The sequence below is a fragment of the Mus caroli genome, unplaced genomic scaffold (genome assembly GCF_978045245.1).
Source record: "Mus caroli unplaced genomic scaffold, Mus_caroli_1 scaffold_16, whole genome shotgun sequence".
Taxonomy (NCBI): Eukaryota; Metazoa; Chordata; class Mammalia; order Rodentia; family Muridae; genus Mus; species Mus caroli.
Window position 1 is genome coordinate 5,332,890 of NW_028227271.1, and position 138,098 is coordinate 5,470,987.

General features: G+C 49.0%; 6 protein-coding genes across 7 annotated transcripts in view; 5 read left to right on the top strand and 1 right to left on the bottom strand.

Moving 5' to 3' along the window:
* The first annotated feature begins 746 nt into the window (after positions 1 to 746).
* On the top strand, positions 747 to 6,856 carry Wnt10b (Wnt family member 10B). The gene is made up of 5 exons (XM_021184083.2): positions 747 to 1,052; positions 1,910 to 2,023; positions 2,132 to 2,394; positions 4,457 to 4,830; positions 6,047 to 6,856. The coding sequence occupies exons 2-5, from the start codon at positions 1,950 to 1,952 to the stop codon at positions 6,503 to 6,505; spliced, it is 1,170 nt and encodes a 389-aa protein (XP_021039742.1). The 5' UTR covers positions 747 to 1,052; positions 1,910 to 1,949; the 3' UTR covers positions 6,506 to 6,856.
* A 9,004-nt stretch (positions 6,857 to 15,860) lies between these two features.
* Positions 15,861 to 42,254, top strand: Arf3 (ARF GTPase 3). Its single transcript, XM_021183439.3, has 5 exons — positions 15,861 to 16,081; positions 37,167 to 37,403; positions 38,591 to 38,701; positions 38,911 to 39,035; positions 39,543 to 42,254. The coding sequence occupies exons 2-5, from the start codon at positions 37,256 to 37,258 to the stop codon at positions 39,702 to 39,704; spliced, it is 546 nt and encodes a 181-aa protein (XP_021039098.1). The 5' UTR covers positions 15,861 to 16,081; positions 37,167 to 37,255; the 3' UTR covers positions 39,705 to 42,254.
* Positions 42,255 to 53,015: 10,761 nt separating this feature from the next.
* Positions 53,016 to 57,169, top strand: Fkbp11 (FKBP prolyl isomerase 11). The gene is made up of 6 exons (XM_021183980.2): positions 53,016 to 53,253; positions 53,462 to 53,527; positions 53,907 to 53,994; positions 54,287 to 54,320; positions 54,654 to 54,724; positions 56,932 to 57,169. Exons 1-6 carry the CDS (start codon positions 53,125 to 53,127, stop codon positions 57,147 to 57,149), a joined length of 606 nt encoding a protein of 201 aa, XP_021039639.1. The 5' UTR covers positions 53,016 to 53,124; the 3' UTR covers positions 57,150 to 57,169.
* Positions 57,170 to 58,190: 1,021 nt separating this feature from the next.
* Drc2 (dynein regulatory complex subunit 2) lies at positions 58,191 to 73,099 on the bottom strand. Its single transcript, XM_021183621.2, has 8 exons — positions 72,763 to 73,099; positions 72,091 to 72,258; positions 64,190 to 64,359; positions 63,167 to 63,305; positions 60,946 to 61,143; positions 60,545 to 60,763; positions 58,912 to 59,064; positions 58,191 to 58,672 (listed from the first exon to the last, which is right to left on the bottom strand). The coding sequence occupies exons 1-8, from the start codon at positions 72,901 to 72,903 to the stop codon at positions 58,379 to 58,381; spliced, it is 1,482 nt and encodes a 493-aa protein (XP_021039280.1). The 5' UTR covers positions 72,904 to 73,099; the 3' UTR covers positions 58,191 to 58,378.
* Positions 73,100 to 105,860: 32,761 nt separating this feature from the next.
* Positions 105,861 to 113,443, top strand: Rnd1 (Rho family GTPase 1). The gene is made up of 5 exons (XM_021183872.2): positions 105,861 to 106,078; positions 106,687 to 106,774; positions 109,341 to 109,450; positions 110,581 to 110,715; positions 112,515 to 113,443. The coding sequence occupies exons 1-5, from the start codon at positions 105,959 to 105,961 to the stop codon at positions 112,758 to 112,760; spliced, it is 699 nt and encodes a 232-aa protein (XP_021039531.1). The 5' UTR covers positions 105,861 to 105,958; the 3' UTR covers positions 112,761 to 113,443.
* Positions 113,444 to 120,021: 6,578 nt separating this feature from the next.
* Ddx23 (DEAD-box helicase 23) overlaps positions 120,022 to 138,098 on the top strand; it is an 18,270-nt gene continuing 193 nt past the window's right edge. The window contains exons 1-17 of one of the 2 annotated variants that reach the window (XM_021183841.3): positions 120,022 to 120,159; positions 124,344 to 124,549; positions 126,075 to 126,185; positions 129,975 to 130,068; positions 130,426 to 130,491; positions 130,895 to 131,033; positions 131,350 to 131,483; positions 131,581 to 131,693; positions 131,880 to 132,023; positions 132,118 to 132,343; positions 132,651 to 132,796; positions 133,048 to 133,225; positions 134,657 to 134,899; positions 135,803 to 135,954; positions 136,159 to 136,267; positions 136,897 to 137,071; positions 137,413 to 138,098. The exon at positions 137,413 to 138,098 is cut by the window's right edge and continues 193 nt beyond it. In XM_021183841.3, coding sequence (XP_021039500.1) covers positions 124,344 to 124,549; positions 126,075 to 126,185; positions 129,975 to 130,068; positions 130,426 to 130,491; positions 130,895 to 131,033; positions 131,350 to 131,483; positions 131,581 to 131,693; positions 131,880 to 132,023; positions 132,118 to 132,343; positions 132,651 to 132,796; positions 133,048 to 133,225; positions 134,657 to 134,899; positions 135,803 to 135,954; positions 136,159 to 136,267; positions 136,897 to 137,071; positions 137,413 to 137,636 — 2,460 coding nt within the window. In that variant the 5' untranslated portion in view covers positions 120,022 to 120,159 and the 3' untranslated portion in view covers positions 137,637 to 138,098. Of the gene's footprint in view, positions 120,205 to 124,343; positions 124,550 to 126,074; positions 126,186 to 129,974; positions 130,069 to 130,425; positions 130,492 to 130,894; positions 131,034 to 131,349; positions 131,484 to 131,580; positions 131,694 to 131,879; positions 132,024 to 132,117; positions 132,344 to 132,650; positions 132,797 to 133,047; positions 133,226 to 134,656; positions 134,900 to 135,802; positions 135,955 to 136,158; positions 136,268 to 136,896; positions 137,072 to 137,412 lie in introns of both variants that reach the window. The other variant, XM_021183842.3, reaches the window with a different exon arrangement.

Genomic DNA, 138,098 nt, shown 5'->3' on the forward strand with positions numbered 1-138,098 from the left:
CCCCCGCCCCCCCTCCCCCGCTGTCCTGAAGTTGGGCTCACTTTGGAATCCTCTCAGGCCTCCCTCAGCTCTTGTGCAGCAAACGCGCGAGCGTGGAGCATGCATTTGGGTTATCTCAAGCATTCATCCAGGAATTCCAGAGAGGAGACCCCTGAGATCTCCGATGCCTACCAGAGAAGGGAAGCATAGGGACTGACAGGAGGTCTTAGGAGCTACCCGAGCTTTTGACCAAGGCCAAATTCTGAGGCCAAACCTGAGCCCTCCCAAGGGGCAGGCGTAAGGCTCTGAGGTGGGCGGGAGCCAAGCCACACAGTGGCTCCTCACTTGCAGGCTCAGAGTGCCCTGGTGCGCACAGGCTCGTGGGCTCTTCAAGAGACCGTCAGAAACCCGAAGGTCGTCCAGATCCGTCCTCAGCGTGTCAAAGGAGCGCTTCAGTCACCCACTCTCGGTGACAAACGGAGGCAAAGGAAAACGATGAAAGACACTGTCATTGGGACCAGATCTTGGTCCCTTGGGGTCACCTCACTCTCCCTACTACAGCCTCGGGAGACCCCGGAGCAGGTGAGTGGAACTCCGACCACTTGCCCCTGGAGCGGGGCTAATCGTGATCCCGGCGTCCTGTGTGTGTGTGTGTGTGTGTGTGTGTGTGTACACACACTCTTGGGGTGGGGGGAGCGGCTGCGTTCTCCTGGTCAAGTCAGGGGGTGGGGTGCGGGTGGGGTGGGGATGCCCCGGGCTCTGGGAGGGGCCGCAGTTCCGTCAGCTCCAGCAGAACCACCCGTGAGTTAGGTCGAGCAGAGCCAAAGCCCCCGGTGCTTCGTCGCGGGTTCGCTCGCTAGCTATCTGGATCACTCCCTCCCTTCTACCCTCCCTTCCTCCCGGCGGCCGCGGCGACGCCGGGGAAGCGGCAGAGAGGAGTGGCTGGGCGCTGGGAGAATGCTGCTCCGCCGAGGGGGCTGAACCTGACAGTTTCCCCATGGTTTAAGCCCCACGAGCCGGGCCCGAGTGACTCAACCGCGAGCCTTGTGGATCCTGCACCTGAACCGCTGGAGGTAATGGGGCGGGAGAGAACAGGGAGGGCAGAGACTAGACAGGCACGCGGGCGGTCAGACAAGACAGACAGACAGACAGACAGACAGACAGACAGGCAAGCGTCCCCCCTCAAGAGCACAGACACGCCGAGAATGCCAGATATAGAGATACCTACAGAATAAAGAAGTGCCTTCGGATTCAGAGGGCAATGAGGGGGTGGGGTGAGAATTGGGGTCGGACCCTTGGGGACTAGACGGTGTCGCACTGCAGAGGGAGCGTGTAGTTAGGAAAGGGGCGGGGGTAGATGGGGAATCTGTGGCCTTGGCGCAGGGCACCTGGTTTCCCTCGGGGGGCCTTTGCAGCCCACTTTCCCCCTGGTGGGAGCCGGGGCCGGGGAGTGGTTCCAAGAGCCTGACCTCGGACCCTTCTAACCTAGCTTGCCTGGTATTGCCAGCACGAGGAGGCGACACCCCTCCAGGTGGTGGGGAACCCCCTTCTAATCCCTCCCTCTAACCCTGTAAGGGCGGGCAGATCAGTCGTGGGGCCCACAGAGAGGGAGCGGTTGGTGAGGAGGGATCGAGGGTCTGAGAGAACCGGTCTCAAATGGGCATGTGAGTGTCCCAGGACCCTGCAGTCGTGTCTGGCTGGCTCGGACTCCAGGGGTGCTCCGGAGGGCCTCGAGCTGCTCGGACCCTTCCTCTTTGACGGGTTCCAGAACGCAGACACTGGAAGTCAAGGGGTGACTAGTATTGCACAGTTTGGGGAGGGGTGAGAAAAAGCTAGTGGGGCTTCATTGGTGGCGTAAGGAGCTGAAACAGAGCATCCTTCGGTCCCAGGGAGCCAATCTAGTCCTCATCAAATGTCCCTGTCCCCGCAGGCGCTGACTGACTCGCCCACCGGAGCCTCCGGGCTTCGACATGCTGGAGGAGCCCCGGTCTCGGCCTCCGCCCTTAGGCCTCGCGGGTCTCCTGTTCTTGGCTTTGTTCAGTCGGTGAGCGTTTTTTATTCAGTTCCAGGGGGAGGGAAAGCACCGATCTGGGTTGGGAGGGTGGGGATGGGGCGTGCGACTAGACCCCAGACCCTTGTCGCTTGTCCCCAGGGCTCTAAGCAATGAGATTCTGGGCCTTAAACTTCCCGGTGAGCCGCCGCTGACGGCCAACACCGTGTGCTTGACCCTGTCCGGACTGAGTAAGCGACAGCTGGGGCTGTGCCTGCGCAGCCCCGACGTGACGGCGTCCGCGCTCCAGGGGCTGCACATCGCCGTTCACGAGTGTCAGCACCAGCTGCGCGACCAGCGCTGGAACTGCTCGGCACTGGAGGGCGGCGGCCGGCTGCCGCACCACAGCGCCATCCTCAAGCGCGGTGAGCCTGACGGGGCGGCTGTGTGTGCTGCTGCCCAGGCGCGGGGGGCAGGCCGAGGCGCGCGGAGGCGGGAAGGGACCGGCTCACGGCTTCGGGAGGGGCCTCTCCGGGAATTTCCCCAGGAGCCGCGCTCAGCTAGATCTGGTCACCCGGCTGGGCCTCTGCCTGCCTGCCTGCCTTCCACCTGCGTCGCTGGCGAGGCAGCTGGGTCCCTGCTTCCCTACCCCAGGGCCTCCCTTTTCTGCCTCCACCTAATTCGGATCTGGGATGCACCTGTGAACAAGAGATGCCCCCAACCCAAGAAGCTTCAAACACCCCCCCAACCCCCTATTTTTCTCTCCCCTCCCTCTCCACCCAGACAAGTCCAGGCTGGTGTCCCCAGAGTCTCAGCGGGGGTGGGGTGACGCCCCCAACCGTTTAAGGGTTAAACCTGCTCCCCTAATTGCTGGGGTTCCCAGGAGCCAAAGCTGGGAACAAAGACCCTGATGGCTTTGAAGCTGGGGAGTAGCCCCCTCCTCTGTGCTGTGGGAGCCCCAGGTGTCCCTCACCTGAACAGGTGAGGAATGGCTGGAGGGCCACAAAACAGGTCACTGCTGGCCTAGTCTAGAAGGAATGGTCCGGGAGGCTCCATTGCCTCTCCCTATACTCAACTGAAGTTTACTCCCAGAGGACTAATGATCCACGGGAGGGGGCGGGGGGGGGTTCAGTCCAGGGATAGGATAGTGCTTTGGGGACTATGGGGTTAATAGGCAGCTGCCATCTGGAGGGGAATTCCCAAGACGTGTGCAAACAGCTTCACCCTTGGATGGTTGGGGGATCTTGGGGCTGGCCCTGGAGCCCTAGATTCCCGGGTAAGAGGGGCCTGGCCTCCAAACCAACCAACTGTCTTTCATCTTCTCAGAACTCTTGCTTGCAAGTGCCCTTGCTTAAAATGAAACGAGGGACCCCCCCCCCCTCCTTCTCTGCAGGGCCTGATATAGTGGAAGGTTTTGACACCCAGATGGTGAGGATGTCTCTCTAAGCCTGGGAAAGATTTGTCATCCCAAGCCTCCTCCTCCTCAATGACCCCCCCCCCCCCAACATAACAGAGAAGCCAACCTTTTAAAAGGGCCTTGGGGAAAATCACTCCTGACTTTCTCCTCCTCCCAGTATTTTATAAGGTAATAGCAGGTTAGAATAAACATAAAGGGCAAATATAAAACTAGAACTTGGGAAGGGGGTGGGCAGCTCCAGCATGCTAGGGGTTGTTACTGCAGTGGTAGATGGTAGTGTGGTTAAAAGACTCATTTAATAAGGTGAGGGAAGAACCCCCAAAGCCAAAGGTGTGCCCCCCAAGCTCCCTGCAGAGAGATGCAGAACTCCTGGAACACACCTTCAGAAGTCCTCAGGACTCTTTCTGAATTATCTCAAATCCAGAGGTCTCTCTAGGCCAGTGGTTCTCAACCTCTCTGGAGGGCTGAGAGGATATTCAGTCCCTGAGGGTTGACCTTGAGGGGTCAAAAGTCAGATATCCTGCCTATCAAATATTTATATTGTGGTTCACAACAAAATTGCAGATATGAAGCAGCAATGAAATAATTTTATGCAAATTATGGTCATCATAACCTGAGGGAACTTGTATTATAGGGTTATAGCTTTAAGAAAGTTGAGAACCACTGTCACACCCCAAAGTGACAGACTTACAGAGGCTTTAGTGGTATCCTGACCCATGGGTCTGAGGCCTGGTGTTATTTCTTGTCTCAGGATGCTGTCCCAAATCACTCAACTGATAAATGACAGAGTCAGGACTCAGAAAATTCTGACATTGGCTGCTGCTACTGGTGGTAGTTCACACCTATGCGCTAGAGAAGCTGAGGCAGGAGAATTGTCAAGAGTTCAAGGCCAGCTTGGGCTACATAGAAGATCTAATTGGAATTTTTTTTTTTTTTTTTTTTTTTTTTTTTTTTTTTTTTTTTTTTTTTTTTTTGCTATTAGAGGGTGGCTGGTGTCTCTTTCTCAGCCTGCCATCTGCCTTCCCCCCTCAGCTCCCTGTCAACCTTACCCCAATCCATTTTCTCCCCAGGTTTCCGCGAGAGTGCGTTCTCCTTCTCCATGCTGGCTGCTGGGGTCATGCATGCTGTTGCCACAGCCTGCAGCCTGGGCAAGCTGGTGAGCTGTGGCTGCGGCTGGAAGGGTAGTGGTGAGCAAGACCGGCTTCGAGCCAAGCTGCTGCAGCTTCAGGCACTGTCTCGGGGCAAGACTTTCCCCATCTCCCAGCCCAGCCCTGTTCCTGGCTCAGTCCCCAGCCCGGGCCCCCAGGACACGTGGGAATGGGGTGGCTGTAACCACGACATGGACTTCGGAGAGAAGTTCTCTCGGGATTTCTTGGATTCCAGGGAAGCTCCCCGGGACATCCAGGCGAGAATGCGGATCCACAACAACAGGGTGGGACGCCAGGTGTGTGTGCTTACCTCGGCCTGGGTCTCCTTCCGGTTCGGAGACAGCCTTGCTGTGAGACAGCCTTGCTGTGTAGTACAGGCTAGCTTCAGATTTGGAATCCTCCCAGTCTGAGGGCTGGGGCTGTAGGTGTGGCCACCGAGCCAGGCTTTTCTCAGACTCTCTCCGTCCCTCCCTCCCTCCCTCCCTCCTAAAGAGAGGCCCCGCAGAGTAATGGGATGAGGTTTGGTGAGTGATTTTGTTACTAGCAAGCTTGTCGCTAGCAGTCACCCGAAATATGTTTAAAATCTATAGGAAGCTGCCTGGTGGCCTTTACCATATGTTAAGGCTGAGCTAGCATATAGTATCTTATTATTAGTTTTTTTTTTTTTTTAAACTTAAGGTGTATCAGTGCTTTGCCCGCATGTATAGGTCTGGGCACCATTTGTGTGTTTGGTGCCCTCAGAGGCCAGGAGAGGGCTTTGGACTCCCTAGAACTGGGGTTATTGTCTTTTTAAAAAAAATATTTATTTATTTATTTAATGTATGTGAGTACACTGTTTTTGTCTTCAGACAACACCAGATGAAGGCATTCATTCCATCCCATTACAGGTGGTTGTGAGCCACCATGTGGTTGCTGGGAATTGAACTCAGGACCTCTGGAAGAGCAGTCAGTGCTCCTAACCACTAAGCCATCTCTCCAACAGGGTTATTGTTGTGAGTCACCATGTGGGTACTGGGAATTGAACCCAGGTCCTCTGGGAGAGCAGCAGCCAGTGCTCTTAACTATCTGGTCACATCTCCAGCCCCTCATATACTGTATTCTATACAGTGCCTTGTACTTGGCTCACTGCATAGACATTGTTTTTTTGTTTTGTTTTTCGAGACAGGGTTTCTCTGTGTAGCCCTGGCTGTCCTGGAACTCACTCTGTAGACCAGGGTGGCCTCGAACTCAGAAATCTGCCTGCCTCTGCCTCCAAAGGGCTGGGATTAAAGGTGTGCGTGTGCCACCACGCACCCCGGCTACTGCATAGACACTGTTACAACAGCTGCCTTGCCTGACAGACTTTAGGACATTCTGGCCTTCAGACTCCATTTTATCCATGTTTATTCTGGAAAGAGCTGTTGTCTCCTTGTGAGCTAGTGATCAACGTAAATGCTTCCTTTCCGTTCCCTTCCTTGCTCTGTTCATTTGCACCCCCTCATCGCTCCCCTCTCTGTCACCCTGACGTTGTAGGTGGTAACGGAAAACCTGAAGCGGAAGTGCAAATGCCATGGGACTTCAGGCAGCTGCCAATTCAAGACCTGTTGGAGGGCAGCGCCAGAGTTCCGGGCCATCGGGGCAGCACTGAGGGAGCGGCTGAGCAGAGCCATCTTTATCGATACCCACAACCGCAACTCTGGAGCGTTCCAGCCCCGCCTCCGTCCGAGGCGCCTCTCCGGAGAGCTGGTTTACTTTGAGAAGTCTCCTGACTTCTGTGAGCGAGACCCTACTTTGGGCTCCCCAGGCACGAGAGGCCGGGCTTGCAACAAGACCAGCCGCCTCTTGGATGGCTGTGGCAGCCTGTGCTGTGGCCGTGGGCACAACGTGCTCCGGCAGACGCGAGTGGAGCGCTGCCACTGTCGATTCCACTGGTGCTGTTATGTGCTGTGTGATGAGTGTAAAGTCACGGAGTGGGTCAATGTGTGTAAGTGAAGGTGAGCCTCACCTAGGGACGATGACGAGGAGGAGGAGGAGCACTGTGTGAGGGCTGCTCTCTTTCAGCCCTTTGCTCGGATTTCTGTCTAGGGTTTATTATGGCTCCCGGAAGCTCAGATCATATACCTGAGAACAGCTCTGGGGGTGTAGGGTCAGGTGGAATCTGTAATGAGCAGCCTTTTGTGGGGGAAGTGGCCCCACATTCTGTTCTTAAACACTCGAATAGACTAAGATGAAATGCACTGTACTGTTAGCGTCTTCTCTACCTACAGGTCCCTCGGGCTCAGATTCCTACTTCCTTTGGATAGGGAGTCTATCTTTCTCAGGCCACTCCTCTTCCTCGAAGGATAACAGCAGGCATTGTGTGGAGTCAATAAGACCCATATATATATATATAGCAAGAGACCACCTCTTCCTATTTGTGGTTCTCAAACTCCTCCACTGCAGCCCAGAACCTCCTCTTATGGGACCTCGGGTGACAATAATGAGAGGTTTTCGGTTGGAAAAGGACAGAGTACTGCAGGGAAGCCTCAGACAGCTGTCTTGTCAGGCTCTTGGGAGGCTTCTCCTTCCCTTTAGTTGTTGAAAGGGTCTCTCCAAGGGAAAGGTTTTAGCCATAACTCTTGGAGGCCCCTTTTCCTTCTTCAGCAGGAAGGGTGGGAATGGATAATTTATTGTACTGAGATGTGTTCTTGGTTCCTGTTTGAAACTAAAATAAATTAAGTTACTGAACTACTGGACTGGCAGTGGCAGATGGTGATATGTCTAGCCACACTCGGGGTAGTAGCCCGTGTTTTTTTCTCTCTCTAGGTGAAGTCTACACTCCTGTACTCAGTGACTTTTTAATGTATATCCTGCTGACTTCCACAGAGGATTTGAAATGATGCTCAAAGACTGAGTTTAGGTTTTTAGTCTGTAAAAACCAAGGTGGACTTCTGGGTGTGAAGGACTTTTAGATTCAAATGTACATAGACGCTGTTCACCCCGAGCCCTCGGCTCCAGGGTCACCTTCATCATTACTCAGAACCAAAGCTGGTGCTTTCCCCCCTGTGAAGGGCTAGATGGTAGCTACACTAGGCTATTTATACTGTGGTCTCTATGTCGACAACTCACCTCCACCATACTTACGCAGTTCTGCTGTTATAGACCCCATATAGTTATGGGCAGGGGGTGAATGAAAGGAGACACAGACCTCGCATAAGTGGATGGGGATAGCTGTGTTCAACACAGCTCACAGAGTTGGTGTGCAGGGCCAGACCTTGCCCTCCAACTGTCACTTATTGAGCCCTTTGTTATACTACAAGGTCATGTCTGCAATGGGAGTTTCAGATCTTAAACTTAACAATTAAGTGGACAATTAAAGGACAGGTACTGTTGTCTCTAAATCCAAACCAGAGAATTGGGCGGGGTTTGGGGGGTGGGGGGAAGGATGTACATCAAGGGTGATGGAAAAAAAATTGAGAGGATTCCTATGCTCAAAATGCAAAATGTGTCGTTTGTCGGGGAAGGATCTCACGGTGTACCCCGGGCTAGCCAGGCAGTCAGTATGTACCCTAGGCTGGCTTCAGACTTTCCACTGTGTCTCATTCTCAAGTTCTGGGATTGCATGCAGGCCTTACCACACCCGGCTAAAAATTAGATAATTTTAGCAAAACTAGCATTCTCTGCCACTGAATTATTGGCATATACATTTTGTCTTTCTTTATTCAATGTTCCTTTTTTTTGTATTTAATCTGAGTAAAATAATTTCTTTATCTTTTCAATTTTTCTACATTTATTTATTTGTGTGTGTGTGTGTGTGTGCACATGCGAGTGGATGCAGGCATACCGTGGAACTCATATGGAAGTCATGGGACAACGTGCAGAAGGCAGTTCACCGTTTACCACTTGGGTTCCAGGGACTGAGTTTAGATCTTCAGGCGCGGTGGAACCATTCTGACCTGACCTGCTGCCCATCCCTTGTCTTTTCAGATATAAGTAGAGAGGCGAGATTTTTTTTTCTACATCTCCAATTCCTAGCCTAATGTCTTTGAAAAGAAGCACCTTTAAGATGCATTGTGGACAGAGGCAGGAGGACTTCTTGAAAAACAAAACAAACAAAGATGCAATGTGGAGGGGCTGGGGAGATGGCTCAGTGGTTAAGAGCATTGGCTGTTCTTCCAGAGGTCCTGAGTTCAGTTCTCAGTAACCACATGTCAGTTGACAAATGTCTGCAACTCCAGTTCCAGGGGATTTGACACCTTCACAGGGACATACAGGCAATGGCACCAGTGCACATAAAGTAAATAAATTGGGGCTGGAGGGATGGCTCAGTCGTTAAGAGCACTGACTGCTATTCCAAAGGTCCTGAGTTCAAATCCCAGCAACCACATGGTGGCTCACAACCATCTGTAATGAGATCTGATGGCCTCTTCTGGTGTGTCTGAAGACAGCTACAGTGTACTTAGATATAATAATAAATCTTGAAAAAAGAAAAAGTAAATAAATTGCCTGGTGCGGAAGCTGACTTAGGCAGAGCCCGATGAGTTCAAGGCCAGCCTTGTCTATAAAGTGAGTTCTAGGACCTCCAGGGCTATTACACAGAGAAACCATGTCTCTAAAAGATAGATAATAGATCTTTTTTATTAAAAGATGCAATATGGACAAAAGACCTTTCAGAGCACCTGCACATTTGGGGGCTATAAGATGCTCCCAGGGAAGCTGGAGGTAGCACCTGCTGCTTTTGCAGAGGGCATGGATTCAGTTCCCAGCACCCACATGGTGGCTCATAACCATCTGTAACTGCAGTCCAGGGGTTCTGGTGCCCTTGTCTGGCCTCTGCAGGCTTCTGCACAGCCATGGCTCAGAGACATATGAGGGCAAAACACTAATACAGAAAATCAAAAAATATATTTTATTTAAAAAGGCCAAAATCATGCTTCGAGGTAATGCAGAAATAGCTCCCTATATTTCTCTAGGTGATAGGTTATCTGGTGAGACAGGACCAAGGGGACCATGAGGACTGTTGGATCATGGCAGTACTCCATGGTGACATCACACCTTTTTAGTGTGGGAGGCCAGGTATCGTGGAACTCAGGAAGCAGAGACAGGCAGATCTCTGTGAGTTCAACAAGGCTAGCTTGGTCTGCAGAGTCAGTTCCAGAACAACCAGGGCTCTATAGAGATACCCTACCTCAAAAAACAGAAACAAACAAACAAACAAACAAAACAACCAAAAAAGTATGGGGAGGGAGGGGGTTGGGGAGATGGCTTCTTGGTGTAGAGTGCTTGTTGCTCTTGCAGGAGACCTGGGTTTGATTTCTAGCTCCCACAGTTGGGCAGTTCACAACAGTCTTTAACTCCAGTTCCAAGGGATTCAATACCCCATTCTGACCTCCAGAGGCACTAGGTATGCACGTGATACGCAGACATAAATGTGGGCAGAACATTTATATAAGCAAATAAATCTTTAAAAATTAATATATATATATGCATATGTGCATGTATATGAGTATCTAGAAGAGCGTCATGAATCCCCTGGTGTTGTGCGCTGCCTGGAATGGATGCTGAGAACTGAACTCATGTCCTCCTGAATTCACCCATCCTTTCGGCTCCATGGCAACAGCTTAGCGGGAGATGTCAGACACCTGCTAACCTAATGTGTGAATGAGGAGAGGGAGAAAGGAGAGGGGACTGAAGTAAGATGGACTTGGATACAACCGAGAATAACAGGGAACATCCAGAGTGCAGATGCCTTCCCTCTAGGAAGAGGCCTTCTCCAGATGGGGCTGTGGCGAGAGAGAGAGTCTTTTAACTTTCCTTTTCCCTCCCCATCGGTCCGGTCCCTTTGCCTCCCTCTCTTTCCTAGCTTTTCTTTCCATAGCATGCACGCTCTGTGGCCGACTTAAGCCCCAAACCACAACCTTGACAAATTCCAATTGGATTTGGTCAGCAGGGCCAACACCCCCTCCTGGCACAGGCGCTGGGCTCAGGCCCAGGACTGGGGTCAGTGGTGGGGTGGGAGTTTGCAACCCACAGAACTGGTGGGTGGCTACAGTTTCAGCTTTTACTGGGCTCGGGTGGCAGCTGGAGGGAGGGAAAAGACCACACTCTGGAGGAGCCCTACCTTGACCAAATGGCTAGGAAGCTTAGAGTGGTGTGGAGCAGCTGGTTACAGGGGAGTAGCACTTCTATCCACCCCTGCTTGTGTCAGGCCAACCTCTCCTGACCCTTGGCTCCCCACACACCAGAGGGTGAAGGACAGAAGACCTGAGGGGGTCTCTCCAGCCACACCCACCCTTTCCACCATAGGAAGCTGTCAGTCATTTTTGTCTTCCTTTCACTCTGCCATACATTTGTGGGAGGGCTCAAGGTCTTCATCATTAGGTTTCCTCTCCTTGTTGAGGTTCCACGAGGCATGCTGTGGAAGCACTAGGGTGGGGTGAGCAGTCCATAGGCATATGGAGGCAAGGGAGTGGGGACCTAACCTGGTGGAGTGTTATCACAAAGTTTTAGGTGAGAAGTGGAGATGTTAACAATCACACTAAAGGCATGTCAGAGCACCCACCGACCGCAGCAGGAATGCATAATGGTCTTAAGGTTTCTATTGCTGAGATAAACACTGTGACCAAAAACAAGCTGAGGAGGAAAGGGTTAACTTCACCTCACAGATTCTATAGTATTGAAGGATGTCAGGACAGGAAGTCAGGGTAGGAACCTGGAGGCTGGAACTGAAGCGATAGAGGAGTGCTACCCAGAGGCCTGTTCCCCATGGCTTTTTTTTTCTTTTTTCTTTTTGATAAATGGTCTTTTCTGTGGAAGCCTGGCTACTGTCCTAGAACTTGCTATGTTGACCAGCCTGGCCTCAAATTCAAAGAAATCCACCTGGCTCTGCCTCCTGAGTGCTGGGACTAACAGTGTACCACCGTAGCTGGCTCAGCTTGCTTTCCTGATGTTTTCCCCAGATATTGAACTTATTTTTATGTGCATGAGTATTTTGCCTACATGTATGCTTGTGTACCACATACATACTACACACAGTGTCCATAGAGGCCTGAATGGGGCCTGGGACTAGAGTCACAGACAGTTGCCTGCCACCATATGGATGCTGTGAATCAAACCAGGTCCTTGGGAAAAAGCTGCCTGGCCCCTTAGCCTCTGAGCGGCTAGTCAGCCCTCACCTGATTCATAAAATTCAAAGGTTGTGCTGCCCACAGTGACCTGGGCCCTTCCATGCCAATCATCAATCGAGAGAAATGCCTTGCAGGTTGGCTCACAATCTGGTGAGGTCATTTCTTTTCTTTTTTTTTTTTTTTTTAAAGATTTTATTTATTATATGTAAGTACACTGTAGCTGTCTTCAGACACTCCAGAAGAGGGCGCCAGATCTCGTTGCGGATGGTTGTGAGCCACCATGTGGTTGCTGGGATTTGAACTCTGGACCTTCAGAAGAGCAGTCGGGTGCTCTTACCCACTGAGCCATCTCACCAGCCCGAGGTCATTTCTTGATTGGGGCTTCCTCTTCCCAAATGATTGTAACTTCTATCAAGTTGTCATCAACTAGTCAGTACAGTTGACCTCTTGTCAATATGACACACAAACACATCACTGTTCAACTAGACCCTTTCCTTTCTCAGTTACCCTCAACATGGCATGTTATAATGACATAAAACATTCCAATGCTGAAGTTTCCCATATTTGTTACCAATTCAAAGGTATAAAGAAACCCGGTCTCTTTAGAAACATCCGAAGTCTCTTTTAAAGTTCAATGTTTTTCTAAAACATTCAAAATCCCTGTAAAATTCTGAAGTTTCTTAAGCGTGGAGTCCTGTGAGATAAAAAAAAATAAGTTACATACATTATTACTTCAAAAAGGCAATCACAAACAAAGCAAAGCAAAACCAGAGTCCAGCCCGGTAAAAAGGCCAGTGCTGGGGCCTCCTCATGGTTCTTTGGGCCCCAAAGTGCTCCATAGCCTCAACTCTGCCAGCTTGTCTCCTGGGCCCAGGGCAGCGTTATTCCACAGTTTCCTCTGTCCTTGGCAGTTGTCCCACGGTGCTGGCATCTCCAAAATGCTGGGTCTCTGCTGCAGCTGGATTGTGTTTTCCCCCCCACCCCCCTGCCTGACCTTGCCACGTGGTGACAGTAGACCAGACTGGCCTCGAAGTCAGAGGTCCACCTGACTCTGCTTCCCAAGTGCTGGGATTAAAGGCCTGTGCCACTACCCTGGATTGCTCTTTCCTTAATCACAGCCGAGTCTTCAGCCTCCCCGCTGTCCAGTATCAATTAAGTAAAAGTAAGTTTCACTTTAGTTGTTCTTGGATTTTTTGTTTGTTTGTTTGTTTTATTATTATTGGCTGGGGTCCCTCTATATAGCCCTGGCTGGCCTGAAACTTACTATGTTGATCACTCTGGCTGTGAACTCACAGCAATCCATTTGCCCCCTCCCCTCCCCCCCCCCCCCCGTGCCCTGGGATTAAAGGTGTGAGCCACCACATGTGCACTTTAGTGACTCTTAATTCAAAATATGAGACTTAGACTCTTTAAGGGACTTAAGGGACTCTCCAATTTCTCCCTGTAACTTCCCAAGCCAGGCCTCTGTCGTCTGCACTGCTCTTGGCATTATCTTCTAAGTCCCCATAGCAGCCCACGGAACTCTGAGCACACAACAGCTTTTCCAGCCCAGAGTTCAGATGCCACCACAATCCTCCCCAAAACACAAGGTCAGGTCTGTGACAGCAACATCTCACTCCTACTGTCCAAATGCAACCCCGGGGATGAAAGGGTTTATTATAGTTCATCACTGAGTCGGAACTCAGGGTAGGAACCTGGAGGCAGAAACAGAAGCAGAGGCCACGGAAGATTGCTGCTTATACATAGGCTGGCTCAGCCTGATTTTTTTTTTTTTTTCGGTTTTTTCGAGACAGAGTTTCTCTGTGTAGCCCTGGCTGTCCTGGAACTCACTCTGTAGACCAGGCTGGCCTCGAACTCAGAAATCCGCCTGACTCTGCCTCCCGAGTGCTGGGATTAAAGGCGTGCGCCACCATGCCCGGCTCAGCCTGATTTCTTATACAACATACAACCCAGGGGTGATACCTCCTACAGTGAACTTGGCTTTCTCAAACTATCACTCAAAGAAAATGTCCCCCAGGCCTGCTTACAGCCCAAGCTGATAAAGCAAGACATTTTCTTTTTTTTTTTTTTTTTTTTTTTTAAAGATTTATTTATTTATTATATGTAAGTACACTGTAGCTGTCTTCAGACACTCCAGAAGAGGGCGCCAGATCTCATTGCGGATGGTTGTGAGCCACCATGTGGTTGCTGGGATTTGAACTCCGGACCTTCGGAAGAGCAGTCGGGTGCTCTTACCCACTGAGCCATCTCACCAGCCCGCAAGACATTTTCTTAATTGAGGTTCTCTCTTCCTGCATGACTCTGTAACCGCAGTCCAGCTGACATAAAACTACCTAGCACAGTAACTATATTTTGGGGAGTCTCTTGCCTTTAAGAACCCAGGATATGGGCTAGGGAGATAGTTCAGCCATTAAAAGTACTAGCAAGACAAGCTTGACCCGAGTTTGTTCCCCAGAACCTGTTGTAAAAGGTGGAGGGCGATCAGGCTCTTACTGACCTCTCTGGCCTGGAGGACCTGGTTCCCAGCACCCACGTGGAACAACTGCTTGTAACTTTGTCTCCAGAGAATGTTACATTTTTCTCCCTGCAGCAGATACCCACACTTACAGGCACTTTCTCACACACAGAGACATATGTGCATAGGTACAGTTAAAAATAAATCCATTTGGCTGGATGTGTGACAAATACCTTTAATCTAAGCACTCAGGAGGCAGAGGCAAGCAGATTGCATTTGAGTTCAATGCCAACTTGGTCTATAAAGTGAATTCCAGGCCAGGTGGGGCTACATAGTGAGCCCTGTCTCAAACACAACAAGAACACACACACATATATATGCTGGATGCCTGTGGTGTAATGAAAGCATTCCTAAAGCAAGATGGGGGATGATGTCAGGAGAATCACACAGAGCTAGCCTAGAGTGTGCACTACAGCAGCAGAAACCAGAGATCCTGGCCCAACGAGGGAAAAAAGTCAAGAACAACGACTCCTGAAAGGTGTCTTCTCTAACCTCCACATCTTGCTGGAGCACAAGTGTACCCACAATCTCTCATACAAGCACACACACACACAGTTAATAAATGGGGGGGGGGAAACAAACAATGAGCAAAAGCCAGAGCTTAACAAAGGCTCTCAACAGCAGTGAGTCCTGAGTGGGGACAAATATAATTCTCTTCGTTATCAACAAGCTCCTTGCTGTCCATCTCTTTGTTCACCATCTCTTGCTGTTCTGGAGCCTGCTCTGTAAATCAGACTGGCCTTTAACTCGCAGACATCCACCTGCCTCTGCACCCCAGTCTCCAGTGCTGGGATTAAAAGCCTGTGCCACCACCGCCCCCAGCCAGTCCTGTAATTTTTGAGGTAAACAAGAGAAGACAAACTGGTATAAAGGTATAAACCAGAGACAGATGTGACAAGAGATAGACTCTGTTCCCAGCCTATGTTTGGGAAGGAGAGAAGAGTTATAACATTGCACCAAGCTCTTATACTTGATGCATTTAAAGAACGCAGTGTTCAGTGTTTCTGGCAAGGACCCTTCTAGCTCAGATTCTAACATAGCTTGTGTCTTGAGTCTCAGGCAGTGTCTCCATCACGTCAAAAGATGAGTGTCAGGGAAGGATGGCGGGGGTCCTGGGTGCGCTTTCCTGGGGATACTAAAATCCAGACTCATCTAAAGAGACTTCATGAGAGCCGCCTCTGAGTTTCTGCCCTCTGCCTTTCAGCCTCAACCTCCTAGACGACCCCGATCCAGATGTTCCCTCTAATATCTCGAATGCATCGTTCTTTCTCCTCTTCCTTTATGGGAAAGGATCTCAGAGAAAAGAAAGCATCCTTAGGAACTAGGGAGCTGAGCGGATTAGCAGGTGGGGTGCGAGTGATGCGCTGTTTATTTGGAATAAAACTGGACTAGAGCAGGATACAGCAACCGTTTTCACCCTCCATGCTCCACATGGGCTCTGCTTAAGAAACCCCAGAGACTCCCTGGTCCGAGCCCTGTGGCTAGCGCAGCCAGGATGTGGCAAGGTCCCGGAGCTCGCTCGGCTCGGCTCGGGAGCCTCACCTCAGTGCCCACAGCCCCCTCTCCACGCCGTGCCTTCCGATCCTCCAGCCCCCACACAGGCCCCCGCCTAGGCTCAGCTTCAGCACCGGCTGCTTTTGCTGCAGCCGCTGCCATGGTGATGGGTCTCGCGAGAACTGCCGCTCGCTACCGCGCACTTCTCGCGCGATCGTGGAGGTGGGAAGTAGCCCGGGCTGGGGGTGGGTGTTCGCCGCACAGCTCGTGTCGCCGTCGCGGCTTCCGGTGCTAGGTGGAGGGCGGGCAGGAGGGAGCCGGGGAACGGGCCAGAGGACCAGCTTCGCCGCGGTCGGGTCGGCTTGCGGAGCGGGAGGCAGCGGCCGGAGAGCCGGGCGGAACCTGCGGGGGCGGAGGCGGCGGTGGCAGCCGCGGCGCAGGGAGCAGGAACAGGTTCGGAGCTGGGGAGGGAAGGCGGGTCCGGGCAGGGAAGAGGCTGGGTCAGGGTGGGAGCCCGAGGCCCCCCGCCGCGGTCCGGCTCGCCCCGTCTGGGCGAGGTGCTGGGGTGGGGGGTGATCCTCGCCGAGCTTGAGGACCCCAGCCCCACTCCTGTCCCCGCAGCCGAAGGACGCCGAGCTGGGGTGGGGGCGGGGGGCGCACACGGATTTGTCCTCCGCCTCCCCCGAGGGGGCGACCTGGGCTGCAGAGGGGAGCTTGGGAGGGCTGGGGACGAGGGGGAGGCAGGCTGACCAGTGGGAGGGGACGCGGGGGCGGTGTGGCTGTTTGGCTCTCTTTTCCTTGGGTTTAAAGGGCTGCGAGGAACGCTGCCTTTTCTCTCTCCCTCCCCCGCCCGAGCTGTGGGGGGAACCAAAGAAAAGCGGTGCCGTGCCTTGCCGTGGTTATTCTCCTCCCTCACCCAGCGCGAGGCGTGGGGGGCCGGGGCTTAGCATCAGGGCCTACTGGTGGGGCTCGGCTGGCTGCGCACGGTCCTCACGGAGGTGGCGCTCTGCTCTGGGGTGTTGGGAAGAGGGCAGCAGGTGGGGAGAGGGTGGAGAGGAGTCTGGAGACGGGGGAGGGGGACCTGAGCTAGCTCGGAGGAGAGAGGTGGGGCCTTCCTCCCCCAGGCGGAGCGGGGGCGGTGTCACCGAAGGAGGGAGCAGCTTGTCACTGGCCCTGAGTTTGTGCCTTCCAATCCGCTTTCTTTCTCTAGGAAGTACCAGGATTCCCGGAACAGAAAATGAAGCCTTTGCTTATGCCAGTCCTTTGAAGGAAAGAGGGGGAGGTGGGGAGGTGAAGTTCCCTGTTAAAACCTCAGGGTCCTTTAGTTAAGTCGTAACTCTCTTTTTGGAGAGACTTGTTCTTTTTTTTTTTTTTTTTTTTTTGGGTGGGGGGGGGGTTCCTCTGGGCCAGGAAGAATGTGGTGGGTTATGTATGTGGTCAGGACTAAGAAGAAAATAGTGAGGTCATTAGGGTGACGGGGGTAATGTAAAACCCGTCTCTGCCGCTGTTGCATTGGGTCACCCTTGGGTCCATGGCATGAAAGTTTTATTGGGAGGAGATCTGCTGCAGGAGTCTGATTGCTTGAGGATAGAATCTAGTCTCTGCATACCTCCATCTCTGACCCCAGGCAGGGACATAGGGAACTGTCTTTGCTGCCATTTTGTCTTAGACCTGTTTGGGGATAGTATCCCCACTGTGTGCTGCAGTGGCCATTGGGTTGGCCTTTGGCATGTCGGACCTGCGCTTGAGTACATTGTTAAAGGCCGTTTTAAGAAAGGCCCATCCACTTACATTCAGCTTTTCACACAATGAGTCACTGACCTTGGAGGCAGCTGGAGACAGCTCCCAGGTGTCACACAGTCACTCCTGCACAGTTTTCCTTCTTTCTCTCCTTCCTTTCCTCCTCCCTTACTCCTTTGTTTGTTTGAGATGCAGTCCCCTTGCTCTCCTCAACCTACCAGCTGCCTGCCTCTGTCTCTGGAGTGCTGAGGTTGACCTGGGAACCGAGGCAGACCCTTACTTCCTTTTTTGAGACAGGCTGGATTTGAATCTTGCTTTTGTAAGAACACAGGATAGCAATGTATAGAACTGCGCAAGGTTTCTAGCTACTGCTTAAGGAAGAGGTGAGGAGGGCCAGATGTGGTGACAGGTCTGTAATCTCAACGCTAGGAAGATGTAGTCGGCAGGTAGAGTTAGGCCAGCCTGGGTTACATAGCAAGACTGTCTCAAAACAAAATAAAACCCAAGAAAACCCTGACACATTTGGAGGTAGTTGAACAATTGAGAAGTCTTGTTAGAAGTATTCTCAAGCCTTAAGTGTGTGTTCATCTGAACCCCTTTCAGCACGTACAGCGAGGGGAAGGAGTTCTCTATTGACGAGAAGGAGAAACTTCTTTAAAACCAGGGTTGTTAAAGTTGAGGCTGTAGCTGACAGAAACTGGAATCTGCTTCCTCACATAGCTTTGGAAGTAGATACCAAGAGGCCTGTGAGTCAGAGCACACCAGTGCTTTGGCTAACAGTGTGCTTAGAGGCGGGATGCCTCAGTGATTGAAGCTGGGTTGTAAAGACAGACAAGATGGGGTCAGGCTCACCTCCTGCCTGTGCTGTCCCGAGCTGTCCCATGCTGTCCTGTTGTATACATGTGATAACTTACTTGTTTGCACTTAAGTTTCATTTTTCCTTGTGCATAAGGAGGGTCATGGTAGCAGCTACCTAGCAGGCTGTCGTGAGAGTTAAATGAGATGATAAGTGTAAAGTCCTGAGTACTGCATAGGGCACACAGCAAGTGCTAACTGCCCACCGTCATATAGTGTGGCACCAAAACTCAGGCAGGGCTGCTGTAAAAGAGAGCTAGTTAGTAGAAGAGCAGGGTGGGCCTATGTGAAGGGACAGTTGTTACAGTGACTATACTCAGTGCCTCGTGAGTGGTAATGTTTTATTCTTGTCTGTATCAGCTCATAGCCGTAGCACGTAATGCTTCGGGGAGAGGTGAAGCTGGAGCAGGGCAGGGGCCGAGAACATCCTCTTGGATGCAAGGGCGTGCGGTGATGCAGAGTAGTGTTGCTTAGAAAGGCCACTGGAGGGCTGGCTGGCTGGCTGGCTCAGTGGAGGAAAGCTCCTGCCAGCAAGCTTGAAGACCTGAGTCTGATTCCGTACTCCTGCCCCAGGTCCACAAGGTAGAAGGAGAGAACGGATTCTTTCATCGCCAGTCTCTGGCTTCCAGACAAAAATGATGTGAAAAGAAAAGAAAAATAGATTCTTTTAAGAAAAGTCATTCCATAACTGCGTGTGACAAGTAAGACAGCATGTGATCCTAGTACTTGAAAGGTGGAGGCCAGCAGATGCCAGGAGAGACCTTGTTTGAATAACGAACCGTCTCCCCTCCCAATTGGCACAGTGCTAGACTCGGTTGGCTCTAGTTCAGAGGACTGGAGTTGAGTTCCCAGCTCCTGCTTCCCGAGCCACAACACCTGCAGCTCAGCTCCAGGAGACCCAACCAAACCTGCATGCACACACGTATAATTTAATTTAAAAAAAAAAAAAAAGGATGAGGCTGAAGAGATGGCTCATCAGTTAAGAGCATTTGTTCTTACAGAAGGCTCCAAGTTTGCTTCGGCAGCATCCACCTGCGGGCTCCAAACCATCCTTAGTCAGTTCCGGGGACCCGGTGTCATCCTGGCTTCGTGGGCACCAGGCAGGCGCAGGGTACACTGACATGAAGACAAAGCATGGATGTGCTGAAATAAAGTAAATAAATCTTATAAGGCTGGGGCAGGCTGGGGCTTAGTTGGCAGAGTGCTTCCTTGGTAAGGACAACCCTGGTGTTCCATACCCAGTGGGTATGGTGCCGCTACTCATGGGAGATCAGAGGTTGGGGGGATCAGAAGTTAAAGATTGGAGCCGGGCGAGGTAGCGCATGCCTTTAATACCAGCACTTGGGAGGCAGAGGCAGGCGGATTTCTGAGTTCAAGGCCAGCCTGGTCTACAGAGTGAATTCCAGGACAGCCAGGGCTACACAGAGAAACCCTGTCTCAAAAAACAAACAAACAAAAAGTTAAAGATTGGGGCTGGAGAGATGGCTCAGTAGTTAACAGTGTAGACTGTTCTTCTAGAGGACCTGGACTTGATGCCCAACATTCACACGGTCACCCGGCACAAAGCGGGAGCACGGGCATCTCTGTAAGCAAAGCACCAGAAGCCATAAATGCATAATTCTTAAAAAAAAAAAAAAAAGTCATTTTCAGCTACACACTGAGTTTGAGGCCAGCCTGGGATAAATGAGACCCTGTGTAACAAAACAAAAATCTCAAGAGTGGAGGTGACTTGCAGGTGGTGACTGAACATCCTGGTAGAATTTAGAGGTTCTGTTTTCTGGGAATTCGGGGTCACTGCTGACTAACTTTTCAGTTCTGTTCTTTGAAAATGTTAAGCTCTGTCTGTCTCACACATACTGTGTCAAGGTCCAGAGATTGTGCTATCCTTAATTTCCTGTCAAGCCTTCTCCATGGTGAGATCTGTGGTGATTAGGTGGAGAGCTAACGAAACTCTTCTATAATAAAAGGAATCTGAGAATGTTAGGGAAGCGTTCCCAGAAAAGTGAGGGCTTCGTGGACATGGTGACACCATTAGTCCCAGCACTCAGGAGGTAGAGGCAGATCTGAGGCAGCACTCTGAGCTTAAGGCCAGGCTGACTTGCACAGCGAGTTCCTATCTTTATTTTACTTATGTGATCTTAAATCATTTTTTTTCTATGCGCATTGGTGTTTTGCCTGCATGTATGTGAGTGAAGGCGCCAGATCCCCTGGAACTGGAGTTACAGACAGTTGTGAGCTGCCATGTGGGTGCTGGGAATTGAATTGAGGTCCTCTGAAAGAGCAGCCAGTGCTCTGAACAGCTGAGCAGTTTCTTGGCACTGAGACCCTATCCTTAAAAACCAACCAAACAAACAAACAAACAAAATGAGGGCTTCAGGGGCAGTGAGGCTTTGGGCTTAACACAGTGGTTCTCAACCTGTGGGTCACCTAAATCATAGGAAATATCAGATATTTACAACTTATAACAGTTGCAAAATTACAGTTATGCAGTAGCAACGAGATAATTTTATGTCTGGGGGTCAGCACAACATGCAGAACTGTGTTTAAGGGTCACAGTGTTAGGAAAATTGCGAACCACTGGCTTGGCGTAGGTAAGGGCACTTGAAGCCTAGCCTGAAGACCTGAGTTTGAGTCCTGGAACCCAGGAAAGAACCAGTGCTCAAGTTGTTCTTTAACCTCCATATGGGACATGGTGCACACCTGCCTCCATTTACCACATGTGCACGGGATTGAAGTGTAAATAAACTAGAGAGATGGTCCTCCAGCTGGTCCTATAGTGCCCATATTGGACATTTTCTCTCTCTTGACTTGAGCTCTAGGTGACCCAAGGCACAGTCTCTTGTGGCTTCTATCTCCACTCATGTGTACACTCCCCACTCTCCAGGAGTGTACCCACCTTTAATTCCAGTGCTAGGGAGTCAGAGGCAGGCAGAGATCTCTGAGTTCAAGACCAGCCTGGTCTACAGAATTTGTTCCCGGCCAGCCAGAGCTATATGATGAGACCCCATCTATGGATGGATAGATGGATGGATGGATGGATGGATGGATGGATGGCCAGTCTTTTAGTATTTCTAACTTTCCTGTGTCTCGGTGTTTGGCTACACATGTGCCTGTGTACCACACATGTAGGGGCTAGAGGAGCTCAGAAGAGCTGTCAGATCCCCTGGAACAGAAGTTACAGATAATTTAAAGCTGCGTGTCAGAGCTGAGAACTGATCCTGCTTCCTCTGGAAGAGCAGCCTGTGCTCAGTCACAGAGCCTGCTCCAGCCCTCCCCTCCCACCTCTGCCTCCTGAGTGCTGGAATTAAAGGCCTGTGCCACCACTGCCAGCTGCAAACATTTGTGTGCTTTTCTTTTTCTTTTCTTTTTTTTTTGAAAGTGAAGGGTTCATATTCTAGTTTGGGAAAATATTGTCCAAGGTGTGACCTTTTCTTACAGATTTCTTTTTTTTTTTTTTTTTTTTGGTTTTTCGAGACAGGGTTTCTCTGTGTAGCCCCTGGCTGTCCTGGAACTCATTATGTTGACCAGACTGGCCTCGAACTCAGAAATCCGCCTGCCTCTGCCTCCCGAGTGCTGGGATTAAAGGCCTGTGCCACCACTGCCCGGCTCTTAACAGATTTCTAGAAAGGATCTGTTAGAATGAAATGGCTTAAGACTTGAGGGTTGTCTATCTCCAAAAAGAGTCATAACAGTGTGACGGGTCTCGGTGCCTTTTTGCTCTCCCATTGCTGATAGAGCCCGTCATACATACCCTTATGTGTGGGCAGCAATTATGAATGTTTACATCTAAAATGAAGTTAGATGCAAGAGGATATTTGCTTTCTGTTGAAAAAAAAAAGATGTGTGTGAGATAGGGTCTTGTGTAGCCCAGGCTAGCCTCAAGCTAGCCATGCAGTTGATGAAGTCTTTGACCTAATGCTCCTTCTGCCTCTACCTCTGTGGTGCTGGGATTGCAGGTAGATGTAACAACCCCGCTTTATCAGTGCTGGGGACCGAGCCCTTGGCCTGTGCATGCCAGCCAAGCACTCCACTGACCAAGCTACATTCCCAGGCCTGTTTCTGTTTTTGAATAAAACGTTTAGACTTCACCTTAGGTAGAACTGTAAACTATAGTACACAAAATGTTTTATTGAGGAAGTGGGCTGTTACGGTACTGGGGCGAGTGGGGAACATAATGAAAACCTTTGTATTTGTGGTCTCTTCTTCCCAGACTGCTTGCTGCTGCTGCTGCTTTCCTCTTTCTTCTTCAAGTATAATTGGACCTTTTCTTGGTTATTTAAAAAAGACTTGCCAGGTGGTGGTGGCCTGTTTTAATCCCAGCACTCAGGAGGCAGAGGCAGGTGGATTTCTGAGTTCAAGGCCAGCCTGGTCTACAGAGTGAGTTCCAAGGCAGCCAGGGCTACACAGAGAAACCCTGTCTTGGAAACAAAGTTTATTTTTGTGTGCATACTTTGCTTACATGTCTCTATATGTGCACCACGTGTGTGGTGCCTTGTGGAGGTTGGACTGGAGTTAGAGTTGGCTGTGAGCTACCACATGAGTGCTGAGAACCTGACCTGGTCCTCCAAAGAGCAGCGCATGCTCTTCACTAACCAGCTGTCTCTGGTTCCACTTCTAAAAAAAAATGTATGTTTTATTTACTTTCACTTAAAAAAAAAAAGTTACAGCCAGGCATGGTGGAGCACGCTTTTAATCCCAGCCCTTGGGAGGCAGAGGCAGATGGATCTCTTGAGTTTGAGGCCAGCCTGGTCTACAAAGTGAGTTCCAGGACAGCCAGGGCTATACAGAGAAACCCTGTCTCAAAAAACAAACAAACAAACAAAAAACAAAAACAAAAAAAGTTACTCCGTGTGTGCATGTGTGAGAGAGTACATGCCTCTGTGTGTGTGTGTGTGTGTGTGTGTGTGTGTGAGAGAGAGAGAGAGAGAGAGAGAGAGAGAATTGTTATTTTTCTCCTTCCACCATGTGAATCCTGGGTGTTGGCCTCAGATTTCCAGGCTTGGTAGTAAGCGCTTTACCTGATAAGCCATCTCGACCCTTTTTGAGAGAAGTGTGTATGCATTCTAAACTGTCCTAAATTTGTAATGCAGACCACAGTGGCCTGGTTCTGCCTCCCATGTGCTGTGATTACAGGCACACACCATCCCTGTGTCTTGGCAGGCTCTCAGTCCTCAGGAACACTAGAGTCTGAGAACATGAAAACCACTTTCCTAGTTGTCAAATTCAGGAGAGGGACTGGGGGCCACAGGTGGCTTCCTTTCTGCCTGACAGACATGACAAATGCCCTGTCATCCTCAGTGGAGCCATTTGCAGAGTGTCAGTCCTTGTGCCTGTGCAGGAACGGGAAGCACGTGGCAGCCTTTGCAGATGAAGGGCAGAGTCAGTGCTGGGATCCCAGCCCTGCCCTCTATTACAGCATGCACAGGAAGTGATCATAGGACAGCGACTAGACATCTGAGCTGATGGGTGGCTCTGCAGGCCCAGTCACCGAAGTCCTGCCTAGGCACCCATGGCCTTTGTGATCCGTGACTCCAGCTGATGTGGAATGAATGCATCAGAGGCACTTTGGGAAGCTTTACCTCTGGAGAGTGAGGCAGACAAGTTGAATGGACTACACTTTACTGTTTCTTTAGGCTCTTTAAACAGGAGAAAAATACAGTATACGGGTGTTTGGCTGTGTGCATATCTGTACCATATGCCTGCAGTGCAGGTCAGAGAGTGTCTGATCTCCTGGGATTGGGTAACACAGTTGTAAGCTGCCATATTGGTGTCAAGAATTCAACTTGGGTCCTCTTGAGCTGCCAGTGCTCTCAACCAGTGACCCTTCGCTCCAGCCCCGCTTAGTTTCTGCTGTAGTGGTTGACCTTGTCCAGATTCTGGCTTTCTGTTCGACCTGTTCACTGTGAGCTCCTTGATCTGTACCCAGAGGTCAGATTGGGTTTAAGGCTTTCCTCGCTCTACCCAAGGTCACTGATATATTTTTAGTGTTTTTTTTCCTTTCCTTTTCTTTTTTTTTTTTTATTCTTTCTCTTATTATATCCCAGCCACAATTTCCCTCCCTTCATTCCTTCCAGTCCTTCTCCCCCTCCCCTCCCCTGATCCATTCCTCCATTTCCCTTTAGAAAAGAGCAGGCCTCCCAGGGATATCAGCTGAACACGGCATGACAAGTTACACTAAGACTAGGCACAAACCCTCATATCAGGGCTGGACAATGCCGTAGGAGGAAAAGGGTCCCCAGAGCAGGTGAACGACACCCCCGACTTCCACTGTTAGGAGTCCCACAAAAATACTAAGCTAACAACCATAACACAGAGAACCTGGCTCAGACCCATGCAGGCGCCCTGATTGTCGCGTCAGTCCCTGTAAGCCCCTATGAGCCCTGCTTAGTTTATTCTGTGGGCCTTGTTCTCATGGTGTCCGGACCTCTCTGGCACCTACAGTCCTCCTTCCCTTCTTCACAGTTCCTGGCGCTCTGCCTAATGTTTGGCTGAAGGTTTCAGCATCTGCTCCTATCAGTGGCGGGCACTGATCTATGAGGATGACAGAATGTCACTAGGAACCAGTTCATTAACTTCTTTCCAGTTGTGTTTGGTTCTGATCCATCCTCTGGTTCTTAGCCAGCCAGGCAGTGTCAGGCTTGGGCTCACCCTGTGGTGTAGGCCTCAAGCTGGACCAGTTGTTTAGTGAGGGAAGCACAGCGTAGGCTCTCCTAGGCAGCTGGAGATAACAGCACCACAGAACAGCTGGGTTTAGAGCATGTGGAAGCGGTTCAGATTTTAAGAAATAGAAAACAGAGCAGGGGTTGGTGAGATGGCTTAGCTCCAGTTCCAGGGTCCACCTTCCTCTTCTGTCCTTTGCAGGTACCAGACACCCTTATGGTGCACAGTCATACATACACACATAGCTTCATACACATAAAATAAGGCAGGTGCCACTATAGCCAGCTTAAAACAGCGCAGTGATCTTACCCACAGAGCCATCTCTCTGGCTCAAAGGTTTTATGGATTTTTGTTTGTTTGTTTTGAGACAGGAGTCTCACTTTGTAGTCCTGGCTGGCTTGGAACTTATTATGTGGACTAGGCTGGACTTCAAATTCACAAAGATCCTCTTGCCTTGCCTTGCCTCCTGAATTCTGGGGTTGAAGACATATCCCACCACACTACACCCAGCTAGGATTTATTTTTTTCCAGAGAGAGGTTTTAGCCCAGGGAGCCTTGAACTTGGTATGCAGCTGAGAATGTCCTTGAATTTATTAAAGTAGCAAGAGATGTGATTGAAGTAAGCCAGGTATCAGAAGGCAGATGCGGCTCTCACATGAGGTAGAATATTAAAGTAGTAAGTACAGGAAGAGGAAAGCTGTCACAGTTTTATGTCACCAGAACAAAGACCCCAATGGAAAGCAATCTGGAGAGAAAAGGTTTATTTCCCCTTACCGCTTGTAGTTTATCATGAAGGGACTTCAAAGCAGAAACCTGGAGGCAGGAGCTAATACAGAGACCATGGAGGACCATGTTGCTGGCCTGCTCCCATGGCTTGCTCAGCCTGCCTTCTGTATAACCCAGGACCACCTTCCTGCAGGTGACGCTGTCTGCAATGGACCTCTTACATCATTCACCAGTCATGACAGTGTCTTACAGACCTGCCTACAGGCCAGTCTGATGGAAGCATTTTATCAGTGGAGTTACCCTCTTCAGAGATGATTACAGGGTGTGTCAAGCTGACAGACCAATCTGTATAGAAGGGGACAATGAGATTGCTTAGTGGATAAAGTGCTTATCATCCCGCCTGACAACCCGAGTCAGGTCCTTGGAACCTGTGTGGTAGAAGAAAAGAACCAATTATTCAGACTTGGCCTGTGACCTCCACACATGTTCCACAGTTCTGTGCACACACGCCAGAGAGGAGTGGCAGCTGCCAGTGCTCCATGGAGGGAGGAGGCTCCTTCCTGCTGCGCTGCAGTTGGAGGCAAGTGCTGCATCTCCAGCACGTGTGCGGGCAGCTTGTGTCCTAGCTGCAGGCTGGCTCACTTTGGAGAGTTGGGAACGTGTGCACGTGAGTAATGGTGGTGTTTGCACTGCGGTGTAAGTGTGTTAGCGTCACTGAACCAGTTAAGGTGAAAACAGTCAAGATGACAAGGTTTTTTTGTTGTTGATTTTGAGTTTTTCGAGACAGGGTTTCTCTGTATAGCCCTGGCTGTCCTGGAACTCACTTTGTAGACCAGGCTGGCCTTGAACTCAGAAATCGCCTGCCTCTGCCTCCCAAGTGCCGGGATTAAAGGTGTGTGCCACCATGCCCGGCTAAAATGGCAAGTTTTTTTTTTTTTTTTTTTTTTTTTATATATTTATTTATTTATTATATGTAAGTACACTGTAGCTGTCTTCAGACACACCAGAAGAGGGAGTCAGATCTTGTTACGGATGGTTGTGAGCCACCATGTGGTTGCTGGGATTTGAACTCCGGACCTTTGGAAGAGCAGTCGGGTGCTCTTACCTGCTGAGCCATCTCACCAGCCCCCAAATGGCAAGTTTTATATGTCATTTTAAGACACAAGTATACGGCTAGAACACTTTTGATCCACTGGCTTGTCCTTAGAGGGCCTGTTTTCTCCTGTTCCTCTGCTCTATCTAGTTTGTTTTTATTATTTGTTAGGTGGGAGGCTGTTGTGAGCCTCGCTATGTAGCCTAGGCTGGCCTACAGTCTGATTCTCCTGCCTCAGCCTCACAGCAACTAGAGCTTTGATGCTGCTTTGATGTTTTCTTGGATGAGGGGGATGCTTGCCCATCATCCTGTTTTGTTTTCAGGCTTTTTATTTTCCTGTGTTTAAGTGTTTTGCGTGTATGTGTGTGTGCAGCATGTGTGCCTGGTGCCCATGAAGGTGAGAAGGGAGGCATCTCAGGCATGTGTGAGCTACCATGGAGATACTGACTGAACTCGCGTCCTCTGCAGGAGCCACGCGTCTTCTTCACGGCTGAGTCCTCTTTCGGACCCCTAGGAGTTGGGGTTTTGTTCTGATTTCAGATAGGGTCTCGCTGTGTGTCCAGCTCTTAGCCAGTGTCAGTGCCAGTGTCCCAGCTAGTGGTTTTCAAATTTTAAAAATTACATTTGGCCTGGAGAGATGGCTCAGTGGTTAAGAGCACTGACTGCTTTTCCGAAGGTCCTGAGTTCAAATCCCAGCAACCACATGGTGGCTCACAACCATCTGTACAGCTACAGTGTATTCATATACATAAAATAAACAAATCTTTTAAAAAGTACACTTATTTGTGTCTGTGGGAGAAGGCAACTGTCAGAGCACACACATGAAGACTAGAGGGCAACCTTTGGGTCAGACTCAGGTTGTTGTATTTACTGGCAAGCCTGTCGGCCTGCTGAACCATCTTTCTGCCTCCCGCCCATTCCGTTGTGCATGTGGGTATGGCGTGTGTGTGTGTGTGTGTGTGTGCGCGCGCGCGCGCGCGCGTGCACGCGCTGAAGGACAACCGTGGATGTCCTTTGGGCTGGAGAGATGGCTCAGCGGTTAAGATAAGCACTGACTCTTTTTCCTGAGGTCCTGAGTTCAATTCCCAACAACCACATGGTGGCTCACAACCATCTGTAATGGGATCTGATGCCCTCTTCTGGTGTGTCTGAAGGCAGCTTTAGTCTACTCATATATAAATAAAAATCTTAAAAAAAAAAGAGCTGGGCGTGGTGATGTATGCCTTTAATCCCAGCAGAGGCAGGCCGATTTCTGTTGAGGCCAGCCAGGGCTACAGAGAAACCCTGTCTAGAAAAACCAAAAAAAAAAAAAGAATGACATCCGTCTCTTGTGAGACAGGTTCTCTTGCCCTGTAGCTCACCCGTTAGTCTGTATAGACTGGCTGGACAGTGAGCCTCAGAGAATCTTGTCTCTGCTTTCTTTTTTTTTTTTTTTTTTTTTTTTAAGATTTATTTATTTATTTATTATATGTAAGTACACTGTAGCTGTCTTCAGACACTCCAGAAGAGGGCGTCAGATCTCATTACGGATGGTTGTGAGCCACCATGTGGTTGCTGGGATTTGAACTCAGGATCTTTGGAAGAGCAGTCCCACTTACCCACTGAGCCATCTCTCCAGCCCTTGTCTCTGCTTTCTTACCATGGGGTTACAGGTGTGTACTAACCACCATAACTGGCTGTTTTTACATGGGCTCTGGGGCTCTTACTTGGGTCCTGTGCTTTGAGGGCAAGCGCTCAGCAACTGACCCATTCCCTGTGCTGATGTTGTTTCTTTGAGATAGGGTCTCTGTGGTCTGGGCTGTTCTTACACTCTTGGCATTCCTCCAGCCCCGGCCTCTGGAGAGCTGAGACTGCAGGTGTGAGCTGCCACCCCAGGTTTAGCATCTCATCTTTGTATAATCAAATGAAGCTGGACACGAGAACACTAATGTCCTCCTTTAAAGATGGAAGAAACCATTCTAAGAAGGTCCTAGGGAGCTTCCCAGGGTTCATTGGGCACGGTTTGTTTCTGCGTGCCCGTCAGTGAGCCGGTGAGCCGGGTCATTTCATTCACTAGGCTGAGAAAGAATCTTCCCTGAAATGTACTCCATATTCTGTGTCTCCCCAATTTTAAACAAAATGGGGCTTGCTTAGAAGAAAGTGAAGAAGTGGATGCTCACAGTCAGCTATTGGATGGATCACAGGGCTCCCAATGGAGAAGCTAGAGAAAGTACCCAAGGAGTTAAAGGGATATGGAACCCTATAGGGGGAACAACATGATGAACTAACCAGTACCCCGGAGCTCTTGTCTCTAGCTGCATCTGCATATGTATCGAAAGATGGTCTAGTCAGCCATCACTGGAAAGAGAGGCCCATTGGACTTGCAAACTTTATATGCCCCAATACAGGGGAATGCCAGGGCCAAAAGAATGGTAATGGGTGGGTAGGGAAGGAGGGGGGGTATGGGGGACTTTTGGGATAGCATTGAAAATGTAATTGAGGAAAATACGTAATAAAAAAAAAATATTTAAAAAAACCAAAAAAACAAACAAACAAAAAAAAAAACAACAGACACCAAGGGAAAAAAAAAGAAGAAAGTGAAGAAAGGCTGTGGAGGAAGCAGCCAGTAATTTCTGTTGTCTGAGGCTATCTTGCTTTTTTTAAGGTTCAGTTACTGTTTGGGTAGGAGATTTCCAGGTTCTCGGATCTCCCCTGTCCCACATTGGACTTTATATTTTTGCACAAAAATAGAAATACAAACTGCTCTTGCAGAGGACCCAAACTGAGAGCCGTAAAGTCATACAACTACAACAGCTTGTAGCTCCAGCTCTGGGGATCTGATGACCTCTTCCAGCCATTGCCCTGCCACTCACATGCACACGCCTACGCCATAAAAAGAGATTTAACAAAAAGAAATCTGCATTAAGTTCTAAAGCGAACTTCCTCATCCTTACCAGATGCATTCCTGGCTTTTGTTTGTTTGTTTTTTAAGGTTTGTTTATTTAATATACATGAGTATACTGCAGCTGTCTTGAGACACCAGGAGAGGGCATCGGATCCCATTACAGATGATTGTGAGCCACCATGTGGTTGCTGGGAATTGAACTCAGGACCTTCGGAAGAGCAGTCAGTGCTCTTAACCATTGAGCCATCTCTCCAGTCCTCACCTTTTTCTGTCTGAAGAATTGTCATCCAGTTCCAAGTCGTCGTTGACCTTTCTATTCTTGCTCTTACGTTTAGTCCATCATTAGACCCTGTGAGTTCTACTTTTTTCTGAGACAGGGTCTCTGTATTTGATCTTGGCTCTCTTGCTGTCTAGACCAGGCTGGCTTTGAACTCAAATCCTCCGGCCTCTGCCTCCAAGTCTGTGCCCAGTGAGTCCTACCATATTAATGTTTCAGATCTCTCTTGTCTTCTGCTGCTACCTCTTGCTACTAGGAACTTAAAAAAAAAAAAGATTTTATTTTCCATGAAGATGCGAATTTGCCTGCTTCTTTGTAAGTCTAGCCTGTGTGTGCAGTGCCTGTGGGAGCCATTTGTGAGTCTTTCTGCCTCCATCTTTACAGTGCTGAGACTATAGCTGTGTGCTACTGCACCCTGTGTATGCAGTCCTGGGATTGAGCCAGCACTTTCTCTATGCTAGGCGAGCTCTAGAGCAGAGGCCTTGCTTGGTCCCCTCTTCCTTATTCAGTGTACCTTTTGACAAGTCAGGGACAGACAAAAGAAGTGCTTCCTTGGCTTTGAAAATTGTACAATTTACTAAGATACCAACCAGTTCTTGTGTTCTGACGTAAGTGTTCTTGAAACAAGAAGTAAAATGCACGGATGTCTTCAGACATGGTTGGTACTTCGTACTTTTAGCTCCAGCACTTGGCAGAGGCAGGCAGATCTCTGTCTGGCCAGCCAGGGTTATATAGTAAAATCCTGACTCTAACAGGAAAAAAAGATGAAGGTGGAGGACACAGCAGCAACAGCTGGGTGTGGTCACATGCTCCAGTGTTCCCAGAGCTTACGAGACAGACCAGATGATCTCTGTGAGTTGAAGGCCAGCCTGGTCCACATAGTGAGCTCTAGGATATCTAGGACTATTTAGACCCTGTCTCAAAAACAAACAAATACAGCTAAAAATATATTAAAGCTATGACTAGCCAACAATTAGTTCAGGAGACTAATGCAGACTCACTGAGTCCTAAACTATTGGTCTTGTGGTTATCAGTGTTTCAGATTCCATTTCTGTTAGTGATAGAGTCCTCAATTTGAAAAGGACCTGGGAACACCATTGCTCTTACTTACAGCCAGGCAGTGGGGGTCGAAAGGTTCTTCTGCCTTCCTCTGGACCCTGAAGAGGATGGTGGAACTAGATCCAACATCTCCTGAAGCATTTCAGGACACATGCTTGGTCCAGCTTTGCAGTCAGATGGGAGGAGTGTGTCTAGTTGACCCGGGCTAAACACGTAAGCCAAGATGGCCGAACAGCTCCCCGTTACTGTTTATGAAGTCAGAGTTTCATGCTTACTCCGAAGACAGTTTCCCAAGTACACTACCTGGCCAGCTTAGCTGCAGGGTGGTTTTAGGAATGCATTCTGGTGCAGGGATGTGCATAGGGTGAGAGCAATAGCTCAGCCCTGAAAGGCCAAGGCTCACAACAGAGATGATGACGTCTGTATAGGCAGGGATTGGTGTTCTAAGCATTGCTAAAAGCTGCCACTGCCCTAGTGACAAGGACAGAGTACTGTGTCTTAATAGGCAGAGAGGAATAGAGAAAGCCAGAAAGTAGCATCTCCTTTGGAATGCTAAGTCAAGCTCTTAATTATGCTAAAGGGAGGCATAAACTCTGGCTACTCCCAGAAGCTACCAGGTATCTGTGAGATCTTTGATTTGACAAAGGGGAAATTCCACTGTTTTGTCCTTTTAGGAGGTTCCTGAGCTAGTTTTGGGTTCAGCTGTGTCTGGAAAATGGCCAGGATTTGTCAGCTCCTACCCAAGCTAAATTGTATCTGGATTTATTTATTTATTTATTTATTTTAAAGATTTATTTATTATATGTAAGCACACTGTAGCTGTCTTCAGACACTCCAGAAGAGGGCATCAGATCTTGTTATGGATGGTTGTGAGCCACCATGTGGTTGCTGGAATTTGAACTCTGGACCTTCAGAAGAGCAGTCGGTGCTCTTAACCACTGAGCCACCTCTCCAGCCCTGTATCTGGATTTATTAAAGGTATTTAGTAAATAGTCATACTATTTCAGGAGGGACAGTCATGAACTGTGCAGAATTTTTAAACTTCCTGTGAAGTACCAAAATCCAAAGGGCACTATAAATTCAAGAAACGGTAGGGTTTAGATATCAGTTGGTGTGGTAGTACAAGTGTATAGAATCTCGGCTCTGGGGAGGAATGGAGACGGGGGTCACAGGTCTTCCCTAGCTGATCTTCCTAAAACCAATCCAAGGGCATGTTTGTTACCTTGAGCAGAGAACGTTTACAGTAAGGATTGCCCTTTCTTGTTAAGTATGTGGTTAAACTTTAGTAAACCAGTGTGATTGCTCAGGAGGTGAGATGCAAAGGGCAGAGCTGTCAGTCTTAAGGCTGGATCTTTGGAAGAGGAGTCCCCACCCTACACACACACCCTGTTGCTCTTGTAAGAAACCACCATGTTAGTTGATGCCACTGCCCTGCCCGGATCTGACGTACATAAAGGCAAAAGCCATTTTTACTGGGTCACAGTCTACCAGGTCTCTGGCTTTAAAGAATTAAGTCTGTGGAGATGGTGTACAGTGAAGAGGACATAGAAATGAATTTTTAGGGGACATTGAGCAGGTCAGGGTGCTTGCCACCAAGTGTGAAGGCCTGAGCTTGGTTCCTGGGATCCTTGTGGTGAGGAGGGAGGCGGCTCCCTTGTCTTCTGGCTTGCAGATGTTCATGGCATGCCAGATGTGCATAGACACATATCTTAATGAGGAATACACATATTTTTGAGTGTTCCCACAGGACAAAGCCAAGGTGATTATTGCATGTGCCACCATCAGGGAATCTTTTCCTTGGGAGCCAAGAGGAGTGCATCAAAACTGGCAAACAAAGGAATTTTCTTCTATGTCAGTCCAACTTGGGAGACATTCTGTTAATGACTTTATTTTCCCCAAAACAATGAAGCACCCCCCCCCCTTTAACATTACGTTTACTGTGTGTGTTTGTGTAAGTCGCTCCTGCTGCCATGCGTGAGGTGGTCAGATTCCTTTGCTGTGGGTCGTGGAACTCTCACTAGGATGTTAAGGCAACAAGTGCCATTCCTGGGTGGGTGAATCATCTTGCTGGCTCACAAAGAAATGTTCTGTGTGCTAATAATATAACTTAAAAGTAAAACTGATTTCCATATTGTATAAAATGATAAGCGGTGGCATTTCAGACTGCATAGCCACTAGAGCTACAGTTGTGAAGAATGTGCGCACAGGTCTAGAGAGGCGGTAGTTAGAGCATGCGTTCTTCTTGCAGAGGACCAGCATTTGATTGTCATTGCCCACATGGTGACTTAGAACCATCAGTAACTCCAGTTTCATGGGATCCGATGTCCTCCCCCAGCATCCTCAGGCTGTACGAAGTCTACTTACATAATACAGCCACGCCCACACATACAAAAGAACTTGTACATTTCTGTTGTCATGTGTAGCACTTGAGCTCTCTATGTGTGGTCTGTTTGATCCCTCAGTTTTCTCCAGGCCTATGTCCATTCTCGCCATCCTCCTCTTCCTTCTGGGTGTCTTAGCTTCCTATCTTTTAGGGCTTTTGGAAAGAAGTTTGGGCTAGCTTTGGAGAAACAGGGTTAGCAGACAGCTTTGTGCTTTTGTCTGTGGCTTGCCCATCATCTTGGATTTATTTCTATTAATGCCCCCCCACACATTTATTATGGGTATGTGGTGACAATGACAGTAGGCAATGAACATGGACATGTAGTGCATGTGGCTTTGGTGCGATGTTCATTCTTGATGAATCCCCCACCTCCATCCCACATTAACCCAGACTGTCATCAAACTTGATAGATAGTTGTGGGTAGCCTTGAACTTCTGATCCCCTTGCCTCCAGGTCTTAAGTGTTGGAATCACAGATGTATGTCACCATGCCCAGCTACAGCACATTGATCAACTGTAGTCCATAGATAGCAATCCTACTGGGCAGAAGAAATGACACAGGGATATCTATGGTTGAAGCTCATGTCAGTATGCATGATGGATCATCCATAGTGATGTAGTCATGAGTGTGAAGACAGCATTTGGGAGGCAGAGGCAGGAGGATTTCTGAGTTCGAGGCCAGCCTGGTCTACAGAGTGAATTCCAGGACAGCCAGGGCTACACAGAGAAACCCTGTCTCAAAAAACCAAAAAAAAAAAAAAAAAAAAAAGGATACAGACCTTGCAGAAGGGATTACATTTTATTTAGGGAGATGACTATGTACCCATTAATAAAAAAGCAAGTCACAGGGTAATGTGTGCTGCATGAGAAGTTCACATCTTTCAGGGACTTTGCAGGACAGATGTGCAGCCAGCTTCTCTTTCTCTCCAGGCCTTCCTCCTTCTACCTCACAGTGCTCCACTAGAGCCCGTGTCTCTGTTGTCAGGTTACGGTCAACTTTGAATTGTAACTTCAGCATGACAGTTGAGCAGAGAAGTGAAGGGTTATCTAGAGGTTCAGAGCCAGGGCTATTGGCTGCTGGTCTTGTTTTTCAGCAGCTGGTCTCACTGTGATCATCTAATCAGTGCTAGCGTGGTCATGGAGGACAGACAGGGAGAAGTGTGTGATATAAGTAAGATCCCTGCCAGAGCCTAAAAACAGCTCTTCAGCGCTCTCTGCACCATCCCAGGAAACATGGAGAACGTTTTCCTTGTGGAGGTCATGGTACCAGAAACTCAACTACTATAGGTTGCTGAGGTTGGGATGATCTGATCTTAGTAGCTGGGCGAGTGTCCCTGTCACTCCTCCTCCCCCTTCCTGCCCTCACCTTAGGAATGTGTAAGGGCCTTAGATTTGACTGGGTGAGTTGAGCTGGAAGGACGGCAGGGCTGGCAAGTGGGCAGCATGGCTAAGACTGAGTCCTGAAGTCCAACAAGCCCTGTTGCTGGGGTGTGAGCTGGGAGGCCTGGGAGAACCACACCTGGCTCCTTAGTGGGAGTCAGGGGATGTCTGAAGATGAAACGCTTCTGCACTCAGTTCTTTTTTATTTTTAGACAGCCTAGTATTTCAGTCCCTAGGGGCTCTTGATCTGACTTCTGTGCACTAGTCTGGAATTTGCTACAGAGGAATAGGGGAAACAAAACAAGAAAAACAAAACAAGCCTGAAGGAGTTCTCAAAAAAGTGACTAAACTCCCAGCAGACTTCCCTGATTGACCTTGTAACTAGGAATTTTCGCTGCCCACCTCTCACATTCCTGGGTTTAGATGCGCTCTGTCCTGACCTGTTCCTTCGCCTTCTGGGTTTGGGGTGTGTGTCGCTGGTTTCCAGACTCTGTAGAGTGCCAGCAGCTGGCATATGATGATCACTGAACAAGCTGCCCGCTGACACATGCCTCCTGAGGCACAGAGAGCTGCCTGGCGTGGGTGCTCTGAACCCCCGTTGCATGACTGTTTCAGAGGTGCGTTTCTAGACCAAGTATGCAGTGCACACCTATAATCCTAGCACTTAGGTCGAGGTAAGAAGAGCACAAGTTCAAGTTTATCCTTGGTTACAGAGAGAATTTGGGACCAGCCTGGGCAATAGGGACCATAGCTCAAAACATTTTTGTTGGATGGAGAGATGACTCCGGGCAAGAGTGCTTGTTCTTGTAGAGACCTGAGTCAGTTCTCAGCACTCACATAGCAGCTTATAGTCAGCCATTTTTAAAAAGTGGTTTATTTATTTACATATCTTACGTATATGAGTGCTCTGTATGTATGCATATCTGCACGCCAGAAGAGAACATTGGTTCCCATTGTAGATGGTTGTGAGCCACTATGTGGTTCCTGAAGATTGACCTCTGGAAGAACAGCCAGTGCTCTTAGCCACTGAGCCATCTGTCTAACCCCCTCATAACCATTCATTCCTCCAGTGGAATCTCCTGCCTTCTCTGGGCACAAGAACACACATGGTACAGAAATAAATGCAAGCCAAATCCTCATGCCCAAAGTAAGATTCTTGGATAGAAAAGCAACGCATTTGTCTGGGTGGGCTGTGGGAGAGGTGGTCTTGCTATGGGACTGGCCTGGAGCTTCAGACTCTTCTGGTCCCACTTCCCGATTGAGGAGCTAGGAGGCAGAGCTGGCACGGCTGCTGTGCTGTGTATGCAAGGCTGTCTGTCCGTGAGGAAGTGCATGCCTAGTGGATGCTTTGTCTGCGGAGAGCAGTGGTGGCCCACAGCTGTCCCGCATCCTCACAGTGGCTCACAGCTGTCCCACATCCTCACAGTGGCTCACAGCTGTCCCACATCCTCACAGTGGCTCACAGCTGTCCTACATCCTCACAGTGGCTCACAGCTGTCCTCACCCATTTAGCAGGGGTGTCGGGTGTTGCTGTGAACCACTGGTGAACGAACAGTCAGTCTGCTTGAGCTGTAGGTGAGGTCGATAGAGTTCTTCAGAGTTAATTGGACTGTTGAACTGCACCAAGCATTCTTAGGTTTCAGGAACACAGTGCTGCAGGGCCTCTTGGTTTTACTAAAGGGAGCTTGAAGCAACCAAAGGTTTTGAACTGAAGAACCAAAGGGCCTGGTTTGGCCTTTAAAGTCACTTTGCCTGTTTTGTGGAGAACAGGCTAAAAGGCTAGGAAAGACAGAGGGACAAATTGATTACCTGCTTGCAGGTGACCTTATGGGACAGCTCTCCCTGGGTGAGCCAGAGAGAGCTCCCCACCCTCCCAGCTCTGGATGTAGTTGTATCGACAGGGGAAGTAAGAACAGCTCAGGGTGTAAATGGCCAGTGTCTTCTAGAAGTCTTGCTTGCAGTTTTTCTTCCTCAGTTACCCTGGTGTGGAAGGCGCATTCTCTGACTAGAGCAGACTGTAAACCCCAGGAACCTGACAAGCCTGAGCCTTGTCAGCAGTTACAGGGCCACTCCTCATTCCTCACTCCTCCACCGTCTCAGAAGGCTCAGGTTGAGGTTGGCGGAGGGAGAGGCAAGTGGGTTTGCAGCGCTCTGGGGTGTAACAGAGAACATTGGAGTTGAAATGACTTTAGAAATCTCCGACTAGAACCTTCTTGATTTTTAGGTGCAGCTCTGCAAAGATGAAGTAAGCAGCCTTCCTAGTCACTGCAGTAGATTGCTGCCATAGCAAGGGCCCTACATGCCTCCTGCTTGCCTCTGATCTCAGACATTCAGTCTGGGTGTGAGTGGGCCTTGGTATTCATAGTCCCTTCTGGTGTTTAGCCAGGAGTGAGTGAACTACAGGCTTGACTTTGGCAAATTCCATGAATATGAAGTCTTTACAAACAGTTGATGGTAAGGAGTTTGTGTTTCCTTTGTCTAGGGTCAAGCCCTCCATATCCAGGACCAGGCTAAAACCAGATTACACTGCCCCTCTCTGGGCCCTATTGACTTAAAGCAGCCACTGTAATCATGGGCAATATCTTTGGGAACCTTCTGAAGAGCCTAATCGGCAAGAAGGAGATGCGCATCCTGATGGTGGGCCTGGATGCTGCCGGGAAGACCACCATCCTGTACAAGCTGAAACTCGGGGAGATTGTCACCACCATCCCGACCATTGGTAAGGGCAAGCTGAGGGGAGGCAGGCAAGGCCTTCCCTTCCCAGGCAGGTCCACACACCTCACGGGCTTCAGAGAGAGTGTCTGTTTAACTTTGGCAGGTGCTGGAGCTGCCGTTTGCCCACCTGCCCTGGCCCTCTGATGCGGGAACTTCCTTCCGCCCGCAGCCTGGCACTCAGCAGTGCCCTCAGGCATTAGGCTTGGTTTGTTCTCCGTGTTGTTTGGAAAGCAGGTGAAGGGCTTTGATGTTCCTGCCAGAGGCCTGGAATTGCTTTGGTTTAGATCTTCAGTGGCACTCTCAGTTAAGACCTGCCTGTTGGAGGGAGAACATTTGCTACAAACATGGGGCTGTGGGTCCTCCTCCTCAGCTGGGGCTCCTCTCTCAGGCTTCCCATTGCCTCTCACTCCACATTTTTTTTTTTTTTTTTTTTTTTTTTGAGACAAGGTTTCTCTGTGTAGCCCTGGCTGTCCTAGAACTCACTCTGTAGACCAAGCTGGCCTCTGCCTCCTGAGTGCTGGGATTAAAGGAGTGTGCCGCAACCACTATCCCTCCCGCCACCCCCCACCCCCACCCCCCCCTCCCCCGGCTCTCACGCCACATCTTAGCATAGATCTATTGTATTGATCAAGGGCCAGAACAGAGTCCTTTCTTTGTAGGATGGAGGACCAGAGTCTGAGCGACAGGAGAACGCGGCTCTCATACCATCCAGGCAGCTGTGCGCCCTCTGATCAGAGTTTGCCCTTGTTGACTTCTTCAATTTTCCTTCCTAAAAAATACATACCTCATAATATATAATAGAACATACACTTTTAAGTGTGTTTATGTTTTGCATGTATGTATGTATGTACCACATGCATGCATGTGTAGTGAACATGGAGGTCTAGACAGGCCCTCAGACCCCGTGGAACTGGAGTTACGGATGGTTGTGAGCCACTTTGTGGGTACTGGGACTTGAACCTTGGCCTTTGGGAGAACAAGTGCTCTTAGCCACTGAGCCATATCTCCAGCCCTTTTAAGTTTCCTTTTAGACTCCCCGGGTCAAGAACTACAAGGTCCCAGTATCCCTTAAGCTTTCTGCTATTGGTGTCACATGTAAAGCTGAGGAGAGATGGAGCGAGCTCATTGGGTTACTATTGGTAGGGCCTATTATTTGAGGCCAGTGGCCATTGACTTCTTTACCTCCCAAAGGGTTTAATGTGGAGACAGTGGAATATAAGAATATCAGCTTCACAGTCTGGGACGTAGGTGGCCAGGACAAGATTCGGCCCCTCTGGAGACACTACTTCCAGAACACCCAAGGTAGGACAGACAGAGCTCCTGGGGTTGGCATTGCCGGGCTTGTGCAGAGCATGGCTGTTCTCTTAGTTATGGGTGGCCATGGCCAGCCCTTGCCCTGATGCAGCTCTTGGAAGTGGAGAAAGGGGAACGTGTGTCTGGAGGGTGTGGTGCGGGATAGGACAGGGGACATCCGTCGTCTCTGTGTGTCCCACGCTCTCTCTGCTCTCCAGGCTTGATATTTGTGGTTGACAGCAATGACCGGGAGCGAGTGAACGAGGCCCGGGAAGAGCTGATGAGGATGCTGGCGGAGGATGAGCTCCGGGATGCTGTACTCCTTGTGTTTGCAAACAAACAGGTGAGCTTTCCCCCTTTCCCTGCATCTGGGAGAGCATCCTGGCTGTAGGAGTCAAGGGGCCTTGGGCTCGTGGGTGAAAGGCCTGGAACTACTGCTGACAGGTTGGAAGTGTGAGAAGGAGACGCACTTGGCTTCTTCATGCTCTTCTCCTTGTTCCCCAGCCCAGCTGTATCAGCAGCATTTAAGTCCTCAGGATCAATGTGGTAGCATGTCTGTTCAGGATCTTTATCCTCCCTGTACTTCCGTGTTCTCTAGCTAGCCTTGCTCCTGCTGCCAGACTTGTCATCTGAATCACACACACTTATAACCCTACCTCTTCTCTATCTAATCCCCTGGCCCTGCAGTTCTGGAACCACTGGGCCTGGAGCAGCTCCTTCAGATCTTGATCCGAGTGTCCTGAGTTAATGAGCAGGTGGCCATATATGTGCCTCTGACAGATGGGTGCTCTTTCTAGAGCCTTTGACAGGTGCTGAGGTATCTCTCTGTGTGTGTTCCTTTGTGCTGCAGGATTTGCCGAATGCTATGAATGCTGCTGAGATCACAGACAAGCTGGGGCTGCACTCTCTGCGTCACCGCAATTGGTACATTCAGGCCACCTGTGCTACCAGCGGGGACGGGCTGTATGAAGGCTTGGACTGGCTGGCCAATCAGCTCAAAAACAAGAAGTGAGAGCCAGGCAGCCCTCTCTGACTACCCCACCCACTCCTGACACATACCTGTTGTCTCCTTACCCCAATTTCCCCTTCTTCCTCTTGAAAGTGGCCAAGGTCCTGGGTATCATGTCCACATGCCCAGCAAGCGCCTTGCCTCCCTCCTCCACCCCCCTCCTCCCTCCCTGTACACTGACACAGTCAGCCCCCAACTGCTGTCCTGATGATGAATCATTCCAATTTACTGGATTTAAAACAGAATGAAGCTGTTACGGTTTCGTGGGGTGGTCCCCATTGGTTTCAGGAGGAAGAGTGGGGTGTTCTCTGTTTGCTGTTTGGCACTGGTTGCTGTGCTCTTGGCATCTGAGTCCCTTCCCTGTGTCCCTGGCCACTCTCCTCCCTGTCATCCTTTCCTTCTGAACCCTCTCCTATTCTCCATGGACATTGCACGGGCCTCTCTGTGTGTGCGTGCATGTGTGCGCCTGTATATACGTGTATAGAGAGATATATATGTAGGGTCAGGGGAGGGAGCAGAGCGCAGCTCAGGGCTTACAGCCGGAACACTGCGCACTGGAACCTGTCCCCTGCCCTTCTGTGTTGGTGAGATAAGGGGATGTGGGTGGGTCCCATTGCTTTCCTCTCCGCAGGTGGCATTCCTGGATGTTGGGATACATGATGGGCGCCTTCGGCCATCTGTCTTACCTTTCCTTCTCCACTATGATGAGCACATGAAGTGGCATTGGTCTCTGGGTGACTGTTCCTAAGGAGCTGCCGTGCTACTCTGCCTCATTAGTAGCCCGCTTATGCTATCAGTCTAGAGTGTTGTATTGATCCTCCCCCACCGTCCTCAGATCTGCTCCTCAGGAACTCAGAGGGAGGTGGGTTAGTGGGACCTGCATGTAGAGGGTGGACAGTGGTCGGGGGAAGGCCTAGTTTTCCATCTTACTGTCATAAGGAGGAGAAGGCAAGGCATGGAGCAGTCCTGTTCCTGCCTTCTGGTCTGTCAGAGATCTCTCCCCTTAGTAGCTCTGCTGGCCTGATGAGGACTGCCCAGGTGGAGCAACGAGAAGCCATGGACTGGGGGAACATAGCCGACCTCAGTATCAACTCCCTGTTCTCCAGTTCTCTGTCAGTTCAGGACCAGGAAAGATGAGTTTCTGTTGTCCTCGATGTCCTGTCCCCCACTTCCTGGCAGCTTTCCCCAGTCCTCACCCTGTCCTGAATAGGTCTGTGGGGTTGGAGTAGATGCCGTAGGACCCTGCATGGCTGAGCCTGGAACTGTGATCTTCAGGGCCTTCCCTCCCTCCATCCTCTGCTTGTTCAGCTGCTGCTGCAGGTCTGTAGAGGGCGCTATTCCAGAAGCTCTGACCTGGGTCCTGACTTGTCACTGCACTGAAGCTGTGGCTGTTCTGTGGGCTCCTGTGTGTGCTGGCTGCGCCCTGAGCTCCAAAACAGCTGCCCGTAACCTCTCTGCTAAGGTCAGGACCCTGGGCTCTCTGCAGCTTGGCCAAGGGACTCTTCCCAGAGGCCTGTTCTGAGTTCCTCCACTCAGTGGCCAGGTTTCCTGCCACCTTTGTCTATAGCAGGCAGATAAGTTCCCCAGCCTACTGTCAGCTGAGCTGTGCGAGGTTCCAGGATGTCTCTCAGTGCAGGTAGTGCTGTGATACCCCAGACACTATGTGAGCATGTGCTCTAGACCTGGTGTGTGTGTGTGTGTGTGTGTGTGTGTGTGTGTTCTCTACATGGGGGTGCCAGGGATTCTGTTTCATTTTAAATGGGTTCCTTCCATTCCCTGCATTCCTCTCTTTACTGTTCCTGCATCCCCCTCTGTCGCCCTCACTCTCTCTGCCGTTTCTAAGCCCCTATCCCCTCCTTTCTGTTGCTGCTGTGAGCACCTGTTTGCCTTCTCCGTTCACTCACCACTTTGCCTGTTTGGTTTTGGTTTTGTCTTCTGTTTGATTTTCTGTTCTATCTTTGCTTTGAGATTGGTGAGGACTTTGCCTCTTTCTCTGCCACGCTCTCTGACCTTCCTGCTTAGATGCTAGTTCCAGATAGGTTTTGTACATTGCAGACATGAGTCCACTCCTGCACCCCTTACCACAGCTTATTTTTCTCCACCTCCTGGGACCAACCTGAGGCTGAGCAGGCTGAAGCAGCCTTGAATGTTGCCTTGGTGCATGCTGCTCCAGACACATCCAGCAGGGGGCAGTAGCATCTTGGTAACATCCCTGGCTTTGTGGGGAGGTGGGGGTGCTTTCTACATTCCCTAATCCATCTTTAGGGTTGGATGTTCCATCCCATTTCTGTGAACTCCCTCTCTTGCTTTTCTCAAGTTGGTTTCATTTTTTATCTTGTTCTACCTTTCTTTCTGGGGACTTCCCCTTCCCTCCACCTCCAAAGTTTGTGGTGTTACAGTGGTATCTGCAGTTCTGAAGTGGGTTTTTTTCTTTTTGCTTTCTCTGGAATGTAGACTGTACATGTTTAATAACTTGCCTTCTCTATCCTTGCTCAAAAATGTGGGATAATGCAATGACTGTGCCCTGGTTGGAAATTAAACTTGTTTTACGCAGCTCTGGCGCAGCCCTTTGTCCTTGAGCAACACTGCGGCAGTAGGAAGCTGTGTGGTCCTTTCCACACCATTCCTTTTCTCTGCAGAGGTGGGAAGACATACCTCAGCGCGTGGAGTCATGGAGGAACGCAGGTTTATTGGGACTGCCGGTTATGGTTCCTTCTTCCAGTCATACCCTGAAGGAAGTCTAATCGAATCAAATGCTAGCATGTGGGGACTCTATGACTGACCAACTCCTAAAGGGCTCTGTCCTCAATTTACCTGTATTTACCACCTGTTGATAGACTTCAGGGCAGCAGTTCTCAACCTGTGAGTTGTGACACCTTTGAGGGTCACATATCAGACATCCTGCATATCAAATATTTACATTATGGTTCATAACAGTAGCACAGTTACAGTAAGCACAGGGTAGACATCTGGGCAGCATAGTAAATGGTAAACATCTGGGCAGTATAGTTTTGTTTTTTGTTTTTTTGTTTTTTTCCTAGATAGGGTTTCTCTGTGTAGCCTCGAACTCAGAAATCCGCCTGCCTCAGCCTCCCAAGTGCTGGAATTAAAGGCGTGCGCCACCACGCCCAGCTCATCTGGGCAGTATAGTAAACACGGAGTAAACATCTGGGCAGGACAGTAAACACAGGGTAAACATCTGGGCAGGACAGTAAACACAGGGTAAACATCTGGGCAGGACAGTAAACACGGGGTAAACATCTGGGCAGGACAGTAAACACGGGGCAGACATCTGGGCAGGACAGTGAACACGGGGTAAACATCTGGGCAGGACAATGAACACGGGGCAGACATCTGGGCAGGACAGTGAACACAGGGCAGACATCTGGGCAGGACAGTGAACACGGGGCAGACATCTGGGCAGGACAGTGAACACGGGGTAAACATCTGGGCAGGACAGTGAACACGGGGTAAACATCTGGGCAGGACAATGAACACGGGGCAGACATCTGGGCAGGACAATGAACACGGGGCAGACATCTGGGCAGGACAGTAAACACGGGGCAGACATCTGGGCAGGACAGTGAACACGGGGCAGACATCTGGGCAGGACAATGAACACGGGGCAGACATCTGGGCAGGACAGTGAACACGGGGCAGACATCTGGGCAGGACAGTAAACACGGGGTAAACATCTGGGCAGGACAGTGAACACGGGGTAAACATCTGGGCAGGACAGTGAACACGGGGCAAACATCTGGGCAGGACAGTGAACACGGGGTAAACATCTGGGCAGGACAGTGAACACGGGGTAAACATCTGGGCAGGACAGTGAACACGGGGTAAACATCTGGGCAGGACAGTGAACACGGGGCAGACATCTGGGCAGGACAGTGAACACGGGGCAGACATCTGGGCAGGACAGTGAACACGGGGCAGACATCTGGGCAGGACAGTGAACACGGGGTAAACATCTGGGCAGGACAGTAAACACAGGGCAGACATCTGGGCAGGACAATGAACACGGGGTAAACATCTGGGCAGGACAGTAAACACAGGGCAGACATCTGGGCAGGACAGTGAACACAGGGCAGACATCTGGGCAGGACAGTGAACACGGGGCAGACATCTGGGCAGGACAATGAACACGGGGTAAACATCTGGGCAGGACAGTAAACACAGGGCAGACATCTGGGCAGGACAGTGAACACGGGGCAGACATCTGGGCAGGACAGTAAACAGGATGCCTTCCTCAGCATAAAGCAGCCAGCTGCACTCGGGCTGTGTGGATCCTGTTGCCAGGCAGCTAACTCGAAGGGGGGATGTCTTGAAGGTGCATCTTTAGTAAAGCTTACATTCCTGTTCATTTTCCATTGCTCTGGTGTCTCCTGCTGTAACTGAAGACACCATTCCACACAGAGGAAAGGCATGGTGCTGCCCTCAGTAAGCAGAGAAACCTCTCCTTCCCTTACTCCAGAGCTTGAGTCCCACATCCTGCCATGAAGTGTTTAATCTGCACTCACTGCCCCTCCCTTTCTCTCATGACCGTCACCCTCTCAGGAACCATTGCTTTTTGTCCATTTCTCTGACTTCTAAACCTCGACCCATCATCAACCCCCATGTCTTCAACATTACTTTCCCTGAAAGTCTGGCTCTTTGCCTCCTCCTGGCTCCTCCAGGCTTCTCCTGCTAATAAGTTAGGAATATCTTTCTCTGGTGCTTTGTTTGTTAATAAACAGATCACTTTTTGAGCTGTATTTTGTTGCTTTGTTGTTGTTTTGAGATAAGATCTCAGTATAGCCCAAGCAGACTTCGGACTTGTTTGTTTTTGTGTTTTAAGAGAGGGTTTCTTTGTGTAGCCCTGGCTGTCCTGGAACTTGATTTGTAGACCATGGCATCCTTGTACTCAGATCCACCAGCTTCTGCTTCCCAAATACTGGGATAAAGAAGGCCTGTGCCACAGCAGCCGCCACCACCTGCTTGCTGACCTCAGACTTGCTTCTCTCCTCTGCCTCTGTCTCCTCAGAGCTGGGTTACAGGTGTGTGCCAGCAAGCGTAGCCTCAGCTGTAATACAGTAATAATAAAAGCCAGGCGTGGCAGTGCACACCTGTAATCCCAGCACTCAGGAGGCAGAAGCAGGAAGCTCTCTGAAGGTGTGAGGCCGGCCTGGTCTGTATCTGTCTGATGCCTCCCTCATCTTCCTCCCTCTTTCAAAGAAAAGTAAATAGGGGCTGGAGAGATGGCTCAGGGGTTAAGAGCACTGACTGCTCTTCCAGAGGTCCTGAGTTTAATTCCCAGTGACCACGAGGTGGCCCACAACCATCTGTAATGGGATCTGATGCCCATGGTGTACATGAAGGCAGGGCACTCATATACATAAAATAAACCAATTTTTAAAAATTAAAAAGAAAAAGAAAAAAATTAATTCAGTCTAGCTGAATAACAGGCTAGTGGATGAGTCTTGATACTAGAACAACTTGGGGAAGCAGGTGACAGGTTCTTGCCTGTCTCTTAAGTTCTGCAGATTCAGGGGAGGTATAGGGGCCCTCTGTGGCTTTGAGGGGTTGTGTAGCATGGAGTGAACCTGAAGATGAGTTTGTGTACCTGATCATTGGAGCGAATTCCTTCCCGTGGCTTGTGATTTGACAAAGGACCCAGATCCAGGTGTACACGTGAGAATCATGTGGGTGAGGCAGCTTCCAGAATGTACCTGTAGGAAAGGAGCCCCTCGGCTCCATCCAGGTTGGGGAAAGGCAGAACTCTCTCCTTCATAAGATTGGCTTTCTCATCCTTGAGGGGCAGCAGTTGAAACTGCTGGGGACTTCACCTGCCAGTTCAAACACACACGTTCAAACACACACGTTCAGTCAGAACAGAGAGGGGGCAGACACTTACCTTCTCTGTGTTCAGGGGGAGCTAGGCATCCGTCTCGGGGTGCTGTGGAATCTTTTGAGATCTTGGTAATGACTGAGGAGGATGCCCTGCCCTTCCTTCCCTTCTGGTCAGTGTAGGGAATGAGGTCCCTGGGTGGGTTATCAACACTAAACACCATCTTTGGTCACTCTCTAACCCAGTAGCTGGAGAGGTAGCATAACATGGTGGTCGCTGGGGAATGGTGGAATCCAAACGCCTTCCTTCCTCTGCAGGTTTTCCAACTGCGTTTCCCGACCCTGATTGTTGGAATTGGTAAGAATGACCCTGAGTTCCGGAGAAGGGAGCAGACAGTTAGGGCCAAGGACGTGGAAACGTTGAGAACGGTAAAGAGAGGACAAAATCAGTAAAGTAGTGAGGGTCCAGAATCCGACCGTTGACTGTCAACGCTGGAAAGTTAGGTGTCACTGTGTGGGTATCACTTTGGCTGTCGGCTGTAGGAGAGCGTGGGGGCTTCAGTCAGAGCCAGGGCGTATTCTAAGCTGCGTGTGGATACGAACAGGGCACTGGAGGTACAGCCTCTGGACACACCCCGGGCAGTTCTCTACACAGGCCTCCCATTATAACTCAACTCACACTCCACCTTCCTGAGAGCTCGCGGGCAGACAGACAGACAGACCGACAAGGCAGAAGGTGTTAGACTACGCCTCTCACCTGCGCGCCTCCCTCCTGGAGTGTAGCTTACTGGTAGATGGATCACTTGGTAGGAAGTTCTGGGTTTGATTCCTTGGTAATGCATATACACAGCAACTACCTTGGTGAGGGCCATCCTAGGACGGAGTTGAATACTGAGACTTTGAAGGGATAGGTTTGGGGCTTGTGGCTCTGAACCACAGGAATTCACTCTGGTTTCCAAATACAGCAAAAAGAGCATACTGCTACAGCTTATAGATGAGATGGGAAGTTCTGTCCTGTCTGCCACGTCATGCGGTGGTGCAGTGCTAGTGTCCTTGGCGAGAGCAGCCGCAGGGTTTGGGAGCAGACTGCTTCATTTTCGGATGATCGAGTGTATAAGTCACAGCTAAGAGGCCAGTCTGTGGGGCATGGGCTTCAAAGTTCAAAGTTCTGCGTTCCATTCATAGTATTAGAAAAAACAACAAACGCACAGTAAGGCCCTGATTCGGTCCCCAGTGGCAGAGAGGGTTGTGGGAAGCAGTTCTCTGCTTACACCTGGCTGTGGTGCGGCTGACCGAGAACTCTGCTGAGTCCTGACACTTGCAAAAGGCGCAGGGCTTTTGTGGACGTGGTTGTCCACTTGTGCCCTCCTGGGCTGAGCCAGGCCAGCTTTCTTGTCTCTCAGAATCACAATTCAAGTTCCTCTTTGGTTCAACCAAAAGGATTCCTCCTCAACCCTTACTGGAGCATTCAGTAAATTGACCTGGGTAGGTTGGGTCTTCTGGGTTTTATTTTTGAGGTGAGGTCTGCTGGCCTAGAACTTGCTCCGCGGTACAGGCGCCTCTGCTGCTCTTCTGAAGTTAAAGGCACACCACCATGCCCAGCCTCTCGGTGGACTACTGTTGGAAATAGCCTCACCCTTTCCCTGCCACCCACTTCGTGTGCCTTACAGAGCATCAGAGCCTAGACAACCACCTCCCCATTTGCCACCACTCCGGTTAGCCACTGCTTCTGTGCTGTGTGTGAGCTCCTGTGCTCAGACACGGTGTTCCTGTGGAGTTCTCTGCAAACGGCTCTTATCTTCCCCTCCGTTGGCCTCTCTCTGCTTTTGTATTAACCATGCTGGCCCATAATCTCCAGACAGCTGGCCCTTTGCTTTTAACCCTTCCTTTCTCAGATGGTTAAAAATCCCACATTAAAGAGGCCAGGCATGGTGGCATGTGCCTTTGATCCTAGCATATGGTAGGTAACAGCAGGTGGATCTCTGTGAGTTCAAGGCTAGCCTGGTCTACAGAGTGAGAAATGCAGGATTAGAGAGCCCCCATTAACAACAAACAAACCAACCAAACAAACAAAAAAAGAAATTCCACATCAAGGGGCTGGGGCTCTAGCTCAGTTGGTAGAGTGCTTGCTGAGGGTGGGTCCATTACCCAGCCCTGCGTTAGAAACAGACGCTAGAATGTCAGTACTTGGGAGTGAAGGCAGGAGGATCCGGAGTTCAAGGCCAGCCTTGGCTAACCTGGGAAACATGCGACCATCTAAAACAACACAACAAAGTGCCACACGAGATGTAGCTCAGGCCTCAGCTCTTCCACACAGTTCCTGGGTTTCACAGGCCGACTTACTCACCAAGGCACCTTTGGCTCTGAGGTCTCACTCACTAAGTACCTCACATGGAGGCTTTTACGTCAGCGGTTCCCAGCCTGCGCGTCAAGGTCCCTCTGGGATTGTTTATCGGATACCCTGCACATCAGGTACTTACTTGTAACAGGAGGAAGGTTACAGTTACGAAGTAGCAATGAAGGGATTTTATGGTTGGGGTCAGCACAGCCTGAGGAACTATGTTACAGGGTCCCAGCTTTAGGAATGTTACGAACCTGTCAGTCACATCGATTCAGATCACATGTTTTGTTTGTGTAGCCAAGCAGCCGTTGTTGTCAGTGATCCATACAATGCACAGATATGCACGGCCGCATGTGCTATCTGACTCTTCCCATCTCCACCCCAAGCCCAACCATCCTCAGCCACGTGGGGTACATCCGTTGGGTTCCTTTATTTTTTAAGAGGTGGGTCTCAACCAGGTGGAGTGGCATATGACTTTTTAATTTCAGGTCTCATGAGACAGAGGCAGGCAGATTTCTGTGAGTTCAAGATCATCGGCCTAGCCTACATAGCTTGAGTTCCAGGCCAGCTAGAGCTACACAGAGAGAGAGAGAGAGAGAGAGAGAGACCTGTCCCTCCCCGTCCCCCCAAAAAAAGACTTCAGAGCTGAAATTGCTGCTTGGCAGGGTGCAGGTAAGCAGTGATACCCTCAGATTAGCTACACACCAGGTCCATGCTCCCTGTCTCAAAATGGGGTGGGCAGAGGGAGAGAGGCAGGGTCTTGTGTGTCCCCAGGCTGACCTATGAACTCATTGATTGTGTAGCTGAGGATGCCTTGGACTTGTAATCCTCTCACTTCCACCTCCCAAGTGCTGGGAATACAGCTGTGTTCACGAGCAGTTAGTGCTGTGTTGTGGCTGCACCCAGTGCTCTAGGCATGTGAGGCAAGCCCTCTTCTGAGCTGCATCCCCAGCCCTCAGTGCAGCCCTTGCTTTCTGAATATATGCACCAAACATATTTGGGGAGGGGTTAGAATACAGTAAGTTCACATCACAGACATTATTTTACTTAAACTGAAGTTTGTATATCTGTCTTCGATTTTTATGTGGGCTGGTGAGATGGCTCAGCAGTTAAGAGCACTGACTACTCTTCTGAAGGTCCTGAGTTCAAATCCCAGCAACCACATGGTGGCTCACAACCACATGTAATGAGATCTGACACCCTCTTCTGGAGTGTCTGAGGACAGCTACAGTGTACTTAAATATAATAAATAAATAAATCTTCTAAAAAGAGATTTGCATGCAGTATAGTTAGATATTTAAATGGTTTCTCATTTGATACTTCAACGATTTGTTCAAAATAAAACATTTGGCTGGAAGTGGTTTGAATGCTTATAGTTCCAGAGTGTGGGAGGTAGAAGGGGGAGGAGCCAGTTCAAGGCTGAGCTAGGGAGCTGTTCCACAGGAGGTGCCGGCCACCAGGCCAGACTGCCTGAGTTCTATCATTGAACTCACTATAGACCAAGCTGACCTAGAACTCAGAGAACCACCCCACCTCTGCCTCCTGAGTGCTGGGATGAAAGACATGAGCCACCGTTACCTGCCACCAAGTTTTGTTTTTTGTTTGGTTTTGTTTTTAAAGAGTTTAAGGCAGCTCAGCTCTGAGGTTAGCCCACTTGTCCAGTATCATGCAGCTAGTGCCTAGGGAACTCTAGGCATGTCACATGTTGTCCTTGTCCAGTGAGCCAGCTGGCTCTTTGTGGGACACACAGTAACTAAACAAGGGGAAAGAGTAGTGCGTGCTTCTATTCAGAGGGGGGGGAACGTCGCTGTTAGCTAAGACAGTCAGGACTGAGAGGGAGGGGAAAGTCGCTGTTAGCTAAGAGTCAGGACTGAGAGGGAGGGGAAAGTCGCTGTTAGCTAAGAGTCAGGACTGAGAGGGAGGGGAAAGTCGCTGTTAGCTAAGACAGTCAGGACTGAGAGGGAGGGGAAAGTCGCTGTTAGCTAAGAGTCAGGACTGAGAGGGAGGGGAAAGTCGCTGTTAGCTAAGAGTCAGGACTGAGAGGGAGGGGAAAGTCGCTGTTAGCTAAGACAGTCAGGACTGAAGGGGGGGTGGCGGTTAACTATCCTGGAAGGAGCTGAGAGGTAAAGGGAGGGGCGTGAGGTAGGACAAGCTGAGAACACAGGGCAGGTTGGTCTGACGCCGGAGCACAGTGCAGGAGCCCGGAAAGCTGACTCAGTTCAGTTAGCAAGTATTTTCACACGAGGCGTGAACACTGAAGACAAAAAAAAAAGAGACACAGCTGTATCTCTAAGAAGGTTTTCAGAGCCAAGAGCGATGGGGCACACCTGTTATCCCAGCACTTAGGAGGCTGAGGCAGGAGGATCCCAAGTTCAAAACCAGCCTGGACTTGTTTTAAGAAAAAAAAAAAAAAAAGAGGCTTCCAGTTTAATAAATGACCAATTCAGGAATGGAGATTAGGGCTGGATGACAAGTTTTTAATTGTCAAGGACTCAATTCTGTTTATCAGTTGGTACGGAATTATGTAAGCTTTTAGCGATACGACGGCACGGAGCAGTCAGTATAGAGAGTAATCTGAGAGACGCCTGGGGGTCAGGATGGAGATAGGACTTCCTCTCTATTAGAAGGTGTTTGGTGGTAGGTAACCCTGGGCTAGCATGGTGGGTCGCCTCTTACTTAGGCTTCCATCTTTGTGGTTCAAATCCAAGAAGGACCTGCATTCCCTCCCTCCTGGTGATCAGCTGATTGCTAGAGCATAACTCATCGTAACTTCTCACGTACTCTCCGGGTACAGGAAGGGAGGGGCCCACTGCAGACTGACCGGCTTCCTGACTATGCTGGTACCCTTTCAGGAGCCTAAAACAGTGCTTTCAATACTTGTGTCTATGTCTATTAGCCACAACTTTCTAGTTTCCCAGAGAGATTTTTCAAGTGTAGTTTTGTATTTGCATATATATATATATATATATATATATATACATACATATGGTGAGGTACACATTTTTTATATTATATTTTTATTGATTTATTTTCGGTGCTTGGGAATTACACTCTAGGAATAAAGCGCCTGGTGGAAAGTGGCACACATCTTTAATCCCAGCACTCAGGAAGCAGAGGCAGACAAATCTCTGCGTTCCAGGCCAGCCTGGTCTATAGAGCAAGGTCCAAGCCAGCCGGGTTTACACAAAGAAACCCAGTGTGGAAAAGACAAAACCAACCAACCAAAACAAAACAAGCGTTCTCTCACTGTGCTACCTCCCTAGCCACTTGCACAGAAGTTAGGCACACATTTGACAGGTTTAAAAGTGCATCTAAGCCGGGCATGGTGGCGCGCATGCCTTTAATCCCAGCACTCGGGAGGCAGAGGCAGGCGGATTTCTGAGTTCGAGGCCAGCCTGGTCTACAGAGTGAGTTCCAGGACAGCCATGGCTACACAGAGAAACCCTGTCTCGAAAAACCAAAAAAAAAAAAAAAAAAAGTGCATCTATAAAACCCCATATCCTCAAGGCACAGACTGCTTACCAACAGCAGGAATTCCTGCCGCCTGTGGCTTCAGTCAGTGTTAGAGGGAGGGTTTTATGTAGCCATGCTGGGGTTCTTGGTGTGCACCACCCTATCCCACTGTACCAATTCGGGTTCCAGTGTTTTGTTTTTGTTGCTTCTTTAAAGAGAATTTGACTGTGCAGTCCTACATGGCCTGAAACTCAGGAATTTGTCTGCCTCTGCGCCCTGAGTGTTGGAATTAAAGGTGTGTACCACAACATCTGGAAGGCAGGGTTTTTTTTTTTTTTCTTCTTTGAAGATTTATTTTTATTGTGTATATGGACGCTAGACAAGGGTGTTGGAGCCCTTGGAGCTAGAGTTACAGACTTTTTGAGCCATCTGATGTGTGTGCAGGGACTTGGTCTTTGGACGAGCAGCAAACTCTCTTAAGCACTGAGCCATCTATCCAGCCTCTAACAATGAGCATTTAAAACATAATTCCTAGGTTAGGGATGTTAACTAAGGCGCTTGCCAGGTATGAGCAGAGCCTTGCCTGGACTGGATCCCCAATACCACAAAGCCACCCCCAGAGAACATGAGAGCTTAATTAGAATGATAGCATTATATATGGAGGCGCTCACTAATGGGGCTGGAAGAGGAAATCCCAAAGGAAACTGGTTGGGTATTAGAACTGGAAGAAATCTCAGAATGTCGGTACAGGAGAACCACCAGAACGGCCAGGTCAGGGAGGCCAGGTTCTTCCAAATAAGAGGAAGTGTTGTGTGTGTGTGTGTGTGTGTGTGTAGTCTGAGCTGCTGGCCAGACACACAGGTGGAATTGTGTTTACAACCGGTATCAATGCTAACGAAGACAACGAACCAAGAAACAGCCTGAGAATAAATATGGTATGGAAGGACACCATGACAGACAGCCTTTGAGTGAGTGACCAGGAGCTGGGTACCACAGCTTAGGTTGTCAGTGAGTGTTCAGACCATGAAACGCGAAACTGGTAAGGCTGCCTAAAATTACTTGAGCCCCCTTTAAAAACTGAAGTCCTTGCATAAACACTGGTGCCCGTGCTGCTGTTGTGAAAAGGATTTGCGGAAAACAGGAAGGAAATGCCATTGTTGGTAGGGGAAGATCCGTGATGGATCACTTTTTACAGGAAGATGCCCCATAATGCTTTCCAAGACAGGAGGCTGGAGAAGCGGCCAGCTCTTTCTGGACATACCTGAGAGCAGAATGAACGGGAGGGTGAAGGGTCGGCCGTCTTGGACGCCTGCCTCTGGGCTTAGTGGGAAGGGACAGATCTTAGAAGACCGAGCAGAGCACAAATGCTAGCCCTGTACTTGAGTACCAGTTGTCACCAGTTGCCATGATAACCTTGGGCAAGTTCCCTAGCTATGAAGTGGGGGCAAGTGTGCCTCCTTTTCCTGGCCATTCGCAGGTTAGAGACAAACGAACGCCCCTCTTTACAGTTGGTAATGGCAAATACGTGCTATTACATGACCAAGCCGTCGTCATGGGTCAGAAAGACTGTTCGATGGCTCACCATTCGCGACCTCCATCACAGGTTAGGGAATTCTGCAGTCTCTTCCCCTCTAGGAGGTGGGGACAAAGTGGAGGGAGGGCTGCAAGAGGAGGAGGAGGAGCTAGTGCCTTGAAAACCCGCCCATACCAGTCTGGCCTGGAGTGAGGGAACCCGTCCTGGTCGCGTGCACCCGAACAGCCTGCCGCCCTGGTATCCTGGTGCTCTGACCCGGTCCAATCATGACCCTGCGCTCTTTGCTCCTGCCACTCCGGCTGTTACTGTTGCTGCTGATCAGTGGGGCGGTGTGCCGGGCTGAGGCTGGGCCAGAAACCGAAAGTCCTGTCCGGACCCTCCAAGTGGAGACCCTGGTGAGGAGACTGTGGTGCCACTCCCCTCCCCCCACCCCCCGTCCCGCCGTTCCCCTTTACGGCCAGGGATCGCGGGGAAGCCTGGGACTCTAAATGGTCCAGTGAGAGTGAAGAGGAAAGAAGCGAAGGAACTGAGTTGGGGGAAAAGGTGCTGGGTCTCCAGAGGAGCTTAGGAGGAGCAGCCTTGACCCTTGTAGTCTGATCGTAGGTGCAGCCCCCTGAATCGTGCACGGAATCTGCTGCCATTGGAGACACGCTCCACATACACTACACGGTGAGGGGCTTGGGGGTCCGGGGCGTGGCCTGGGAGGGGCGGCGCCCTGCTAAAACACGTCAGCTTTGGCTTGGACACGTGGCAAGCTATGCTAGAGAACTTGAGTCCTGGGATCAGCTCGCACGTGGGGGCGTCCTCTCGCCTGCTTCTCTTTCTTCCTTGTTTTCTGCCGATTCCTCTCCAGCGCTGAGAAAAGAAGGATAGAGAGAGCTCCAAGAAGCGCCAGCCCCGTGGGGCTTCCTGTTCCTTCTTGCCCATGGTGGTGGAGGGTGGAAGGAGATGGGGACAGGACACAAGTTTGTTAAAGGGGTTACTTCCTTCCGGGTGGTCCCAAATTGTGGGAAGAATGGTGGGTTTAGACCTTGCTTTTTGTCTTCAGGGCAGCTTGGTAGATGGACGCATTATTGACACTTCTCTGACCAGAGATCCTCTGGTCATAGAACTTGGCCAAAAGCAGGTGATCCCAGGTATGTATGTGCCCCGCGCCTCTGTCCTCTCCCTAACCTAAGCCCTTGTTTGCTTGGCCGGCTGTATTGCTCTGGAACAGCCGCTAGAATGATAAGAATCCCAAGGCTCTCCGAATACCTTAGATGTGTTCAGACTCCACTTCTAACGCTCTTCTTGCCCCACACATCACTGCGGCAGAGAGTCTGAGAAGTGGAGCTAAGCTCATTTGATGACGGGGAGCCTTTGATTTTCCTCTTGGGTACTGTGGGGAATATATGTAGCTTCTAGTTCAGTTTTGTCTTCTTCCTCAAGGTCTGGAGCAGAGCCTTTTGGACATGTGTGTGGGGTGAGTATCTGAAGGCTGGGGCCTGACTGCTCCTTTTTCCGGTAGAAGGTTTCTCTGTCATCCCTCCTCCAGTAGCAGGACCTCGTAGAGTAAAGGGCCCCTGACTTTATACTGGAGAGGTGCAGGTTAATGGAACCCCCCCCCCCCCAGGGCATCTCTCCGTCTGTTGGGGGAGGCTGAGTGTTGTGGGGAGATTGGTAACTTTGCTGATCCACCTGTCAGGTGGAGCATTTCCTATTTTGGTGTCGCTATCTGAGGAGGGGGGTAAGGCACTTCGGGCTGAGGCTGCCAACTCACCCCCCTCCTGCCTGCAATCCCTGTTCCTTCCCTCAGAGAGAAGCGAAGGGCAGTCATTCCTTCTCACTTGGCTTATGGAAAGCGAGGGCACCCGCCATCCATCCCAGGTAACCTAACCAGGCCTTTCTCCTGCCTGTCACGCAGAGTCCCAAGAACCTCTGCTCTGTCTCGAGCTTGAAAAAGTCCAGATCAAATCTGAGGAAAGAATTGAGCTGGGGCTTCTCCTTCAAGGCCACTCTTTCTCCAGGAGAGACGCACCTGCGAAGGCCACCTGGCCTGGCTGTAGACAGCTGGTGACTTTTTGGCACCGGCTTGAGCCACGTGGGTCCTGCTTCCTACAGAGCACCAAAGTATAGCTGGCTACTTGACCTTGACTCCTAGAATTCACCTTCACACGAGATTCTTACAGCAGTGTTGCCTATAGGGGGCCCTGGAAGAGAGTAGGGAGGACTAAGCAAAGTCTTTCTCTTTTTTTAAAAAATTTATTTATTATTATACATATACATATACATATTATGAATATAAGTACACTGTAGCTGTCTTCAGAAGCACCAGAAGAGGGCATCAGATCACATTATGGATGGTTGTGAGCCACCATGTGGTTGCTGACATTTGAACTCAGGACCTTTGGAAGAGCAGTCAGTGCTCTTACCTGCTGAGCCATCTCGCCAGCCCCACAAAGTCTCTCTTAACAAGTTGGGAGTGGGCTGGTGAGATGGCTCAGTGGGTAAGAGCACCCGACTGCTCTTCCGAAGGTCCAGAGTTCAAATCCCAGCAACCACATGGTGGCTCACAACCATCCGTAACGAGATCTGGTGCCCTCTTCTGGAGTGTCTGAAGACAGCTACAGTGTACTTACATATAATAAATAAATAAATCTTAAAAAAAAAAAAAAACAAAAAACAAGTTGGGAGTGAGGCTGGGCAGTGGTGGTGCATGCCTTTAATCCCAGCACTTGGGAGGCAGAGGCGGGAGGATTTCTGAGTTCAAGGCCAGCCTGGTCTACATAGTGAGTGTCAGGACAGCCAGGGCCACTGACCCGTGAGACCCTGTGTCAAGAGTAAAACAGAACAGAACTCTTAGCAAAATCCTGCCCTTCCCATCAGAGCCTCCCTGCTCTGGCCTCCCACCCCTCTGCTCCCTCACGAGTATTTTTCCTCCTCTCCAAAGCCCTTATTCGGAAATCTGCCAAGAACCAAGTTGCATGTGCTCATGGTTGGTGGGATTTTTAAGGATGTCTGCTTTTTTTTTTTTTAAGATTTATTTATTTATTATATGTAAGTACACTGTAGCTGATATTCCAGAGAGGGCATCAGATTTTGTTACGGATGGTTGTGAGCCACCATGTGGTTGCTGGGATTTTTGAACTCGGGACCTTCGGAAGAGCAGTCGGTGCTCTTAACCACTGCACCATCTCACCAGCCCAGATGTCTGCTTTTTTGTTGTTGGTTTTTTTTTTTGTTTTTTTTTTTTTTTTGGTTTTTGGTTTTTCGAGACAGGATTTCTCTGTATAGCCCTGGCTGTCCTGGAACTCACTTTGTAGGCCAGGCTGGACTCGAACTCAGAAATCTGCCTGCCTCTGCCTCCGGATGTCTGCTTTTTGTTCTAGTTCATTTTAGCCCTACACAAATTCTATCCACGTGGCTGTTTGGAGCCGGGGTCCATTTGGTGTAGATGATTCACACACATACAGATGCGCACTTGTGGGGCGAGACAGATGGCTGAGCAGTTAAGATAGTGGCTGCTCTTGAAGACCCAGGTTCAATTCCCAGCAGCCACAGGGCAGCTTACCATCACTTGTAACTCCAGCTCCAGGAGGATCTAGCACCCTCTCCTTACCAAGGATAACAGGCTTGAGTGTTGGCACAGACATACAATAGGCAAAACGGCCATATTCATGAAGTAAAAATGAACAAATCTTTAGAGAGATTTTTTTAAAAAGAATGCTTACTTATAAATATTTGTAAATGTGGGAAAGCCTGCATGTTTCCCTGTCCACACATTCCTTGTGCTGTCAAAGATCTGTCTTTGGTTCCAAGCCATATGCTTAGCCAGAGTTAAGGTCAACATGAGAATCCTTAGCCTGCTCCTTCCTGCCCTCTGCTGCCTTTTTGGGAGGGAACCCAACCCCACATTTCACACTGCCAGCATCATGGTTGTCTTCTGTGGCCCACACTCCTTGTTTCAATCCCAAGGCAGGGCTCTGGATAAATCACAGCCATTCTAACACGCACCCCGCCCCGCCCCGCCCCGCCCCCTCTCCAGCCGATGCAGGGGTGCATATCCTAACCCTCCCGCCCCGCCCCCTCTCCAGCTGATGCAGTGGTGCAGTATGATGTGGAGCTCATCGCTTTGATTCGTGCCAACTATTGGCAGAAGCTGCTGAAGAGCATTTTGCCTCTGGTAGGCATCGCCATGGTGCCGGCGCTCCTGGGGCTGATCGGGTATCACCTGTACAGAAAGGCCAGCAGACCCAAAGTCTCCAAAAAGAAGGCGAAAGAAGAGAAACGAAACAAGAGTAAGAAGAAATAAATAGTGGTTTTTAACAAGACGTTGTATTCTTCACTCGGTACTGCCACCCCCACCCCTTTCTTTGTTTCTGAAGTATTGCTATGGTGTGTGCTGCCTTGAACGTGGAGATCAGACAGCAATGTGAAGCTGGCTCTCACCTCCCAGCTGCGGGTGGGTCCCAGGCATTGAACTGAGGTCGTCAGTCTGGTGTTTTACCTGGTGAGCTCGGCTCGCCCCTTTCCTTCTAGATCAGGGTCTTGGCATTTGTCCTGTGGTCCGCACTGGCCTCAGACTCACGAGCCTCCTGGCTCTGCGTCCCAAGCACTACCACCTCAGCTATGTAATGCCGTACCCTGCTAACCCTACCCTCTGAGGCGGCTTTCATGGGTAGAAAAATAACATTCCGGAGCTGGAGCTTGTGTGTGGCGGAGGGGCGGGAGGCTTTGGAGCACCTTCCTCTTGCCTGCTCTTGCTGTCCTAATTTACCCCGAGGAATCAGCCTGTAAGAGTGATAGGTGCCCCATGCTGTGGAGGAAGTTATGTTCTGCCTCCCAGTAGTGCCCAGGCATTCTCTCCGTGGGACCATGTTCCTCATATCCTTAAAGTAAACACAGCTAAAACAATAAAAATCTTACAAGGCTGAGCAGAGGGCCCCCGTTGGTAGGAAGATTATTAGGTTGCAGAACCCCCTGAGATCAATGGAACCGATGTGCTGCACACCTGCGATTCCAGGGGAGGCAGAAGGACCTGAAGCTCAGAGTCAGTCACATAGGGAGTCCGAGGCCTGCGCCAGACCCTGTGTTTGCTTGGTTGGTTTTGTTGTTTTTCAACCTGGCTTGGTAGGGTTAGGGTTGGTAGCCCTGGCTGTCCTGGAACTCACAGAGATCCGCCTACCTCTGCCTTTCTCCATTGCTGGGATCAATGGTTTGTTCTGCTGCCAGCACCTCCTGGTGACCGTGTTTGTTTGTTTGTTTGTTTGTTTAAAGGAACTTCCAGACTACAGGGAAGTTTTTCTTTTACTTTTATTTATTTTTCTCTTCAAAAAAAAAAAAAAAGTCATCGGTTACACTGCAAGGGTAGTGGTAGTAAATAGTAAGCAGCTGGAGTGTCTGTCTGCCTGTCTGTCTGTCTGTCTGTCTGAGTGTGCCTGTTCATCTGAGCATGAGAGCAAAGCACTCTGGTTTCACAAAAGAAAAAGGAAAAGGAGAGAACCTCCTTTCAGGAGTCAGGAAAGAAGTCTCTTCCTCCGGTCACAGGATATGGGAGGCGATGTGGGCGGCTTCGATGACATTGTAGACCGGCTGGGCCGAGGGTGGGGGCAGCTGGGGCAGGTTGCTTCTGTGGTTTACTATGAAGAGCGGGTTGAGGTGGCTCAGCACTTCGTCGCTCACGGAGATGCCATCCAAGTACTGTTTGAGCATCTCCCGCAGCTTGCTGCTGATATCCAGCAGCTGCAGCCGCCTGTGCTGGAGACTCAGGACCTCCAGTTTCACCTTGTTGTATCTCTTCCAGAAGTTCTCCATGCCCGCGTAGTCCATCATAATCTGAGAGTGGAGTTAGAGGGAACAGATGTGTTATGGTACCCATTAGCCCCGTGCTGCCCCGCCGCTCACCCGTTAGCCGGTGCTGCCCACCACCGCTCATCTGTTAGCCGGTGCTGCCCATGGCCGCTCACCCGTTAGCCGGTGCTGCCCCGCCGTTCACCTGTTAGCCTATGCTGCCCACCGCTGCTCACCCGTTAGCTAGCCGGTGCTGCCCCCACTCACATCCTACCCCCCTCTACCTTGGCAAGGTCCTCTGTGATGTCCTCCGGGTTCTGGAGCTTGGCCTCCTCCTGCTCCTCGGGAGTCAATACTGAAGAGTAGAAAGGCAGTACCTTTTCTTCCTCGGTTTCGAATTTCCTACATATTTCAGCAAGCTTAAGGATCTTTTCACCCTGTTGGGAGTTACGAAGAAGCGGTTTAGGGGAACCGAGAGAGTCTCCCCGCTCCAGCCCCAGGGAAGCCGTTCAGTGTGGTGCTTGCCTTGTGCCAAGAGCTATCCTGGCATTTCGTATTCTTTCCACAAACAACTCATTATTACTTATTTTTTTAAATTAACGCCATTAAAAAAGGCGTTAATTGGCCGGGCGTGGTGGCGCACGCCTTTAATCCCAGCACTCGGGAGGCAGAGGCAGGCGGATTTCTGAGTTCGAGGCCAGCCTGGTCTACAAAGTGAGTTCCAGGACAGCCAGGACTATACAGAGAAACCCTGTCTCGAAAAACCAAAAAAAAAAAGAAAAAAAAAAAAAGAAAGGCGTTAATTGGGCATAACTGCAATAGACACACAGAGGAAGAGACTCCCTGCAAAGCAGAGGGGACCCTGGAAGCCGAACATCCAGTCTTTTCTTGAGAGTACGGGAGGGATGGGGTTAAAGCTCTGAAGCCCTCTCCTCCCCTACTTTAGGATTGACCAATTTGAAGTCAGATAGAATGGCCCATTTGGTCCTTAATTGTTCTGTGACATGTCCTGATTAGGTTTTGAATTTGTTGAGCCAGTCCATCAGCAGAGGCCTGCTGGCGGGAGGAGACAAAAGCTGCCAGAGTCTGGAGGCTGGGGAAGAAGCGGCCATCTTGGAAATGTGCCACCTTGTTACCCAGCATGGATCCTCTCTCCCTGTCTGTCTGACTTACCAGGGGGCCCGTCCCGTCCAACTCCTGGTCTGCCATCCCCACCTCCCTGTCCCCAGCCCAGAGGTCACCCTAACTGCTCTTAGAGGACTTAGGGTGTGATGACTGCTGCACTTAGCTGCTTCAAGCTGGCAAAGGGGCGACAGCAGCCAAAGTGCCTTGAAAGAGGTCTATCTAAGGGGCCACAAGAAACCCTGACCAATGGTAGCGAGCCAGAGCTTAGGACAGCCATTTGGTGGTAGCGCCTGTCTCCGGAGCCTGCCATACAGGTGACAGGGAGCAGCTTGATGAGTCGGTAGTTCTCAAGAGAGACCCCAGGATAAGATCCCAGAACCACACTGTCTTCAGAAGAAATCCAGAGACAACCCCCAAAGTGATGCAGTCTAGAGATAATACAGCCTAGGGGTCTTGGTTGAGTTCGTTTCCTCTGCCAGTTAAAGAATGGAAAGCCGGGGAAGATCCGAAGTCGCAAGGGCATTGAGGGGGTGAAGAAACCACACGCGTGCACGCGCGCGCGCGCGCGCACACACACACAGTAGAAGTGGAGAAAAAGGCCTTCTGCAAGGCAGGGGGGACTCGGGAAGCTAAAAAACCCCATTACTTAATTTAAAAGAGAGGATGGTGCAAAAAAGATAATACTAGCGTGCACTTTACGGGGGGGGGCGCCCCCACGTCTCCCCCAATCAGGTTTGCCTCCAGCCAAGTTTCTCCGTTATGTCCTGATTACCCTCTCTCTCTCTCCTTTACCTTTTCCACGACCTTCTTCAGGGTCTTGAGGGTGGAATTACTTTCCAGGGTGAGTTTGACTAAGTTCTCCTGAGATAGGGTCCGAGCCTGGGTCCTCTGGACCTTAAGTTTTCGCAGCTGCACGTGGACCAGCTCCTTGTCATTCCGGATGCACTGATTCTGCCATTCGCCTTCGCGGCTGTGGGCTACGATCTTCCCTTTCAGGATACCTATGGTCTCCTAGGAGAAGCCATGGACAGAGGGAGACAGGTCAAAGGGGAGACCGACTGGGAACTAGGAGCACAGTCTGTCATCTTGACCCCAGCCAGTGAGAGCCCGAAAACAATCTGGGAAAGATGGACAAAGGCACCGGGGGAAACGGCAGCAGCGGCTGGCTCTCGCGCTTGCGCTTGCGCACTGACCTGCAGCTTCTGGATCTTTTTCATCTGCGCCTCAATCTCTTTGGAGCTCTTCTCATCCTTCACCTTCAGGTACTCAAAGGCGATCTTCCGGTCCTCCGTGGCGTCGGTGTAATTCTTGAGCGCATCCTGGAACCTCCTCCACAGATCTTCCACTATGTTCTCCAGTTGTAGGCGAAGAAAGTGCTTCTCTTCTAAATTCTAGGAAGCATATCCCAAGGCCAAATGCTTAGTTACCCTGCTAGTGCCCGTCCACGCCTGCAAGTAACCGCACCCTCGGAACTGTCTGGAGCATTGTTTAAAGATTTATTATGTTGGAAGTGAGGTTGGTCCATAGCGACCCGGACAAGAGAGCACGGGGGGGGGGGGGCAACTTTGTGAATAGAGTGAGGTCTAGTGTTTGAGATCTCTTAACTTTTTTTTTTTTCCTTTTTAAAAAATCTTTTTGATTTTCCAAGACAGAGTTTCTCTGTAGCCCTGGCTGTCCTAGAACTCACTCTGTAGACCAGGGAGCCTCGGACTCAAAGATCCGCCTGCCTCTGCCTCCTGAGTGCCGAGTGCTGTACAACCTGCCACCGCCGCGGCCCCCCTCAGATCTCTTAACTCTTTATTTATTTTATGTATGTAAGTACACTGTAGTTGTACAGTGGTTGTGAGCCTTCATGTGGTTGCTGGGATTTGAACTCAGAACCTTCTGAAGAGCAGTCAGTGCTCTCAACTGCTGAGCCATCTCGCCAGCTCCTCTTAACTCTTTTTTTTTTTTAAAGATTTTATTTATGTATTTATTTATAATATATAAGTACACTGTTGCTGTCTTCAGACACACCAGAAGAGGGCATCAGATCTCATTACAGATGGTTGTGAGCCACTATGTGGTTGCTGGGACTTGAACTCAGGACCTCGGGAAGAGCCGTCAGTGCTCTTAACCTCTGAGCCATCTCTCCAGCCCTTCCTCTTAACTCTTTAAAGGGAAACCAAAATTTAATTCAGTTCCCAGCAACCTCATGAAGGTTCACAACCATCTGTACAGCTACAGTGTACTCATATACATAAAATAAATAAATAAATCTTTAAAAAATAATAATAAAGGGAAATGGACGGTTTGGATTTTGACATGAAGGGCCTCAGTTTTTACATGTAGGAAATTATTCAAATTGTAGGGTAAAACACGGGCTAAAAGTAAAAGCCGTGGCTGGAGCCCTTAGCTGGCAGAGCGCCTGCTTAGCCCTGAATACGGTTGGGAGTGATGGGTGAGCTGTTTGCACGCTGGGGAGTGAAGGCAGGAGGACCGGAAGTCTATGGGGAGTGAAGGCAGGAGGACCGGAAGTCTATGGGGAGTGAAGGCAGGAGGACCGGAAGTCTATGGTTAAAAACAAAAAAAGTAGTTCCAGGTCCTTCTCTACTATGTAGCGAATTCAAGACCAACCTGGGCAAAGCAAGCTGCTGTCTCAAAGAGAATAAGTTAAGCGACTGATTAAAGTAAAACAAGAACTTTATACCCCGACTTCTGCATGCAGGTTTGCCGAGCCTGTGATGGAAAGCATCCCTGACCAAGATTCTACAGACCTACTCTGTACTGGACAGATCCCAGACCAGCACTGGGACTCAGCTGGTCATCGGCTGCTCGGGGCTTTTGTCTCTTCATCTACTACCCATAAGGGTGAAGCCAGATGGTCTCTTCTCTGTTTTGTTTTGTTTTGTTTTAGACTCGAAGTGCATTGTTAACTCGGTGGGTCTTGTAGGAGTCCTAACGGCGGGAGTCGGTGGTGTCTCTGACTCGCTCACCTGCTCTGGGGACCCTTTTTCTCCTACTGGGTTGCCTCACCCAACCCTTGTGCCTAGGCTTATTATAATCTTGATATGCCGTGTGCAGTTGATATCCCCGGGGCGCCTGCTCTTTTCTGAAGGGAACTGGAGGAGGAGGAGATCTTGGGGGGACAGGGGGAGAGGTGGTGAGGAGCTGGTAGGAGGGGAGGGAGGGGAAACTGTGCTCAGGATGTATCGTGAGAGAGAATAAGTTCTCATAACATTTTAGAACAGTTTTGCCTCCCAAGCAGCCTTCAGGAGATCACAAGCCCCGGGGTGCCTTGGTGGCAAGCCCTGGGGTGCCTCGGTGGCAACAAACGTTTATTGGCTGTTGGCTCTAGGGCTCTCAGCCAGTTCTGGTTGCCTTGAGCAGTTTTCCTGCGTCTCTCTGGATCCTGTCCCCCATCTCCTTCTGTACCTTGTTTTTAAGGTCATCCCACATGCTCTGGAACTCCAGCTTGCTCTCATACTCGGAATCTATGTAGTTCTGCTCCATGGCCATGAAGACGTCCTGTAGGTAGTGCATCTCCTTCTCATGATGGTCAATGATCGATTTCCTGTAGGAGACATGGCGGATGCAGCCCTCAGGACAAAGATGACAAAGAAATGCACGGGGTAACTACAAATGAGCCAGGTGCGGTGGAGCACTCCTTTCTTCCCAGCATTTGGGAGACAGAGGCAGGTGGATTTCTGTAAGTTTGAGGCCAGCCTGGTCTACAAATTGAGTCCAGAACAACCAGGACTATGACATAGAGGGACCCTGTCTCAAACAAACAGACAAACAAATAAACAAACAAACAAACCAAACTACCAGCAACAACAAAATGAAACTAAACGGCACAAACTTTTAAACTCTGGCTGGGAGGGAGGAAAAGGTTTGTGTGTGTGTGTGTGTGTGTGTGTGTGTGTGTGTGTGTGTGTAGTTTTGTTCCCCATTAAGAATGAATAAGAGAGCCAGGTGTGGTGGAGCACTCCTTTCTTCCCAGCACTTGGGAGGCAGAGGCAGGTGAATTTCTGAGTTCGAGGCTAGCCTGGTCTACAGAGTGAGTTCCAGGACAGCCAGGACTGCACAGAGAAACCCTGTCTCCAAAAACCAAAAAAAAAGAAAAAAAAAAAAGAATGAATAAGAAGATTTTAATTTTTGAATAGGCAATGCCTTCATATGATACAAAACCAAAAAGCTAAGTAAGTTTGCAGTGAAATCTCTCTCTCCTGTCCCTGTCGCCTGCTGGATGGATAGAATCTTGAGTTGGAAGCAGGAGGCAGGCAAAGGTAAGGTAAGGCTGTAAGTCACCCCAAGCTCATTGACAAGGATCTCAGGACCCTGTATGCATAGAAACTGTGGTTCGGGTAAGAGGCTCCACAGTACTGGGCATCTGGTTACAGGTGTAGTCTCTGGGAACTCCCCCGAATCTAGTCTCTCTACTCTCTGGCCCCGTACCTTTCCGTCTCAAACTCTTTGGTCAGGACCTCGAGCTCCATGTTGTAATTTTCCTCCAGGAGGCCGAGCCGGCGTCGTTGCAGGGCCAAGAGCTGGTCAATGTTGTGCAAGTGACTACGCAGAGCGTGGGCATACTGCTCCTCAGCTTCAGTCAAGTCCTTAGCCAGAGACTGGGCAGGGGGAAGAGAATAACTGTGCCGGCCACGTAGCATCCATGAGAGGCTGGGGAGATGGGGCAGCCGGGTCCTCAGCACCCACAGGAGTGGGTGGTGGCACCCCTGTATTCTCAGTGGAGATGGGAGGGGTGCTAGGTCTAGCTGACTAAGCAGTCAGTTGATCCAGTTTGGTGAGTGAACTCCTGTCTCAAAATCTAAGGTGGACAGCAAGTGAGGAAGACACACACACAGCACACACACACACACACACACACACACAGATTTAGGTATCTGGCATTTTCCTTATTTCCTAATGGTTTTAGGAATGCCGGCTCTCCCGTTCAGTCTTTAGACATGAAGATTTGATTTGTGTACGTATGCATGTCTTTCTAAATTCATGTTAAGTGTCCTTCAGGTGCTTCAGAAGGCCAGAGGCCCTCAGATTTCTTGATATAAGAGCTACAAGCAGGGGCTGGCAAGATGGCTCAGCAGGTAAGAGCACTGACTGCTCTTCCGAAGGTCCTGAGTTCAAATCCCAGCAACCACATGGTGTGGCTCACAACCACCTGTAATGAGATCTGACGCCCTCTTCTGGTGCATCTGAAGACAGCTACAGTGTACTTATTTATAATAATAAATAAATCTTTGTGCTGGAGCAAGCAGGGACTGAGCGAGCAGGGTTGATTGGAGCGAGCAGAGGTCCTAAATTCAATTTCCAACAACCACATGAAGGCTCACAACCATCTGTACAGCTACAGTGTACTCATATACATAAAATAAATAGACACATCTTTTAAAAACAAAACAAAAACAAGCAAACAACCCCTCAAAAACATTCTTGGGTATCTAATAAAAGATGTATGTATGTATGTATGTATATATTTATTTATTTATATTAAAAAAGGTTACAAGCCGTTATGAGTTCCTTATGTGGGTGTTAGAACTCAAACCCGGGTCCTCTGAAAGGACTGCAGGAGCTTGTAGCCACTGAGCCATCTCTCCAGCCTTTGCAAGCCAAGACTTATCTAGAAGTGTAGGGACTAGTTCCCGTGGCCCATGCTTTTATTCCCACCACTCAGAAGGCAGAGGCAGGTGGATACCTGTGAATTCAGGCTTAGCTTGGTCAAATTGGGAGTTCTAGGCCAGCCAGAGCTATATCATAAGTCCTGTCTTTATTTTTAAAAACAGGAGGAGGAAGAAGATGGCTGGGCATTGAAGAGCACTGGCTGCTCTTCCAGAGGTTTTTTTTGTTTGTTTTTTGTTTTGTTTTGTTTAACAGGGTTTCTCTGTGTAGCCCTGGCTGTCCTGGAACTCACTTTGTAGACCAGGCTGGCCTTGAACTCAGAAATCCTCCTGCCTCTGCCTCCCGAGTGCTAGGATTAAAGGTGTGCGCCACCACGCCCGACTTCTTCCAGAGGTTTTGATTGCTGGCACTCACATGGCAGCTCTCAACCATTTGTCACTTCGGTTCCAGGGGCTCCAAGGCCTTTTTCATGGGCATTGCATGCATATGGTGCATTTAACATATGTGCAGACAGACAGACACTCAGATAAAGTGAAAGTAATTTTTTTTTCTAAAGGAATGTGAAATGAGCAACATCTCGTGGATCACAAACATTACACTGATGGAGCCGCCGTTAAAGAGAGCCAGGAATCCTGTTTCAGGAAAACTGCATGTTTCAGGGCAGAAAAGGATGTGAACCTAGTTTATCTTCTTCTATAGATTAGGAAGGTGGCCATGGTGCTGCACACCCATGATACCAGGGCACTGAGGTAGGAGCATTGCACATTCCCTGGGCTATATAATGAGTTTGAAGCCTGCTTTAGTAACTTAACAAGACTTGTGTGTGTGTGTGTGTGTGTGTGTGTGTGTGTGTGTGTGTGTGTGTGAGAGAGAGAGAGAGAGAGAGAGAGACAGACAGACAGACAGATGTATATATAATGTATATCTATATTGAGCCACTGTCTCACTCTGTAAACCAAGCTGGCCTTCAGCTCACAGAAAACCACCTACTTCTGCCTTCCTAGTGGTGCTAGGATTGAAGGTGTGTGTCACCACACCCGGCAAAAATTATTTTAGGGGGTTAGGGATGTAGCTCCATGTTAGAATGTTTGCCTAGCATACATGAGGGGTTGAGTTTGAGCCCCAGTACTCCAAGCACAAAACAAAAAGCAAAGAAGCTGTCAAAGACCAATCAGGCCATGTCAGAGTGATTCAGAGGCCAAGGGGAAGTGGCTTTCTATGGCATGCTGTACTGAAAAGATGAGTGGACACTCCCATTCTGCAGTTCTCTGCAGTGTGACTTTGTCATTCCTCCACAAAGGTGGACTTGCATTTGGATATAATGACAGAAACCTACTGTCCCAGCATTTGGGAGGCAAGTGGATCGTGAGTTTGGAAGCTGAAAGATGGCTTAGAGGTAAGAGCACTTGTTCCTTTTCACAAAGACCTGAGTTCGGTTCCCAGCACTGAAGTCTGGTGTCTCACACCCACCTGCAAGTCTAGCTCCAAGGGATCCGACGCTGTCTTCTGGCTTTTGTAGTCATTTGAACTCACATGCACACCCCATCACACACACACACACACACACTTTAAAAAGAATATTTTTTAAAAGATCATTAGTTTGAAGCCAGTGAGACTCTCATCTCAAGAGAAAGAAGGGAAAAAGGAGAAGGGAAGGCAGGAAGGAGTTGGGACTGAAGATGGGGTTCTCTTGAATTTGAGCCACCTCATGACTGTGGGACGCAACAGAAGAGGTGAAGACTGTACTTGGCACTGTGACGCTTCCAACACAGCCCCGAGTCTGGCCTGCCACTTCCTGCCTCTTGGAATGCCCGTTCTTGGAAATGCTTCCTCCAGGAATGGAGCCAGCAAGCTGGGAGAAAGCCACAGCTTATGGAGAGGTCATATAAATTCTAGTCAACAGCTCTCCTGACTGACAGCTGAGCCTACGCCAAGCCAGTCAGACTGAGGTGACTGTAGTGGCAAGGGCATCCTGACAGCATTCTTGCTTGTGAAAGACAATCGCCTTTGTCTTTCACGGGTCCAAGGATATTATGTTGTGTAGCTTTCCTGGAGAAAGAGGAACAACAAATATCTACTTACACCATAGGAGAGAGACTGTGCCAGAGGCCACCTCCATGAATCATTTTGTCACTTACAGGAGCGGGGGGGGGGGGTGAAGAGGGAGGGCTGACAAGAGCCACATCCCAGAGCTCCACAGCTCAGCTGGTCTGAGGGTCCCTTCTCCCTAGTAGTTTCTGTTGACATAAACTTGGGAGAGGGGCCTTGTGAATCTTCTGTTTCAGGAACTTCCTGAGTCTTAATGAGGCTGCCTTGGTATGAATGGCTGCACAGCAGGAAGGAGCCCAGTGGCTGGGCAGTTGCCGGTTTGTCTAGTGTGCTCTGAGTCCTTGGCTAGGTCCCTAGCACGCAGAGCTACACAGCTCAGGCTATCCACAGAACCGCAAAACGTAATGATGAAACTGTTGTAAGCTACTAGCTCGGGGTGGTTTATTATTATCAAGAGGTAACTGGAACACTTTCACTAGGGAAGAAAGGACGCTCAGAGAATTTAAAAACAAAACAAAACAAAACAAAAACCAGAAAGTTTGAGCACCAGCAAGGATCAACACTGCCTAGATTGGAAAATAAGCACAGCAGCGGATGCCTTTAGTCCCAGTAGTCAGGGGTCAGAGGCAGGCGGATCTCTGCAAGTTTGGCTCAGCCTGGTTCACATAGTGAGCTCCAGGGCTATCAGGGCTACATAGAGAGATCCTACTTATAGTTAAAGGGTCTGATTTTTTTTTTTAAGATTTATTTATTATTATACTAAGTACAACACTGTAGCTGTCTTCAGATGCACCAGAAGAGGGCGTCAGATCTCATTAAGGATGGTTGTGAGCCACCATGTGGTTGCTGGGATTTGAACTCAGGACCTTTGGAAAGAGCAGTCAGTGCTCTTGACCACTGAGCCATCTCTCTAGCCCAAAGGATCTGATTCTTATTTGCCGACTTTCAGAAAGTCTGGAGAAGCACCGGGTGAGGCAAGATGGTTCAGTGGGTGGAAAAGCTTGCTGTATGATTTCAGAGACTTGGGTTCAATCCCACGTTACAGGTAGGAGAGAACAGACTCAACAGGTTGTTCTCTGGCCTCTGTACATGTTCTGTAGCACATGCACACCCACTCACAGACGTCATGTGCGCACACACACACACACACACACACACGTCACTCATGCGCACACACAAAGTTCAATTTTTGTGGGTTTTGTTGTTGTTGTTATAAGGTAGCTGAGTGTGGCGGTTTCCCAGCACAATCATTGTTTGTTTGTTTGAGACAGGGTTTCTCTGGGTAGTCTTGGCTGTCCCTGAACTCATTCTAGCCCAGCCTGGCCTCAAATTCAGAGACCCACCTGCCACTGTTCCCCAGTACTGGAGCTAAGGTGCTTGTACACCAGATGGATGCTGGGAATCTAGTCTGACTCCTCTACAAGAACGACAATTGTTCGTAACTGCTGAGGCTTCTCTACGGCCCAAGTGCACCATGTTTTAAAAACAAACAAAAAGATGGAAAACTATGTGGTAGCAATCCCTGGCCTACATAGACACATGTGCCCGTACAATGCACACGCACACACACACACACACACACACACACCCCAAGTCTAAAGCCTCCAGGGCTGAGTGTGTGACTTAGTGATAGAGAACTCATCTAGCTTGTCCGAGGCTCTGGGTTTGCTCCCCAGCACCGGAGGGTTGGGGAGGCTGGGGCTGGAAAGATGGCTCAGAGGTTAAGAACACTGACTGCTCTTCCAGAGGACCTGGGTTTGATTCCCAGTAACTGCATGGCAGCTCACAACTTGTCTGTAACTCTAGTTCCAGGGAACCTGACACCCGCACACAGACACACAAGCAGGCAAAACACCAATGCACATAAAATAAAAATAAATAACTTTTTAAAAAGAAAAAACAAAAACCAGCAGTGTGAAGCAGCCCTGGGCCTACTGACTCCTCACCCCTGCAAGGCTTAGGCAGAAGGAAAGATGTACAGTGAATATCTGCTATCACTGTGAAGTTTTGTTCGAGAAGAAAATATTAGGGGGCTAGAGAGATGGCTCAGTGGTTAAGAGCACTGACTGCTCTTCTGAAGGTCCTGAGTTTGAATCCCAACAACCACATGGTGGCTCACAACCATGTGTAATGAGATCTGATGCTCTTTTCTGGTTTGTCTGAAGACAGTTACAGTTAGGTATAATAATAAATAAATCTTTAGGCCGGAGCGAACCAGAGTGAGCAATCTTCATTCCCAGCAAACACATGATGGCTCACATCCATCAGTACAGCTGTAGTGTACTCATATACATAAAATAAGTAAAAGAAATCTTTAGAAAAAGAAAGAGAGAGATTAAGAGGAGTTGGTGAACAGGTAGTCTGTAAAAGGTAGGGTTGAAACAGGGACAAACTGGGACTGATGGCACATGTCTTTAATTCTGGCACTTAGGAGACAGTAGACCTCTCAAGTAGATCTCTCTGAGTTTGAGACTAGCCTGGTCTACACAGCCAGTTCCAAGCCAGCAAGGGTCCTATCTCAAACAAACAAAACACCAAAAAAACAAAGAAAGAAAAAGAAAAACAAATAAAAGCAGCTGTAACCCCGCCTCCCCCCCCCCCAACTCCTTGGTGCCACCTTCAAGTTGGCCGCCTGCATGGATTGTGGCTCCACTCAGATCTTTAGTGAAGCCTGAGATAATGAAAAGGGGGGCCAATAATTTCCTCCGGCATAAGTCCGACCAATATGTCAGGACTAAACAGAAATTCAGAGCCATCAGTAGGTTGCGGAGAAGATGCTGAAGCTCAGCACTGGTCATGAGACCAACAAGCAAAGCAAGCGTGTGCTGCCCAGGGGCTCTGTAAACCTCTGGTCCCCAGCATCAAGGGACTGGAAGTGCCACCCTCACCTGACAAACCTCATCAATGTCCCCCCACAGCCCCCCAGAATCCCAAAGCTTCTCTGGAAAGGGCAGCAAGGTGGCCATCAAGGTCACCAATCCCAAAGCCAGGCTGTACAGGGAATACAGAGAATAAAAGGCCCATAGACAGGCTTCATTTCTGCTTAAACCACAGGAACTTTAAAAGTGGGAGGTGGAGACATGCCGAGCCAAGGAGGCAGTTAAACCTAGGGAGGTAGAAGGAAAGAACTGACGCCACAAGGTTCTTTCTGACCTCCACCGGCATGTACCGCCCACACACATACCATACACACAGGTTTTTAAAGATTTATCATTTATACAGCAATCTGCCTGCATGTGTGTCTGCAGGCCAGAAGGGGCGCCAGATCTCATTCTAGATGGTTGTGAGCCACCGTGTGGTTACCGGTAACCTCTGAGCCATCTCTCCAGCCCCCATACCCATAGGTTTTAAGAAATGGATCCATCAAAATCCCTTGAAAGATGAGAGTGATTCAGGAATTTCTTAAGAGCATATGCAGATCCGGACTGATGGCACCTCCAATAATCCCAGTTTCTGGGAGACTGAAATAGGAAGGAAGATTGCTAATTACAGCCATCTGGGCTACACAAGTCTGTTTCAGTCTCCTGTCTCTCTCCAAACGAGCGTTAAGATGGCTGGTTGAATGGTTTGGAAATCCAGAATTGCTCTCACCTCTGTGAGGGAGGGCTTCCCGACCTTGTCCAGGGCCTCTGATGTTAAATCAAGGAGGCCAAACTGGTTGAATGAGGCAGTGGACTGGGCCAAAGCACCTACGCCTTGCCAGTTTCTGTGGCACTCGCCTTTAATCCCAGCACTTGAGAGGCAGAGGCAGGCGGATCTCTGTGCGTTTGAGGCCAGCCTTGGCTACATAGCAAGTTTCAGGACAGCCAGAGTTACAGAGTGAGACCCTTCAGAAAGAACAAAATATCCATACGAGAGAGTCCTCTGGGCTTCTGCCTGGAACTGGGCAACCCTGGATAGGTCAGTTTCCTTCTCTGGAACTGAGCCTTCGGATACTGAAATAAAGGCGTGGGCCTGAGTTCAAGTTGCTGGTGATGCTGGCTGCCCCGTAGGATTCAGCTCCTCTAAGGTAGGGGAGAGGAGTTACAGCTCAGAACTTCCTTTCTCATCTCAGTGACAATGATTAGAACCAATAGGCCACGTTTGTCACAGCCTGTGTCTGGTGAAGGCTTGAAGGCTGATTAGGTACATCCAGCTGTGTAGCCCATGCCTGCCACACCAGCAGTTAGGAAGTTGGGGTAGGAGGGTGGGGGGTTCACGGTTATCAATCCTGTTACGTGTGAGTCAGAGGCCATTATAGGAATGCATGGCTTTGTCTCAAAATAAAAGTAATAATAATAGTAATAATAATAATAGGATACATGACTTTGTCTCAAAATAATAATTAATAATAATAGTAACAGCAGCAGCAATGACAACAATAAATAATAAATAATTCACTAGGCCCATTCTACCTAGCAAGGTCCGGAAGCCATCCCCGCCTGCTCTCTGGAGAGAGTGCATACTTTTTTTTTCTTTTTTCTTTTTCTTTTTTCTTTCTTTCTTTCTTTTTTTTTTTCTTTTTCTTTTTTTATTTTTTGGGGGTCTTTTTGAGACAGGGTTTCTCTGTGTAGCCCTGGCTGTCCTGGAACTCACTCTGTAGACCAGGCTGGCCTCGAACTCAGAAATCCACCTGCCTCTGCCTCCCGAGTGCTGGGATTAAAGGTGTGCGCCACGCCCGAGAGGGTGCATACCTTGATGACGCTGTCCTTACAGTCCACCACGCGTTCAAAGGTCTGGCTGAGGATCTCGATGTCTTTGTGAAGCTCTCTGGTCTTCACCTCCCTGAGGATGGTTCTCCACTGCGTGTTAATCTTATTAAGGTTCAGAGCGCTGTTGTGTTCTTCTTTGGCCAACTTGTCCTGGGTGAGGAGTAATCACATGAGTTTCAGCCAAGGTCTACCTCGGTGCGATCGATACCACGTTGAAAACTACCAGTCCCCGTGTATTCTCACGTACAAAGCCCTTGGCAGCCAACACTCGGGGGCTCCTGTTTGTGGTTTCCAATGAATGGGTTCCCTTCAGGGTGAAGCATCAGAGGAGAAGAGTTTCTAAAGACCCCACTCCAGACCGAACCTCAGAATTCAAGACAGAATTTTGGACACCTGACAGCATCCACTGTCCTAATTCTGGGGGCTCAGTTGATACTGCCAAACTCAATTCTCCCTTCCCCCATGTTTCACAGAGAATGCCCTAGGCAAAAACCAATATTGTCTGAAGCCCATGTATTTTGGGACCAAGGACTTCAGAGGGATAGGAAAGGATGAAAATGAGCCTGCCACAGGGACGCGACCCCAGGCAACGGCACCAGTGCATGGGCGGTGAGTTTGGGGGTTTGGGCAGGACACACTGCAGACGAGCATCACCTTCAAGAACTGGGTGAGGAGTCTCTCTTTCTTCTTGGCTGCCTCTTCGTCAGCCAGCATCTTTTGCTGAAATATAAGCAGCTGATCTTCGTCGGACAGGGGTGCCTTGGGCAACTTGGGCTTTTTTCCTTTTTTAGACATGGCTGGGCTGCGGACTGGGTCCGGGCAAGGAGCCTCTGCCTGCTGCTACGAGCCGCTTGTGAGGAATTAGAAAGAAAAAGTTTCCATAGACAGGGAGGGACCTTCTGGAGCTAAGGTAATGGGGCCTTAGACCTCAGTCCTCCGCGCCAAGAGTGCTCAGGCGACACCCGACTCTCGGCTGGAGAACAGAAAGACGCATCTTGTCTCCTAGCAACAACGACCTTCGCTAAGACCGCGGGGTGAGAAATAGGGAGGCAGCATTACTTCACAGCGCCCCCTGCACGCCGGAGGACCGCAGTCAGTTCTTTTAAGTAGGCTTTTTTTTTTTTTTTTAAATCAAGAACCCTAGTCTCTCTTAAAAAAATAATAAATGTCTTCAAATAGTTTTTCCATTTTACTTTTTAATTTGGTGTATGCCTGTTTTGTCAGCGTGTGTGTCTGAGCACCGTGCGCATGCCTGGTGCCTGCAGAGGTCAGAAGACAGCGTTGGATTTCGTAGAACAGGTCAAAACCATTTACACATACATACACGTAATGAGATGGTTCACTAGGTAAGGGAGGTGTTGCCAAGCCCGATGGTCTGAGATCACAAGCACCTGGAACCCCTGGAGTTTCAGGAGATCAAAACACGCCTTTCTGGCCTCGGTGGATACCGCATTAACGTGCACAAATACACATACACATGAAATATTTAGAAATATTTTTAAATTGTCTCCTTGGCGATAGAGAGATGACTCAGAGGTAAAGAGCACTTGCCGCTCTTGCAGAAGACCTGGGTTTGGTTCCTAGCACCCACATGGGCAGCTCACGACTGTTCATAACTCCAGTCCCAGGGGATCTGACTCCCTCATCTGACCTCTGTGGACATGGGTAGACACAAGGTTCACACATATACATGCAAGAGAAACGCAAATACACATAAATAAATCTTACCAAAACATTAAGACAGTGTTTCGGTGTAGCCCTGGATGGCCAGAAACTCACTGTATAGATAGAAATCCATCCACGATCCATCCCATAATCAGCTTCCAAACGCTGACACCATTGCATACACTAGCAAGATTTTGCTGAAAGGACCCAGATATAGCTGTCTCTTGTGAGACTGTGCCGGGGCCTAGCAAACACAGAAGTGGATGCTCACAGTCAGCTATTGGATGGATCACAGGGCTCCCAATGGAGGAGCTAGAGAAAGTACCCAAGGAGCTAAAGGGATCTGCAACCCTATAGGGGGAACAACATTATGAACTAACCAGTACCCCGGAGCTCTTGTCTCTAGCTGCATATGTATCGAAAGATGGCCTAGTCGGCCATCACTGGAAAGAGAGGCCCATTGGACTTGCAAACTTTATATGCCCCAATACAGGGGAATGCCAGGGCCAAAAGAATGGGAATGGGTGGGTAGGGAAGTGGGGGGGGGGTATGGAGGACTTTTGGGATAGCATTGGAAATGTAATTGAGGAAAATACGTAATAAAAAATATTAAAAATTAAAAAAATGAAAATAACCCTCTAAAAAAAATTCATCCACTTCTGCCTCACCCCGCACCCCGCACCCCCAGTGCTTGGATCAAATGTAAGAGTCATCACTTCCAGATTAAATTTCTTTCTCTCTCTCTCTCTCTCTCTCTCTCTTTAAATGTGTGAGTGCTCCTTCTGCATGTATACCTCCTTGCCTGAAGAAGGCATCAGATCCCATGACAGATGGTTGTGAGTTGATGGGAATTGAACTCAAGATCTGTGGAAGAGCAGCCAGTGCTCTTAACCGCTGAGCCATCTCTTCACCTCCTTAAAAAAAAAATTTTTTTTTAAACCCTACTTTTCAAGGGCAAAATTCTGTGGCTAACAAAAAGAGGTACGTACACCAGTGCACACACCCTCCTAGGAGTATCTGCACCTGAAGCAGCATCGAAGCCCCCGAATCACACGCCGTGACCTCCAGGCAGCCAGCTGTGCCCTTCTCCTCATGCCTGCTCTTCAGTCTTCTGTCTCTCTCTTGTGTGTCTATCTGTTTCTGACTCTCTGTCTCTCTTGTGTCTCTGTCTGTCTGTCTGTCTGTCTGTCTTTCTGTCTCGTCAGTAAGCCAGCTTTTCCTCACTCTGACTCATCCTGGAATTCTTTTCTGTGGTAGACATAGCCAAGAGGACCTGAGTTAGAAGAAGTCCCCATGGCTTCCCAGGAGCCTCCTCAGGCTGCTCTGATGACATCACTGAACTGCAGTCCCTGCTGGCGGTGACAGGTGACAGTGGTGACAGTATTATTGTGAACATTCTATGAGACATTTAGGAAAGCTACAAAGGCAAAAAAGTAGGGGACTGTCGAAACCCCAACGCCTACTAACAGGTACCTGGGTGGTTGTGACGCATCCCTTTAATCCCAGGGCTCAAGAGGCAGAGGCAGGCGGATTTCTGAGTTCGAGGACAGTCTGGTCTACAGAGTGAGTTTCAGGACAGCCAGGGCTACAGAAAGACTCTGTCTTGAAAAGAGTAGAGATAGAACCCCTGGGAAGTGATGAAGTTTGCACTGCCATGAAAGTGTACTCCCTGGACTGGATGAGCGTCCTTAGAAGAGAAAGAGGCTGGACTGGGAGAGAGCTCAGTACTTATGAGCAAGCACTGGCTGCTCTTCTGGAGTACCCGGGATCAATTCTTGGCGCCCACAGGATGGCTAACAATCATCTGACTTCTTCTTCAGGCTTCCTCAGGTCCCAGGCATGTTTGTGGTACATAGACATATATGTAGACAAAACAACAACTAAATTCAAGAAGAAGACAGAGACAAGTGCTGTCTCTTGGGGTCTTTGAATAGACCAGACGACAGCCTTCCAGGGGTGTCCTTTACAGATTCCAGATCTCTCAGCTCTGTACTAGTAGACTTCTTGGTCTCTAGACTGTAAGCAGTAAGTGCTTGGGCTGGAGAGATGGCTCAATGGTTAAGAGCACTGACTGCTCTTCCAGAAGTCCCGAGTTCAATTCCCAGCAACCACATGGTGGCTTACAACCATCTATAATGGGATCTGATGCCCTCTTCTGGTGTGTCTGAAGACAGCTATGGTGTACTTATATATACTAAATAAATCTTGAGAGAGAGAGACAGACAGAGAGAGAGAGACAGAGAGAGAGAGACAGAGAGAGACAGAGAGAGAGAGAGAAGTCATTGAAGATGTGTGTGGTGGTGACTACACCACTTTAGCCTCAGCACTCAAGAGGCAGAGGCAGGTGGATCTCTGTGAGTTCATGGCCAGGTTGGTCTATATTAGAAGTTCCAGGGCTACCTAGAGATACTCAGTCTCAGCAAACAAACAAAAGAACAAAAAGTCACTGGGGCCTTGAAGCCATGGCTAGTGGCCATGTGTGGCTCTTGCAGGGGATGCTGGCTGGGTTCTTAACTATCACATGGCAGCTTACAACCATCAGTAGCTCCAGTTCCAAGGGTCTGATGTCCTTTTCTGTCCCCTTCCAGCAATACCTGCAAGTGCTATAACATATGCATGCAGGCAGAATGCGCCTCTATGTACCCATTATGCTTTATTAACACCATCACCACTATCATTTTTGTTTGTTTATTTGAAGGGTCTCTATGTAGCCCAAGCTATCCGGGAGCTCACTATGCAGACCAGGCTAACCATGAACTCACAGAGATCCACCTGCCTCTCCCTCCCCAGTGTTGGGATCAAAGGTGTTCATCACCACGCCTGGCTGACGTCTTATGAGCAAACAGTTACACCAAAGCACAACAGCAATACTTACAATTCTCTGTTCTCTACCAGGTCTTATGGCCACATTTGTTATAACTACCTCCTCTTCTCCACACGTGGGAACTTCTAGTTTCTTTAGGAAGCTGGTTATGTCAAATGATGTTTTGCCAGGGCACACAGGTGAAAGGATGTTTGTCTATAGCAGACACGTGAAAGGACGCTTGATGAAGGAGTATAAATCTGACCCCACCGGCAGTGGGGGGATGAGCACTGAGCATTAATTTGGTTTGCTCTTCCCTGCCATTCTTTGCTTTGCTAATGACAGGTATGCATTGGTTCACCCGACATAGTGTTGTTGAGCTCACTTGTAACGCAGCCATTGAGAGAAACCCGCCCAAGAACTGCTTGTGACATTTCTGCAGCAGCTTGTCCCTTCCATGGCCTCGCCTCAGGCCAGTTGGTGAGCCTTGTGGTTTTCAGGATTGAACTACAGTTGTTGGTTCGTGCCCGGTGTCTGCCTGCCTAGAGGACTGGTCTGCAGCTACTCAGTCGTATTTGGTGTTTGCTATGGGGCTGAACTCCTGCCAAAGAAGATGGAGCTCGCCCCTAAAGAACTATTGCTAAACGGACCCACTTCCCCCATATCCTAATAATTATTCTCTTCCACTACCTCTACTGGGTGGTGGGTTAGAGGAGAGGGAGGTTCAACCCTATTTAAAAATAGGTTGCAAAAACAAAATGTATGCCTCTACTGTGCATTCTGCATTGCTCTTGCATACACTAAGCATCTATACAGGCCATGCTTGCTTATCTGCCGGGATTTCTGAAGGATCTGGGCTCCTCGCTGTTCTGACTACACTGTTGTCATTTTTCCACTTGCCTTTGCCACTGACAAGGCACGATTAGGCGAGGCCCTAAGAGACGTTGTTCTGCATTTCAGACTTCTTCTTCTTACCTCCCTTCATCACGCAGTAGCGTTCCGGTTTCTCCTGCGTGGTGGAGATCAGTTATTTCCAGTAACACCGTAGCTCTGCTCTTGGTCTGTTGATTCAAAGTCATAAAGAGCTCAGAGGAGCGGAGGCTCAATCTCACCTTCTGGTTCTATAAAATCCCTGTGTATCTCCCAAGGGAAGCTTTCCTCCCTGGAGCGAGACAAGCAGAACGGGGGAACAGGAAAATGTTTGCTAGGGAATCAGTGAGCCGTGCCGCTCCTCGCAGTCCTAGCTCCTCCATCTCTCTTCACTTTTCTGCCTTCTTTCCCTCTCTTTCTTCACGCCTCATTTCTTTTCTTTTTTGAAATGTGCTGTCTTGTAATCCAGACTGGCTTCATTCTGTAGCTAAGGATGTCTTTGAACTCCCGATCTTTTTGTCTCCACCTCCCAAGTGTTAGCTCATTTCTATCCTTTTCTTTTCTCTCTTTTCTTCTCGTCTCTTCTCTTCTCTTCTCTTCTCTTCTCTTCTCTTCTCTTCTCTTCTCTTCTCTTCTCTTCTCTTCTTCTCTCCCCTCCCCTCCCCTCCTCTCCTCTTCTTTTCTTTTCTTTTCTTTTCTTTCCAAGACTGGGTTTCTCCAGGATATCTTTTCAGGATAGCCTTTGCTGTCCTGGAACTCTGTAGACCAGGCTGGCCTTCAACTCACAGGTATCTGACTGCCTCTGCATCCCAAATGCTGGGATTAAAAAAATGTGCCACCTCTTCCAGGTGTATCTAGCTCTTGATTTCTTGACCCATCAATCTTGGCTTTCAGAGAACCAGCACATATGTATATGCCAATGTACACGCACACACACACACACACACACACACACACACACACACACACACGTGTACAGCACACACATGTGTACAGCACACACACTGCACAGCAGTAGAAGTCAAAGGATAGCTTTCCAGAGTCAATTCTGGTTCTTGAAGCTCGGTGGCAAATACCTGTTACCCACTAAGCCATCTCACCAGGCCTCTTGATTACTGTCCTCTCCCCACTTCACACAATTTCTCCCCCCACACCCAGCGTTAACTGACATTTTTTTTAAGATTTATTTATTTATTATATGTAAGTACACTGTAGCTGTCTTCAGACACTCCAGAAGAGGGCGCCAGATCACGTTACGGATGGTTGTGAGCCACCATGTGGTTGCTGGGATTTGAACTCTGGACCTTCGGAAGAGCAGTTGGGTGCTCTTACCCACTGAGCCATCTCACCAGCCCATTAACTGACATTTTAAATTCGAACATCATAGTAGCCTTCCTCTGTTCACTTCTCCTTGTTCTCCTGTCCTGCGGATGGAGCCCAGGGTTGTCTGGCATTTGCCAGGTGAGTGCTACAACATAAGCCACACCCCCTTCTGCATAGCATCTGAAGACGTTGGTTTCTACCCTATTTTCTATTGTTCTGCCTTATGTTTGTACCTCACCTTTGATGTCAGATCCTGGGGTCTGCTCTGTGCCTTGGAGACATTTCCCAGTGGTCTGCTCCATTCTGAACACGAATCAAGAATCCACTCGTGACTTGGGTTGTGTTTAAGTTCTTTATTCTGCTCTGTGAAGCTATTTATTATTGTACCAACAGCACACTGTCTCCATTATTGGACATTTATTATAGTCACTGATGCATGCTAGACCAAAGAACTCAGCCTTGCTCCTTCCAAGCGTGAGAGCATCACGCTTATCCTTTGGGCTTTGATTTCTACACAAACTCACGCATCAGCTTGTCTTTTCGGTCAGCCGGGGTTGGAAGGGGATCCCAGCGAATTTCTAAGTGAGTTTGAGGAGCTCTATGAGAATGCGTCTTCTAACTTAAGATCATTGGACATTCTTCTACTTAGATCTCCCCTAATTCTTCCTAATGTTGTCACATAAGTCAGGGATAGTGGGACACATGTTTAGGCCCCAGCAGTTGGGAGGATTTCGAGTTCAAGGTCAGCATAAAATGTACAGAAAACTCAAAGCTATCCTGAGCTACATAATACCCTGCCTCAAAAAAAAAGTGTAAATAAATGTGTGTGTGTGTATGTGTGTGTGTGTGTATGTGTGTGTGTGTATGTGTGTGTATGTATATGTATGTGTGTATGTGTGTGTATGTATATGTATGTGTGTATGTGTGTGTGTATGTGTGTAGGTGTGTGTATGTGTATGTGTGTGTATGTATATGTATGTGTGTATGTGTGTGTGTATGTGTGTAGGTGTGTGTATGTGTATGTGTGTGTATGTATATGTATGTGTGTATGTGTGTGTGTATGTGTGTGTGTTTGTATGTATGTGTGTGTATGTGTGTATATGTGTGTGTGTGTTTGTGTGTGTATGTGTGTGTATGTGTGTATGTGTGTGTGTGTATGTGTGTGTGTGTGTTCTGTTTAAAGTCCATTTTGGTTTTGTTTTGAGACAAGGTGTCACTATGTAAATCGGTTGACTTGGACCACCCTATTAGATCAGGTAGATCTCAAACTCAGAGATCCAACTGGCTCTGCTTCCTCAGTGTATGGCTTAAAGGGGACACCACCACACTCAGCTCCTCCTCCTCCTCCTCCTCCTCCTCTCTCTTTCTTTCTTTCTTTCTTTCTTTCTTTCTTTCTTTTCTTTTCTTTTCTTTTCCTTCCTTCCTTCTCCTCCCTCCCTTCCTCTCTCTCTCTTTCTTTCTTTCTCTCTCTCTTTCTCTTTCTTTCTTTCCTTCTTCCTCTCTCTCTCTCTCTCTCTTTCTTTCTTTCTTTTCTTTTCCTTCCTTCCTTCTCCTCCCTCCCTCCCTCTCTCTCTTTCTTTCTTTCTCTCTCTCTTTCTCTTTCTTTCTTTCCTTCTTCCTCTCTCTCTCTCTCTCTTTCTTTCTTTCTTTCTTTCTTTCCTTCTTCCTCTCTCTCTCTCTTTCTTTTCTTTCTTTCTTTCTTTCTTTCTTTCTTTCTTTCTTTCTTTCGGTAGGTCCTTACAGATTTGCCCAGGTTGGCCTTGAATTTATTTACTCCGCATCTCAGGCAGGCCTTCAACTTTCGGTCTTCCTGTGTTAGCCTCTTCAGTAGCCAAAATGCCATTCCCGGGCACCCAGCCCTGGCTTGTTATCAGATTCAGTTAAGAGTTCTTGCTTCCATTTTGATGAAGTCCAGGGGCCCGCACTTAAGGGTTGACTTCGTGTAGAAACTCTTGCACCAAGGGGTTAATGCCACCAAAATGAGGTTCTGACTGTGACATTGTGCTGGGTACAGGGACAAAAAGGAGATAATGAAACAGGTGCTGTGTGCTGGCTTTGCAGAAGCAAACCTTCTTGCCTCCCTCCCTCTCTCCCTCCCTCTCTTCTTTCCTTCCTAGACTTGAGGACCATTTCATTAGATTTTGAGAGAAAAACCACAGAGCAGGCAAGCTATTAAAATCCCACGGCTCCTGGAAGGAGGAAGGTAATGGAGACAAAGAGGGGAGGGAGACCTGGGTTAGAGTCTGCAACAAACCATAGGACACTCTATATGGAGAGCGCAGTGTTCAGAGAAATGGGGTGGCAGCCTACAGTGCCAGGGCAAGCATGGCTAGAATTTGGGAATCCAAGGAATAGCCATGATGCAAAGCAGACAGAAGGGCCGCCAGGAAGACGGCTCAGTGGTGAAATCCCCTGCCCTGCAGGCATGAGGACTAGAATTTGAATCTAGCACACACAAGTAAAAAGTCTGTCATGGTTGTGTTGTATCTGTAACCCCAGTTTTGTGGGTGAAGCCAGGTAGATCCCTAAATCTTGTGGGCCAGCTAGTCTAGCCAACATGGTGAACTTCCAGTTCAGAAGCGATCCTGTCCTAAGGCAAGAAGAACAGAACAGTAGAGGAAGACACCTAGTATTTCTGGTCTCTATTTCTGGGAATGATTATACAAGCTGATCTACATACTCATGCTTGTACAACACACACAGAGAGGCAGAGACAGAGACACAGAGACAGAGAGGGGCAGACAGGCAGAGACACAGAGGCAGACAGAGACAGACAGACAGAGACACAGAGGTAGAGACAGAGACAAACAGAGAGGGGCAGACAGAGAGAGACACAGAGGCAGACAGAGGCAGACAGACAGAGAGGGAAACAGATGGACAGACAGAGACAGAAAGAGACAGAGAGACAGTGACAGACAGAAACAGAGAGAAACACACAGACAGACAGACAGATAGACAGAGACAGAGAGACACACAAGAGAGAGACAAAGACACATGAGAGAAACAAGACAGAGAGAAGAGACCAAACGGGAAATTTTATGATTTTTCTATTTTTCTTTCTTTTTCTTCCTTCTCCTCCTCCTCCTCCTCCTAAGATGGAGGTTTCATTTCCAGGTTGGCTTTGAACATGTTATGTAGCTAAGGCTAACCTGGAACATCCTGATCCTCCTGCCTCCACCTCCGAAGTGCTGGGATTACAGTTGTGTACCACCAAGCCTGGCCCAAAAGGCATTATTATCAAGGGACTAGCGATTTAGCAGCAGGAAGAATAAATACCTAAATAATAAGTATGCAGAAACATATCCAATAACCATATCTTTGAGCATTCCTTATGTGCTAGGGACTGACTTAAGTGTTATGTGTGCGTTACCTAACAAGATTCGTACCATAGCCCTGTGAAGTAAGTGCTGCTATTATTTTTATTTAACAGATGAGGAAAGCGATGCTTAGAGGTTATGTCAGGAGAAGGTGGTCAGTTTGGATGGTCTGAGAGGACGCATTAACGTCTTCTCAACACCTTCACAAGGCACAAATCTTAATGACCCTCCCTCTGCATTTTTCATCTCTCTTTCCCAAATCCAGATTCTTCCCATAGCTTCGCGAATCTGCTCTAGGATGGATGCAGAGGCTCCTGTTTCCATGGTGATGGGGAGGCTGGTACACCGCTCGCCAAGTGTAGGCGCTGGAGAGAATTGTCTCAGAATGGAAAGGTGTCGCAGCAGGGCCCTTGAGAAAACCAAGTCTGAGAGACCGGACCTCCCTGGAGCTCCTTCAGCGCCTCCATAGCCGCCTCGCCCCTGCCACGCTAAACTGGGGGACTCGAACCCAGGGAAACCAGCACAGCCTCCCCAGACTCAAACCAGGTCGCTGGCGGGAAGCCTGTCCAGTGCGGGGTTCGCCCGGTCCACACCCCCTCTGCCTGGCATCCCACGGGTGCGCGCTTGAACTGCCTGGCTCTCCCCGGGATGAGCGAGCCGAGCGGCCGGCAGGGGGCAGTGTCTCCCTCGCAGAAGCCGTGCCAGGCGCCCTGGGCTCGCTCCCCTGGCTTCAGGTTCTTTTCAGCTGATAGGCTGCAAAGGCGCAGTCGGTGGATTTCAGGACAGGAGATGGGTGCTGGCAAAGGTTGGGAGCCCCTGAAGTGTGAGTCTTAAGCGGTGGGCCCCGCTGAGCTTAAAGTCACAGGATAGGCGGCTGAAGTAGTCAACGCTTAATTTCCCACAGTCTTCTCTCGAGATTTTTTTTTTTTTTTTTTTTTTGGAGTGTTGCTGTTTTTTCCCCCCATTGAAAAAAACCCTAATGAGGGGGAGGCTTAGACATTCATTCGGTGTGTGTTTATTGAGTATACAACTATCACAGATACAATCAGAACAAATATTTATAGATTGCATGATGATTCCTAACCGTTTTTGAGGGGGAAGTGTCCTATCTTTTTTTTAATTTTTATTTTTTAAAGACTTATTTATGCGAGTACACTGTAGCTGTCTTCAGACACACCAGAAGAAGGCATCAGATCTCATTACAGGTGGTTTTGAGCCACCATGTGGTTGCTAGGAGTTGAACTCAGGATCTCTGGAAGAGCAGTCAGTGCTCTCAACCTCTGAGCCATCTCTCCGGGTCCCAGAGAGGCACTTTTAATCCAGACCTTTTGAGATTTGAAGATCCACCTTTCACCTGCGCCACACCTTCTAGTGGTAGCCTATATAAGGGGCTGGGAAGAAGGGGGCTTTCATCTTTTCCTGTTTGCCCTTGCCTTCACTGATAAGTCCATTCGCTGCCATTAGGCTGGCGTTAGAGCCTACGTCTTTGGCATTCTGGCCTCTACTAAAGACCAGCTAAGACACCCAGCCTAATTGGCTGAACAGTGACTAGATTCTTGGACTTTCATTGGAAGACAGACATTATTGGACTAGCTGGACCATAATCTGTAAGCCATCTAAAAGAATCCCATTTTATATATATTCTCTATATAAAACTATATTCTACACATGATTTATATGTGATATGTTCTATAATGATACAATAACATATTAATATACATTATATGTAATTATATTCATATGTACTATATATTAATGTATATTATATATTAATATATACTAACACATATTTAACACATATTTGTATCATATATTTATTTATGACTATATAAATAAACATACTAAACATATAGTTCTATGTTAATATGTAATTAATTAATATATAATGTATAAATTAATGTATACTAATATGTGTTGTGTGTGATATATTATATAACATATGTTAATATGTAATTATATATGTGTTCATTCTATACATTCTCTTCCCCTAGAGAATCCTCACTAATACAGAAGATGTGTATGTTTGTATTCTTTGTCAGGTACGCTTGTGCACTCATATGAATGTTGGGGGGGGCTCGCGCGCCCACACACACTAAAAGACAACCTCAGCTGTCACTCCCTAGTCACTTTCTACCTTGTTTTTTAGGCAGTCTCGCACTGGCCTGGAGCTCAGCAGGAAGGCTAGGCTGCCCAGCCAGAGGCCAGGGACCTGCATCTGGGTAACACATGGTCCCTGGAGGATCAAACTCAGGTTCTCATGCCTGCAAGCAAGCACGTTACCAGTACAGCTAACACCCAGCCCATGAATACATGTTAGATTGCCACCCAAAGCGCACTTGACACCAGCTAAAACACAGATGTATACATATAGACATGTGTATCTTTCCTCTAAAGTGCCTTGGAATGCTAAGGGCAGTGCACAAAAGTCAGAGTCGAGAGATAGCTCAGCAGCTATGAGCACTCATTGCTTTTGCAGAGGACCCAGTTTAAATTCCCAGCACCCACTTGGCAGCTCATAGCCATCTGTAACTCCAGTTTCTGGGGATCCAGGGTACCCTCTGGTCTCTATGGACACGAGATACACACAAAGTACACATAAAATTAAAATTTAAAAAGTTGTCAGGATAAGTAAAAAAAATACATTCAAATAATATTAATTAAATTTAAATTTAAAAATTTAATGTCAGGATACACTAAATAAACTTCCCAGGCAAGTACACTCACATGCAACACACACCTGGCTGTTCCTTCTGCCAGGAAGGTCCTTTTCCTGACTGTGCCTGTTAACCCCTTATATCCTGCAGCTCTCAGGTAAGCATTATCTACCCAGACTAAAGGGCCCTCAGGTTCTCTTCCACGTACTCAACATGGCCTCTGTTACCATTTTTTTTCTGGTTTACATTTTTTTTTTGTTATTGCTTTGCTGTTTTTTAAAAAGACTTATTTATTCATTTAATGTACATGAATACACTGTTGCTGTCTTCAGACACACCAGAAATAAAAAACAAAAAGAAAAACAAAAAGAAAAAAAGAGAAGAAAAAGGAAAAAACAAACAGAAAAAAAATAGTAAAAATTAATTAATTAATTAAATAAAACAGACACACCAGAAGAGGGCATCGTATCCCATTACAGATGGCTGTGAGCCACCATGTGGTTGCTGGGAATTGAACTCAGGACCTCTGGAAGAGCAGTCAGTGCTCTTAACCGCTGAGACATCTCTCCAGCCCTGTTTTGCTGTTTTGTTTTTTGTTTTTAATTTATTTTATCTTTATTATATGTAAGTACACTGTAGCTGTCTTCAGACACTCCAGAAGACGGAGTCAGATCTCATTAAGGATGGTTGTGAGCCACCATGTGGTTGCTGGGATTTGAACTCAGGACCTTCAGAAGAGCAGTTGGGTGCTCTTACCCACTGAGCCATCTCACCAGCCCTATTTTTCTGTTTTTAAAGTGCTTTATTACCATGTATGTATATATGTATGTTCGTATGTATGAATGTGTGCATGCATGTATGTATGTGTGGGGACACACACACATGCCTCAGTGCTTATCTGATGGTCTGAGGACAACTTCCCAGAGTCAGTTCTGTCCTTCCATTAAGTCGGTTCTAGGTATCAGTATCAGGCCCTTGTGCTTGGCTGCAGACACCATTACCAGCTGAGCCACCTCTCCCGCCCTTTGGATTGTGTTTCTGCCCTGTATGATATGGTGAACTCTGCAGGGACAGGGACCCATCAGTATCATGTCTAGAATGGTATTTGGAGCTCTGGGATTTGGTAGCATGAAGAGTGAGTCTCACTAGAGTCTGTCCTCCTTGGGCCTCAGCATTCCATCTACCATGTGCAAGCCTGGATAGTGCCCAGTCCAGTGTCAGGGCACCACAGCATGCACTCCAGACTCATAGGGTCCGCACGGTGGGAGGGGCAAAGAGGGCAGGCTAGTTACCCACAATCCTCTGCAGCAGATCCTGGGGAGGGGCAGAGAACAAACATTGGGCTGTCTGAGTCCCACCCAACCCAAGACAACGACACTGGTGGACTTTCTGGGTCTGCGTGCTCTGCCTGTATTGTCCACTACTCCTCCGTCCTCTGGGGGATTAGAATGGGCGGTACAGAGCACAACAACAGACCTCACTCGTGAGGTAGCCAGATTGTATTCAAAGCCTGTCTATGGCACTTGCAAAGAAACAGGTAGAGAACCCACCCAGGCCAGCCCTGTCTGCCTGGGATAGTGTCCCTCTCAGCCACTAAGCAGGTGGTGCTAGGTGGTGACCTTAGATAAATTGCTCATCCTCTCCTGGAGTTGTTTTGTTTGGCTCGGGTGAGGACGTCATTAACGGAATTACCTCGTTTTTTTCCCTGTATGACTCCAGGAAACCTTCCTGGGAATCAGGAACCTGGAGCCAGCTGGGACTCTCCAATTGGCTGTCTTTCCTCATGACCTTGCGGGCTCTGAGCTAAGTTCAGTTTAGGGATGGAAGGCTGTGCTTTGAGTGGGCCGAGGGCCAAGCCTTGCTAAACTGTAACCTTAGGAAAGCCAGTTAGGGCTCCTCGGCCTCCTCAGCAAAGCTCTCTGAATCTTGTTTGTTTGTTTGCTTTTTGTTTTGTATTTTGAGACAGGGTTTCTCTGGGTAGCCCTGGCTGTCCTGGAACTCACTCTGTTGACTGGGCTGCCCTCAACCTGGCAGAGATCCACCTGCCTCTGCCTTGGGCTGGGATTAAAGGCATGTGCTGCCACCACGATAGACTCTGGATTTTTGCAGCCAGGGTTGCATTCAGAACAGGGACATTGTTCTGGTAGCCATCCTCAGCATCTTCAACCCAATCCTGTCTCCTGAAGAAGAGGACATAAAATTGCTTTGTTTGCTTTGTTTTATGTGCTGGGCCTCCAATCCAGGGTCTGTGTCCAGCTCTGTGATCTGTGTGTGTGTGTGCATATGTGAGTGGACATGCATGTTCAAGTATGTTTTAAATCATGTGTTGTCTAGTTTTATGTCAGCTTGACACAAGCTAGAGTCATTGGAGAGGAGGGAGCCTCAATTGAGAAAATGTCTCGGGGCTGGTGAGATGGCTCAGTGGGTAAGAGCACCCGACTGCTCTTCCGAAGGTCCAGAGTTCAAATCCCAGCAACCACATGGTGGCTCACAACCATCCGTAACGAGATCTGGCGCCCTCTTCTGGAGTGTCTGAAGACAGCTACAGTGTACTTACATATAATAAATAAATAAAAATCTTAAAAAAAAAAAAAGAAAATGTCTCAATAAGATCTGGCTATAGGCAGGCCTGTAGGGCATCTTCATAATTAGTGATTGATGGGGGAGGGCCCAGCCCATTCTGGGTGGTTCCAACTCTGGGCTAGTAGTCTTGGGTTCTATAAGAAAGCAGGCTGAGCAAGCCATGATGGGCAAACCAGTAAGCAGCACCCCTCCATGGCCTCTGCATCAGCTCCTGCCTCCAGGTTCCTCCCTGCTTGAGTTCCTGTACTGACTTCCGTTGATAATGAACAGTGATGTGGAAGTGTAAGCCGAATAAACATTTTCTTCCCTGAGCTTTCTTTGGTCATGGTGTCTCCTTGTAGCAAAGTGACCCTGACTAGGCCACGTGGTTTCTGGTAATCAAACTCAACTCCTGTGGTGGTAGGCCCTTTATCCACTGAGCCCTTTCCTTCCCAGTGCTGTCATTTTATTTTATATGCACGAGTATTTTGCTTATGTGAATGTCTACGAGCCTTGTGCGTGCTGGAACCCATGGACGACAGAAGAGGGCATTGGATCCCCTGGAAGCAGAGTTATGGGTGGTTACTAGCTACCACGTGGGTTCTGGGCATTGGACTCCATTTCTTTCTAAACTATTGAGCCATCTCTCCAGCCTAACAGCTCTATTAGTCTTAGGAGATTTTGTTTGCTTTCTTTTCCTTTTCATTCCACATGGCCCAGGCTGGCCACAAATGCACTAAGTAGCCCAAGGTGAGTTCAAGCTTCTGACCCTTCCTCCTCCATCCCAGTTACAGAGTGCAGGAATCCGTTAGGAGCCTAGCTCCTCGCAGGCTCGCACTCTGAGCTATGTCCTCTTCCGTTCCTTCCTCCAATCAGCTTCCTCTATGTTGAACAACAAAGATCTCCTTTTGTGCTTTCACAAGGAACTCAGCCCACCTGCCTACCCCTTTCCCCACCACTTTGCTGGGCTCAGCTCCACGACCCTGGCTAAATTGAACTGAGCAACAAAGTTGAGAAATATCCCTGTGTCCTGGGGACCCTAAGATAACATTTCATTTTCAAGTTCTTTGCCCCTGCAAGCCTGGGCTAGACCTTCTCCTGGTATGACTTCACTGAGACCTCTTTTTTTGTTGTTTTGTTTTGTTTTGCTTTCTGAGACATGGTTTCTCTGTGTAGCCCTGGCTGTCCTGGAACTCACTCTGTAGACCAGGCTGGCCTTGAACCCAGATCTGCCTGCTTTGCCTCCTAAGTGCTGGGATAAAGGACGAGTGCTGTCATGCCCAGCCAGGCCTGCCTTTGACACTGTTTTATTGATAAGCGACACCTGAATTCAACTGATAGGGGTGGGAGCCTCTCTTCATCCCATTCACAGCACTGCCTTTGAAGGAGGAGCGAGAGCTGCAGTAGGCAAGCCACAAACCATGGGAACAGAGTTGCCTTTTCTGACAGGAGGACCAAAGCCTCAACCTGGAGTTTCTAAGAATCAAAGAAGACAGCAGTATAGGGTATGAGGTGTAAGACCCAGAAGCAAGCTGTCACAATCACCATCTCAAAGTCCCAGTGCTCACAGATGGGACGTGAGAGAGGTGTGGGAACTGGGAGGTGGGCAGAAACCCTCCTCCTCCTCTTCCTCCTTCTCCTTCTTCCTCTCCTTCCTCTTCCTCCTCTTCCTCTTTCTCCTCTCCCTCCTCTTCCTCCTCCTCCTCCTTTCTCTCCTCCTCTTCCTCCTCTTCCTCTCCCTCCTCTCCTTCCTCCTCCTTCCTCCTCCTTTCCCTCCCCCTTTCCCTCTTCCTCTCCCTCCTCCTCCTCCTGTTACTTTTTAGGTTTTTCAAGACAGGGTTTCTCTGTGTAACAGTCCTGGCCAGCCTGGAACTTGCTTTGCAGAGCAGACTGGCCTCTAGACTGCCTCTGCCTCCTGAGTGTCACCACACCCAGCCAGGCTTTTTAAAAGATTTATTTATTTTATACATTTGAATATTTTGCCTACTTGTGTTATATGCACCCGCTGTCTGCCTATTGCCTGTGGAGGTCAGAAGAGGGTGTTGGGTAGGGACCCAACAGACTGTTGTAAACAACCACATGGGTGCTGGGAACTGAACCCATGTCCTCTGAAAGAGCAACAGTGTTCCTAACCACTAGGCCATCTCTCCAGCCCCAGAAATTTAATCTAATTTTTCTTTCTTTTCTTTTTTGTTTTTGTTGTTTGGGGCAGGTTCTCACGAGTCCCATGCTAGCCCAAAGGCAACCTTAAACTTTTGCCCTGCCTGCCTCCACCTCCCATGTGCTGGGACTACAGGCACCCATATAAAGAGGAATGTTCAACAGAATGTGATAACGTGTCACGGGGCAGCAGAGGTGAGGACCAGTCAGGGGAAGAAATGCCCAACACCCACGCCCGAGAAGTGGGAATCAGGAAGGCGCTGCTGTGTGAGCTCGGTTTATTCTTTCCAAAGTCTAAAAATACAAGAAAAGGAAACACACTCACTGGAGCCAACCTGACCAGAAGTACAGAGAAGCTGCCACAGCAGTGACTGAGAAATGAGCCGGGAATTCAGGAATTTCAGGAACTCAGTGACCCGAGCCTGGAAATTCCACTCCCTGATGAGTGAGGTTTCCCATCCTGAGCACTTTCCAGCAGCCTGGGCAGGGCAGAGGAAGAACAAGAACATGGGAGAGGTGGCCACTGGCCAACCCTGTCACCTCGGGGCAGTGGGAATGGATCCCCTGTGCGGCCCTTCATGTAGCCGAGTGTTACAGCAATAACGGACATTACCACCACAACCCCTGACCACAGGGTCGTCAGGTCAACAGTCTGATGAAGAAACATTGTCTCCACTTTACTGTTGACACAGAGGCTCAGAGAGGGGTTTTTTTTGTTTTGTTTGTTTGTTTTTGTAAGCGCCTAAGGTCTGAAATAGCAGTATTGAGTGCACCTAAGCCCATTACTTAAGGGTCCTGTAGAGAATGGCATGTTGAATTATCACCCACCTGTATCTCACCCCAGAGAGGAAACAAGCAACAGCATTCCCTTCTATCAGGGGTCTTCCAGCCAGCCCGTGACCCATCGTGACCTCTACCATCCTGGGACAAGGCTTTGAAAGTAGGTCTGAGAGGTTTCTCAGCTGGGGTGAACAGGGATCCCAGTGGCAGGTGGGAGGGAGTGGGCCGGGAAAACCACAGCGGGCCCTGGGGAGACGCCTGAAGGGTGCTATTCTGGAGGACAGCAAGCTAGCGCTCTTCCCTCGCCCCCTCAGGGTATCCTTTTCCGGCTGAGATTTGGAATTGCCCAGTCTAGATGAAGGCCTCCTCCCTTAATTAAATGCCCAGGGGTTGCTATGGAAACCACAGCTTCCAAATCCTGGTCAGACAATGGGGAGAGGAGCTGTCTCTGGCCTAGACAAGGGAAGCTTGGGGTGTGTGGGGGTTGGGGTGGGGGTATTGGCAACAGAGGTGGGGACCAAATTGTTAGAAAAACAGGGGGTGCCAACTTAATTTTTTTTTCAGTATGGAAAGAGGAGGCCTTTGAGAAGCAAGAAGGTGCCTAGTTTAAGATTTAACCCACTCGGGAAGGGGAAGGAGGTTGGGGGTTGGGAGCTGCTGTCCACTGCTACTCAGAACTGGACACCTTTCTTTCTTTTTTTGTTTCTAGAGGAGAAAGCCAGCCTAGTCCTTAAACAAAGAGAAGAGACCAGAGGGCAGCTGGCTCAGCTACGATGATGAAGATGACAAGGCCAGGGACTGCAGGGAACCGAGTGATCCAGTCCTAAGGATGGAGGGCTCTCCTAAGTCCCAGGGACAGGCTTCTGCATACTCTGTCAACTGAGGCACACAAGACACCCATCGGTGACAGATACACTCCTCTACAGAAGCCGTACTCTGTAGGGACACTCAGGCCCCCACTTTCTCCCGACTCCTACTTATCGGGATCCCTCTTTGCTCTGTATCTTCTTGGGTTTCTATTTAAAGGCAGAGAGGTCACTAAGTTCGAGCCCTAGCACTGGGAACGTCAGACAGACCTCCAAGGACTTTAGTGGGCCACGGGCATTTTTACCTCACTTTGGAAACATTACAACATTAGGGTGCCTTTGTGCCAAGACAGTGCCCACTGAGCCCAGCCTCTTACCTGATGCCCTGTGAGGTTACAGTGCGTGGCTTTACCTGATGCCCAGCAGCTCTGTGAGGTTACAGTGCGTGGCTTTTTATCTTTGTTCTTATTCTATAATGAACTAATATACACACTTTATATTTAGCTTGGAGGGAAGTTCTTAAGAGCTCCTGTACTGGCTGGCTTGTGTGTCAACTTGACACAAGCTAGAGTCAGCAGAGAGGAAGGAGCCTCAGCTGAGGAAATGCCTCCATGAGATCCAGCTGTAAGGCATTGTCTCAAATTAGTGATCAATAAGGGGAGGACAGGTGGTGCCATCCCTGGGCTGGTGGTCCTGGGTTCTATAAGAAAGTAGGCTGAGAGCCGGGCGTGGTGGCACACGCCTTTAATCCCAGCACTCGGGAGGCAGAGGCAGGTGGATTTCTGAGTTCGAGGCCAGCTCTGGTCTACAAAGTGAGTTTTCTTCCAGGACAGCCAGGGCTATACAGAGAAATCCTGTCTCGAAAAAAACAAAAAAAAAAAAAAAAAAAAAAAAAAAGAAAGAAAGAAAAGAAAAGAAAAGAAAGAAAGAAAGTAGGCTGAGCAAGTCAGTAGACCTCAGCCTTGCCAGACCTATGCATCAGGTCCTGCCTCCAGGTGCCTGCGCTGCTTGAGTTCCTGTCCTGACTTCCTTTGGTGATGAACAGCAACATGGAAGCTGAATAAACCCTTCCCTCCCCAACTTGCTATTTGGTCATGGTGTTTCATTGCAGCAATAGAAACCCTAAAATATTCCCTCAGAACCTTGATAGAAAGTCTATGTTGAATTATCTCTTGCCCTTACCTCACCAAGGGTCTCATGTGCCCCAGGCTGGCCTCAAATTCTGTAAGCAGTTGAGTATGACCTTGAATCTCTGATCCTCCTGCCTCTAACTCCTGGGTGTTGAAGTTGTGAGTGTGAGCCACCATATCTACTGGGATTAGAGCCCAGGGCTGCATGATTGCTAGGCAACCACTCCATCAACGGAACTGCATCCTTGGCCCCCAAATTTCATTCCTGCTTCTGTTGTTCTATTTATTATGAGAAAGAGGAACCTGAGAGAATGTTAGGTGTGCCAAGCCAGCACCAAAGCCAGGAGGTGGCAAAGCCAGAGTTTAAAGGCAGGTTTCTCTGTCTCTGGTCATTTCTCTTTCTTTGCTTCAAATGCTTCTTGGAAACTCCTGAGCGGGCCCACTCTGTTCTGATCCCTGTGTGCTCCCACTCAGTGTTACCTAAATACTTCTAGAGAGGCAGTTCCCAACTCTAAGCTGGCTATTTAAAGAGTTTATGTATAACTTGACTGTTTGGAAGGAAAACACATCTTTTCTCAGAGGGAGAAAATTGTTAAATGGACCCAGAAAGGCCACTTGACCCAGAATAGGGGACAGTGGTCCATCTAGTCCAGGAGTCCTGGAGCCTGAGATAAAAGTACGGAGGGAAAGGCATCTGTCTGCGAGGTGAGAAGGAAACCCTTTCTCCTCCCTCATCTGGTGGACCTGTTTCCCCGCTCTGTAGAGCGCTTTGTGAGGGTGTGGAGACAACCTTAACATGAGGCTGACCCCGTGAATGTTTCTTAAGAAGAGACAAAAGGGTTAAGGTCCTAGAGTTGAAAGAATTGATAGGCAGGCTTGAAAAACCCTGCACGGTGGTGGGGCAAGCACACATACATGAAAGCTGTCTGCTCTAGTGAGGGAGGAAGACATGAAAGGCCAAACAACTCGGAAGTGGGGGTGGACCGGACCGCAGTGGTGGTTTGGACAGGAACGCCCCCCTCCACCTCCCCAGGCTCATAGATTTGAACACTTGGTCATTAGGAAATGGCATCTTTTGGGAGGGATTAGGAGGCATGGCCTTGTTGGCATAAGGGTGGGGGGTGCTTATTAGAGAAAGAATGGCACCGGGAGTGGGGCTTTGAGGTTTCAAATGCCCAAGGCCCAATGCTGTGCATCTCTCCCCCTCCCCTCCCCCTCCCTCCCTCTTGCTCCCTTGCTCTCTTCCCCTTCCCTTTCTCTCCATGCTGCTTACAGATCCGGATTTAGAACTCTCGGCTACCTCTCCAGTACCATGCCTGCCTGCGTGTGCCACCCTGTTTCCCCGCCGTGACAACAGACTAAACCTCTAATACTGTAAGGCAGCCCCAATGGAATGCTTTCTATTGTAAGCATTACTATGGCCATGGTGTCTCTTCACAATGATAAAAGAGTGACTAAGACACACAAGGGCCAATACCTCAGACCCGTGGGAACTGAGAACACCTTCCTCCATAGAGTCAGGGGATGAATGTTGACAGAAAGCGCCTCTTGCAGCTTTCTCCTTCCAGGACCGCAGCCTGAGACAGCTCCCTGCAGAGGTCTCCTGAGGAAACTCTAGTCCCTCCTTCTCACACTGTACCTCAGTGAACACACTGAGGATCTAAGGTGTGGTATAGCTGGCACTTCTCCAGCAGAGAGGCCATGGTCTACCTCACCGCCCAGCTTTTCTGTCCTGTGTCCACATCTTTGCTCATCCCTTCATCACCCGAGTGAGTCTGGATTCCAGGACCAAGCCATGCTGGACAGGACAGAGAGGGCATCAGACTTCTCTGTCATAAGTGATGGTTAGGTGAGAGTGCTGCCTACAGCCACCACAGCCTTGGAAGGGCACAGAGTGAACGCCTTCTCTCATGAGCTGCCCTGGGGAGAGTGTTTTATCACAGCGACAGAACAGACAGAATAGCAACCGATACAGAGAGGAGAAACTGCATGTGAGGGGTTTTGGTGTGTGTGGGGGGGGGCACAATTTTTTGAAACAGGGTATACTCCAGGCTAGCCCTGAATTCATTAGGTAGTCTAGGATGAGTGAAAGAAGAGCATCAGGAGATTACACTGGCAAAGGAGATGGGGCTAGACCTCACAGGCCACTGGAAAAGACCCCGTGGTGCCCAGTGTCCTGACCTTAGTTCTGAGCTCTTTGTTCTTTCTAGCTTTGGTCTCCAGCGGTTCACACCGGCTCCACAGGCTCAGCGGTTCACACCGGCTGCACAGGCTCAGTGGTTCACATTGGCTACACAGGCCCAGCGGTTCACATGGGCTGCACTGACCCAGCAGTTCTTGAGGTTCTTTGGCTCCCCCTAGGAGCAGAATGTTTTTACCTCAGCAAGGGGTGGGTGATATAGAATTCTCACAGGTCTTGGGTCAAAGGCTTAGTTCCAATTTTTCCCTTTTTTTTTTTGAGGTGTATGTGTGTGTATGTGCGTGTGTGTGTGTGTGTGTGTGTGTGTGTGTGAGAGAGAGAGAGAGAGAGAGAGAGAGAGGGAGGGAGGGAGAGAGAGGTAGAGAGAGAGAGAGAGAGAGAGAGGGAGAGAGAGAGAGAGAGAACTTCATAGTCTAGGCTGACCATATATCCTCCTGTCTCAGCTTTTCCAAAGACTGGGATCACAGGCATGCTTCGGTCTGCCTGGCATCCAATTGCTGCGTGGCCTTGCCAAGTCTTTAATTGCTCTGAAGTCTGGTTCCATGACTATAAAAAGCAGTTGATCCATCTTCACCCATTTACTGTCCAGCACTGCTTCTGGCCTCAACTAGGTTTTTTATTTTTATTTTTATTTATTTTTGGCAGTGCTAAGATTAGGATCCAGGGTCTTATATATGTATGCTGAACAAGTGTTTCACTCGGATCCATACCTCCACCAACCATGGCACTTTAAGAAGTAGGCAGAGGCGTTAGAGGGCTGGCTCAGTGGTTAAATGCACTTCCTGCTTTTGCAGAGGACCTGGGTTCGATTTCCAGCCCCCACATGGTGGCTCACAACCAACTGTAGCTCCAGTTACAGGGTGTCTAGAGCCCCCCACCTGTTTTTGTTGTTGTTGTTTTGTTTTGTATTTTACTTCTGAGGACACCAGACATGTATATGGTGCAGAAATATATACACAGGCAAAATATTCATACACATAAAATGGATCTGTTTTAAATTGTAGGAAGAGGGCCAGCAAAATGGCTCAGCACATGAAGGAGCTTGCCAGCAAGCCTTACAACCTGAGCATGATTTGCGAACCCATATGGGGAAGGGAGAGAGCCCAGTTTCCACAAGTTGTCCTGTGGCCTCCGCATGCACGCTCATGCCTGCACACATACACATATGTGCACATACTAAATAAAGAACGTGTACTTTCGGGCTGGCGAGATGGCTCAGCGGCTAAGAGCACTGACTGGTCTTCCGAAGGTCCTGAGTTCAAATCCCAGCAACCCCATGGTGGCTCATAACTACCCATAATGAGATCTGGTGCCCTCTTCTGGCTCGTCTGAAGACAGCTACACTGTACTTACATATAATAAATAAATCTTTGAAAAAAGAATGTATACTTTCAATAAATAAGTAGGCAGTGCTTCATCCCCAGGTTAAGAGCTGTGCAGGATGGGAGACTGCAGCTGTATCCAGGCACACGTGTGATGGTCTGAGAGCGCTTCCTCTCCAACTCCGGAGGCTGAGTGTTCTGCATCTATTCAATAACACTCAGCGCGTCTCATGTGGAGCCCATTTCCTGGGTCCTGGCCTGACTGCCAAGATAAAATCTGGTACATTCCCAGCCCTCAAGACTCACCCTTCATTATTATTATTGTTGTTGCTGTTGCTGTTGTTCTTGTTTTTATGAATATGGGTGCTTTGCTTGCATGCAGGTCTGTTCACCATGTGCATGCAGTGCCAGAAGAGGCCAGAAGAGGGCGTTGGAGTCTCTGAAACTGAAGTTACAGATGTTAAACTTGCACACTGGCATCTGGCCACTTTCCTCTGTCGTTGAGATGACCTGTTGCTCCCTGGTCTCTGCTTATCCTTGGCCTGCCTAAGGCACTCACCCCTGTGACCTTATTTTCCACCCACACTTTCCCGGTACCTCTAATGAGAATTTTGTCTTTTTTTTTTTTTTTTTTAAATAAAACAGTTATATCAATTTGTTTTTGTTTTAATCTCAGGTGTGGGACCCGGGGCTGCTTCAGACTGTCCACAGCAGCTGACTGTGACTTTTTTCTCATGCTCTGGCAGGGGCGTGATTCTGCCAGCTGTAGATAGCGTCTGTGATTGTGTGCCCTTTGGAGTCCTGCGGGGTGGGAGTGGCACTCTTCAGAGCCCTGAGAGGCTGAGGTGGCTCCTGATTGCTGGATTGCTGGATTGCTGGATTGCTGGATTGCTGGATTGCTGGTTGCTGGTTGGAGATATCCTGATGACAAAGATTGGACTTTCCCCTAGGAACCTGATGCCATTAATCAGCAGGTCTAAAGAGGTCCATGCCCCCTTCACCCTCTAACCTTTCTTACCTACCTAGTGTTGGGGGTTTGGAAGGGATCCCGGTGAAGAAGGGTGGTAGATATAAGAACCCAATAAAGGAGTCAAAAAGTAGGGTTACAGGCACCCCTAAGCAGCTATGTGGGCCTGATGTGGGCTTTCCGGTTTCTGTTCTCTTTCCTCAGGCCTTCATCCATGATTTCCTCCTGGTCTAGCATGGGCTTCGGAAGGTCCTTGTCTGCCTTGCAGGCTCGACACCCTCCTCTGCAAAGGCTCCTGTGAGACCTTCCCCTGGGCCTCTCACATTTCACCACTGTGTTGCTGCTGCTTCTGCTTCTTCTCCTCCTCCTCCTCCTCCCCCTTCTTCTTCTTCTTCTTCTCCTTCTCCTCCTTCTTTTTTTTTTTTTTTTTTTTTTTTTTCTTGTTTGCTTGCTTGCTTGCTTGCTCCAGGTCTCACCTAGCTCAGGCTGGCCCTGGCCCTCAAATTTGGAATGTAGATAAGGCTGGCCTTGAACTCTTGATCCACCTACTTCAGTCTGCCTTAGACTTGAATTACACAAGGGCCACTTTGCTCAGTTATCAACTGTTTTTGCTTGTTTGTTTGTTTGTTTTTAAAGATTTATTTATTTTATATGTGTGAGTACACTGTCGGTGTCTTCAGACACACCAGAAGAGGACACTGGATCCCATTACAGATGGTTGTGAGCCTCCCTGTGGTTGCTGGGAATTGAACTCAGGACCTCTGGAAGAGCAGTCACTGCTCTTAACCATTGAGCCATCTCTCCAGCCCTGTTTGTTTGTTTGTTTGTTTGTTTGTTTGTTTGTTTTAAGAACCACTCTAGGGCTGGTGAGATGGCTCAGTGGGTAAGAGCACCCGACTGCTCTTCCAAAGGTCCAGAGTTCAAATCCCAGCAACCACATGGTGGCTCGCAACCATCCGTATCGAGATCTGGCGCCCTCTTCTGGAGTGTCTGAAGACAGCTACAGTGTACTTACATATAATAAATAAATAAATCTTTAAAAAAAAAAAAAAAAAAAAAAAAAAAGAACCACTCTAGTTATCTGCCTCTCCCGATACTCTGTTAAATTCAGGCAAGGAACGGTTACAGTTATCTACATATGACCCAGTATACAAAAGACCAGGGAGGAAGCTAGCTACCTGGTTTAGTGGTAGAATACTTGCCTAATAAATTTACCTTGAATTTGATTCCCAGCACTAGAAGGAGGAGGAGGGAGAGGAGGAGGAAGAAGAGGAGGACAAAGAGGAGGAGAAGGAGGAGAAAGAGGAGGAGGAAGGGAGAAAGAGGAGGAGAAGGAGGAGAAAGAGGAGGAGGAGAAAGAGGAGGAGGAAGAGGGAAAGAGGAGGAGGAGGAGGGGGAAAAATGAAGGCTGGTTTAGTGCTATTCATCTGAAATCCTAAAATTGGGAGGCTGAGGCAGGAGGATTGCCACAGGTTTATGTTCAGCCTGGCCTACACATCAAATCTTGTCTCAAGCAGAAAAGGGTAGTGGGTATGGTAGCACACACCTTTAATCCCAGCACTCCTGAGGCAGAGGCAGGCAGATCCTGTGAGTTCAAGGCCAGCCTAGTCTACATAGTAAGTTACAAGACAGCCAGGGCTAGAAAGTAGAACTTGTCTTAAAACTGAAACAAAACAACTTCACAAGAAACATTTGAACCCTGAGTAAAAGCCTGGTCTGATGGCTCCAGGCTGTGTGCCTGTATGGAAATGTCTCGCCATGCCCCTGACTTAGCCCTGCCAGTCTCCTCAGCAAGTACTGCTGGCAGATGAATGGCCACTACTGTGTGTCCTTTGGTTGCCATCTAGGCCCCTTTGCCCACACACCACCCATTACTTTAGCTCCAGCGGGACAGACTAGGTTCTTCATGGTCACTCCCTTCGGTTCCTCCCTGATTCTACTCCAGCCCATCCTCAAACATTTTGTACTTCCCCACTAACTCTTGCTTAGCCTCAAGTGGCTTCCTCTTTCCTTTCCTCTCCTCCCCTCCTTTCTCCCCCCACCCCACCTCTGGTATTGGGGATTGAAAGCAGTGCCTTGCACAGCGAGCGAAGCCAGTACTCTACTTCTGGGGTACACCCTCAGCACTAAAAAAGTGTTTTTTGTATTTTTGAGACAGAGTCTAGCTTTCTTGCTTAGACTGGTCTTGAACTCCCTCTGTTGCTCAAGCTGGTTTTAGGGTTTATTTTCTCTCACCAGGAGTAGGCAGGATTATAAGCACAAGCCACCACATGCTGTTTTCTTTTTTCTTTTCTTCCTCCTACACCTACCTACCTACACACATATACACACACACACATACACACACACACACACACACACACACATACACATACACACACACATACACATACACACACACACACATACACACACACACACATACACATACACACACACACACATACACACACACATACACACACACATACACACACATACACATACACACACATACACACACACATACACACACATACACATACACACACACATACACACACATACACACACATACACACACATACACACACATACACACACATACACACACATACACACACATACACATACACACACACATACACACACACACATACACATACACACACACATACACACACACATACACATACACACACACATACACACACACACACACACATACACAGACACACACGCACACACACACACACACACACACACACACATGCATACCATACTATTCCTTGGGCCTACATCTTTTACTCCCATGCCAGGCTGTTCTTGTAGAGAGAGTCTAGACCCTCCCCTGTTCTCTGTCCAGCTTCCAGCATGCCGGCACAGATTGCATCATAACTCAGCAGCGCTATTTCTTGGCTATTTTCTAGGGAGAGTCCCCTCAGGTCTGGTTTCCCTTCTGCTGACTCAGCTGATGTCGGGAACAGGCCTGCCTACCAGGAAGAGAAGCAGGGGAGTAGCCAAGGGGGAACTTGCAGCTCCCCCACGCACCCCCCCACACTCTCCCAGCCAGGTACTGGGTGGGCAATCCGAGCAATGTTCCGCTTTCCTCCCACTGAACACAAGCCGTTTCACACAAGACTTATCAGACAAGGCCATTCTATGACCATGATAGCTGAAGATGGAGAGGGAGCCTCTCTGTTATCAGATCTGAATGGAAAGAAAAATAACCTGTTCAAGCCACAAGAATAAGAACACACTCACCTGCCCTGGTCAGTATGGCTGCCACTCCTCTGCAAGTCAGAGCTTTAAGCCTTGCTTCATCCCTCCTGACAACGTTTCTATGTCTGACAGCATCTGGTCAGAGTGAATGAAGCCCCAGCGCCTGGACATCACTCCCAGATAATCAAAATTAAGTTGATCCCCAAGTCTAACCTTACGCTAACCTTGATTAGGCCACATTCTGCCAGGGTGTGTATCCTTCTTTTTTTTTTTTTTTTTTTTTTTTTTTTTTTTTTTTTGGTTTTTCGAGACAGGGTTTCTCTGTATAGCTCTGGCTGTCCTGGAACTCACTTTGTAGACCAGGCTGGCCTCGAACTCAGAAATCCGCCTGCCTCTGCCTCCCGAGTGCTGGGATTAAAGGCGTGCGCCACCACGCCCGGCTGTGTGTATCCTTCTTGAGATGAACCAATAAACTTGTCGTGGCTCATTTTGCAGATGTCTGCTGGTTGCCTTTGGCTGGAGGACATTCACAATATAGAATAGTGAGTGGTACCCAGGCAAGGTAGCATATGCCTTGAATGCCAGCACTCCGGCACACCTCTGTAAATTCAAGGTTAGCCTGGTCTACATAGTGAGGCTGGAAAGATTCTCAGTGGTTAGAGTACTGTCTGTTTTCCTAGAGACCCAGGTTCAAGTCCTATCAATAAACAGCATGCATGGGGCAGCTCACAAGGGATCTCATGGCCTCTGTGATCAATAGGCATGCACGGGGCACACAGACACACATGCAGGCAAAATGCCTGTGCACACATGTTTTCACACATTTTTCGTCGTTTTCGAGATGAAGAAAGAAAACAAAGACTGCATATACTTCTATGTATTTCTCTGGGGAGCAAACCCCCATATCATTGCCTTTGAGATGAATTTCATGGTATTTAAGCAGCAGATTTCTCCTTCCAACTTATGCCCCAGGCAAACTTTTCCACTCTTTACCCTGCTTTGTCCTGATGGGAGTCTTCAGTCCTTGTCCATGGTCAAGCACCTTGGAACATCCAAAATCCCCACTGGCCCAGGTAACACCATGGTCTTGGATGATCCCCTAACGAGATCCCTAATAACCCTCTTATTAACAATTACCTGCCAGGGTCTTACATGCTTGTTCAGAGACTGCTGGGATCAGAAGTTACAAGTCCCCACTGTGGAGTGCAGCTAGAGTCACTAAAGAGCGAATTATATCAGGGACAGGGAGAGTGGAGGTGACTCTTCAGACATGTGGACGACACAGGTGGCAAGGTACCTGGAGGCAGAGAAGGTGCTGGGCTTGTGACCTCTTTGGTAAAGTCAGGGTGAATTTTAATTTGCTACTGTCCGGGACATCTTTGTGTATTATGCGTCTGTCCCAGAATGGGGACTTATCAGTGTAATCAGAACCAGAAAAAAAAAAAAAAGATAAGGGCAGTTGTGAGGCGGTGTCTCTCTCTGTCTCCCTATCTCTGTCTCTGAATAGAAAATATTATTCAGGTTTAGTGGCTTTAAACTGAGGCCCCAGAGTTTGTCCTTTTAAGAGAAGGAGGGGCAGAATGAACCCAATCCTAACTTGGCTAAGAGAGGTTCAACTCCATCTTTCTGTTTTAAGGCTCTTCATAAGACTCGTTTTAAAGAATTAGCTGAGAGAGAGAGGGAGAGGGAGAGGGAGAGGGAGAGGGAGAGGGAGAGGGAGAGGGAGAGGGAGAGGGAGAGGGAGAGGGAGAGGGAGAGGGAGAGGGAGAGGGAGAGGGAGAGGGAGAGGGAGAGGGAGAGGGAGAGGGAGAGGGAGAGGGAGAGGGAGAGGGAGAGGGAGAGGGAGAGAGTTCGCTTGTGGGCTCAAGCAGTGAAGAAACAAGGGCTGGGGTAAAAATTTCCCTAACTTGTAAATGACAGTTGGAGATACAATCGACTGGCAAAAATTCCGAACACTGGGGAACAGTCAACATGATTTCTTCAAACAAATTACAGTCTGTGAGACCACTCAGCAGATAGAGGTGCTTGCTGCCAAGCCTGGGGACCTGGGTTCGAAACCCAGGAACCACATGATGGAAAGAGAGAGAGGACCAACTCCTAAGTTATCCTCTGACCTCCACAGGTGGCTGTACACACACAAAGTGCTATCTAATCACACAATTTGCAGGAAAATGCATGGGGTTAGGGTATGTAATATTAATCACTTAGTCTCATGTTCCCCCTCACATGCACAATGAGGCAACATGTGTCATCTATAAGTAAACAAATGTGCGTGAGGGTACAGTCTAACATGGAGAGAAGAGAACAGGGAAGGCTAAATATACAACTCAGGAGATAGCATATAGATAACAGGCGTGAGTTAGGAGAGAGGCTATAAAGCTGTGAGTCAGTTAGGAGAGAGGCTATAAAGCTGTGAGTTAGTTAGGAGAGAGGCTATAAAGCTAAGTTGGTTTTCTAGTTCTAACTCTGTCATGGGTTTTTTTTTTTTTTTTCATTTTCAGTGGAGAGTGTCTAAAAATACATTCCGTAGTGAAAGTGTAAAATCCAACATGGAGCCCGGCCGCTTCCTACCAGATGCTACTCTGTTTCGAAGTTCACCAAGATGTATAGACTTTGGATCTGGCTCATCTTAATTTATTTTATTTTTTTGTGTAAGAGCTCTTGTGCCCAAGTGTATGTATATGCACTGCACATCTTTTTACTGCTCAGTTAAGTCAGAAGAGGGCACTGGATCGTCTGGAACCAGAGTTGCAGACAGACCAACCACCAGGTAAGTGCTGCCAATCAAACCTGGGTCCTCCACCAGAGCAACGACTGCGCACCCATCTCTCTAGTCCTGTTCGGGTTCATTTTAGTGTGAAATTACTTTTTTTTTTTTTGCAATTTCTTTATCATAAAGTTTATTTTAAAAATCCTTAAAAAAGAAATGAGAAGTCAGAATATTAAAAAAAAAAAAGTTTCCAGCCTGGCCATAGTAGTGCATACCTTTAATTCCTGAGTTTGGGAGGCAGAGGCTGGTGGATCTCTGACTTTGAGACCAGCCTGGTCTACAGAGTGAGTTCCGGGACAGCCAGGGTTTTTACACAGAAAAACCCTGACTCAAAAAAAAAAAAAAAAAACAAAAAACAAAAAACAAACAAAAAAAAAACCAACCCACATACAAAAACAAACAACAAAACAAAACAAACAACAACAAACCCCCAACAAGCAAACCAAGAGTTTTAAGGAGAAAATGAATGATAGAAGCTATAAAAGAAAAGCAAGGGGCTAAAGTAGGAACGTGTGCCTGTAATCCCAGCATTCGGGAGGAAGAAGCCGGAGAACTAGGAGTGAAAGTCATCTATGTATCCCAAAAGCTTTACTGTGTGTGCGCGCACATGAGTGTAGGTCAGAGAACAAGTTGTAACAGTCAGGTCTCCCACCACCTGAGACCTAAGGGATTGAACTCAGAGCATCAGGATCGGTGGAAATTACCTTTATTTAACTACTGAGTCATCTCTCCAACTCCTGGTTTGTTTGGTTTTTGAGACAGGCTGTCATGTAGCCCAGGATGGTCTCAAACTCATTAAGTAGTCGAAGATGGCCTTCCTGATCCTCCAGTCTCACCTCCTGCACTCTGGGGTTACAGATATACGCCATTATACCTAGTTTACAGTAGCCCTAGGGATCGTGAACCCAGTGCTCCATGCCTGGATTCTTAGAGGCAAGTGTTGTGTTCTATCTACTAAACTCTATCCGTGTGTGTGTGTATGTGTGTGTGTGCGCACACACTCACATGTGTGTGTGTGTGTGTACTTCTCAAGTTCTGTGAGTAAAAGCATGCCTGTCTGGGTATGACTTTGCTCTGTGAAGATATAATGAACATGCTATAACAGTTTCCCAGTTTCGGGTGTGTGATTTGGTGGATTTGTAATTACCCCGTCTCCCTTCAACCCTATCACCCTCAGCAGCTTCTAATCTGCCTTCTTATATTTTCATTTTTAGTACAGCATATTTACTCTCTCTCTCTCTCTCTCTCTCTCTCTCTCTCTCTCTCTCTCTGTGTGTGTGTGTGTGTGTGTGTGTGTGTGTGTAAGGCTGGGAGAGAAGAACATGGAGGGAACGCTGAACCCTTTCATGTTGTTCTTGGAGGAAACCTGGTTCAAGGTTAAGAGAACACAAGGAACCCTATAGACACTTGCAGACCTGTGTTAGGTGAGCCGAAGGGGCGGGTCGGGCAGATCCTGAGGTAGGTCAAGCTGAGGGAAAGGACTCCAGGTTGAGGCAGTCAAGTCTTCCAGCTGTTCTAGAACTCCTCCAAATCACACTTAGCTCAGAGAAGCCACCAGGACGGTGGGAAAGGACAAAGGGGAGGAATTCCAGAGATTGAAATTTATGTGAAGGCTGAGGACGGTGAGGTGTCGGGGAAGATGAGGTGAAGAAACTCCTGGAGAGCCTCAAGGAGGGAATAATCACTCAAGGAAACCCTGGATAATCCACTGGTTCCCTCTGTGACTCCATTCCTGGAAGTAATGGGTGGATGGAGGGAGGGAATCCCCGCCCAGCCTGTGAGCCTACTGAGAAGCTGGGAACCATAAGAGTAGACTAGAGGGATACTGGCTGGGCTACACTTCCCGGATAACGTCCATTCTCCGTTATAGTGGGCCTGGCTGTCTTACTATATCTGTCCATAGGGCCTGCGAAGTCTTTGAAAGGTGCTTATTTATTTCAGGGAAAATGGTCTTGGGTGGGCGGCAATGACTGGCTTATGAGCAAAGCTTGGGGTTGTGCGAGAAGGGACCTCAAGACAACTGTGAGCCAGGGCTGGTGTGCTCTGTCTGTAATTTCAGGTCTGAGGCCTGAGGCAGGAAGATGGGCTATATGCAGCAAGTTCCAGTGTGATGTTCTCTTAAAAAAAAAAAAGAAACCAACAGTACAGGGTGAGGGGAACCCTAGGTTGTTCTCAAGTTTGCCCTAAACTGCCCCTCCCTCAATTCTCTGGAGGCCTCACGGGACTTCCTTGGTGGCCAGTGGGTTATATGAGCTGTGTACTTCCATAGCTCTGTCTAGTAGAGGGGTCTGCAGAAGCCGTGGAGGCTTGCAGGCTAGGGTCAGTCGTCGGCAGTTTGTAGTTTATCTCAGTCTACAATGATTGGTTTTCAATTTCTAATCCCTGAGGCCCAGCCCTGGCATCCAGGCTGGACTCTCACTAGGTGACACTAATCAGTGCGTCAGAATCTGTGGCTATCAGCCTGGAACTAGACCTGCCCCGGATTCATCTCGGACACTGAAGCCAGGCCACAGAACAAAACACCTTGACTCTTGCTTGCCAGGCCTGGCATGAGCTGGCTCCTGGTTGGCAGAAAGCAGCTTGTTTGGTCTTTCTCTCTCCTGTTCCTACTCCAAAGACGCCCTCCTTTGTTTTCTTTGCCTATCTCTGGGTTAGGAGCCGTATTTTTTGTTTGTTTTGTTTTGTTTTCTTGATTTGTTTTGGGGAAGGCGATTCCTGAAGAAGGGAGTCAGGCTGTAAAAGAGGGACAGCAGAGACGTCTATTGGAGATCCCAGAAGTGGAACCAGTGTGAATAGGAACTATATAAAATTAAGGAGTCACCCTCTCCCCCCCAGAGATGCCACCCACCTGTCCATAGTTTAGGCAGGTCCTGCGGTCTTCCTGGGACAGACCCTATAGCCTGATTCCATAGCTCTTTGTGGGTCTTGACACTAATTCATAGACACTCAGAGAGCACTTAGCTTTACTCCCAGTCCCCTCCTGACCTCCTAACAGCAACACAAAAAGCGTGGGAATCCCCTTCCAGGAGGAAGCCACCGTGCAGCTTTAACAGAAAAGGAAGGGAGGAAGAGGGCGCTGACTCGGAGTCTCCTACTATTGGCTGCAGCAGGGGATCCCACCTTAGGGATTGGCCTGGACAGAGTCCGCCTCCTCTTGTGATTGGATCAGTCTGAGACTTATAGCGGAGCCTTGCGCTCCTCCGCCTCAGTCGGAGGCAGGCAGGCGGGGAACCGGCGCTAGTGTGCTAGTGCGGACACTTGAGGCGCGACCTCCTCCTCCCTGAACCCGAGTGAGTCCACGTCCCTCCGAGGCTGCAGCCATGAAGGAGAGACGGACACCGCAGCCAGTGGTGGTCAGGTGTAAGCTCGTGCTGGTGGGAGACGTGCAGTGTGGGAAGACGGCGATGTTACAGGTGCTAGCGAAAGACTGCTATCCCGAGGTGAGCTTCCCTGCCGTCCCGGGGTCGATCCCCACCTGTCCCGGACAGCGCTCTCCACCACCCGCAGGCAGCCCCACCCTGCCTTGCCTTCTGGCTGGAGGACTGCCCTGTCTTGCTTCCCCAGAGACCTGACCCACTTCTGCCGCCCGGTCCTCCTCACCTCTTTACCCATCATATCCCCTCCCACTTGCCTTCATCCCTGAGACCTGGAGGCTCCCGAGAGCCTGGGCTTCATTCTTGACGCAGTACCTGCCTGCCCCTCCTATAAGGCTCTATGAGGGTGCCCCCCCCCACCCCCTGCGCAGGCTTCTGCTGTTTCGCCTGTTCACCTGTGCCAAGGGACTAGAGGGCAGAAGACAGGTTAAAACTGGCTTGTGGCTCTGAAAAATGGGACACACATTTAGAGATGAGAGGCAGACCAGCTAGGATGTAGGGGGTTTGTCCCAGGCTGGGGAGGCCAATACCTCTACAGTCCCCAATGGCTCCCCCTCCTCTGGCTTCTCACCATCTGACACTTTGGTGTTTCGGCGCATGTGTAGCCAACGCTTGGTGTGGGGTTCTGAGGGCATGCTGCTGCCGGGGTGTGAGCGTTTCCTGTCTCCTCGTAGACCTATGTGCCTACCGTGTTTGAGAATTACACAGCCTGTTTGGAGACAGAGGAACAGAGAGTGGAGCTTAGTCTCTGGGACACCTCAGGTAAGACTGTACCCCCAAATGCCCCATCCTACCACCATTGGCTAGCTGCAGCTGCTGCTTTTTTAAGAGGGGAGGGGGGGCGGAATCCACCTTTGAAGATAGGTGCTTGCCAGGAAAGCGAAGGAAGGAATGTAAAAAATTCTTTGGTTGGGGCTTTGATGATTTTAGAGGAACCTGGAAGGCAGTGAACAAGCCTGGGTGCCATTTGGGTCTCTGGTCTAGTTCACCTCTGGATGGTGAGGCGAAGGGAGCCCTGAGAACTCCCCAGGAGTACCAGACAGTCTCCTCTGTCTCTGTCTCTCTCCTCTCCCTTCCTCTCCCTCCTCTCTCCCTCCCTCTCTAGTTCTCCAGAGCAAAGTTAAATGAGGTAGGAGGGTGCTGCTGGAGGCAGCTGTGGCGGGGCAGAGAGCCGCTCGCCCGCCCGCCCGCCCGCTTTGGAGGGAATATCGCTCTCCTGCATCTCAGGCCGAAGCTGTCTGCTTGCCGCAACTCAGCCCTCCCGTCAGAGGCTGCGGCTTAGAGACGATGATGCATCGCTTCATCATCGATGCTTTGGGGGGGGGGCAGTAAATGTAGGGCATGTCCACGCTGGGGTCAGTGTCCAGTTGAGCACATGGGGGTCTAGTTCTTATCATTTCTCCCTGGGCTGGGGTGAGTTGGAGATGCCCTGTCTATCTTTTGGAAATGTAGAAAGCAATGTTTTCCCTACTCTCCGCTCCCAAGCCCTTTAGAGCTCAGCTTTGCTTCTGAGCCCTTCCCACTTTCTCTACCCCAGCCCCTCTTTCTAACAGTCTGTCTCAGACATCCTTAAAGAGTAAAGTGCCAGCCATGTGAGAAAGAAAAGAAAAATCCATGCTTTGCCAAAAAGGATATTTTCTACGTGCTCAACCCGAGTTTACGGGGAAGCTGGAGAGCACTAAGGTTCTCCTGCATGAGTGATAAATGTGCCACCCAGCTTCTGTGAAGCAATCTTGTGCTGCTTCTCCAATTGTAAGGTCTGGGAAGACCGGGGATAAGGAATGGGTAAACAGAAAACGATAGATATTTCTTTCGCTCTCCCCACAACCAAAATTCCTCAGGCGGGTCCACGGTCCTCCGTTGCAGTTCCAGGAAAGGGGAGGCAGGGTTCTGGTTATCCTGGACTGTGCTGTGCTGGCTGGATCGGACCAGAATGCAGCGTGGCTGCGTGATGTATGGGTTTTCTCCTGCTGTATCCTCCCACCTTCCAATCCTCCCTGAACCTTGCTGCGGCTCATCTCTCTCTCCTCATTACCACCCTCGATGCCCCCACCCCACCCCCACAGTCCTTCAATCCCAACCCAGATAAAGGAAAACCAGCCAGGATGGTCTTTTTACCCTAGGTCACACCCCACCCCCTCATTTCAAAAGGCTGGAAGGCAATCAGTTATCCTTGTTTTAAACCAGGTCCCTGTAAGGACAGAGGAAATGACTGTGTAGGATGGAGAGCTTCACTACCTTTGGTCTGGGGCTGAACCTGTTTCTGTTATTCACTTGCTGGCCTCAGGGGAGGGGGATTGCTTGGAGCCAAAATGGAGACCCGCTCCCCTCCCCTTTCCCCTCCCCCTCCCCCAGTACCGCAGCACTCCCCTGCCTCAGTGCTGCTGTAGACCAGCCCCCACCTCACCTCAGTAAGAGATGGGGGTGGCTTGCTGAAGGAGCAGGCAGCTACCCAACTCCCCCTTACTTCTTCTTTTTTATGACCGACACCCCCACCTCAGCTTGGATTCCCCCCAGTTTCCATGGTGATTGCAGTACAGGGAGAGGGGCTGCTTGCTATTCTAAGCACGGATTGTCTGGATTCCAAATCTGCTACTGTTCCTTACCCAGGGTGGAGGGGGCCAGGCTCAGCTCCTAGCATTCACCCCGTTAGACCCTGGGTCTGAATTGCCTTCTTCCCCTCTGCCAAGGACCCTTGCTCTGGCCTCGAACTCCACAGCTATTGGTATTTCTGCTCTTTGGGATCACCACCCTGAGGTCTGAGGGGTGGGGGCCACCATATTCCCTTTGCTCTTTTCCGTGTAAGCTGACTTGGGTGGGTAAGGAGTAGAACACTAAATTCTGGGTGCCCCCCCACCTCCTAAAGTTCTGACCCCTGAGGTAAAGAATCAGGGCAGCCAGTTATGTAACAGGCAGGGCTATTTCTTCACTGGAAGACCCTAGAGCAGGAGAATGAAGCAGAGGTTGGGCAGCAGGCAGGCTCTGGTGAAGGGAACCTGAGTCAAATCCTTGTCTCTCTATAGGTACTGGCAGCATCTTCTGGGATGCTCTGGTAGGAGTACATCTTAAACCCACTGTAGGAAACCCAGACACAGAGTGACTCCACCCTCTGCTCACCCCACTTTTAGGACCAGGGGAAATGGTTCCTGGCAGATGGTCATGTCCCAAGCTTCTATGAAATAGCTCAGTGCCCTGATACAGAGCTGGCCTTGAAGGGATCAAAGATTACATTCCCCAGGGATCCCTGCCTGGGCTTAGGCCTCCAGAGCAGAGGAGACGCAGTAGCTAACTCTCAGCCTCACTCTCAGCTCTTCTCCCCTTACACCAGGCTCTCCTTACTATGACAATGTCCGTCCACTCTGCTACAGCGACTCAGATGCGGTGTTGCTGTGCTTTGACATCAGCCGTCCAGAGACCATGGACAGTGCACTCAAGAAGGTGAGGCTGAGCTGGAGGTGGTGGTGTCTGCTAATGAGCTTAGCTTAGCTCCTGGGGGTGGGGAGGGGTGTCGAAGCAAGTTCAAGTTCACCCTGGGCTGTGGAGCCAGTTCGAGATCAGAGAATTTAGTGAGACCCTGTCTCCAAATAAAAAATCAGCTGGGCAGTGGTGGCGCACGCCTTTAATCCCAGCACTCAGGAGGCAGAGGCAGGCAGATTTCTGAGTTTGAGGCCAGCCTGGTCTACAGAGTGAGTTCCAGGACAGCCAGGGCTACACAGAGAAACCCTGTCTCGAAAAGAAAAAAAAAAAAAAAAATCAAACGGAGCCCCGGATGATTCGCAGTTAGGGATTGCTTCCTTAGCATAAGCAAAGCCTTGGGTTCAGCACCCAGGATTGCGGGTGCAGGGGAGGATAAATGTATACTTTCTACCTAGAAGAACAAGAAGGGGCCTTGTCCCACAATCCTCCTGTCCATCAGCCAGGAAAGACTCGTTTTGCTTGAAGCCTTACCATTAGCTGTGTGGCTCTGGGTTGAACCCGGGTTTCCTTCCCCTTAGCCTTCTGCCTTTCTCCTATCCTACTATGCTAAAGGCCAGTCTGTGGGAGATACTGAAGACTCAGAGAACCTTCTAGTGTGTGTGTGTTTGTGGAAGCATCCTCTGGGACTGTGATCTCAGGCCCACTGAGTCAGGCAGGTCAGAGCTCAGTTAGCTGGTTCCCAGTGGCAGAATCTGCCCACACTGAGACGTTGCGGGAAATGCTGTGGGACTTGCCTAGCTTCTTAAGGAAGAGATTGTCTCATTCCCAGCTGCAGGTATTCAGGGTTTGTTTGCCTTCTGACTGGGAAAGAAGACAGATCCATGTCCTTTCTGTGTGGCAGGGTGTGGGGGACTTGCCCTGTGTTCCTATCGGCCACTGTGCTGTTGAACGGATAGGATCCTGGGTTAGCACACTGGTGCCACCAAAGGCCTCATGGGCAGGAAGATGATGTAATTAGTGCAGCAGAGATGCTGTGACTCAGAGGGAAGGCAGGGAGGGACCTGATAATCTGAGCAATGCGCTGGCCGGTGCCAGCTGGACTCCTGGTCTCTGTCAGGCACTGACTTTCTTTCCTCTCCCCCTTCGCTCAGTGGAGAACAGAAATCCTAGACTACTGTCCCAGCACACGTGTTTTGCTGATTGGCTGCAAGACAGATCTTCGAACAGACCTGAGCACTCTAATGGAACTGTCCCACCAGAAGCAGGCACCCATCTCCTACGAGCAGGTGTGTGTGTGTGTGGCACACGCATGTGTGCACAGGTGGGATAGAAAAGGCTATGGCAAGATAAAATTAGTATTAGGGGGCTATCTATAAATAGCAAAGTGTCACCTGGGTTGGGGTGGCAGGAACTTGTTTACTTAGAGTCCTACCATAGGTTAGTTAGCCTGTGAGCCTCTCCCATGTGTGTGCCAGCATTTTTAAGGTTTTTTTTTTCTTTTAAGCCATATGTATCAGACTCATTAAAGACGCTTGTTAGATCTGGGTATAGTCTGTAATAGTTTGTAATCCCAGAACTCAGGAGGCGGTGGCAGAAGGATTCCAAGTTTGTGGCCAGCCTGGCTTCATAATAAGGCTTGGTCTCAAAAAAACCAAAAAACAAAAAACAAAAAAAACCATAAACAAAAAACAAAACTAAATTAAAATGAACAAACAGAAAGAAGTAACTGTTTAGAATTTTGAATTCTGAGTTCCCTGCCTGTAAAATAACTCTGGGAGAAAGACATGGAAATCTGTATTTCTATGACAAGACCGGAGGATACTTTTTAATTACTTGTTTAATTGTGTGAGTGGTACATGCCACGTGCATGTGTGGACTCTCGAGAGTTGGTTCTCTCCTTCTGCCACATGGGTTTCTGGGATTGAACTCAGATTGCCAAGCTTGGTGGGAACTCTTTGCTTCCCTCCACTGAGATGTCTCACCAGCCCCCAGAATAATTTTAGTGCACACAGGAGTATAAGAATGCTTGTTGGGCCGGGCGTGATGGCGCACGCCTTTAATCCCAGCACTCGGGAGGCAGAGGCAGGCAGATTTCTGAGTTCGAGGCCAGCCTGGTCTACAAAGTGAGTTCCAGGACAGCCAGGGCTACACAGAGAAACCCTGTCTCAAAAAAAAAAAAAAAGAATGCTTGTTGGGGCTGGTGAGATGGCTCAGCGGTTAAGATCTCCGACTGCTCTTCCAAAGGTGCTGAGTTCAAATCCCAGCAACCACATGGTGGCTCACAGCCATCCGTAACGAAATCTGATGCTCTCTTCTGGAGTGTCTGAAGACAGCTACAGTGTACTTACATATAAGAAAGAAAGAAAGAAAGAAAGAAAGAAAGAAAGAAAGAAAGAAAGAAGAAAAGGAATAATTATTTAAAAAAAAGAATGCTTGTTAATATTTCTTATTAGAACCCCCCTAGGGGGAATCTTAAACATCCTAACACGAGGGGCTAAAGGGGAAGGAAGGGCATTTGCCACTAAGTTGATGACCCGAGTCTGATCCCTGAGACCCACGTGGTGGGAGGACAGAACTGGCTTCCCCAAACTGTCCGTGGATGACCTGCTTGTGGATGCTGTGGCGTGAGCTTGCACACAGACATACAGACACTCGCATGAAAGAAATATGTTTTGGTTTGGGTTGGGTTTTTTTTTTTTTTTTTTTTTTTTTTGAGACTTGGTTTCTCTGTGTAGCCCTGGCTGTCCTGGAACTCACTTTGTAGACCAGGCTGGCTTCGAACTCAGAAATCTGCCTGCCTCTGCCTCCCAAGTGCTGGGATTAAAGGCTTGCACCACCATTGCCCGGCATCAGTATGCCTTTTTAAAACATTGTAGGTGATTCTAGGCTGCAGTTTGTTTTCACCTTTGTGAATGCTGGCAGGGGCTGGAGGAAGACCAATAGTGGGCTAGTGGGGGGATGCATGGAACCCTGATGTTTTGCTAGAATGGACACTTGAGAGGACATGTATGATATTTGGAAAGAATGTCACACTGTTCCTTAGTCATCCTAAGCCATTGCGTTCATGACCACACCCCTCCCACAGGGCTGTGCGATAGCCAAGCAGTTGGGCGCAGAAATCTACCTGGAGGGCTCAGCTTTCACTTCCGAGACAAGCATCCACAGCATCTTCCGGACAGCATCCATGGTGTGTCTGAACAAGTCTAGCCCAGTGCCCCCGAAGAGCCCCGTCCGAAGCCTCTCCAAGCGACTCCTCCACCTCCCCAGTCGCTCTGAACTCATCTCAACTACATTCAAGAAGGAAAAGGCCAAAAGCTGTTCCATCATGTGAAGTCAGAGCCGGAGGCGGGGGAGACAGACCCCCACTTCCTCCCTTGGGGTGCAGAGGCACGGGGAGAGGGAGGATGAGACAGTTTAAGACACCGGATGTGACATTTTTCTGATGGCCACAGAGGGCTTTAGAAGGAGACAGGAATGGGACTGAAGAAGATGCCAGGCCTGGCAGGAGGGCCTGACATTAAGCAAAAACCATCACACCCCAAGCCTGGCACTAGGCTGTGGAGGGGGTCGTTGCCCCAGTGTCCCCCTACTCCAGAGGAAAGACTGGGGAGATGGGGACATACTGGCCTCACCTTCGACATCATGCCTTTTCCATACAGCATTCCCATGCAGGCTTGGGGTGGGAGGGTCCTTGATCCCTTCTCTTCCCCTTAAAGAAGTGGCAATGGACTGGAGACCGTGAAAGGCTGGAGACAGCTCCCTTCGGGGCTTAACCCAGACGCTCCATCACTGAAACCAGGAGGGCGAGGGCTGACCAGACCTAAGAGGGAACCCTCATTTTTGCCTAACCCATGCATCATGGAGAGGTGACATCATACATCCACATGCTACTTACTGAAGTCCCCAGGACCCAAGGGAGAAGCCCCAGACCCCCTTCTCTTGCAGAATGTGGGGGTGGTGGTGCTGTGGGGGCAGGACTGATGGGAGGGGGGTCACCAGACTTTCCTGCCCCTGGGGCGGTACAGTTGGCATTTGTTTTATAGACTCTTGTCTTTGGAACTGGGGGTGGGGTGGGGGAGCGTTTCAATCTGTTATATGTTCTGTGTTTAAAGAAGAAAACCTATTTATTAATGAAATATAACATATGAAAAAATTTGTGGGGTTTTGTTGTTGTTGTTTGTTTTTTATGGTGATCAGGGAAAAGCTGAAAAGCTGTCTTTTTTTTTTTTTTTTTTTTTTTTGGTTTTTTGAGACAGGGTTTCTCTGTGTAGCCCTGGCTGTCCTGCCTGGGACTCACTCTGTAGACCAGGCTGGCCTCGAACTCAGAAATCTGCCTGTCTCTGCCTCCCGAGTGCTGGGATTAAAGGCGTGCGCCACCACGCCCGGCGGAAAAGCTGTCTTGGATCCCTTTCTGGTAGTTACAGTGGCTGTCTCCAGGGTCCCCTAGCATCTTGTTCCACTTCTCTGAATCCCACTTGCATCCTGCTAAGCCAAGAAAGAGTTCCTTGGCCCTGGAGTAGGGCTTCCTTCTCGTCAGGCTGCTGATACTGTGGAAGTGAGAATGGTGGTTTTATAAGGGGCTGTCCTATGTAGGGTATGATGCCCTGGCATCCCTGGTTCCAGATAAGAGTAGCATGTTTCAATTGCCACAGCCAAAAATGTCTCTAGATATTGCTGAATGTCCTCTGGATAAAATCACTTCCTGCTGAGGACCACTGCCCTAGAGCAGCGCTCTCAACCTTCCTGACGCCTCCACCCTTTAAAAATGCAGTTCCTCATGCTGTGCTGACCCCCAACCATAAAATTATTTCTGCGTCTACTTCATAACTGTAACTGTGCAACTGTTGTGAATCGTAATGTTAACATCTGTTAGGCAACCCCAGAGGGGTCCAGACCCACAGGTTGTAAACCACTGCCCTACAGAGACTGAAGAGAGAAAGCTCACCTCAAATAGAGGGTCAAGCTGCTAGGTAGGCGCTGCACAGACTAGTTCAAAGCCTAGGGGTAGCTTCTGGGATTCCCATTTCCTGAGTTCAAGGAGAGGTGACTTTTGCTGTTGGTTTTCCAATTCCAGTATCCATTGATGGTAGCTCAGTTTTAACATCTCTTCCTTAGCAACTCGCACCTCTTGTTCTCAAAGGTTCATAGAATAGTAATAGAAGGTTATTATGGGGACTGGGCAGATGGCTCAGGGTTTAAGAACACTTCAAGTTCTGTTCCCAGCATCCACATAGTGGCTGACATCTGTAACTGCAGCTCCAGAGAACTTTATGCCTTTTTCTGGCCTTCATGGTCACCACAGGCATGTGGGTGCCCATGTAGACAAAACACCCATATATGTAAAATTTAAAAAAAAATCTTAAAAAGTTACTACGACTAAGTATAATGTTTTGTCTTAGTTGGGATTTTACTGCTGTGAACAGACACCATGACCAAAGCAAGTCTTATAAAAGACAGCATTTAATTGGGGCTGGCTTACAGGTTCAGAGGTTCAGTCCATTATCATCAAGGCAGGAATATGGCCACATCCAGGAGTTGCTGAGAGTTCTACATCTTCATCTGAAGGCTGCTAGCAGAATTCTGACTTCCAGGCAGCTAGGGTGAGGGTCTTAAGCCCATGCCCACAGTGACACGCCTACTCCAAGGACACACCTTCAAATAGTGCCACTCCCTGGGCCAAGCATATATGAATTATCACATACCTTATACCGGGAAGCCCAGCTTTTAGGAGACGGAGGCAGGAGCCAGTCTACCCTATGATGTAGCAAGATCTTGTCTCCAAAAGATAGCTTATCATGCATCTCTGTCCTTTAAAAAGATCTTGCTTTTTTTTTTTTTTTTTTTTAAAGATCACTGTAGCCTTCTTCAGACACTCCAGAAGAGGGCATCAGATTTTGTTACGGACGGTTGTGAGCCACCATGTGGTTGCTGGGATTTGAACTCAGAACCTTTGGAAGAGCAGTTGGTGCTCTTAACCGCTGAGCCATTTCTCCAGCCCCCTCATTTTATTTTTAATTGTGTGTGTATGTGAGTGCGCATGTGTGTGTCCCATGCGTGCACACATGCATGTGTTCATGTAAATGCAGGCGCCCTCAGAGACCAGAGGCATAAGACCTCCTGGAGCTGGAGTTAACAGGTTATTACGAGCTGCCTTTCTATGTGGGTACTAGGAGCTGAACTCAGGTCCTCTGCAAGAACAGCAGGTGCTTTAAATTGCTGAACTACCTCTTCAGCCCTGTTTGATGCATCTGCTTTAAATAAGCAAACTCAAAAAGAAAACTAGTTAATATTTGTTTTAGATTTGCTGTGTATCAGAGCACTTTATATATCTGTGATAACCTTTTGAGCGATTGCCTATTTTGCTATACAGGCAAAGAGGTTTTGAGAGATTATTTTGCCCAAACCATGCAGCCATGGAGTGTTTAAATAAGGATACAAATCCAAGAAGTGTAGAACTCTAGAACATTTTTGGAGACAGGGTCTTACTATATATAACCACAGGTGACCTAGAAGTCACAAAAACCCGCCTACTTCTGCCTCCTGAGGGCTGGTATCAAAGATGTGCGCACCACTATGCCCAGCTGCTGCAGCCCAGGGTGGCTTCAAGTTGCAACATACCAGAGGAATTTCTTGAGCCGCTCTTCCTGTCTCTACCTACTAAGTACTGGGACTCCAGGGCTGTGCCACCATGCCTGGGTACCAAGCCTAGCTTTGAAATGTGCACTTAAAATTTGTTTTCTTTTCTCTTTTGTCTTTTCTCCTCGTTTTTGCCCATCTTGCTTTCAATCTCGCTCTCTGAGCTCTCTCTCTCTCTTTGAGGGAGTTCCCCATTGAGTTACCCAGGATGGACTCCCACTCTGGGCTCAATGATCCTCTCAGGCCAGCCTTCAGGAGCTGGCACTTGACACTATATTTGGCAACATAATATGCTTTCTTATTTGTTTGTTTGTTGTTTATTTTGTGGACAGGGTAGGAGTTGAGATGGGTCTTGTTTTTGCTTTGGTTTGTTTTCTTGGTTTTTGGAGACAAGGTTTCTTTGTGTACCTCCCCCTGGCTGCCCTGGTTCACTCTGTAGACCAGATTGGCCTTGAAGTCACAGAGATCTGCCTGCCTCTGCACCCCCTCCATTGCTGGGATTAAAGGTATGCACAACCACCACGTGGGTCTTATGCAGCTTAGATTGGTCTTGAACTCACTATGTAGCAAAGGGTAACATTGAACCAATGGCTGATACTTCTAACATCACAAGTGCTGGTAGTACAGGCATGCGTCAAGAATATACACTTTTAACTGCCTTGCTAGCCCATCCTGTAAGGCAAAGAGTATTATTTTTGTTTTATAAATGATGCAAAAAATATTATATACTATATAATATGCATGCTATATGGTGTATGTATTATGCAATCACATATAATATAAAATTCATATAGCATATAATATGTTATATAATAATGTTATATAATATGCTAACATATATATGCATATTATATTTTATATATAGTATATAGTATGCAGAAGATCATACTGCTAGTGACTGAGTCAGGATTCAAACCAAGCCTCACTGTTAACTATATTACATGAACCCCTTATTGTTCTGATAACATTGAAACTGGCCTTGGTCCTTACTAAATATAATCTTAAGGGCTAGAGAGTGGCTCAGTGGTTAAAGTGCTTGCCTGGCACACATGAGTTTCTGAGTTCAAATCCCTGAGCCCACATAAAGCTGCATTGCTACATGTCCATAATCGCAGCGCCTTCACAGTGAGATGGAAGGTGGAAACAAGATGACAGCCAAGGACTGAGACTGTGTGTTAGCATGTGATCTCCATGTGTGTGGCAAGCCTGTGCCTATACACATGAATGCACAATACAAACACCCAACACAAACACAGCAACAATAGTCACAAGAATAATATGTAAGAGAGCTAGAAAAGCAAAATCAATAAAGATCTTGCAGATTGGTATCTTTCCTAGCTGTGTCCTGAGAAGTACAAAGTACTAGGAGAGTGCTACTGTGGACTCAGACAAGCCTTTTCAACTTTCGGAGTCTCAATTTACTCTTTAAAAAAAAAAAGATTGATTTATTTATTAAATGTAAGTACACTGTAGCTGTTTTCAGACACACCCGAAGAGGGCGTCAGATCTCATTACAGATGGTTGTGAGCCACCATGTGGTTGCTGGGACTTGAACTCAGGACCTTCACAAGAGCAGTCAGTGCTCATAACTGCTGAGCCATCTCCCCAGCCCCTCAATTTACTCTTTTTAAGAAGTGTTCATTTAGGACTTGGAGAGATGGCTCCGTAGTTATGAGCACTGGCTGCTCTTCCAGAGGATCTGAGTTCAATTCCCAGCACCCACATGGCAGCTCACGACTCTCTGTGACTCCAGCTACAGGGGACCGGACACCCTCTTCTGGCTTCCTTAAGTTCAAAACACCATATGGTTCACATATATACATACAGACAAAAAAAAAAAAAAAGGAAAATAAAAACCCACAACAAAGCATACACATACAACTAAAATAAATAAATCTAAATAATTAGTAATTGTGTATGTGTATAGTATTTTGAAATAGGGAAAGGTAAGGTCTCAGAGATCAAGTGAACTCCCGGGCTTCAGATCCCCTTCTGTTCTTTAACTTTGTGGACTTGGAATGGAGATGTCGTGGGCTACACTTTCCTTATCACTACGGTCATGCGCAGTTCATAGTTTTATGATGACTAACACAAGAAGCCTTAGCCTAAGTGTTAAGCCTGGAGCCAGACACTTGGAAGACCGTCAAGCAATAACGGAAGGCTTTAAAAGTTCCAACCAGGGCTGGTGAGATGGCTCAGTGGGTAAGAGCACCCGACTGCTCTTCCGAAGGTCCAGAGTTCAAACCCCAGCAACCACATGGTGGCTCACAACCATCCACAACGAGATCTGGCGCCCTCTTCTGGAGTGTCTGAAGACAGCTACAGTGTACTTACATATAATAAATAAATAAATCTTTAAAAAAAAAAAAAAAAAAAGTTCCAACCAATCCTTGGTCAGCCAAGTTTTTGGTTTGTGTGTGAATTTTTTCTTCTTTTTTTAAAAAAAATTTTCTTTCTGCCGGGCGTGGTGGCGCAACGTCTTTAATCCCAGCACTCGGGAGGCAGAGGCAGGCAGATTTCTGAGTTCGAGACCAGCCTGGTCTACAGAGTGAGTTCCAGTACAGCCAGGGCTACACAGAGAAACCCTGTCTCGAAAACCCACAAAAAAAACAAAAACAAACAAACAAAAAAAAACTTTCTTTCCTTTTCATTTTTTATTTTCTTTAAGGGGTGGGGGGGTTGTGTTAGGGTTTCATTCTGTGAGTGGAGAGCCCTCTAGTGTTCATGATACCCAGTAGATTCTGACTGCTGCACTAGAAGTTGCAATATCAGAGGTTACAAGAGCTCTCCAAAAGTCTCCTATAGGACGTTGAGTCACTGTCAGCGTAGCTGAGTTTTTTAGTTAGGGTGTATTCTGAGACCCTGTTTGAGAACTGAAAAAATACCCAGAGTGAAAAACCAGACCTGGGGCTAGAGAGATAGATGACTCTGTGGATAAGAACACTGGTTTTTCTTCCAGAGGACCCAGGTTCATATTCTCGACATCCACAGGGCAGTTCACAACTGTCTATAACTCCAGCTCCAGGGGATCTGACACCCTCACACAGACATGCATGCAGGCAAAACACCAATGCAGATAAAGATAGAATAAATTTAAAGAAGAAAGACCAACAACTATGTAGGATTAAAGCAAACCTGAGGATGGAAAACGTGAAAGGAGGCAGTGGGTACCCTGGTTAATCTCAACCATCCTAGCACGCACAATGTTGTATTCTGTTTCAGCGGGTGCGGACGGTACTGTTTGAACCGTCAAAGAGAAGGGAAGTGGGTCTACGACTAGAAGAAAAATTCGGTGGACTGATGTATGGAGAACCTGAAGGAAGACATCAATAACAAGTAGCCCAAGTGGGCAGTTCCTGAAGACCAGGGAAACGAGGAAGCAAGGTCCCATGAGGAATGTTGAACAAATAGTAAGATACTTGAGGGGGAAGTCCTTCCAGGGAAACCTCTGAAATGTTAGTTTATTATTTTTTGGGAGTAGGGGGACAGCTTGGGGTTTGTTCAGGCATTCATCCTCCCGGGGCCCCAAGGTTACTCCTGTGACTGGAGTAGTTCTACTGTGAAAACTGTACTACCTTCATTGTGAAGTACTAAGCTACTCCAGTGAACTAACCTTTAGTTCATTATCTTCCATTCATCCACGGAGGCAATAATCTCTCTCACAATTTTTATAAAAAACACTTTTTCAAAAAAAAAAAAAGCAAATTATTTGTTACCGTATAAACTTTCTCGCTGAAAGCTGCCAGCTTTGACTGAAATCAACTGCAATACCTACTAGAAGATTCCAGAAAGACTGCTGCGGAAGAACCTTGTAAGTAGAAAGACAACACTTGGAAAATTCTTTCTCCTACAGACACCGAACCTTTGGCGAACCACATTACCCAGAAGACCTTACGGCCTGGCCGGCCCTCGCGCCGTGCATTCTGGGATTGGTAGTTTTCAGGGCCTATTCGTCAGCTCGCGTGGTGCAGGCCCAGGAACTCCCTTTCCCTGCTTGCCGCGCGGCCTGGGTGCTCCTCCGTGATCAGGAAACGCGAAAGATGGCGACTGTTCGGCGACGTTGAGGCCGCGTTAGGCGGTTCAGACGCGGGGTGGTGAGTCTTGGCGGTGGAGGCGGCTCCCACGAGTTTGGAGAGTGGGTGAGGAGCGGGAAGATAGCCGTAGCTTCAGCCCGGACGGGGAAGAACTCCCCAGGGAAGGGGCACGAGCCAGGGCAGCTCCGGCGGGCAAGAGCGAGGGGCGCGGGCCCCGGGAGCAGTGTTGGCTGCCCAGGGCACAGGCCACCTCCAGGACTGTATTATGAGCTTAGACTTTGGCCCGTGGACATCGCCCTTGTTATACGTCAGTCTGACTTAATTCTTGTTCCCTTACTTCGGCCAGACTGGAACTCTGATGTGCTCCCAGAACCCACCCCATGCCTTCCGGCTTCGGGGTTACCAACTAGTGAGTGCTTCGGCCGGAGATTAGTTCTAACCCTAACCCACAGTTGCACATCTTCAAATTCTACTCGTACTTTAAAACGAGCCACTTCCTCTGTGGGTCCTTCCATATCCTCTTTACGACTGGAAAGGACCGGCAACTTTGGATGCTTCGCCTGAGCGTTCTTATCTTGGCGTGTCTTGTGCCATCTGCTGCTTCCTGTGGGCAGAATTTCATTTTGTAGTTTCCACGGGGTCTACAGCTGAATGTTGCATATATAGTAGCGCTTGATGAACAATTAAATGAAAACAATTGGCCTTTGCCCTACAGAGAACTGGGAAGCACGGCCAGGGTCTTTTGGAGTCCGGGTCTTTTGGAGCTTAAGCTGGCCTTGAATTCAGTATGCAGCTTAGTCCATTTTGCCTTCTTCACCTTCCTAGCGCTATGATTACACTTGTAGACTACTAAGCATTTTCTGTAATTAAAAAAAATAAGTCTACATATTTCCTTGTAAGTCACCAGAGTAATTCTTTTCAAATTTTATTTTTGGTTGTATTATACTCTGCTTAAAGTTCTCCTTAATGTTCTCGTTGAGATGACATTGAGAGTCACATGCCTTTGCCCGGGCCCCTAACAGTGTATTTTGCTTCTATTGACAGTTCTCATTCTGTCCCAGACAAATGCCATTCAAGCTTAGTGTCTTCTTTATTTTCTTTCTTTCTTTTTCTTATTTAAAATCTATTTATTTAGTGGATTGAGTACATTATAGCTCTCTTTAGACACACCAGAAGAGGGCGTCAGATCTCATCGCAGATGGTTGTGAGCCACCATGTGGTTGCTGGGATTTGAACTCAGGACCTCTGGAACAGCAGTCAGTGCTCTTAACCGCTGAGCCATCTCCCCAGCCCCCTGTCTTTCTTTTGTTTTCCTTTTCCTTTTTTCCCTACAGCTGTAGTGAAAGCCACCAGTAACTTCCACTTCCCCCCAAAATCTGTAGTTCCTACTCTTGCTTCTAAGTTGAAATCCAAGCACCTTTGCCCTGGTTTCTAACAATTTCATGATTTGACTTCTCCTCATTCTTGTGTTTTTGGGGGTGGTGGTGGTGGTGTGTATGGGTGTTTTTCATGTGTTTGTGTCTGTGCACCACTTGAGTGCCTAGTGTTTGAGGAGGTCAAAGCAAGGCGTCAGGATCCCCTGGAATTACAGGTGCTTGCTTGCCAGCCATCATGTGGATGCTGGGGACCAAACCGAGGTCCTCTGGTAGATCAGCTAGTGCTCTTAACCACTGACCAATCTCTCCAAGCCCCTGACCTTGTCTTTTTTTGGGGGGGTGAGATAGGGGGGTTCGAGACAGGGTTTCTCTGTATGGCCCTGCAGTCCTGGAACTCACGCTGTAGACCAGCCTGGCCTTGAACTCAGAAATTCGCCTGCCTCTGCCACCCAAGTGCTGGGATTAAAGACGTGCGCAGCCACCACCAGGACCTTGTCTTTTTAAAAAAATTTTTTTTTCGTTATTTATTTTATTGTTTGGCTGTAGGAGGTGTATGTGCAACAGTGCCGTATGTAGAGGCAAGAGCACAGCTTGTGGAGATCAGTTCTCTCTCGCTCACGTGGGTCCCAGGGATGGATCTCAGGTGATCAGGTTTGGTAGCAGGCATGTTTTCCCACTGACCTCTGGAATCAGCTTCGCTGCGGGTCTGTACCCCTTAGCCGCAGTCTCTAGAGAGCGACGTGCAGAGCTGGTTGTTCCCTCAGCGCTTGCCAGCTCCATCTGTAAGCTCTCTTTCCTGATCATCCCGTGGCTGTTTCTTCCACTGTCAGCTCAGTGTAAATGTCAACCTAAGACGTCTTCCCCGAGAGCTTCTTCTTCATCTCTCCGTATCATGTTACTCCGTTTGCTTCCCTGTTTGGAGTTCACTCTGAGTAGCTGAAGCAGTGTGTTACACTGGATTCATGCTTCACGAAATCAGCGAATTCGTGTTAGTTACGGTGTCGTCTCCAGGACCCAGAACAGCTCCTGGCACTAGAGGGTGTTCAGCACTTGGGATTAAAAGCAGATTGAGGCAGATTTTTGTGAATTTGAGGCCACCCTGGTCTACATAGTGAGTTCCAGGCCAGCCAAGGGCCACCATAGAAAGGCAATGTCCTCCCACCCCCACCCCCAAAAAAACCAAACCAAGCAAACAAACAACCCAAGGATGGACTGTTTTCCTAAGGCTGTAAAGTAGGAGAGACATACTGTGAAATGCATGACAGACTGACTTAGACCAGTCTCTCATTTTTTTTTTTAGTTAATTGTGAGATAAAACTAGGTCGTCTTAGCCTTCAGAAAACGCTATTTGTTGATTTTGTTTTTTCATCCTTAACATTTTCCCTTCTTAGGCAATATGGCAGTCACTGGCACGGGACAGGAGGATTGCCTCAAAATGCTTAGGACACCTATACTCTAGCCGAGTTACCTGCGAATAAAATAATTACTAGTTTTTGTAGTTCAAGAACAGTTGGCAGTGTGGTATGCTGTGCAGTGTATACCCCCAGGGGGGAGGGGAATAGATCAGACTCCTGCTCAGACCTCTCAGAACAGTAGACAGTAGATAGCCCTGTCTGCCTAAAGAAGACAGACCACCAGGCTGTGGGACCTGAGGAGAGATTTGTCAGCCTGTCTGTCAGTCACCTCTGGAACTTGTAGTTGAGACACTTTCCATTGCAAAGAAAGTGCTTGCCGGGCAGTGGTGGCACAGGCCTTTAATCCCAGCACTTAGGAGGCAGAGGCAGGTGGATTTCTGAGTTCAAGGCCAGCCTGGTCTACAGAGTGAGTTCCAGGACAGCCAGGGCTACACAGAGAAACCCTGTCTCGAAAAACCAAAAGAAAAGAAAAGAATGTGCTTGGAGGTCTTGTGCACCCTTCACATTTTTCCCATTGCTTAACTAGAGGTACAGTGTGTGTGTGGGGGGGGGGGCGTGTAGGTAGGTAGTTCAGAAGTTGTCATCAGGGGGCACTGTCTACAATATGTTGTGTGTGTACACGCACTCATTTGCCACAGTGCACATGTGGAGGTCAAAGGATGAGTTTTTGGAGTCAGTTCTTCCTTCCACCCCATAGGTTCTGGGAATCAGACTCAGTTTGTCAGACTGGGTATTGAGCGCCTTCACCCACATAACCATCGCAGTGGCCCTCCGCATTAGCTTTTAAAACAAAGGTTTTACTGAACCCAGAGCAACTTGGTCAGGCTGGCCACTGGGCTTCAGGGACCATCTGTCCGCCCAGGTTGCACTGAGGCTGCAGGTGCATGCACTACACTGGGTTCCTCACATGGGCACCGGGGTCCAGGCTGTGGTCTTCATGCTTGTGCAGTGGACGGACACCTTATATACCAGGCCGGCTCCCCAGCCCCTAGAGTGCATTTCTTTAAATCAGAGTAAAAGTATTTTGTTTCTCCTCTGGTGGTTTCTTTCTTTCTTTTTTCCACTCCAGATTTTATTCCCTGTCCATCCTCCATCTGTTCCATGTCCCATACCTCATCCCCCACCCCCACCCCCCCCACCCCCACCCTTCTCCACAAGGATGTCCCCACTCTCCATCCTCCTGGTGTTTTGTGTTTTAAATGGTGTTGGTTATTCTTTGTTTTTGAGATAATAGTCCAGGCTAGCCCTGTCTCAACAATGGAGTGGTGAATCTGTAAGAAGAAATCACAGGGAGACAGTCTAGTGTAATGAAGAAGTATGGGCTTTTCACGAGGAACTCAGGTCTCTGCTAATCAGAACTTGTGTATGTACCTGTGGAAGCAGCTACACTAATACACACATTAGCTTTGTGGTTTGCTGAACTGGACACAATAAGGACTGCTTTCTCGCCCAGATGGCAGGAGAACTGGCTGACAAAAAGGACCGAGACGCATCACCCAAGGAGGAAAGGAAACGATCACGGACTCCTGAAAGAGATCGCGATAGAGACAGGGACCGGAAGTCCTCCCCATCTAAAGACAGGAAGCGGCATCGCTCACGGGATAGGCGTAGAGGAGGGAGCCGTTCTCGCTCTCGGTCCCGTTCCAAGTCTGTAGAGAGGTAAAGTGGCTCTGTAGCCTGTTACACTAGGAGGGGGGATGCTTGACACCTGTCGTGTTAAGCAACAGCGTTTCATACGTGAGTAGCCCGAGTGGACCGGAACTTACGGTTCCTCAGCCCCAGCCTCCTGAGGCTGTGGTCATAGGTCTTCCCATGATGCACTGCTGAGTAACCAGTTCCTGAAGATCGAAAATGAGCTTGTAAGGTGCAGCTGCAGATGGTCGAGGCAGATGGCTCAGCTGTTCTCACAGCCCCTGATCTGCCCTTGCTACTAAAACATAGTATGACGACATCGCTCTGGAAGATCTTAAGATCAGGATCTGTGCTGTTAGGGGTCAAGCCTGGCCTCAGTGGTAAAGCGTAAAGAGCTTGCTATGTGAGCACACAGGCCGGAGTTAGGGGCCTGAGCATGCAGGTAAGAAGTTGCATGTGGCAGCATGCACCTGCAATCCCAGCTGGTGGGGCTTGCCTAGACAGCCAGCCATCCTAGCCAGTCCCCAAGCTCCAGGTTCACTGAGAGATCCTGTTGAAAAGAAAAGAAAGGAAAAGAAAGAAAGGGAGATGGCAGAACAGCTCAGAGCGCTGACTGCTCTTCCAGGGGGCTCAAGCTCACTTTGTAGGATTCTCAACACCCACATGGTGGCTCACGGTTCTCTGTAACTCTAGTTCAAGAGGATCCAGTGCCCTCTTCTGGTCTCTTTGGGCAACAGGTACACATGTGGTACTTGTGGGCAAACACACATATAAGGGTTTTCTGTTGGTTTAAGTTGAAGGACAGAGCTATCACTCAGTGGTAAGCATAAGGACCTAACGTGCAAGTGAAAAGCTGTGGGTGCCGTAATCCCAGGAGACAGGCAGGTTCCTCGAGATCACTGGCCAGCCGAGTTAGCCAAAACGGTGACTTTGCAGTTCAGTGAGAGACTGTAGTAGTCAGTTTGCTCTGTAGACTTGGAGAAGGAGTGCACTTAGCGAGGTGAGGGCGAGCAGGCAAAAAACAGAGGCTTTCTCCTCGCTTGCCATTCCATGGGCTTCCAGCAGGAGGCGTGGCCAGATCAGATGTGCATTAAAGGCATGGCCGCCTACCTCAGAGATTCCGAGAAGTGGATCTCCCTACTTCAGGTTAAGCAAATCCCTCAGTGATGTACCCTCCATTGTGGGGTTTTAGTTCCAGATGTAGTCAAGTTTACAACCTAATATAGCCATCATAGAGACCTTGTCTCTAATGCCGAGAGCTATAGAAGAAGCCATCTGACGTCCTGCTTGTACCTGCATTACTACCATGCATTCAGAATGTACCTGTACACCATACACGTGTACACACGCGTGCGTGCGCGCGCGCACACACACACACGCACACACGCGCGCAGATTTTACTAGAATTTCCTCAGAATGTCCCTGAGGAGCACATTCTCCAGTTGTCAGCCAGGACTTTAAGGAGAAAAGAGCATGGGAACCTTTCCAGGCCTCAGTGAGGTAAGAAACTCTAGAACCAGCCAAGGATTTCTTCCCATTTTCCGCCTTTCAGGGAACGGAGGCACAAAGAGCGGGAGCGAGATAAGGAACGGGACCGGAGTAAGAAGGAGCGGGAGCGGGACAAGGATGGCCACCGACGGGACAAGGACCGCAAAAGATCCAGGTAAGGAGTGACGGGTTAGGGGATGCGTCCAGCTCTCCTGCTCCACTTTAGCTTCCTGGGAGAAAATAGACTTCTCTTAGCAGATCCCACAGGTAGTTTCTACAGAATCCTCAGAAAGTGTGTGCCTTTCCCATTTATTCGTTTGTTTGATCAGTCAGTCAGTGTCTTCTTACTTCACCCTGGGTGGCCCGCACCTTCCTGTGTAGCCCAGTTATAGCTAGCCTTGAACTCTTGCTCCTCCTGGCCTTGCAGGTGTGAGCCTCTGTGCTCAGCTCAGCAGGCATCGTCTTCAGAAAGAAAAGTGGTTCTCCCTTAAAGCTGCCTGGGACCTTTGAAAATGATTAGCTATTGTCTTGTCCCAGAAAACCCTACAAAATGAAGGAAATCAAGAAGGTCAAATCTTTACCCTCATTTTAACACCTGTGTAATTGCCCAGCAACCAAAGGTAGGCGTATTTGAGAAGCCATGTGCGGCATCCTAGCATTATAATGATGGAGTCTGCAGGTGTGCCCAAGCCAGTGGAGCTAGACACGGGATCAGTGTTCCCAAAACAGTGCTGAGTCTTCACTGCTCGTGCCAAAAAGCGCAGAGAAATGCTGAACCAGATCTCTAGTCACTGAACAGCTAGGGGAACAGATTACCTAGAATGCACTGGGGTATCACAGAGAGAGCTGTGTCAGATTGACTCATGTGTGAGCTTCCTCCACGCAAGATGATCCTCGTGGGAAAGGAACACACTGTTTTCTAAGCCAGAAAAGGCTGAACAAAAGAAAAAGATACCTCAGACAAAACAGGAAATAAGGACTTATGGGACAGGGATTATTTCAGCATAAAATGAATGCAAATAAGATTTAAAAAAAAAGAAAAACAAGAAAAGAAAGTAAAGTGGGGTTCAGATCTCAGCACCCACAATGAAAGTCCTGCTACATTCTTCCCCTGCAACCTCAGCGCTTTGGGGAGCAGAGGCAGGAGGATTGCTGAGACTTGCTGGCCACCAGCCTAGCTTCAGCTTCAGTGAGAAGCCCTGTCTCAAAGAAGTAGGAGAGAGAGTGATGGAGCAGGACATGTAACGCCTTCCTGAGGCCTCTGCACACATGTGTACACGCACACACACAACCCAGCAAGCAGAGTAATTCAGGTCTCATTTTAAAATTCAGATTATTCTTGGAACTGAGAAATTAATTTGAAAAGTTCATCAGTTAGTCAAACAGTCCTAGAGCTCCATTGTACTATTCAATTTTTTACCTAGGCTACACAAAATAAATTTAGTAGAATATCTTTAAAATTTTTTAATTTGGACTGGAGAGCTGCCTGTGTGCTTAAGAGCACTTGCTGCTGTTACAGAAGAGCCAGGGTCAGCTCCCAGCACCCAAATCAAGGGTTCACAAGTGCCTGTGGCTACAGCTGCATAGGAGCCATGGCCTCTGGCCTCCGGGTGTGTGTGTGTGCACGAGTGTGTGTGTGGGGTGTGTGTGTATGTGTGTGTGCACGTGTGTATGTACACGTGTGTGTGTGCGCGCGTTCTGCCTGCGTGTGTGTATGGTGTGTGTTCTGCCTACGTGTGTGTATGTGTACCATCTGCATGCCTGGCCTTCTGGAATCAGAAGGGGGCATCGGATGCCCTGGGATTGGAGTTATGTGTGGTTCTGAGGCTCTGATCATCAGGTGGGTACTGGGAACTGAACCTGGGTCCTACCCGATGAACTCTTCCTCTGGAAACTTACTATGGATTTTTTTGTTTGTGTTCCTTTTTTTTTTTTTTTTTTTTTTAAGATTTATTTATTTATTATATGTAAGTACACTGTAGCTGTCTTCAGACACTCCAGAAGAGGGCTACAGATGGTTGTGAGCCACCATGTGGTTGCTGGGATTTGAACTCCAGACCTTCGGAAGAGCAGTCGGGTGCTCTTACCCACTGAGCCATCTCACCAGCCCCTGTGTTTCTTTTCTTTTTTTAAAAGCAGAACAAATCCTGATTTGTTAAGGAAAAGGTGAGGAAGAACTCCCGAGGACAGGCAGGATGGTTCAGCAGGTTAAAGCACTAGGGCTGGCCAGCAATAAAAGAGTTTAAGCTGTGTGGTAGTCGCACACACCTTTAATCCCAGCACTTGGGAGGCAGAGGCAGCCAGGTTTGAGGACAGGCAGGCTACACAGAGAAACCCTTTCTAGAAAAACCAGGGGGGAGGGGGAGGCTCCAAGGGAGCTCTCCACTACCGCTCTCCTGAGTTCTCCTCAGGCTCGTGCTGAGGGTTTGAGGCAAAGACAACTTACAGGAACTCTGTAGGGTTGCTGTGCTCTCTACAGCTTAACACACAGCAAACGTGAAGCTGGGGAAAGATCAGTTGGGGGAGGGCTCAGCCACGTGTCTTCTGTGTATTGTAAAGTGAAGGGTCTTATTTTTCAGTGTGCAACTACTGTTTAGGATTTTTTTTTTTTTTTTTTGGTAGCACATGCATGCGAGATAGGTTCTTGTATTTCAGGTTGGCCTGGAACTTGCTATGTATGTCGTACAGGCTGGCCTGGAACTTGGGATTCTCTTGCCTCAGTCTCTTGAGTGCTGGGATTGTAGGCATACACGACTATGCCTGGCTTTTACTTTTATTTCTTGAGATTTTTTTATTTCATGCATATGAGTGCTTTGCCTTCGTATATGTCTGCGTACCACATGAGTACCCAGTGCCCATGGAGATCAACAGAGGCTGTCAGATCCCTTAGAACCAGGATTCAGATCGTAGTGAGCCGCCATGTGGATGCTGGGAACTGAACCTGGGACTTCCTTGAGAGCAACGAGTGCCTAACCACAAACAGACTCTCCCGAATCTGTTTCTGTTTGGTTGGTTTTGGTTTTTACTATTTTTTTATACAGAGTCCCACTTGGTAGCCAGGGTGGTCTTGAACTTGCCTCGGTCCTCCCGTGGGCTGGAGTTACAGGTGTGAACTTTTATGCCTATCTTGCTTACTATTGAGATGTTTTTTGTCTTAATTTTAAATTAAAAAAAAGCATTTCTTTTATATTTGAGATTATACTATAATTATATCATTTCCCCTTTTATTCCCCACTCAAAAGCCTCTCATCGTCCCCTCCTCTCTTTCAAATTCATGAGCTCCTCTTTCATTGTCATGTAAGCATTGTTACATACATGTATGTGCGTGTTTGTGTGTGTTCTAGAGTACGTCAGTACAGTCTGCTCACTACATATGACACTGCTTGTGTGTGGTTTTAGGCCTGGCCACTTGGCTTTGGGTGAGCAGTTAGATGGTGTGCTTGCTCCTAGCAGACACTGTTCTCTGAGTTGCCTGTAGTTTTTGTGTAGGCTGAGGAGAGCTTCCCGCCATGCACGGTCGGAGCGGTGCTCCCTGGTCAGCTCCTGTTTAAGCGGTCACGTTGGTGAGACTTGATGGGTGTGGTTTTCCTTTCCTAAGACAAAAGACTTTCTGTGTAGCCCTGGATGCCCTGAAACTATGTAGACCAGGCTGGCCCCAGACTCACAGAGCTCTGTCCGCCTGTGCTTGCCTCCTGGGTGCTAGGACCAAAGGTGTGTGCCGCTATGCCCTGGCTTGTTTGGAACTTTTGATAACTGTAGTGAAGCCCACTTTTCTGAAAGGGTTAAGTCAGAAGGAGTTCAGGTAGAGTGGAGCCAAGATGGGGCATACTTAGGTTTCAGAGCAGGCAGGGGCTGGGCCTTGCTTAAGAAAGCTTTAGGTCATGATGGGTGGCCATGGCCAGTCTTGAGTAGTAAGAAAACTTCAGTTCTCTGAGCTCTGAACCTTCCCTCTTTTTCCTTAAAGCTTGTCTCCTGGTCGAGGAAAGGATTTCAAGTCTCGGAAGGACAGAGATTCTAAGAAGGGTGACGAGGATGAACATGGAGACAAGCGACCTAAGGTAAGGCGGGCTGGCACCTCGGCCTCCTTCAAGGGGTGGCCGGGAACTCACAGAGATCCGCCTGCCTCTGTCTCCCAGTGCCGGGATTAAGGTGTGGGCCACTGCCATTACTACCAGTGCCCAGCTAAGGAAGAGAATCTTTTTTTAATGATTCCTTTATATTTGTTATGTGCATTATGTTTTGTTTGCATGTATGTCTGTGTGAGGCTGTCAGATCCCCTGGAACTGGACTTGTAGACAGTCGTAAGCTTCCATATGGGTACTGGAAGAACAGCCAGTGCTCTTAACCTCGGAGCCATGTCTCTAGTTCTATGAGGGAGAATCTCTCTAAACCCAGTTCCCATGTCTCATGCTCAGATCCAGCCACTGTCCCTGGAGGAACTTCTGGCCAAGAAAAAGGCTGAGGAGGAAGCTGAAGCTAAGGTAAGGCTGTGGCACCTGGATTCATGTGCTCTGGCTGTTCTAACAAATGCCACAACTGGGCAGCTTTAGCCTTGGAGCTCTAGGACTGAGAGGTCTTGGCTGCAGTACCAGTGGTTACCCCTGAGGCCCCGTTCACAGATGCCTTCTGTCCTTACGGTCACCTCTGTGGGCTCATCTCCTCGGTATTGATACGTGTTTTTCTCATGGAACTACCATGCCAGGTGGCTGCTGTGTTCACACCATGCCACCTGACTGGCTGTACCTGCAGTCCATGGCAGAGTCCTGGGCCTCTATGTAGTTTTATCAGAATATTTACTATCTTAAGTGAATATTTAGGGCTTTCCTGGGTCTCTGTGGCAGTGATGTGGCTAGATACTGTTAACCATTCCCTTCTGTCTTGAAGCCCAAATTCCTCTCTAAAGCAGAGCGGGAGGCTGAAGCTCTGAAGCGGCGGCAGCAGGAGGTGGAGGAGCGCCAGAAGCTGCTCGAAGAGGAGCGGAAGAAAAGGAAACAGTTCCAGGACCTGGGCAGGAAGATGCTGGGTTTGTTTTGTGCCCTGAGTAGAAAGGGCAGGGTGAAGTTATGGAGAGGGATAGAAATTAGGCTATAGCTCCTGGTAGAACCTGCCTGCCATTCAAAAGGCTCTGGGTCTGATCGCTAACCATTGCAAAAAGAATGGGAGGGCGGAAGATGGGGACTTTTTGTTCCAGAGTTTGGAATGGTGAAAGGTCATGGAAATGTGTTAGGTCCCCTTCCCACCCCATGTCCACTCGCTTTCCTCCCGTGTTCCGATTGCCTGCCTGCCTTCCCAGCCACTCCCTCCCACAGAGCTCTTCCACTGTCCTCCTTTGTCTGCAGAAGATCCTCAGGAAAGGGAACGGAGAGAACGGAGGGAAAGGATGGAGCGGGAGACCAATGGAAATGAGGATGAGGAGGGGCGGCAGAAGATCCGGGAAGAAAAGGACAAGAGCAAGGAGCTGCACGCCATTAAGGTACTGGCCGAGACCCCCAGAGGCCAGGGTTGGTCGTTTCTCTCTCTGTCTCAGGTCAGGCCCTCAAGGCTGACAAGCTCTGTGCTTTCCTTGATAGGAGCGTTACCTGGGTGGCATCAAAAAACGGCGCCGAACAAGGCATCTCAATGACCGAAAGTTTGTGTTTGAGTGGGATGCGTCTGAAGACACCTCCATTGACTACAACCCCCTGTGAGTGGCTCTGTGCCCACATCCTGGGGCTCGGACACTGGTGGTCCTGAAGAGCTAGTGACAGAAAAAGCAAGCAAGTCTGGGATGAGGCAGTGATTGACCAGTATTCCTGAGCTGGGGGAGAATCGGTGCCCATCGGCAGGTTGCCCTTGCCGTGAACAGCTCAGTTCTCTGTCTGCATTGCAGGTATAAAGAACGACACCAGGTGCAGCTGTTGGGGCGAGGCTTCATTGCAGGCATTGACCTAAAGCAACAGAAGCGAGAGCAGTCACGTTTCTATGGAGACCTGATGGAGAAGAGGCGAACCCTGGAGGAAAAGGAGCAGGAGGAGTGAGTCTTTGGGCATAGGGTGGTCTGGCAGAGCGCGGAGGCCACGACAAGGAGTGAACTGACTTTTCTTAACCTCCAATCATGTCTTCTTCAGAGCAAGACTCCGCAAACTTCGCAAAAAGGAGGCCAAGCAACGCTGGGATGACCGCCATTGGTCCCAGAAGAAGTTGGATGAGATGACGGACAGGGACTGGCGGATCTTCCGTGAAGATTACAGCATCACCACCAAAGGTGGCAAGATCCCCAATCCCATCCGGTCCTGGAAAGATTCGTCTCTGCCCCCACATATCCTGGAAGTCATTGATAAGTGTGGCTACAAGGTAAGGGGGCAGACTGACCCAGAGCTTCTGCCGGCTCCTCCTAGGTTCTAGGACTGCAAATGTAGTGGGGACCGGAGAGCTCTGTTCCTTCGCCATCCTCCGTCTTCTCTGCCCACAGCACCAGACTTAGCTATGCCTGTCACTTTGTGGTGGAAATGTGGGCCTTTAGGGCTGGTGTTTTTCTTTGGGCCCCCTTTCCTATGTGTGTGTCTCGGATGTATGGTGGGAGCATGCTTTGCCCACTGTGTTAGCTCTATCCCAGATGGTGTGATTCTCTACCCATTACTTTTGTTCTGGGCCACTGTAGGAGCCAACACCTATCCAGCGTCAGGCCATTCCCATTGGGCTGCAGAATCGTGACATCATTGGTGTAGCTGAGACTGGCAGTGGCAAGACAGCAGCCTTCCTCATCCCATTGCTAGTCTGGATCACCACACTTCCCAAGATTGACAGGTAGGCTCAGCTTGCCATCAGTTGGGTGCATTGCTAGGTATGACATAAGGCAAACTAGAATCAGTAGCTGTTTTGTTTGTCGTCTGTTGAGAGAGCCTTGTATTCCCTGCGTTATCTTGTACTCTGATTTTTACATGGGATCACCAACCTGCCCATTCCCATAGTTTCTCTAAGAGTGACTTTGTCTTGTTCCTGCTTGTGGTCAATGAGACCAAAGCTTATGGAGATGTGGGATACCCCATTTACCACAGGATCGAAGAGTCAGACCAGGGCCCTTATGCCATCATCCTGGCTCCCACCCGTGAGTTGGCTCAGCAGATTGAGGAAGAAACCATTAAGTTCGGAAAGCCACTCGGTATCCGCACTGTGGCTGTCATCGGTGGCATCTCCAGAGAAGACCAAGGCTTCCGGCTACGCATGGGCTGTGAGGTTTGTTTCTCTAATTAATTACATTAGTATATACTAACAATAATGCTAGTAATTAATGGGCATCACAACAGCCATGTGAGAGCAGGTAATGGTAGAGACTGTACACTATTTTATAGATGGTGAGGTAATAGCTCAGCTGTAGTCCAACACAGCTGTCAGTGGGACCTGTAAAGCGGGGAAGAGTTCATAGCCAGAGCCTGTGTTCTTATTAAAGCATGGTGTTGGTAGGCGCTCCTTAGAGAGATGGAGAGATCCTGTAAGGATATGAGAGAGGAATTCTCGTGTAGACCTCTCAGTGTTGCTCCTTCCACAGTGCTCTCTGCCTCTCTCCTTCCACAGTGCTCCCTAGCCTCTCTCCTTCCACAGAGCTCTCTGCCTCTCTCCTTCCATAGGGCTCCCTAGCCTCTCTCCTTCCACAGAGCTCTCTGCCTCTCTCCTTCCACAGGGCTCCCTAGCCTCTCTCCTTCCACAGTGCTCCCTAGCCTCTCCTTCCACAGAGCTCTCTGCCTCTCTCCTTCCATAGGGCTCCCTAGCCTCTCTCCTTCCACAGGACTCCCTAGCCTCTCTCCTTCCACAGGACTCCCTAGCCTCTCTCCTTCCACAGGACTCCCTAGCCTCTCTCCTTCCACAGTGCTCCCTAGCCTCTCTCCTTCCACAGAGCTCTCTGCCTCTCTCCTTCCACAGGGCTCCCTAGCCTCTCTCCTTCCACAGTGCTCCCTAGCCTCTCTCCTTCCACAGTGCTCCCTAGCCTCTCCTTCCACAGTGCTCCCTAGCCTCTCCTTCCACAGTGCTCCCTAGCCTCTCCTTCCACAGTGCTCCCTAGCCTCTCTCCTTCCATAGGGCTCCCTAGCCTCTCCTTCCACAGTACTCCCTAGCCTCTCCTTCCACAGTGCTCCCTAGCCTCTCCTTCCACAGTGCTCCCTAGCCTCTCCTTCCACAGTGCTCCCTAGCCTCTCCTTCCACAGTGCTCCCTAGCCTCTCCTTCCACAGTGCTCCCTAGCCTCTCTCCTTCCACAGTGCTCCCTAGCCTCTCTCCTTCCACAGTGCTCCCTAGCCTCTCTCCTTCCACAGTGCTCCCTAGCCCCTCTCCTTCCACAATGCTCCCTAGCCTCTCCTTCCACAGTGCTCCCTAGCCTCTCCTTCCACAGTGCTCCCTAGCCTTTTTTCCATCTAAGCTAGTTCCTCCTAATTCTCCCACCTGTCTAACCCTCGCTCTTATTTAGAAACCCCATTCACTCTTGAGGGAAGCAGAAGGTACCAGATGGTTTCGTGTCCGTTCTCTGGGACCTTAAGTACCAAATCTGGCTGGAGGTTGAGGTCCAAGCTCCTTAGCATTGAGGGTCTGTTGCCTAGGGTAGATAGTTCACAACAGAGGAAAAAAAGATGGGCGTTGTCTGCTAAGGCCATCTGTGATTACACTGTGTCTTCCAGATTGTGATCGCCACCCCGGGGCGTCTGATTGATGTGCTGGAGAACCGGTACCTGGTGCTGAGCCGCTGCACCTACGTGGTTCTGGATGAGGCGGACAGGATGATTGACATGGGCTTTGAGCCAGATGTGCAGAAGATCCTGGAACACATGCCTGTCAGCAACCAGAAGCCAGACACAGATGAGGCTGAGGACCCCGAGAAGATGTTGGCCAACTTTGAATCAGGAAAACATAAATACCGTCAAGTAAGGCGGCTTTCTTGGGAGAAGCTGAACCAGTTCCCAAGTCTTGTTTGCAGACCTTCCTTGCCCAGGGAGGGCCCAGTGCACGCCTCCAGCGTGCTAGCCGTGCCTGTGTACAGTCCTCTGACAGGCCGAGGGGTAGAGCCATGTAGCTTAGCCTGGAAAGCTGATTCTAGAGAATCATGCTACTTACGAGGAAGGAAAAAGTGCCAGGTGTAGTGGCTCCTGCCCAAAGCCCCAGCATGCAGGAGAAAGCAGAAAGATTGTGGAGACTGAGGCTAGCTTGTCTGATATGTGAGTTCCAGGCCAGGCAGATCTATGTAGCAAGATCCTGGCTCAAAAAAGCTAAACAAAAGTAAGGACTGAGGGGCTGCTGAGCCAGCTCAGGAGTGAGGAGCACTGCTGCCCTTCCAGAGTTCAGTTCGCAGCAACCACCGGGTGGCATCTAGAAAGGGCTCTGATGTGTAGGTGTGATACAGAGAGCGCTCATGCATGAGAAAAAATAAGCCGGGCGTGGTGGTGCACGCCTTTAATCCCAGCACTCGGGAGGCAGAGGCAGGTGGATCTCTGTGAATTTGAGGCCAGTCTGGTCTACAGAGCGAGCTCCAGGGCAGCCAGGGCTACACAGAGAAACTCTGTTTTGAAAAACCAATAATAATAATGGTGATGGTGATGTCAGGAATGAAGATGCTACTTGGATCACAGGTGGTAGCAAACGCTCGCAGTCCTTCCTAGCAAGAGACGAAAGGCAAAGAACGGTTTCCAGGGTGACAGTGTGAGATTTATAGCAGGTTTTAACCTATATGGTATAACTCATGGTTTTAACCTGAGTTGGGCTGCTTGTGTTGACAGTAGGGTTTGCAGTTCCGTCTGCCTGGGCCCAGGGCTGAACCTCCTGTTTTATAGACAGTCATGTTCACGGCTACTATGCCCCCAGCGGTGGAGCGTCTAGCCAGGAGCTATCTTCGGAGACCTGCTGTGGTGTACATTGGCTCTGCAGGCAAGCCCCATGAGCGGGTAGAACAGAAGGTCTTCCTCATGTCGGAATCAGAAAAGAGGTATGGGGGTGGCTGAGCGGGGAAACCTGGGTGCTTTTGTCTGACACTTCCCTTCTTTGTGGGGTGGCTGTCGGGTTGGTGCTTTGCTGTTTCCTTTTTTGTAAGGTCTCTGTTGACTTTGGAGTTCGTTCATTGCTGGGGTTGAGTGTTGGGTTTACTGAGTCTGGGGGTATTGTGTACCTCATTCTCCTCCCCCACCCCCAGGAAGAAGCTACTGGCCATCTTGGAACAAGGTTTTGATCCGCCTATCATCATTTTTGTCAACCAGAAGAAGGGTTGTGACGTGTTGGCCAAGTCTCTGGAGAAGATGGGGGTACGTCTGGCAGGCAGAGCAAAGCCAGCCCTGGTGCTGCTGCTCTCTGAAACTAGGGATGGAGTGGGGAGTGTCGGCTCCCACTCACTGTTTAATCTTTACGCCATCTAACAAGCCAGGGCCAAGAGAAAGGAATGAGAACTGATCAGTTACTAGGATTCCCTTCTAGTCCAGCCACAGCAGCCAGATGTCGATCTCTGTCTAATGGGGGTGGGGCCGGGGAGGCAGGTCCTGGCATGGCAGAGTGTGAGGCTGTAGACAGTGGGTCTGTGCTCAGATGAGCACCATGAGGATGGAGAGGGGAGGGGTGCCGATGACCAGGTCTGTGCTGCTAACGAGGGAAAAGGACTGTCCTCTACTCCACTCCTGCCATCCTTAGCCCGTTACCTCCCCACCTGCTTGGCTCTTCATCTCAGCACACTGGGCCTCTGTCTCTGTCCTACCTGCCCCCCACAGAACGCCGCGCTGTCTTTCATTTCTTGCTCTAGCTCCCATGTTCTTTCCTCACTTCACTGAACCCCTTCTCTGGCTTCCTGTGTCCTCTCCTGCCATCTGCTCTCTCCCACCTTCTGCTCTTGGACCTCCCTGGTCCCACTCGTCTCCCTAAGCCCATTGCCTTCTACCTACAGTATAACGCCTGTACACTGCATGGCGGCAAAGGCCAGGAGCAGCGAGAATTTGCATTGTCCAACCTCAAGGCTGGAGCCAAGGATATTTTGGTGGCTACAGATGTGGCTGGCCGTGGTATTGATATCCAAGATGTGTCTATGGTTGTCAACTATGATATGGCCAAAAATATTGAAGGTGAGTTGCTGAGAGGGTTAGGAGAGACTGCTTATATTCTCCCTCAGAGTCAGGGTGCACTGGGAACCTCTGCTTTAGTCTGGGGTGACATCCCAGTGTCAAGGCTGACCCTTGACGGTGTGGAGAGTGGTGCTGGCTAGGAGAGCCTTCGTGTTGTGTGCGACAAGTCGGCAGTGGGGTGGAGGATAGGCAGTCACGAGCACTCTGGCTTTACCGGGTGTAGACAGCAGGAGGTGGGTGGCTTGCCTGTGGAGTGGAGTCGGGTGGAGGTTCCTGTAGAGTGAGTACCACTCACCAGGACGACTGGCTTGGTCCCGAGTGACACATCCTCTGTTCCCCAGATTACATTCACAGAATTGGCCGCACGGGAAGAGCGGGCAAGAGTGGCGTAGCCATCACCTTCCTCACCAAGGAGGACTCAGCGGTGTTCTATGAACTGAAGCAGGCCATCCTAGAGAGCCCAGTGTCGTCCTGCCCTCCAGAGCTGGCAAACCACCCAGATGCCCAGCACAAACCTGGCACCATCCTCACCAAGAAGCGCAGGGAAGAGACCATCTTTGCTTGACACAGATGACTGGAGTAGAAGCCATCTCTGGAGCTGGTACCTGCTCTCAGGCCCTCATGTCCCTTCCCAGGCTCTTTCTTGGACATGGGCTTAGGAAGTAGTCAGGTCCCGGGTCTGGAAGCCTGTGAGGGGCTCCATGGGCACGGGAAGGTGGTGTAGGAGGCAGAGGGGCGCAGTTACGTCAGGCTTGGCCCAGCTCTGCCCCTGCAGCCTTGCTGTCCTCGTCCTGGCTGTGGGGTGGCTGCCTAGCACCACCCTGTCCCCAGCCTGAACAAACACCTGGTCACCCGGAGGGGGACTTCCTTAGCACATATGTGTTACTGTGTACTGCTGTAGTTGCCCTGAGTGACCCAGGGGATCTGGCATCATGAGGATTGTGAACCTTGGACTCTGTCACTCTGACAGCTGCTTTCCCATTTGGCATTTAAAGCAGGATGGGCGCCTTTGGAACTGCGCAGCCTG

What these genes read in the sequence shown, in the direction of transcription:
- Arf3 (XM_021183439.3), top strand. Translation starts at nt 37,256, where the DNA reads ATGGGCAATATCTTTGGGAACCTTCTGAAGAGCCTAATCGGCAAGAAG. An exon ending in CACCACCATCCCGACCATTG is followed by an intron (nt 37,404 to 38,590) that starts GTAAGGGCAAGC and finishes TACCTCCCAAAG; the next exon opens with GGTTTAATGTGGAGACAGTG. An exon ending in TTGTGTTTGCAAACAAACAG is followed by an intron (nt 39,036 to 39,542) that starts GTGAGCTTTCCC and finishes TTTGTGCTGCAG; the next exon opens with GATTTGCCGAATGCTATGAA.
- Wnt10b (XM_021184083.2), top strand. Translation starts at nt 1,950, where the DNA reads ATGCTGGAGGAGCCCCGGTCTCGGCCTCCGCCCTTAGGCCTCGCGGGT. An exon ending in TTCTTGGCTTTGTTCAGTCG is followed by an intron (nt 2,024 to 2,131) that starts GTGAGCGTTTTT and finishes GCTTGTCCCCAG; the next exon opens with GGCTCTAAGCAATGAGATTC. An exon ending in ACAACAGGGTGGGACGCCAG is followed by an intron (nt 4,831 to 6,046) that starts GTGTGTGTGCTT and finishes CTGACGTTGTAG; the next exon opens with GTGGTAACGGAAAACCTGAA.
- Fkbp11 (XM_021183980.2), top strand. Translation starts at nt 53,125, where the DNA reads ATGACCCTGCGCTCTTTGCTCCTGCCACTCCGGCTGTTACTGTTGCTG. An exon ending in CCAAAAGCAGGTGATCCCAG is followed by an intron (nt 53,995 to 54,286) that starts GTATGTATGTGC and finishes TTCTTCCTCAAG; the next exon opens with GTCTGGAGCAGAGCCTTTTG. An exon ending in GCACCCGCCATCCATCCCAG is followed by an intron (nt 54,725 to 56,931) that starts GTAACCTAACCA and finishes CCCCCTCTCCAG; the next exon opens with CTGATGCAGTGGTGCAGTAT.
- Rnd1 (XM_021183872.2), top strand. Translation starts at nt 105,959, where the DNA reads ATGAAGGAGAGACGGACACCGCAGCCAGTGGTGGTCAGGTGTAAGCTC. An exon ending in CGAAAGACTGCTATCCCGAG is followed by an intron (nt 106,079 to 106,686) that starts GTGAGCTTCCCT and finishes GTCTCCTCGTAG; the next exon opens with ACCTATGTGCCTACCGTGTT. An exon ending in TAGTCTCTGGGACACCTCAG is followed by an intron (nt 106,775 to 109,340) that starts GTAAGACTGTAC and finishes CCCTTACACCAG; the next exon opens with GCTCTCCTTACTATGACAAT.
- Drc2 (XM_021183621.2), bottom strand. Translation starts at nt 72,903, where the DNA reads ATGTCTAAAAAAGGAAAAAAGCCCAAGTTGCCCAAGGCACCCCTGTCC. An exon ending in TCCTCACCCAGTTCTTGAAG is followed by an intron (nt 72,259 to 72,762) that starts GTGATGCTCGTC and finishes CTCCTCACCCAG; the next exon opens with GACAAGTTGGCCAAAGAAGA. An exon ending in AAAGAGTTTGAGACGGAAAG is followed by an intron (nt 63,306 to 64,189) that starts GTACGGGGCCAG and finishes TGTCTCCTACAG; the next exon opens with GAAATCGATCATTGACCATC.